We start from the raw sequence: 108,680 nt of genomic DNA on the forward strand, positions 1-108,680 counted from the left end.
ATCTTACTGAATGGATCGCCTCACAAATACTTCTCACCATCCAGAGGTATTAGACATGTAGACCTTTTCTCGCCCTATCTTTTCGTAATTTCAATGGAAATATTGTATCGTCTCTTTGATAGGGTAGAAACCAATGGTAACATCAAAGGCATACAGATAAGCAGATGAGGGCCACAAATCTCACACCTTATGTTTGTTGATGACCTCCTCATCCTTTCAAAAGCAATTGAAGCAAACATAAGAACTATAAAAGGAATCCTCGACAAATTTTGCTCTTGGTCGGGTCAAGTAGTCAACCTTTCTAAATCAGGCTTCTTCTTCTCCAAAAATGCCAACGCATATACGAAGAGAAATGCTAAAGCCATCTTGGGAATGAGGAAACTAAAAGAAGATGTGACGCAACATACACGTAAGTAACCTGTCACAGACCCGTTGGTTCGCGCACGAATACCGGAACTACGACCTTCTACTATCCGTTAATTCTACTAATACCAGGAAAGAGGCATCAAACTCGAATCGACTCCGAGATTAGACAAAGAGCACGAAAGCTTTGAACTTTATTCACTGATAAAAAAGACAACCATTTTAGCCCTAGGGCTTACAAAGCTTAAATAGGGACTTAAAAAAACTTAAATTGCACGAAAAGAAATAAACTTTTTCAAAATTGCAAAAACACCCTAAAAACGACAAAATGCCCGTTTGAGACCCTAAACGATGGAATTTGCTTTAAACATCGAAAAATCATGGCGATTTTTCTCTAGGTACCGATTTTTCTCCGGAGGCCGTTTTCCTTGAGATAGAGTCATCAGAACCTATTTTTCTCCAGGTACCGATTTGCCGCCACTTCTGCCGCATCAAGATGCCAAATACCTGGGTAACCCGATGTTCATCAAGAGAAAGAAGGAATCTTTCCAATTCCTAATAGACAAAATCAAGAGCAAACTTGCTTCATGGAAGGCAAAAGCACTCTCCTGGGCAGGCAGAGCCACTTTAATTAACTCGGTGATCAACAGTACCACAATCTCTATGTCACTGTTTGATTACCAAAATCAACGTTAAACACTATTGACAAAGTGACAAGAAGATTTTGGTGGGGAACAAGCAAGGAGGAGGGCATCTATTATACACCAACGAGTTGGGCTAACATCTATCAATCGAAATCAAAGGGAGGTCTAGGTTTTCGAAGAGCAGAAGACTTAAACAAAGCTATGCTTTCCAAAACAGCTTGGACACTAACAAAATCAAATGATAGCCTGGCAGGCAGGGCTGTAAAGGTAAAGTATGGTAACTTTTTAAATTCTTCCAACCGACCCTCTCCCTCGCTAATATGGAAAGGCCTCCAATGGTGTAAGGACACATCCGGGTAAGTACTTGCTACACAAGAGGTGATGACTCAACCATTTCAGCTTGGCTACATCTGTGGATTCCAGGAAATTCCGATTGCAAACCCCTCCCTAAAACAAGTGTAGCTCCAAACTCGGAGTTAAAGGTGCGTGATTTGATGCTATTCTACCCGAAGAGATGGAACACCCCACTACTCATAAATCTCTTTGAGCAACAGACAGTGGAGAACATCTTAAAGATGCACCTGGCCCAAGAGGATCTCGAAGACTCAACAGTATGGACACCAGCCACTTCAGGGAAGCATTCTGTCAAATCCTTCTACATCTTAGACTAGCAACATAGATTCCAAAATCAGAGCGGAATAGTATGAAAAATCATTTGGAATCTAAAAATACATGAATGCATTAAACTCCACCTTTCGAGAATTGCTAATGAATGCCTCCTCTGGTTTAGCGAAGAGAATACCCCCTATCCTCTTTGCCAAACCAGCTCTGATAAACTAGATCATATCTATAAAGATTGTATCTTTTATCAAGTTGCTTGGAAGGAATCACCATGGGATATCCAGTCAGATTTAATCCTACGTACTAGTTCAAAGGATCTGATAAATTTTGTTACTTGGCCCCCAAATAATTTATTTACAAACACTTATGATAAGACCATGTTTTCTTTGTATGCAACAATCACTTTTTACCAACTATAGAACTCACATAATGATGTCTTGCATGCTGGTAAAATAACAGATCTTCATGAAACCATCAAAAGAATCAAGAGATCTTTCAAGGAGCACAGCCGGGGTGGACATAGCAAGATGCAGCAAGAAGAAAACTCACGCACTTCACCCTTACAACTCGAAGCTTCTTAGGAGCCCACTGGACTCGACTGGACCATCATCAATATAGATGCATCTTGGAATATGATCAGATCATGCCTATCGAGAGTTTTATATCACCCGAATCGACCACCAGCATTATCATGGTTCCAAATCTCGAATGAAGCAAAACTACTCCAGTCAAAGGCCCGAGCAACCCTCATCGCCCTAAACATTGTTGCAGAAAGGGGATTGAAGAAAATCTAGCTACGATGCCACACATTGCTGTTGATAGAAGCCATTTTCCACCCACAAAACTCATCATTGGAGATTAGAAGCATAGTTTTGAATATAATTATGTCTCTTAAGTACTTTTCGGATTGATTATGTTCCTGGATCCCTAGAACATAAAATTTTCTAGCTCGTGACTTGGCCATTATGGCTCATTGTCAAATTTTCACTCGCTATGTATCTTTGAAGGGTATCCAGACCTAGTGTAATCGTAACTTTTCTTTAATGAATCACTTTACCTAGCAAAAAAAGAAAAAAGAAAATATCTTCTCATACTTTTCTTTGGGTGCCTCTCTCTTGCATTCTCTTCCACAAAAATTTAATAAATAATAATAGTAAAGAGATAAAAGAATTTTGTCTTTTAGTTATCGTGGCAAAAATTATAATTAATAAAAAATACCTGAAATTTGGTTGCTACCTTTTTTTCCGCTAAAAAATCAATAAATGCCCATAAATCACAAAAACGGATACAAGGAGAAAAAGTTCAAGATGGTACATTACAGAGATAGTAATACAATATGTCCACCTAGATCACTGCAAAGGAAAATAACATGCAAATAAAGCAAATCAATTGAACCTAAGTACAATTGCATAAATCCATCAAGATGTTGTAGACATTCTCAACCTCATGAGATAAACTCTATATAGACCACAGTGAAAATCGGGAAACAATTGATAGCGCAATTCATATAAAGACTGCTACATAGAGAAGCAGAGTCAAGAGGAATCTTGAACCGGTATCCAGCGCAGGAACCCTTCGCAGGTCAAATCTCTAGATCAATTTTATCAACCAATTTCTAAATGGCCGAATCCCTAAACATTCAAACCAATTCAGTGAGGTTCCTTTGGTCGATTCAAACCAATAGCAGCCTAACTAATCAATATAAGCTAGACTATCAAATCAATCTACCAAGCTTCCTTGATCGGTTCATACCAGAAACTGTTATCAGGGAGCCGAAACCTGTAAAGGCCGACAAAAAAAAGACCATAGCCACAAAAGGTTGGTTACAGGCGGTTGGTACGATAGATTGATCTAGGAGTCTTATCCTTTAAGGTGGAGGGCGGGGATTCCATCGCATGTGTGATGACGGTTGTCCACAAAAGAGAAGCCGCCATCTAGGGGGGATTTAGACAGATAGGGAGGTCATCCAGTCGAGTCGGTGTTGATGGCACTCAGGTCGGTCGAAAAATTGCAATCGGGTCGGACATGTCGTGCCATGTCGGGTCGTAGCAAATGACGGTCGGGTTGAACGTTGGATGATAGTTCCGATTAGGTCGGGCATGCTTGACCTGGGCTGACTAATTCAACAAGACAACGCTCTCCGGCAACAAAGGAGAGGAGTACTGCCCTCCCTCGCTACAGCAGATCTAGGGCAATGATGGAGGAGGCATGACCACGACAGGGAGCGAGAGGCTGCTCCATCAGGGGACACCCCTACACATCGTCTTTAAGGAGCCGAAAGTGAAGAAGAGGAGGAGTAAGGCCGTTACGACCTCTGTTATACATACCAGCACATCCACTGACTCAAACTGAAGCGGAGAAGTCAGGAAAGTGACCCACCGAAAGGAAGGATCCTGTTGGGAATGTGATCCACCACCGAGACCCATGAGTGGAGACCGTGACCCATGCCATTTAGGGGCGTCGTTACTCACGTCGTGCAAGATAGGAGACCGAGAATTGCAACCGTGACTCACGCCGTGACCGTCGAGCGATGGAGGACCGTGACCAAGACCTAATCGGAGAGACCACCCCCCCCCCTCCTCACATGTCCGAATAGAGGAAAGATTAGAGAGGAGAAGGGAAAGGGAGAAGAGCCACTAGGATCGAAGATATCTTGCAAATAGAGGGAGGCGCCAGCTTCCCAATCCCGGCAGTGGTGTAGTCGGATACGCCGGTGAGGGCAGCTGCAGCTATGGTTTCTCTGCTAGAGGAGAGGTAGGAAAGAGAGTAAAGGAAGCTAACGTAACTTTCTCGCATTTACAGCTCGGAATTTGGTTGATGTCTTGTATACCATGAACAAGGGACGACATCATCTTCTATCAAAACGGACTTTGTTTGGTTTTCAAATATAAATTTATTTTTCCCCAAATTCAATACTACAATTATTACTGTTTTGTCTTTTTTCTTAATTTAATAATAATTTCTCACTCATACTTTTTCATAACCATTTTTATAATTAATTTTTTAATATAAATACTCTATTTACTTTCATATCTATATATACATATATATATATATATATATTTTTCATTCATTCATATATTTATCAACACTTGCAATCATTATACAAAATCAAATTGAGTTGGATCATGATCTATCTCGAAAACCAAACGCAATCTTAATAAACTAATACTTTTAGTTTAAAATTTTAATATTTTAATTCAACTGTTTAGTATTAAGCACTTGAATTGAAATATTAAGTGTTCGGATTAAAATATCAAATGACTTAATGTCATGCTATAATTTCAAAAAGGAAAATGTAATACAGTCATACATACATATATACAAATTTTGGGCAAGGGTCTGTTTGGAAACAGAATTATACTCTGTTTAACACTACTCCAAACTTTTTAAAATTTCAAAACGATCTAAAATTTTTAAAAGTTTTCAATTTTATCCCGCCCCTTCCTCGAAACACTGTTCATCTTCTTCCTCATTTTCACGCAATTCTCTCCTCTCCTCTAACTGCTCACTTCACTTCCATGGCCATCCCACCCAAGACAAGCCAATTACAACTCATGGTAATACATCTCGAGCCAAGGTGAGTCTCAGATTTTGATTTGACAAACCTCGAGCAAGAAATCAAATCAAATTTCACCTCAAATTTCGATTTGACGAAACCCTAAAACCCTAAAAGCCAATATCTCCTTTCGCCTCCTCTATTGAACCCTCAATGATGGTTCAATCGAAGTTAGATCGAGATCGGAGACGAACATGGACGCCATCTTTCCTCTCCCTTTATCTCCCTCCGGCTCCTCGTCTTGGTGGAAAGTCCTCTGTCTGGAGATAATCCTCAGATGGGTCATGGGCTTTCACCAAAAAAAGGAAAAGGATAAAAAGAAAAGATGGGTCATGGGCACGGTTTGTCTGTCTCTTCCCCTCCGACAATTAATTCAAAGTTGTGATCTTTTCCTCAATGGGTGTGTCGGGGTTCGTCGCTCTTGTGGTTCTTTCATAGAGCTTGTCTGTTATCCCGAGGACCCAACAGCTGCAAGCTTCCGAGACCCAAGTTCTTCTTCAGCTCCGAAAGCATCTCGAGTACCCACCCGCATTGGATGCTTGGGGGAGTTACACCGGAGACATCTGAAGCATTCAAGCCAAGGAAGCTCTAGGGAACGGAGGAAGATGAACAGTGCGTGGCAATTTATTTATTTTGTTTTAATTTATTCCCCTCCCATATTAACACGTATTTTTAGACCAAATCCCCTCCTATCCAGTGTCCTGCATGAATGACCCACTTCTATAATGCCTACCAATATATATTTGGGTTACAAGAATAGCGCTCACAATCTAATAAAAAAATAGAAAAAGAAAATAAAGGGATACGGCGAATCCTGTTAGTGAAGTGAGGATCGAAGTTGAGACCTCTTGTTTCCAAATAAATGACTTGTATTACTACACTATTCCCCTTTCCTCCAAACAATAGCTAATTAAACATCACTACTCATGTCACGTACAATGTCATTGTCAATTTCTAAATAAGTAACTAAAATATTTTATGAATGAAGAAAATTCATGTCGGAAGAGTTTTATTATCTTAGAGGGCCGATCTGATTCGAGCTGGATTAGGTGAAGTCCGCTAGACTTTCAAGTAACAAAATACATGTCAAACAAAATTATAAATGTGATTCATCGGTAAATCGAGCTTCTAGCTAGTGAGCATGCTTTGCCTATAGCACATAATATCAAAATTCATTAAAATTACCTTATATTATTGTCAAGTTGACATTCAAATAAAAATTAATCTTAATCAATAGGCTGATCATATATCATTTCTGTCAAAATAATTGTAGTGCAACTCATTTTTTTGCTAAAGTATCTTTTCCATTTATGGGCCCACATGCTATTAACTAACTAATTGATAAGTACTCATTCATTTCAAGGGTGTTTAAATATTACCAACGATTTTATATATGTTATCCTCTCATGTTTCTCCCAGGGAAATTAAATCTTATCCAAAAAGTTGGATCAATTAGTTAATACAAATCATCAAGGACCTATGCATAGAGGAGAACTTTTTAACGATAAAATAAAAGAAAATGATTTGAAATAAAGCCTTCACCTTTCCAGTTAAGATAAGTAATTAACAACATGCGTAAATACTATCTCTTGCCATCTGTTCAGTCTGGGTTTCATCTTGTGATTTCCCTACTCATATTGATAACTTCCTCATCTGTTAAAAGGTAGCATTAGGAAGCATGCATACGTTTTTTTATGAAAACAACTTCATCAGACAGCTTACTCTAAATTGCACATATAGAATACTCGCATTACCGGGATAAATTTTGGTCGTATATATAATGACTTGGGGTGACTCCAACTATAGGGACAGTGAGAGACAGTGGTTCGAGACAGGGTATTAGCAAGACACTGGCACTATTATCAGAAATGAATTACGACTTCCAGTAATATCATCCAATGTTAACCTACGATTGATGTAAACAGGCTTACTGTAGACTATGTTCACAACTGCTTTCTATACAATGAAAATGATGGATTACCTTCGACTAATATAACAGTAGGCGGTAAACCACTACACCGACAAAGAGTAAACAAAGCCTTTGCTTCATCATTATTTTTCCTTTTTGTCTAGGTTTAATTTGGGAGCGTTGTTACTAATATATAGAACTGTTAAAAGAATTGACTAAAAATAAGTATTAATTTTAGAATATGTTAAAAAATTGTAAGACATACTGATTTAGAATTACTGAAATTAAATTGACGCTTGAAGTAAAGAATAAGTATAATTATTTTTTAAAATCACCTATTAATTAACATGCTAAAAAACGAGAGTGTTGCTAGGTAATGTTCACCCTTACCTGGTATCCAAAATGTTACAAGTTTGATACTCGTGGTAAAACTACCAACGCCGCTTAATTATTAGTTATTATGATTTTTATTTTATTATTCTAAGCCCATGGCTTCTCATGTAATGGACAAAAATTAACATGCTAGAGAAAATTATTTTTGCAATGACTAGATATTAACCAAAATCATGATTTTGAAAAGTTTTACCAAATATGTATTGTTTCTATCTAAAAGATATCGAGAAAACACTCATGAAGAGAACACTCCCAAATGAAATCTTATTGAGATCAACTTTATCTCAACATCGAAAATAAAAACCAAGGTACACCATAAAAGCGTAATACAATATATATATATATATATATGAATAAACAAGAAGAAAATCGCAACTTGAGTAAAATGAGATCCACCCTATATTCTGCAAGTTAAGAAGTCGTCGCTCGAAAGGTAAAAGGAGAAGAAGAACATTAAATTAGATGTATAATATGGATGTTGGTTTATGAACTATAGGGGTATAATTAGTTTATAAGATCATGAAAAAAGTAAGGAAAACCAAACTTCAATACCAAATAAGTTGACTAAGAAAGTCTTAATCATATAATTATGAGATTTTAGAATTTTCTTGTAGAGTTTCATCATACAGTGCCAAATATTCTTTTTATTGTTCGTTAGCTTATGTGGCCTGTGAATACATTAATATTTTTTTATCTTGTCTTTTTCGTTAATTATATCAATAAAATTATCTTCTACAATTGAAACATCTTTACATACATAACCATTTCAATGCGAGTTTAGCATCTATATATATATATATATATATAAGCAAGATACGAGGAGGATCCAGTCAGATAACCTCAGAACGCTCTGTTTCTGAATGGAATTTTCTCGATTTTTTGAGTTTTTAAAATTTGAAAATATCTTTTATTATGAAAATAGCAACAAAATCATCTGAAATTATTTTCGATTATAATATTCCATTTTAAAAGACCAAAAATATCATAAAATATTTTGGATATTATAGTGATCGCCAATTTAAGGCAATATGAATTTTCTAGATTATATTTTTTATTTTCGAAATTATTTTTAATAAAATATATTTTTTAAAGATATCTCATCATAAGTTTTGATTTCTTGATTTCTTTAATTTTTATAATTTCTATGACATAATGTATTTGAAATAAATGAGAACATTAATTTATTATATGTGTAGATATTATTTAATAATCTTAAATATTTTAAAATTAAAATTAAAATTTCATCATATCAATATTAACATCAAAATAAGTATATATTAGCATATATTTTCTCAAAGGAATTTTCTAGGTTTTTATTTATTTATATTTTCGGAATTATTTTTAATAAAAAATAATTTTTAAAGAGATCTCATTATAAAATATGATTTCTTGATTTCTTTAAATTTGATAATTTATATAAAATGATGTATTTGAATTGAATGAGAAGATTTAATTACATGTATAGATATCATTTAATAATCTTGAATTTTTTAAAATAAAAATTAATATTTCATCGCGACAATATTAACATGAAAATAAGTATATATTAGTATATATGTTTTCACATAATATACTCAATATACGGTTACGTGGACATCCTTAAGATAAAGTATGTATATAAGTTATATGTTTTTATAGATATCTATTTTTAGAAAATAGATTAGATAATATTTTATAGATATATATGAATTATATTTTCTTTTCAAAAAACAAATATGATTTTATATTTTATCTAGATTCTATATGATAGTTATAAATATGAATCATCATACACATACATATGGGTCTATTCAAATCTCAAGCAATACGTGTATAACTAGACATGAGCTCTCGAAAGTACGTCTATCCCTAGATACAAGTGAGTAGATTAAATTTATGTTTTGATTTTTCTCTCATTTTTATAGTAATTTTTCATTTTTTCTCTATTTTTTTGTTTTTTTTCCTCGTATTCTTTTCGGTGACGTAACTTTCATCTCTCAAAAGGCTACCCATAAACACAATCCTTCAGAAAGTAACTTCGTATACCACTAAACGTGAAAAGGGTTGGTTTATTTTATTATTTCTGTTTTAGTTTTAACTCTCAAAGGGTGTTTCTTTTATTTTATTTTTCAGATTGGTGTATTATCCCGTACAACGCATGGGCTCTACGACTATTATATATATATATATATATATATATATATATACTCCATTGTTCGTAAATTATGTCCGTCAATGTTGTTGGTCATTATTTAGATGACTCCAGAATATAGTATTCAAATCTCTACTACTAAGCTTAAATCTAATTGAAAATTGGCATGGCATGCTGCGTTACGTTTACTAAGAAAGTCGATCGGTCTTCTTAATTAATTTGAATTCCTCCTATCTCGAGATTTTTTTTAATCGCAAAGAGAGTTATGAAATAAAGAAAAAAATAAAATGGTATAAATTAAAGGCGTATAGAAGTTTGACTGACAAAATCAAATTTAGAATCTCTTAATTGGAAGCGAAATATGTATTATTACATTGCATTCCCTTTCTCCGTGTCAACATTTTTAACAAGATGACGCTACTGAAACAAATATGTTTTATATATACTCATAAAAATATTTGTAAATTACTGTAATGTATATATATGATTTTATGCTAGTTCATATGCACCTAACACTTGGATTCTTAGTGACGTCCGTGCCCCTATATATATTCCCTGTAGAAGTCAATGTGGAAATGTCTACGTATGTATGCTTGATATTGATCTAATTATTATTATTATTATTATTTTATTTTGATAGGTATGAGCTAATTAATTATATTTATAAATTATATGAACAGTGTTTTTTTGTTATCGCCCTTTTTAATACTTGATGGAAAACCGATGTTCCACATGGTTTGCTGAACGTTGGAGTCTTGAATAATTGAATCCACAATAAACGGAATCGATCAAAAGAAATTATGAATGAAAATTTGACAAATCATCGGTCGCTTAAACCGAACCATGGTGCATGGAAGAGATAAACCCTAACAGTATCTGATCAACGACTGTATACCCTATATACACCTATATTAGTTACAATGGTGGCGATAGCTATGGCCTCATGACTCGTTGCTGATTAGATGATAAGGAGTTTGGTGTTCTATTAATTTCTAAAAGTTTGGAACCCTCCAAGCCTGCTCATCTATTCGTATTTGGAAGAGACATTCTGGATGGCCTGATGAAGACTTTCAATTCCGCCCTACTCTTATGTAAGGAGATCATTCAAATTAACTTTCGGGTTTGGATGGAATCAGATAACGAAATTGATGTTGCTTTGATCACGCACACAGTCCCGTCACATGCATGCTTAAGTTAGTAAAAAATCACGACACTAGATAGTACCGAAGATTGACTTATATCTAATCTAACCCCTTTGATTAATTAATAATAGGGTTAATCATCTAGAAAAGCACATTTGCATTTTTTTAAAATATAGCGCGATTTTTGAAAAATAGCATAAAAAGACACAACATTTACATTTTTTTTAAATATAGCACGACATTTAGATAATAACACAGAAAGGCACGACTTTTACAGTTTTTTCTAAATGTAGCACAACCTTTAAAAAATATCACAGAAAGGCATGGCCTTCAGGTTTAGTTGCGCATCTTGCACGACGTCAATTGTTCCATCGGATTGTATAATGGCTAATGTGAAGCTAACGATACTACGTGATACAATATGATTGGACGAGTAGACTTCACCGATTTTTATTTAATTTAAAAACAATTATAAAAATTCAAAAAATTAAAAGAAATGAAAGGGGATTCAACTTAATAAAAGGAAAAGGGGAGGAGGCTGACGGTGGTGACCATGCCAGTGGCTACCATCTCTCAATTGGGGTTTTCGGCCACAGTAGGACCCCAATTATGTGGATGGTAGCCATAATCGAGGCACCCACCGCCGGAATCGAAAGAGTCCTGAAATAGAGATCTTTTTCATTTCGGCGGTGGGCCCCCCTGATTGCGCCCCCCACAATCTATAGTCCACTTCTTTCTTTTTTTTTAGAAATAAAATCTTCTTTCTTAGTTTTTTTAATTTTTAGAATTATTTTTTAGTTAAATAAAAATAGAGAGACCCACTCGTCCAATCATGTTATGCCACAAAGCGTCGTTAGCTATTATCGTTACATTTGACGAATAATTGACGCCGTGCTAGAATCACAGCTAAACCTAATGTTCATGCCTTTATGTGCTATTTTTTAAAGATCGTGTTATATTTAGGAAAAAGGGCAAAGATCATGCCTTTTTATGCTATTTTCAAAAGGTCATTTTATATTTAAGAAAAAATGTAAAAGACGTGCTATATCTATGAAAAAATGAAAATGTCGTGTTTTTCTGGATAATTAACCCTTAATAATATGCATGGTTGTTGTGCAGGCATGATTTTCTTTTTTCCTGGTACAAAGGAGGCCCATGAACTTAGAGGGAGTCATAATGGCAAGAATCAAATTTAAAACTTTTTGGTCTCATATTTAAAGTGATACCACCGTACCAAAACCTATATTTCGACATGAAATTGTTCTAATGTTCCTTATAGTTTGCTTGATAATTATTGGACAATCTTTCTGGTTGTTTCAGCTCTAAATCGGAACCAAGCAATTTGAGTTGCAATATTTCTTCTGAGAAATGCATTGCTCATCAGAAATGTATTTTGCATCGTTAATTATAAAATATTAGGAAAATAGTAAATTTAGACTCAAAATTGATTATTAACCGACCACCGAGGTTCATGGGGAGACCTTAATTTTTGGGAAGCGAAAGGGGTCAAAATGCAAAAACAACAACGTGTCAACAATGAAGGAACAAGATTGTTTGGTTTGTGGACAACATGAAGAACATCATCATCAGTCATCACCACCATTTCTATTTTCAATTGAATCCAAAAATAAAAAAAGGAACAATGCCAAGCCTTAATTTTCTCCCACGAAAATCTCTACTCCTTGCCCTTCTTCTACCTTTATCTTCCCCACCTCAATCCTCCATAGACAGACCCAAAAAAAACAAAAAAAAAAAAGAAGACAAATCTTGTCTTTTCGATTGTCAAAATCAGAGATCTCTCTCGTTCTTGTTACTGAGTTAGGTCTCTGATTTTTCACGTTTCTCCAGTCAGTGGTTATTTCTTAGTTCTTGGAGATATTAATTTTGTGATCTCTAAGGCTTCATTTGTTGGAAGACAACATGGTACGATTGCCCATGTCATTTCCCTTTTTTGTTTTGCTGGGGTTAATGTTACAATATTGTCTAGGATGAGACCAATTAATATTGAGCACAGGCACTTGGTGCAATTTGGTCGCTGGAACTTATTGACGAATATGAGTCGCTTATTTGACTATGCAGGCCAATTCAGCATCTGGAATGGCCGTGCACGACGACTGCAAGCTCAAGTTCTTGGAGCTAAAAGCAAAGAGAAACTTCAGGTTTATCGTGTTCAAGATCGATGAGAAGATCCAGCAGGTGGCCATAGAGAAGCTCGGGGATCCCAATGAGACCTACGACGACTTCACAGCCAGTCTACCTGCCGACGAATGCCGGTATGCGGTGTATGACTTTGACTTCACCACGGAAGAGAACTGTCAGAAGAGCAAGATCTTCTTCGTCGCCTGGTATGTATACTTATGGAATATCCGCTTATATATATAATGATGATATATATTTGATACCACTTGATTTTAAAATTTTAAGATATTAGAATCATGACGAACATAACATTGACGGTATTTTAGTACTAAATTCGCATTAATAACATCATTTTGTGATCCTATATGTTATGCGGGCAAATATTGAGTAAGTATTATTTACTCACTTGGATGTGTAGTAATAGTCCTTGAATATTTTCTCCTGTTATGTTGGGTTAGTTGAAAAAAATTATATAACCAGGGATTAAGTGAGAAGCCCACATCATGGGTCCTATTATGATGTGATCTTATCCCGTACCAGAATAAAACGTTGTGTCTATGTAGGTCACCAGACACGGCAAGGGTGAGGAGCAAGATGCTCTACGCGAGCTCCAAGGACCGGTTCAAGAGAGAGTTGGACGGTATCCAGATCGAGCTACAGGCGACGGATCCGAGCGAGATGAGCATGGACATCATTAAAGCTCGAGCAATCTGAGACTACATATGAATTTGGATTGAGTTAATGTTGTTTTATCACTTTTCAATTTCTAGAATTTGTTTTTGTTGTGTCCCCCCTCCCTCCTTTTTGTGTTTTTGGGCGGTTTGTTTGCTTCCCTTGTAAGTTGTAACTTTCGATTGGATTTTGATCGATCGAATGTGACATAATCATCATTCTCGACTTCTCTTGCAATCACAAGAGAATTTTCGACACATGCCCTTCTATTGAATTCTTAGCAATTCTCGGTCGACCTTTCACAGCATGTGATATATACAATAGAGGTATATCAGATACGTCTTTTTAACAAGCAAAGACAAGAGGAAATATGTTTTCTTTAATCACGTAGTGTCACGCCGGTTAAAAACGATCACCATGTTAGTAGACAAAAAAACTGGGGACATACATGATAGATCTCGTATCAAAAGGAAAGTTTGTGATTTTTTTTTCGGTGAATGAGGAAAGCTTATGATTTAATGTTTTCGAAAAAAGAAAAAAACAGTTTGTCTCTCTAATGATTGAAAAAAAAAGTTTGTCTTGATTGAAAAAAAAAATCTACATCCACCGAAAAGAAAAAGGTTTGTCACACATCTAAGGAAAAGGCGAAACTACACAAGTATGTTGGTTCAAGTAATCCGGTGTTTATTTTCCTTAGATAAGTTATCGGATTCGAGTCTTATGAATGAGAAAAATTCACTAGTGAGTTGACTCTGCTCGAATTAAATTACTCGGACCCTATTAGGCTTCCATATATTATGTTGCACACCCAAAAAAAAAATGAAATGAAAGAGAAAAACTTCATCATTTCGGTTGAAATTTACCCAAATTCTTTTTTGCTTAGAATATAATTTGAAATTTACCGAAATTCAAACAAATAGCTTAAAGTATGTGTAGAGCTGTTAGTTAAAGGTGAACTCCCGAAGGTAATTGACGTAGAAATGGATGATGGAACATTGAAGGAGATTGCTGTTGAATATCCATGGAGGGGGGTGGTTTCAAAGGAGAAGCAGAAAGTTACCACACAGAAGTGGGTGAGAAAGGAGATGAGGGCAAAATGATGATGAGGTGAGGGCTGAGGATGAGAAGGGTGAGGGGGCGGCCTCGGTGCAGGTTAATCCTACCCTGGAAATTGCAAGTCGTGAAAAAGTAATGTCTCCAAAGCCTAGGGCAGAAGCAATTCAAGCGAGTAGTAAGGGGAAAGCTGTGGAGAAGGCAGGAAATTCCACTAAGGCTATAAAGACAGAACACATTTGCTATCCTTGATGAAGTTAATGAGAATATGCAGCAGAAAAAGCTTCTTCCTCCCTCACCAAGGAAAGATAGAGCTGCTGTTCGAGGTTTTAATGAGATAATGCAAAACATAACCAAGCCACAAAGAAGGAAGACGAAGTATGGGCAGAGGCTTTGAGCTGGGGTATCACCTGATGCTGGAGTTCCAAATGCTCAAGATTCTAACATAGAACATGAGGGGTTTTTACAGAACCCCTCAAGCACCAGCAGCTGAAACGCCTGGTTGCTAATAAAAAGGATTAATATGGTTTGCATTCTAGAGACTAGAGTGCGGGAAGCTAATGCATCCAGAATCAAGGACAATGAAACTGTAACTTTATTCACAATTATAGCCATTCTCATTTGGGTAGGGTGTGGATTTTTGCATGATGAATCTGTGAAAGATGTTGTCGTGGGAAGGTTAAACCAGGGGGATCCACTGTGCTGTCCATATGTTGGGTTCTCCTACAAAGTTCTGGTTCTCAGCCATTTACACTGCTAACGCTGTGCTGGAGAGGAAGGATCTCTGGAGCTCAATTAAGAACACGAAGAATTTGGTTGGGAAGGCTCCCTGGATGCTTGCAGGAGATTTCAATGTTATTAAAGAAACCAGAGAACCAAGTAGTGAAATCATATACTAGTGACCTCCCTAGCATGGCTGAGTTTAAGGAATTGCTTGATGAAGCTGGGCTTCAAGACCATAGCTGGACATGAAATTTATTTCACCTGGACAAACAAGAGGGCTGAAGGTTTCATAGCTCGTAAGCTTGATAGGGTGCTTGTGAATGACTACTGGTTTGAAGGTTTGCCAAATTCCACTGTGGAATTCCTTTCCCCTGTTGTTTCTGATCACTCGCCAAGCTGCATCACAGTGGGTCAGAACACTCCCTCTTTTAGGAGCCACTTTAAAATTTTCATTTAGCGGACCACTCATGGAAAATATGAAGATCTGGTACGTAAGGTTTGGTCCACTAACATTAAAGGCACTCCAATGTAAGTCTTGTGCAAGAAACAGAAGTTATTGAAATGTGTGCCGAAGATATTCAATAGAGAGAATTATAGGGATATTTTAGGTAGAACAAAGGAGATCGAGCATCAGCTGAAAGAGGTGCAAGATGGTATCCTTAGTGGTAATTCAAGTGCTTCTCTCTTAGCTCTGGAAAAGGAGTTGCACACATGCGCTATATTGAGCTCGGGACTGCAGAGGAGGCATTCTATAAGCAGAAAGCTCGAGTAAGATGGCTCTCCTTAGGGGATCAAAATACAAGTTATTTTCACAAGATTGTCCAGGTGAAGAGAGCAAGGAGCACTATTTAGGCACTTATTACAGAGGATGATTTAAAGTCTTCATAATCCCAAAGACATTGCCTAGGAAGCTGTCAATTTTTACAATAGATTGCTAGGTACTTTAGAATCTTGTTTTTATGGCAGTAGTGTCTCTGAGCTGCAGAAACTTCTACACTATAGGCTGACTCCTGATCATGCGTCTTACTCCTAGAGTCACTGAAAAAGAAATTAAAGAGGTTTTGTGGAGCATGGATAGTGACAGGGAACCTGGCCCAGACGGGTACAGCGTGCACTTTTATAAAGCTTTTTTGGAACCAAGTTAGGAAGGATTCTATGGCTGCCATTTTGAATTTTTTCTCCACTGGGAAGCTGCTTGGGGAAGTCAGCAGCACTTGTATCACTTTAATGCCTAAAATTCCCAATCCTTCAAGAATGAGAGTTTCGGCCAATCTGCTGCTGCAATGTAATTTACAAGTGCATCATGAAGATTTTGGCCAATCATCTGAAGTGTTTCTTATCTGAATTCATATCCCACGTTTTTAGATAGGAGAAGAATTGAAGACAACAATCTTCTTGCTCATGAACTTGTTAAAGGCTACAAAAAGGAAGGTGTTTCTCCTAGATGTGCAGTGTAGGCTGACATAATGAAGGCCTTTGACTCGGTTGGTTGGAGTTTCTTGCTGAATATTTTTCATGCCTTATTGGTGTACCTGAACAATACACAAGCTGAATATTTGAGTGTATTACTGGCCCTAGATATTCTATTGTTATTAATGGGGGTATGGAATGTTATTTTAGAGGAATGAAGGGGCTAAGGCAAGGAGACCCTCTTTCCCCTTATCTCTTTGTTATGGCCATTGAGGTTTTCGAGAGGCTGCAGCTTTAGATGGTAGAATTTCCTATCATCCTTTCTGCGAAAAACTGAATATCACCCACTTAGGGTTTGCTGATGATTTGCTTATATTCTTGAAAGGGGATGCCGGTTCTCTTATAGCAGTTATGGATATTTTTGAGGTGTTATATGGGATGTCTAGCCTTAGACTTAACCCAAAGAAGACTGAAATTTATTCTGCAGGTTTGGATGGTTCTACAGTGCAGGAGCTTTTGTTGATCAGTGGTTTAAAGAGGGGTTCCGTCCCTGTGAAGTACTTGGGTGTCCCTTTGGTTACTGATAAACTCAGTGATAAGGAATGTAGGCCTCTTATTGAGAAGATTACAAATAGAATAGATGGTTGGGCCACAGTAAAGCTTTCCTATGCTGGGAGGCTTTAACTTGTCATATCTGTCATACATTCCTCAGTCAATTTTTGGTGCAATGCTTTTGTGTTGCCCAAAAAAGTTCTTAAAGCTGTAGAACAAAAATGCAGAAGTTTCCTTGATGCTAGGGGTGCTAAAGTGGCATGGGAGGTGGTTTGTCTTCCCAAGTGTGAGGGAGGGCTTGGAGTTAAAAAGCTTTGAGGACTGGATTGCTACATGTATCATGAGGTTCATTTGGCTGTTGTTTCAGCAAGCTGATTCTTTGTGGATAGCTTGGATTAGGGCTTACTTTATTATAGTCGGGAGTTTTGGAGTCTCAATGTTTCTTTCTCTAGCACTTAAACTCCTGAAATTAAGGAATGTAGCTTATCCTTTCCTAAAGCATACGGTGAAGGACGGGATGAGCACTTGCTTTTGGTTTGACCACTGGAATCCTCTTAGTCCTTTGTTGCAGCTTACTGAGGGTGCTAGGTTTGGGATTCCTCTGTTTGCTACTGTTACTGCTGCCCTCTCTGATATAAGATGGTTTGAGAGGACAAGCGTGGACCTGAGGAAGAGAAGGTTGGAGGAGGCAATAGGGACTACTAGGCTTGGTCCAGGGCATGAAGTGGTAAGATGGAGGAAGGGGGATTTTACTGTCTCTAGCACTTGGGAAGCCTTGAGAACAAAGAATCCTGCTGTTGGATGATACAGACTTGAGAACACAGAAGCATTTCTAATCTTTGATTTTCAAGTTGTTAAGCCCAAAGAAGGGCCCATTTAGTCCAATACATAATTAAAATGAGAAAAAAAAAAAGAAACGAATATAAATATATCTTAGTAAATCTAGCCAAGATCTCATTGCTAGTTCCTTCTATTCTGATTTTGCCAATACTCGTTCTCCCACATCTCCACCTGTCGAGTAGAATTGGCCTTGAGATCAAGGAAAGCTTGGAGCTCGGCGGGCTCGTAAGGAAGGGGAAGAGTGCAAGGGGCCGACTCACTCGGGGACTCGACCATGGACTCGATCATGAACTCCTTATGCCTCCCGGTCGCATTGCACAACATTACCTCGGGGCACAGCTCCACTGCGCCTGCCGGTACAGTGGGCTTGAACCTCAGCAGCTTCGCATACTCGTTCAAAATGTGGAACATGAAGTCGTAGACATACTCCATCTTCACGTCCTCATGGATGTACTGGCTCCCGGCTTCTGCAATGCCCTTTGCCTGTCCATGAATCGATATATAATTTAACGACACAAAGTTCGACCTTTTCAAATGGATTTATGCTAATCTAGAGGGAGGGGGGGAGAGAGAGAGAGAGACTTTATCCGTATAGTTGTTGCCCCATTCAACAGCAAACTTTAAGGAGGTGCATTTGCTGTTGTCCCTAATAGGCCAGAAATGCTTCAATGGCACCATCCCCCTTGCGAAGAAGTCATAGAAATTAGGCCTTACGCGCAACGTCATCGAGTCACATGCAAAAATGTACTTCTCGCTCACCGACCATGCCCACCCCTCCACGTAAATCTTGTACCTATTACGATCGATAAAACAAGAAAAACACAATAGTTAGTTATTTTCCGAACCTGGCCCGTTGGCCTTCAGTATGCATATATATGCATGACTTACCGATGAGTGCACTGATTGGCTAGGTTGGACTGCTTAAACCCGGCTTTCGCTTGTTCATTCCAATTCTGTTTTGAACCGTCGTAGTATGAGATAAAAAGAAGAGGTGAAAAGAAAACTCATTAAATTTGGCTCGATCATATGCATAAGATAAGAACAACCTGGATGTAGAGGCGGGCGTTCCAATCGTACTTGTCAGAGACATTACATTTGAGAAGGTCTTGTCGGGAGGGACATACATATGGGTTCCCTCTCCAGTAAGCGTAGGGCACCCTCTCCTCCCACACCGTCCTCTCATTGCCTTCCTTAATGTCCTTCAACGATTGCTTCCATGGCTTAATGTTTACGTCCGGCCTACACGACATATATACATGCCAAGAAGACAGAAAAATATGCCTTAATTTTTTTATGTATATATTACATGTTACATTTTATATATAAAGGTGGCTCCTACGATGAAAAAGATCGTATATATTACCATCCCCAAAAGGTCCAATCAGGGAATACAATATCCAACGTCCAATCGTCCCGGCAGTACCGGAACAGTGGGGGTGGTGGCGGCTTCCGCGGTCCCTGGAAGTCCTTACGTCTTATAACGGGCCGGTCATCGCAGTCGAACATGAGCTCCAAGTCTGGCAGCCTGCCAGGGTACCACCTCAGGAGCTGGAGGATACCCCACAGGGTGAACTGATCTCTGGCCGGCAGAGAGGGCTTGTACTTCTCCATGTAGGCCCGACCGTTTACGATGACTAGCTTGAAGTGTGCGGTCTTGCGGGCACCCCTGATCATGTCCTGGGTGATCCCCATCTCCCTCCATGGCCGTAGATCTTCGTGGATCCACTGGAAGTATGATGGGCATGATGATGATGACTGGCGGACCTGATGATCGGTGGGGTAGTTGTTTCTTGGGCATGTGTACTTTAGGCTCCCTGAAGAATTGGTGCATTTGAGTCGACCCTTTGGTGTGCCGAACAGTGCCATTCGCGCTGCACTGGAAAATGTAGGCTGCAACATAGTGGCCCCAAAAAAATCAATAGATTTAGCTTCAACTATGTATCAAAGTCCTGAAAAGCCTGCGACAGGCATGAACAGCAGAGGAACTAGATCAAGGGGAACGAGAATATCGATAATTTCATAAAAAAAAAAAACTGAAAAAAATAACATATAAGTATTCCTATAGTATCAAGTAATGTTTATCCGGGCAACTATCGTGCCAATCCGAGATCTCGGTCCATACCTGCTTTAGGTGTATAGTTACACAGACATCTGTATATATAGGTAGCGGTTTTTCATGGGAAAACCAGGAAAAAAATAACAATATGTACTTACGCCATTGATCCAAGCGACATTGACGATCGCGCCGACTAGAGCAAAGATGGAGAAGAAGAGCACGGCAGTAATGGCGGCACCTCTCTTCTTAAGCTGCTGCCACCGAACCACCAATGCTAGGTGGCGACGTAGCTTGACAATATCGTCATGGCAGAACATGGTGAGATATTACAAGGCGTTATTCCTAGCATTCACTTTCTTTTATCGATAACACTAACACACAAAAGGGAAGAAAAATCCCACAACCCAGTGCACGCTTAGGCCTTTATCAATCACCGACTTGGGTGAACAAGGTACTTCAATCCATACTAATCTGAACCTATTGCAGAAGTCATTTTCCGTCTGGGACGGCTCTCTCACACTCTCGGCCGGGACAGTCTCCTCCGTGCTTAAGGCATCCCTAGGGTTATTCCTCCTCCTCTTCCACTCCTTAATCATATATTCGAGCTGATAATGGATAGATCTCTAGTTTATGTTATGTATATGTTCAAATGGATATATCGAATTAGAGAGTTGTTTTCACGCAAGACGAGCATTTCATGCTTAGTGCAGGAAATGTGAAGCAAGCTGAGGCCTCGTGTTCCTCCTTGCTGCGCCTTCCTCATCTCGTGAACACATGACGTGATGCTATTTCACGTCCACGATAGCCCACTGACAAAGGTTCGGGCCCATATTAAGGCAGCCCACCACCAATCCATCCTATCGGGCATGGGCCAGGGCCCCATTGGGCTTAATTCTGACCCGCTTAACCAGGACCGTGTATATAACAAAATTTGATAAAGTAAAGGCCCAGACTTTTTTTTTTAATATTGTATATATATCATAGTTCTTTTTTTCGGTTATAAGGGGAAAGGAAATATCACCATGCTCCCTTTCTCATATATATATATATATATATATATATCATAGTTTAGGAAAAATATAGCATGACCTTGTATCACGTGACACACAGACATCCATCTACGGGACCCACTCGAGCTCCACGCGTAATGGACAGCTGTGATCCCAGTGTCAGGTGACACCAGGTCATGCTAGACCGATTGCATAGTTTATTATAACATATGGCACATTTTTCTATTTTTATTTTTATGGTTTATATAAGATAAAACATATTTTTTATTCTCTCTTGATTATAGAAAAATGAAATTTATTAAAAAAAAAGGGTAAATTGCACTGGTGGTCCAAAAAGTTTTATAAATATTTATAGTACAAAAATTTTTTTTTGCTACTTGATGATACAAAATATTTCAAAGTTGTTTCAGTATAGTACAATCCGTCATCTCGCTATTAATGCCGTCAAGTCGTCATTTACAAGACTGTAAATTTTGCACTATCATATAACTTACGTAAAACATTTTATACTATTAAGTTATAACTTCAAAACATTTTGCACCATCATGTAACATTCCACAAAAACCGGTTTTGCATAATCAGCGTTGACTTGACGACGTCAATGGCGAGATGACGATTTGTACTATACTTAAACAACTTTGAAACATTTTGTACCATCAAGTAGCCAAAAAAAACTTTTTGTGCCATATTGAAACATTTGTAAAACTTTTTGAACCACCAGTGCAATTTACCCTAAAAAATTAAAACCATGTATTTTCATATTGTGTATAGTAAATTTTAATTTTTCCGTCAAATTTTCCATTTTTCAATCTTTATCCTTTACTGTTCTTTAAAAGATTTTAGAAAATAATTCCTCAACGTGCCCAATGCTAATGGTGGTTGGCCTTGAGCCTTCCAATGCCAAAAATTTCTTCCTTCTTTCTTCGCGAAAAGGGAGAAGAAAAGGGAAAATCCAATTGGAGGAGATCTTATATCGATCCCTCGCTTGCGTTTGGTTATCAAGTTGGATCGTAATTTAACTTAACTTGATTTTGTGCAATTATGGCAAATGTTAACACTTGATATATGGATATGTGAGAATATATATATGTATATACATAGATGTGAAAGTAGATGGGGAATTTATTATTAAAAATTGATTATAAAAATGATTATGAAAAAAATATGAGGTTAATTGCACCGGTGGTCCAAAAGGTTTCATGAATATTTCAGGTTGGTCCAAAAAGATTTTTGGTAACTTGTTGGTACATTAAGTTTTAAAACCGTTTCGATGTAGTGCATTCTGTCAATTCATGATTGACGTCGTTAGCAAACATGTTGATGTAAAAAGAATATTATAATAAAAAATATTTTTTAATTTTGATTAAAACTCTAAACTTTTTAAAATTTTAAAACGATCTAAATTTTTTGAACTTTTTCAAGTTTACCCCAACCATCTCTCTCCTCCACTATTCATCGTCTTCCTCCTCCCCCTCCATAGTTTATCGTCCCCAGACCCACCCTCTCCTTCAACCCGGCGAGTTCTCATCCAACTACCCCTACTTGGCGGACCGACTTGGTTCTTCTCGTGCTTGCAGAACCCCCTCGCGAAGTAATGGCACAGCCAATGAACCCACCCACACCCCCCCCCCCCCCCCCCCCCCGCAAAAGGGCCCGTCTTCAGACCCAAAGCAGGCGTCGCTCTCCGAGAAGCTCCTCTTGTGAAGGTGAGACTTAGAAGAGGAGTTGTTCCCCGTGTCGTTGACGAAAGGGAAGAAATCGGTCATCTACTGCTCATCCACGAAGTCCCTGGAACCGCCGGCGTAGCCACTGCTGTTTCCCGGGTAGAATGAGGAGCTGTTACCGAAGCAGAAGAGAGAGTGAAGGTGTAGTACATTTTGAAATTTTTTAAAACTTTGGATTGTTTTGCAATTTTAAAATGTTTGAAGTAGAAACGGTGTCAAACACAGATGACAGAATGTACTATATCGAAACGGTTTTGAAACTTAATGTACCAACAAGTTATCAAAAAAACTTTTTGGAGCAACCTGAAACATTCATGAAACCTTTTGAATTACCGGTGCAATTAACATAAAAATATGACTAAAAAATTATTACTTAATGATATAATAAGACAAAATAGTAATGATTATATTGTTGAGTTTAGAGAGTGATAAAGTTGAGTTGGGTAGCCTGCTCTCAACGGCTAGCCCGGGCGATCCGATTGCTCCCATCTTCGTTTACGTTTTCTTTTTTAAAATCTTTAATTTTGTGTGTTTTTGAAATTTTTTTTCATTTTCTTGAAATAAAAATTTATATTTTTTAATGGAATATATAATGGAAGTTAAAATTAACCAAGAAATGATTTCAGGTCCCTTTGGGACATCTGGGGGCGAGTGGGGTGGCGTTCCCCACTCGCACTACCCACTTTTTTTAATTCCATTTTTTTTTCAAAGTATAAAAAAATTAACCAAGAAATTATTTGGGACATCCGGTGGTAAGTGGGGTGACTTTCCCCACCGCACAACACTACCCAATTTCTTTTTTTTTTTTAATTAAAATTTATTTTAATTATTAAAATTCAATTTTAGCCAATCATCAATTTAATTAATCCCTTTCTACTTATGATGTTAGAAAGATAATAATTATATTTTCGTGAAAACACGTGGTTACATCGCCCTATTTGTTGAGATGATGACCCTTGCATGGCATTTGGTTCGCGAGATGGAAATAATGGTGGATTAGAATTGATAAGGAATTTGAAATAGAAGGGATTTGGGATGAGGATTTTGATTGAAATCTTTTGTTTGATTGTATCTCGGAATAGATTGGGAATTGAATAAGAAGAATTTTAAACGGACGAAAATGTCTCTGCATATTAAATATTAAAAAATTAAAATTAAATCATTTTTTCTTGAAATAAAATCTCATAATGACGGTGAGATTTAGGCACGACAATGCCAAATTTGGCTTCACCGTGCCAAGAGCGACCGGAGAGGTTGGTCGTCGACTCAAGGCCGCTAGTCGAACAGAGACGACAGCAGCGGCAGACGGTCGGAGTTAAGGTTGTAGCGATGACTAAGTTGAGGGCAGTTTTAATTTTTCATTATTATGGGTTATTCCCTTCAAGTTCGATTTGCAAATCTGACTTGGGAGGAAGGATTGGTAAATCATGATAAAAGGGGATTAGAGGGAAAATCGGAATTGCAAATCGGACCCTTAACTTGGGCGTTGGATTTGGGGCGGAATGGGAATTCCACATTCCCCCAACTAAATACGCTGCTGGACTTGGGCTTAGCCATTACCACTTAATGAATTTCGAATTAATACGTTGCATGTAAAGTTTGTCCACTTAAAATTAGCATAAATCTTTATTTATTTAATAATTTCTTTATTCGGTGGTGAGTGGGGTGATTCTTCTCACGCAACCCACTTTTTTATTTTAACATTTTTTTAGTTGTTAAAAAGCCAATTTCAATTAATCACCAATTTAAATGGTCTCCTTTTACTTGTGATGTTAGAAATATTCTAATTTTATTTCGACGAAACGCAAGGTTACCCACCTTATTGGCTTAGACTATGGCGTGCCCATGATCACTTAATGAATTTCGAATTCCTACGCTGTAAGCAAATTTCGTCCACTTAAAATTAGTATAACCATTTATTTATTAGTTTTAAATTTAATATTTTTAATAATTTCTTTATTTATGAATAAAAAATCTATTTCAATTGCTCATCAATTCAAATAACTTCCTTTTTATTTTTGACACTACAAATGTCCTAACATTTTCAGTGAAATGCAAGGGTACGCTCCACTATTGACTACAACTACTTCTTGCTTGAGTTTTGACTTGGCCATGACCACGGAATACTTATAATGAATAATGAACTTCGACACCACAACTATAGTTGGTCCAATAAAAATTATCGCCTATTATTGTGACCATGACTTTCTATTTAGAAATATTTGATGTAATTATTGGACCCACAGTGAAGTGTGAGTATAAATTAGCTAGTTGACAACAAAAAGAATAATTTCTCACAATACATTCCCATAATTGTTTTTCGATTTTTTTTTGTTATAAGGAATATTCATAAGTTTAATATAATTAAATAAAAATTCTAATAGTTAATAAAATGAACACGGATAATTCTATTAAGTATTAAATTTGGAAAATTTTCCCTACCGGGCGAGAACGCGCCACTGTGATTTACCTGCTTTTGGTCTTTTTGCCTATCTTCTAAAATTAGTAAAGTAAATATTTTTTGGGAAAAATTAACTATTATTTTTATGGAAAGACACGTGGACTTGAAATTTTGAGTTGGAGCATTGGTATGATTAAGAGAATCTCATGAGCATGAGAATTGAGAACGCACTTTTATTTGAGAGCCAGCTTTGCACATCAATGTCTTTTCTTAAGCATGAAGAACGCACTTTAGTTAAGCAATTATTTATTTTTTATTTCTTTTGCTTATGGAAAATGATACATCAACAGAGAATGTGGTTCATGTTCAGGAAAAAAAACACACACACACACAACATGTGGCTCCTTTGTTTTTGTTTTTGTTTTTGTTTTTCCCCGATAAGTACGTGGTCCCTTTGTTACTATTAGTCAAAAAAGACAAGTGAACCTTGACTTTTTCACTATTTGGGGTTTGTGTTATGGCCTTCATGTCATTGTTATTGTCTCACCACAACAAAGCCACGCCTTGAATAATATCATCCATAATATACAAAAATATCTCCCTCATATTATGTTGAGAATTATATTTTGTAGATTTAAATCTTTATTTTTTGTGAGAGAATATTTTGAGGATCTTGTATTTAGAGATTTTTTTATAGAGATCAAATATCGATTTTTTGTTGAGAGTGAATTGGGATACCATATCTATGTATCAAGAGCCTTGATGTAAATGTGTGGAGAGAGCGTTTAGATAGTGGGAGTAGTCCTGAAATAGGATATCTCTACTAGTGGTTAGGGATCCTCGGTTTTGTTCGATCGTTGTGCCTGTGAGGGACGTACTTATCCTGTACTCCACTCCATATTGTTGTTTGGCGGTTGTGCCTGTGAGGGACGCACTCGTATTGTATTCGACTTCATATTTGTTGTTCAATAAGAAGTCATTGTCGAGCCTCCTTTGTTTGTGAATATTTCCCTTGAATTTTTCCATCAGGTTTGAGGGTTTATCACGTATATCTTGTGTGCAAATTCTTCTCTCTTCCGCATTATCTTTGTTGATCGTTGAATCGGTTCTCAACATATTACATATACTACGTGTACAAACTCTGAAACTAGATTGACCTATCGGTTTAATTCGTATACGTGATGAATAAAATAAGAGATTCATATTAATATCGATATAATCCGTAATAGTCTATGATTTCAAGCGTTCGTAATTTTGTGATTAAATATTATATTTGGAGATTAGTCCAGACGACGACATGAGAGATAATTTAAGAGAACATTTATATAAAATTAATGTTAGACCATGCATGTAATGTCGTGCCTAATTATATTAGCTGTGAGAAAGATGCACGGTTAGGCCAGCAAGGGCAATAATGAAAAGTTAATAAAGAGGGAAAAAAAATGCTAGAGTGTAGTGTGTTTACTTCTGTTCGATAATTAAGAAATTTTAATTCTCATTATACGTGATTATCTGTGTCTTTTTTATTAATTATTAAAATTTTTATTTTATTATACTGAATCATTTTGAGCCTCTCATCCCCATAAAAATATGCCAATCCCAGCGCACACACAAAACAAGCAGCAACTCGAATCGTATTCTATAATGGCAACAACTCATGATATCTGGGTTGTACGCGCTACCCCCACACCTTCACATGATGGCCAGCCCATATCCATGCATTTGTATCGACATGTCCACGTAAAGAACACATATTTTACTTATACCACACAGGGATGGTTTTAGGGGTGGCGCTAGGGTAGTCGCCCCTTAAATTCGGGAAAAATTATGAAATTTCTATTGAAAATTATCGAGTTTATGAAATTTTTAATGAAATTATCCTCTTTCGTCCCCCGTAACTTTATAATAAAAAATTTCTTTGGACTTCATCCTCCTTAAACAAAATTTCTAGATCTGTCTCTGCGTCTACAATACTTATTTATTTATTTGTTTGTAATTGAACATAATAATAATAATATGTACAGAGATGGCAATGCTTATACTAATGAGCCAGATTAGAGTTCTTAGGAGTTCTCGCTTAATTTGCACCTTTTCATCATCATCTCACAAAGGGCGTCCTTGTTTTCCTTCTTGATTTGGTTGGAACTTACTTATCTCCATCTTTGTGTAATTTAATTCTTTTGAACTTTGACCCCATTTTCTAAAGAACAATAACATCTATTATTATTGTTGTTGTTATTATTATTATTGTTGTCATTATGAATTGCTTATTTAAATTTTCACAATGTCACTATTTGGCACTACTGTAAAAATAGTCTTACATTTAATTTCCAAGTTTTTTTTTCTTTTGATAAGTATATAATTTCCAAGCTATTGTTAGTAAAAAATGCTCAAAATTAAGAAAAAGAGTCAATCAAAAGACGGATGTAGCACAGTGACGCACGTTGTCACTTGATAACTAATAGGTTTGTGGTTCAATATTCGTTGAAAACCGCTCATATCCCTTTATTACATATTAATATTTCTATTTCATTATAATAGGTTCATGAGTCTCCTCATGTAACCAAAAAAATTAAATTAAATAGAAAATAATGGGATAAATTAGTCAATCCATATCTCTCTAACTATTTGTCTAAATAATGGAAAAACAAGTAAATTACCAATCCTCTTTTTTACGTGCTTTGCTTTGATTGGGGGAGGGGAGTCAAGTAAACCGTGTCGGCAATGGTCATGGCATTACCAATGGATACGGCGTCGTCTAGGAAGACCGTGAAATGCACACGGTATCGTTATCCGTTGTGGGCCACCGGCCCATTTAGGATCCTTCACTGACGAAAAGGACGCCTTCGATGATAAGAGTTGATGGCGGGGCCCCTTCTTTTCCTATAGCGAGTTGGGTATAATAGATATTTATTGGGAGAATGACACTATTGATCCTATTTGTTTGGCGTTTTTTGACTTTGAGTCCTAAAAGTTTTAAAATGGCTAACCAAGTCCTATAAGTTTTTAAAAAGTGTCAGTATTGGTCCTAAATTTAATTGACTTTGACCGTCGATGACGTGGCACGTTTCTATTGGTCCGATTTGAAATTCTTGCTCCGGTAAAACCATAACAACCCGACTTGACTTTCATCCTTTCAACCCGAGTATCAAACCGACTGGGCAACCCGAGCCTCTCTCTTTCTTTCTTTCTTCTGCTGCTTCCTCTTCTGCTGCTGCTTTCTTCTTCTTCTTCCTCCTCTTTCTTTCTTTCTTCTGCTGCTTCTCAGATATGCTCCTTAGATCTTCGCCCATCGTGGTGTTATAAAATTTTTAATTAAAATTAAATAAATAGAATAAAAATAAATGAAATTAAGATAAATCTCTCTCTCCCCTCTACTTCAGTCCTCTGCCCCGCTCTCTGTCCTATGATTTAAATAAAATAGAGTAGTTGAAATTGAAAAAGGATAATCGAAAAAAGAATGGGGAAAGAGAGGGCAATCACTCAATCAACTTTGGTTACTAAAAAGTAATTTTTAACAATTTAAAATATTTCTTCAAAACCTCAGGAAACGCAAGGAGGACAACAGAGCATGAGGGAGGGAGATCATTACAGTTGGGAAAGAAAGAAAGAGGAGGAAGAAGAAGAAGAAGAAGAAGAAGAAGAAGAAAGAGAGAGAGAGACACTGAGGCAAATGTGTGTATCAATTTTAGAAGAAGCTTAACAATTTACTTATATTTTTCTTTCAATCAGCTTCTTTCTCACTCTGAACTCAGAAAGATTCTTTTCTGGATTTTCTGAACATGATAATGGGACCTTTCAAGCAAAGAATTCAATTTTGATTTGTTGGAGAAGATGAAAAGGATGTCAGATTTCAGATTTCATGGAGCATGAAAGTGACGTTTCACGAACAATATGCAGTAAATATTTGAATTCGTGATGGTCCATTAAAGCAAGCAATCTTTAGGAATAACAGAGAGTTTCGTGTGCTGTAAAAAAACAGAAACAATGGTCCATTAAAGAAAGAAGAAAGAAAGAAACAGGAAGAAGAAGAAGAAGAAAGCAGCAGCAGAAGAGGAAGCTGCAGAAGAGGAAGAAGAAGAAGAAAGAAAGAGAGAGGCACGGGTTGCCCAGTTGGTTTGATACTCGGGTTGAAAGGATGGAAGTCAAGTCGGGTCGTTAAAATGGTTTTACCGGAGCAAGGATTTCAAATCGGACCAATAGAAACGTGCCACGTCATCAACGGTCAAAGTCAATTAAATTTAGGTGACACTTTTTAAGAACTTATAGGACTTGGTTAGCCCTTTTAAAACTTTTAGGACTCAAAGTCAAAAAATGACAAACAAATAGGACCAATAGTGTCATTCTTCCTATATTTATTTATAAAGTTATCCCTTTAAAACTACTTTACTAAGCTCACCCCTTTTTTTTTCTCCTTTTTAGAAGGAAAGATAAGATTTTTTTTTAACTCCAAAATCTACATATATATATATGCATTGGCTTATTAAATATATGGATATATAAATTGAAATGTATTGATTTAGGTAGTTCAGCGTTTTCTCTCTTCATTGAGTAAGGTTTCGAATTCTAATTTTATAAATGGAGAAAATTCATAACTGAGAGAATTTTATCTTAAATTAATCGAAGTCCATTAAAATTTTATAATATTAGATTGTCAAAAGAAAAAGCAATTTCTGGAAAAGGAAAAAGTTATTATACTGATAAAATTTTCTAGTGCTGTTTGAGCGCTTTCACAAGCACTTTTTTACTAAATTTTTAAGTAGAAATGTTTTAATTGAGAAATTCGAGAAAATACAATCTCACAAGATAAATTTGATACTTTAATTACGTGTTCTTCTCTACCGTTTTCGCATACAAAAGAAGCCAGCATTTCTGTCTTCTAAGATGAGTGAATCCTTGGTTAATGCCGATAAATTAATCAAAATCTTACTATTAGTAAAATCCGCAATTAATCTGCTCTTGATTTTCTTTCTTGGGTTATATATACATATAATTGGGAAGAAGGTAGAATGTTCTTCCCCCCACCGCCCTCTCTACCCTTTTTCTCCGGCCAAGGGTAGAATGTTCCTGAAATGCCTTTTTTTTTTTATAAAGAAAATTTCACTAATTACGCATTTTTCGGTAGGTTAACTAATTAGACCCTTAAATTAATATGGCTTGGCTAAAGTGGGCCCTCATTGGTCAGAACTCGGATTGACTGACTTCCGCCCTCCCAAGCCTCGGCTCAGTCGATTCACCCGTTTTACCTGTCGGCACGGCCGAGCAATTCTACCCCACACTCCCTCTCTCAACATCCCTACACGCAAACCCTACGATCATGAAACCCGCCACGCATCAACGGTCCAAAATGGTCGCTTCATTGTATACATGCACCGCACTAATTAATCACTCCTCGTTGTATAGATTACAAGTTATTATTAATATATTTATATATACGTATGGGCCCACTGACAGCAGAAACTGTCTGTTGGGGTTGGGGTTGGGGAGATTATTGAGGGAAACCAACTGTTGATAGATAAGAAGAGTGAAGAAGGGAGCAAAAGCAGAAGCCAGGGAGGGAAAGAAGGAATGGCAGGTGAGGAGGTGAAGAACGTGGAAGCGGCAGAGCCAGAGAAGGTGGAAGCGGCAGAGCCAGAGAAGGCGGCTGTGGAAGTAGAACCCAAGAAGGAAGTTCAAGTTCCTGAGGAGAAGAAGGAGAAGGAGGAGGAGAAAGCCGTAGCTGTAGCAGCTGCAGCTCCAGTTCCTGATGAGAAGGCTATGGTAGTTTCTGAAAGTAAACATCCATTCATTCCTTCCCCTCTTCCTATCCCCTCTTCTATGTGTGTGTGTGTGCGTGCGTGCGCGTGTTTTTTTTTTGGAATTGTGGGTGGTTTGCGTTTTGATCAATCTTCATCAGTATAGTGGCTCTCACGGCAATCCACCTCTTTTTCTTCTTGTTCGTGGAGGCATCGATTCTCTCCCTCTCTTTTTCTTCTTCTGCTTCAAGCTTCATAGCTCTAAAAGCAACAAAGTGAGACAGAGCATAGTGTTATCTGCTTCTTCTTCTTTTTTCCCTTTTTTTTTTGTGTTGTGTTTGTCCTTTTGGTTGAATGTGGAAGTATCAACTTTGTTGCATGAAGAGAGCTTTGTTCTGGGGGTGCTGTCTGTCTCTGCCTGCCTCTGATTATGATATATTTGTAGATGAAAGAATGGAGGGGGGCTGCCCTCATAATATTAAACGTCTGTATTCTACAACAAATTCCCAAAATGGGTCCTCCCCATTTGCTCTTGATATCCTTTTCTGGGCTTCAAAAAGCACTTTTTTATGCATGAAAAGTGAAGTTCTTGAATTTGTTCTTGGCATCAGGCTCCCTTATAAAGGGCATGCGGTTTGTGTTTCTATCTGCACCGTCTGTATTTCGTTTAGGGAGCACAGTTATTGTGCTATTAGTACCCAGTGGAGAATGAGTTACAGTCTCCTAGGCAAAGGTACTATTGTCAGCTGAGAAATCCGATTTACTGGCCGAGTATTTCGCATCATGCCGCCGCTTGAAGAAATGTCATTGGCATGCCTGTTCTGTTACCTTATGCCCGTATTTGATAGTATTTTGCTTCTTGTTTTCTGTTTTGTGCAGAAACTTCAGGTGCCCTAGTGAAGAAGACATCAACTGATAGAGGTACGTTCTTTCAGGTTTGGGTGACAGAATTCAAACAAATTACTGAAGCTACTTTAGTGATTATGACATTGGGTAATTTTCAATCCTAATGTTCCTGCGCCGTTTCTTTCAGATCTCGCTCTTGCAGAAGTTGAACGGGAGAAGAAGGCATCGTTCATCAAGGCATGGGAAGACAGCGAGAAAGCAAAAGCTGAGAACAAGTAAGGGCCATCTCGACTGAAGTGATCCCTCATTATTTTCTAGTGACACAAATAAACGTTTGTGCTTTCCTTTGTAAATGAAATGCAACAGAAATGCTATTTCTCTTGGCCACCATTCTGGCAGTATTGTTCATTACTTCTACGAGTGATTAGACCAAAACCATCACCAGCAAAAATATCATCAGAGACACATAATTCCCCGCAAAATTCTGTTATCAAAGTCAAAGTCAGGTTGATTTTGCATTTAGTCTGTGCTTCATTGATGACTGTCGGTGTCAATCAACCCATGAAAATCAAAATCATGTATTGCACTTCCATGCCGTGTATTTTTTTTTTTAACCTGTATTCACCTGCTTAGTTTGCAACAGAGGATAGGAATCCAATGTTAAATAGGTACAGTGGGTTTTAAGCCTGTTTTCAAGATGATATGCCCTTTTCGAAGATATTGATAGGAATACGGGAAATTTACTTGTCCCATTCTTGATAGGGCCCAGAAGAAGCTTGCTGTTATTTCTTCCTGGGAGAACAGCAAGAAGGCTGCCGAGGAGGCTGAATTAAGAAAAATTGAGGTAAACAATCAACCTATTTTTAGCTTACCTGCGTGAAGTTTTTTTGCCCTTTGGTGCCTTATCTTATTTAGGACACAGTATGCTCTAGGACTTCATTGTGAAAATTATGTTCGGCGTCGTGCGGTATGATGTTGCAGGAGAAACTGGAGAAGAAGAAGGCAGAGTATGGGGAGACGATGAAGAACAAGGTGGCTATACTCCACAAGCAAGCAGAGGAAAAGAGGGCAATGATCGAGGCTCGGCGTGGAGAAGAAGTCCTCAAAGCGGAAGAAATGGCCGCAAAATACCGTGCCATAGGATACATGCCGAAGAAATGCCTCGGGTGCTTCTGAATGTCCTTTTACATGTTTCCACGTGTACATTTTTCCATGATACCTCAAAGCATTCCGTGTGTACATCTTGCGAAGAAACTGTCATATGAAATGGGTTCAGTTTTAGTTCTGCCTTTGTATGTTTGCATGGCAAGAAACAATTGTGACAAATAACAAGTTCTTCAGATGTCGTTATGAGTTATTTGTTCGCCGTAGAAATTCCATTCTCTATTAGATGTCTAAATTTTCAGATGTCTAATTTTTCCAGCTGAACGAGGACACCTCTCAGGCGACATTTTGGTAACAACTAACGAGTATAAAACCTGCGGAAACAGAGCCACCGAGGACATAGCAACATCTCAAACAACAAATCGTTTCCATCTGTCCCAAAGTCGAATAATTCTGCAATCAATTATAGGCCGAACAGATGGGAAGAAATAGCTTGGGAACAATGAATAAGCTACGGAAAGAACTTACGTGCATGTGAATATGGGATGATCAAAAGGCCTTTTTTATTTTTTTTATTTTTTATAGGTGGAATGATCAAAGGCTACTAAATATTCATGAAGTGAAAAGGACGCCTAAGCATAATCTGATGACTAGTCTCTTTGCACCTCCTTTGCTTGAATGCCTACTAACAAGCCAAATTCAAAAATTTCCAAGGCTGCAAAGGCTTCAAAAGATATATGTATCTATATATCGAGTACAACACTGCACTTAATTCGACCTACAACATCGAAGTGCACATTCCATAGGGATCGGTGCTCTCTTCTAAGAAGCTCATATCATTGTTGATTGGAAAATCTAGCAATAGCTGCAAAGCTGTGTCCGATGCATCCTCTAACTCACTGGAACAGGACGAGTCGGACCCAGCCATCAGCTCAAGGTATGATTTGCAGCTCCCAAATTCCATGTCTTCAAGTCGGTCATTTTCTGTCCGGGAAGAGCTTGCTAGTGCCGGCTTGCCTTTTGCAGAAGATGAAGCCTGAGATATTGGGCTCTGACTTGGGGGGGTCTTCTCTTCCACATTGATCCTTCGGAACGAATCTCCTACCTCAGAGTTCCATAGCAGCAGGAAGAAATCAGAATCGGATTTCACCATAGGAGGGGGATTGACAAGCAGGGATTCCCTAGAGAGCCTGGCCTCAGCCTCAAGCCTCGCGCTCTCCCACTGTGCCATGTGCCGCGTTGCTGGGGTCGCCGGTGATTTCTTGGGCCCCACTCCTCCGAGAGGGAAGGGCTCATGTGTCTGAGGGTCGAGCCCCATTAAAAGGAGCCGCTTCTTGAGGTGGGTGTTCCAAAGGTTCTTAATCTCGTTGTCTGTTCTCCCGGGCAACTGGCCAGCAATGGAAGCCCACCTGAAAAATCATCATTCCAGACACTTGAGAAGCTCGAGAAACATAAGAACATGCCATTTGAAGACATTCTACTTCGCCGCTGTGAACAAAGGTTGCTTCAGATGATCAAAGCAAGGTACCTGTTTCCAAGGATGCCGTGCAGCTGAATCACGAGCTTCTCCTCTTCGGGTGTGAAGGGTCCCCGCTTAATGTCTGGTCTAAGATAATTCGTCCACCTTAGCCTGCAGCTCTTCCCGCAACGAAGAAGGCCTACCAACATTTACGAAACGAGGCTTCATGAGCATATTAATGAGAGACTTCCCATTAACTAGGCATCGCTAAAAACTGGAGAAAACCGTAAATCACGAACTCATCAATTTCATTGAATCTTCATCAGCTCGGTTGAGCTATGAGGTAGAAGAGTGAACAGGGCAGGCAACTAACAACCCAAGAATGAGTTGGAAAACTCTAATCTTTTTACTCAATTTCAGCTCATTTATGGATTCCCGAGATGATCCGGCAGTGAAAAGAACAGCAACATTTGAATCGCAATCAGGAAAATGACTATGGCAGCAGTTTAAGCAGAAGAACAAAGAACTATATAGATGGACATAGTAGTAGTAGTACCAGCGAGTTGGGGGAGAGAGCTCCAGTTGCCATGGCCGTTCTTGGTGATGTACTGGACCAAGATCTCGTCTTCCTCAGGAGTCCATGGCCCTCTCTTCAACTCCTTGTTCACACAGCACGGTTTCCTTCCCATTCCCTTCTCTTTTCTTTCTTCTATCTTCTATCTTCTCTCCTCTCTCATCGTACTCTGTCTGATCTCAACGCACACACTAAAGGGAACAGAAAGTGAAACAGAGGACGAGATAGAAGTCGAACTTTGAAGCAACAGAGACACCCACAGAAGGAACCAGAACAGAGAGAGGGAAGAGTGGACCAGAAGGACGAGAAAAGGTCGGGTTTTGAAGCTCAGGCGCTGCGTCTAGGCAGAGAGAGAGAGAGAGAGGAAAGAAGAGAAAGGAGGGGAAGCAGAGGACATCTGCGTATCATATGGAACAAGGAGATGAGGATTTTAATGAAGCCCCTTCGGCATTTATTGCAGAAGACAGAGGCAAAGCTCGTAAAAGGAAAGAAGGGACATAATACATAATAACAAGACAAGTGCCGCCCTCAATAATTTTATGGGTTATTTTAAAGCTTAAAATGATAATGGTACCCTCAGGTTTCACTTTTAGCATCGAAACGGATAAAACATAATCAAGAGTGGCGAGTTTTGTAATTGACATGTTTTCGTTTCGAATGCACTGCGTAAAGATTGAAACTCGCAACTAAATATGAGGGCTCGCTCGTACTCATTGAGAAACAACCGTGCTCCGCTTAACCCCGCTAGTAAGAGCAGTTCAAACACGGATCAGACTGTGTGCGAGGCTCGTGATGAAGCATAGGATAACCTTCGCGGGGAAGACTGTTCATTGGATTCAATTTTCACATGGCGGGGCGGGTGTTGCTGTGTAAAGCAGAACAGAGCAGAGGGAGGCGAGATTGAAGCTGGTCTGGTCGTGCAATAAATGGGAGGCGTATTGGGGTAGTACTAGTCAAGAGAGTAAATGCGCTTTGGATGATGAGATGTGAAACATTCATTGATTGTTTTTCTTTTGTTTTATGTTTACTTTACGTAAAATGGCAAGAATGCAATAAAATTAATAATGATACGACATAAATGCGGCAGGAGACATCAGACATGGACAGGAGGAGAACTACGTACGGGGAAATGAGGTTGGGGAGGACATGGAAGGCAAATAATAAATGACGGGAGAGAAGTCCGCTTTCGAGGTTTTCAACATCGAAGAAAGAAAGAGAGAAAGAAAAGGATGCTATGGATGGACGGAGGAGGGCTGGAGTGGCGATCATCCCTCCTGAAATTTTCAGTTTTAAGAAAATTATTCGAATTTTAATAAAATTTCTTATATTCGTCTCAAAAAATTATCTTAAATTTCGCTCCTTCAGGGATCTCGACTTTCCAAGTCCTGCGTCTGTCCCTGTTTTCAGTGAAGCTGGAAAGCTTGAAAGGAAAATACAATATACTAATAAAGTATTAATTGCGTGCTAATCAAATTTTTAATAAGAAGAATGATCTTTCATAAGGTAAAAAAAGAAAAAAAGAAAAGAAAAAAGAAGCATTAAGAGTCTACTTGTTTTGAGAGCTAAAATCACTTTAATTTTAAATTTAACTTTAACTCAATACACTATACAATAAAAATATACATTTTCCAAGTGAAAAATTTTAACTTTAACTTTAACTCAACAAATTATACAACAAAAATAAACGTTTTCTGAGTCAACTTTATAATTCAACTCTTTTTCTTTTTTTTTTTTTTTCACGATCAAAATCAAAATCGCTTTAATTCTGAATCTAAATGCAGCATATAAATGGCGCGACCAAGGGAAGAGAAAGAGAGGGGCACCCAACAGTGTAACAGATAGAGATTGGGATTTCAAGTTTCAAAAAGGACCTCCGACAGCTACAGACAGCTACAGGTCCCCCTTTTTGACATTGAATTTTGACCTGCAGCTTGCTGGGGACCCCCCGCCCTGCTGATATATGCATACACCACCAGAGTTGGAGTTGGACTTGGAGTTGGAGTTGCCATGGAAATGGAAATAAGGGGTGCTTCGAGCTTTGCTATGAAGGGTTGGTGAGACCTTGCAGTTTTCTCGGCGCAGCGATTAATGGGAGAGGAAGAGGTCCGAGAGGCAAAGTTAGTGGTGTAATAACCAAACTAATGGTATAGTGTACTTGAGTGTTTTACCTTAAAAAAAAAAAAAAGTAAAATTTCTAGAGATTCACTTAACTTACTAACTATGTAAGCAAATCTTTTTCAAAATTCATGTAATTTACTGAGAATTTAACCCCATTAATTTCTCAAAATACACGTAATTTACTCAAAATACGTGTAAGTTAATTTATTATTGATCTGGTTTACTATTAAGCAAGTAATTTACTTGCATACGTGATGCACTCGTTTAAAGTAATTGCACCTTATTTCTTTTCCTATTCAAATGTAAAAAGAATGCAAATCGACAAAAAATTCCTTATAATTCAAAATTTTCATGATATCGTTATTATTTAATATAAATGAGTGTTATAAGGATTAGGAAAAATCGTAAATTTTGCCCCTTTTGACCACCAAATTTGTCACTCATCGGTCGTCTAATTTTATACTTTGACAGGCAAACGATGATTACGTGACAGGGAATCGAATTAATATACTATAATGAAAATTTAAACAAAAAAAACTCGGAGAATGGGGTGGAAGCGTCCCTGCCCGTCATCCGCTACCAGACGAGGTCACCGACAAGATTAAACATCACCAGCGATCTCCTTCTTGGAGGTGTCTTGCTAGCACCCCCGCTCACCGCACCCGCCCAAGCCACAGTTTGAGACCAATTTCTCACAAATCGGGCCCGTCGAGCATCTACCCCCTTCTCTGAGAAATTTTTTGTAATTTTTTTTTTAAAAATATCTCCATTGTTTTATCTTATTTTGATCCTTCGTTTACCATGTCACCGCTCGGACGACGTCAACAAATTGAATGGAGTTCTTCATGGACGACAAATTTGGGGACAAAATGATAATCGTGATGAGACTGAAAAAGATAGGGGCAAAAATCATGCTTTGTAGTTGTTTTTCCAAGAATTCTTAAGCATATTTGCCAGGAGAATTTAATATTTATTATTATTAAAAAATTTTAGGTAAGGATTTTTTAAAAAAAAAATTTTAAAAACATTTTGCGAAGAAAGAGAGAGAGGACGACTCATCAGTACTTCGAAACTGACGAGAAATACTTTTCATATGTATGTGTTTTGGTTGTCTTTGCTTTGTTGCGTTTCTTGGGAGGAAGGGAAACGAGAGGAGAAAAAGGAGAAATGGGTCAAAAAAAATGAGAAAAAGCATAAAAATCCCTTTATAATATGTGATCGCGACAAATTGTACCTTTGTCAAGAACAATTATAATATGTGATAGCGACAAATTGCACCTTTGTCAAGAACAATTAACCCCTATAGTATACTTCGTTACCTATAAAGAATTATGACATTAGTTTTTTGTTTTTAATTTTCAATCTTTAATCTTTTAATCATTTTAATTTTAAATCTTTTTATCATTTCTATCCTCAACTTTACTTTTTTTTTCATTTTAACCCTAAAAATAAATTGAAAAAAAAAGAAGGGTCAAGATAAAAGAAAAAAATAATATTAGAAAAAAATTTAAAATTAAAATGTTAAAAATTGAGGGCTAAAAAAAAATCATCATAATTCATTATAGCTAACGGAATATATCACATGAGGAGTTAATTATCCCTAACAAATGCATAAGGTGCAATTAATCACGATCTCTAAAAATGACAAAGGGGACCTGAACATGACAAGTCAAAGCACCCGGTCAAAAAATGTGGGACCCCATTGACCAATCAAGTCCCCATCAAGATATCAGAGGAGAAGTAATTGACGTGACGTCATTTTGACCATTCATCCCGTCGTGCTCCACTAACGGCTTTACCGGCCGTATGCCACCTTTCGAGGCACTAATTGAATCAGGACGAGCTCGGCCAGACGAAATCAGGTGCATCAGCCGCATCCTGAGGATCACACCGGGCCACCGCATCCTCTTTGCATATATTGTTCATCATTTGCATAGGAATTGCATCGCGCAAGCCCATGTCACTCAGAATACTCATGCTGTCCAGCTGAGCAGTACTCTCGTTTCCGGCTGTACAAGTTCCGGAAAAAGGTCCAGTTGAGCAGGACAGCTCAAGAATGCACCATTCATTTGTCCCAGTAGTCATGCCCCGAGCATCCCACTGGAGCCATTGTCTATCGCATCATCTGTTCATGACATCTTTTGTCGGGACAGACAGCACGAGTCAGTCCCTTCAATGCCAAGTCATTGAGAATCTACATTCCATATGCTTCTATAGGCTCGCAAAACCATCCAACGCTACCAATTATGCAGCCACAGAAAAGAGGATACAACTAAATAGTCACGAACTTGTAAGCAAGAGTAGATTAAGAGACAGTTGAACCACACAACATCGGAGCTATAATGTCATGGACAAGAGACAGGACTAACAATCTGACATGAGAAAAACTAGGAGGACAGCCCAGAACCTGCTCGGGTTCTAGTTATTGATCGAAACACCGACAGCATGCAGTAAAGGGTACGAGTCAGCAAAACAAAAGACCGAAAACAAAACAGAACGAAAAAAAAAAAAGAACCACAGGCAAACTGGATTGGACCCAGCTTCTTCCCAGGGTTCATAGACAGACACCATACTCATGAATTCAGGCTCCTGTTTTAATGTATCAGAGCATCAAAATCTCCCCACCAAGAATAAAACCATTTCCGACCAAACACCATCAGAGAGGATATCCACCACACCTGCATCCAAGGTATCATCTCAGGCCAGAAACCGAGAAAAGCAGACCAAGATTATACTCCACCGGCTCCATCAACCCTAGAAAGATGGACACAATATGTTACCAGTAACTCAAAAATTATTGGCAACGTTGAGAACTCCATATCAAGAATCGATAATGCACTTGGGGACTCACCACTAATGCTCATCATCGTTAAGCACTTTATATCGACATTAACTCACATGCTACCGGCAGTAAATTGCCTGATCAATGTGTGGAGGAATCTGCTTTATTTCAGTCCCAAGTTCTTGCTCGATCCTATACCTGTCGAGATAAGATGAATACAAGACTCAGCAATTGCATATCAGTTCACAAGTTTTAAGCACCACGAAGAATTGATATACATACAAGTTAAAGCGGTCCTCATATGTGATCAGATTTACAGCTAAACCAAGGTGGCCAAACCTTCCAGAACGACCCACCTGCAGAGACCCAAAAGATGAGGCACTTCAAAAAAGGAAGTTATCACAGAGGGAGAGAGAAGAGAGAGAGAGATTAATATAGAGAGTCTGCACATTACCCTATGCAAATATGTTTCGGAGTTCTTCGGGAAGTCAAAGTTGATCACCACGTTGACTGCTTGAATGTCAATACCCCTAGTGAACAGATCTGGATAGATTACCCATTGGATTGGAAAGTTAAGAAAGATTAGAGAAGACTGAATAATATGTGAAAATTTTCTACCAACCTGGCATATACTATCACAACTGTTACCAGAATGAAATGTAGCAGAGAGTACTAACATATGTATAATATGAAATAACGAAGATAAATGTTACATGTTAAATGCTAGATGAGATTAAAAATAACTATAAGTGAAACTTGGAAATGATTTCCACAAATTACCAGCCAAAAAATGGAATTAATCAATGGTATTATATATGTATGTGTGTGTGGGGTGTATGTAAATATATATAACTTTCAACTACATGCACAACTGACTCTGGACATAGCTGTGTGAAAAGCAGATTGTCCCCCGAATAAATTAGCAATTAATCAAAACCTGAATACATACCAGTGCAAACAAGATTCCTGCAGGCGCCATTTCGGAAATCATGAAAAACTCTATTCCGATGGTCTTGCAGCATCTTTGCATGTATGTAGAAACAAGAATACCCGAGTTCCGTAATCTTCTTTGCTAACAGCTCTACTCGATTAACTGAGTTGCAAAAGATAATTGATTGGTTGATTTGAAGCTGCCAAACAAATGACATGAGTTAACTGAACATCGCAGCAAAAGAAAGAGTATCCTTCAGCAAAATATTATTCAAACCCACCTTAGAGAATAGCGTGTTTAGGCAATGGACTTTCTGCCTTTCTTCAACAAAAGCATAGAATTGAGTGATACCCTTCAACGTAAGTTCATCCATAAGGTTGATGATATAGGGTTTCTGCAGGTATCTCTCTTTAAAATCCTTCACAGTGACGGGAAATGTAGCAGAAAACATCAAAATCTGACGATTGGCTGGCATGAATCGAATGAGCTGCTCCACAGATGGTTGAAACTCCGGGGATAAGAGCTTGTCAGCCTAAAATTCATTAATGCCCAATCTATAAGATCCAGAAATCATAGGCGAACTATAGCACATGTCATTTTACTCGAAACACATCAAATTACCCAGTCCTAGATGTGATTCAACAAAAACCTTCTGGGGGTTTCTTTGGAAAATGGAGTAAACATATAGCGGCAAATGAAATGAGGGAGTAAGATTTCCACTTTATTACCTAAAGCAAAGCTCAGAACGCTTTCAAAGTAAACTCTTCATATATATATATATATATATATATATGAACATATTTGTTTTGGTCTTGGTGGGGGAGGGAATCCAATGGCAACAACACTGATTGGCAGAGAGAGCCAAAAATTGCCAATCACGATTTATGTCCACACTCAATACAATCTTCTAGAGTAGGAATCACATGAAAAGTCGTCTAACACTCAATTCATTCACTAGAAAAAGAGAAGAAAAACGAAAATGAAAAAACCACATCAAACACTCACCTCATCCATCACTAGCATTGAACAATCTTTCAAAATGCAAATGCCTTTCTTTGCAAGGTCTAATATTCTTCCTGGTGTTCCAACAAGTAAATGGACAGGTTGATACAACCGCATGATGTCATCCTTTAAACTGGTTCCCCCAGTGGTAACCATCACTTGTATTTTCAAGTGTTTACCCAGCTCCTTACAGACTTGCGATGTTTGTAAGGCCAATTCTCGTGTTGGAACAAGTATAACAACTGCATCAGATGGCATGGGTCAGACATGTCTGTCACAGCAATATTAAAGAATTGCATGTATATATAAATATATATAGCTAAAAAGCACAATACAGCTTATGGACAGTACTAAAACAGATACACGGTTATTAGCATTTGCAGACGGTTAAAAAAAAAATTAACATCCTCTTCATTGGCAAACAGAATTAACATTGATTTTGCCCAAAATGGTTATTTCGACTGCTATTTTCTAGTACAAGGCCCTGCAAAAGAGGGAGATCAGAAAAACACAATTCTGATAAACAAGATCCTAAATTCTACAGGAATATGAACAGAAAAGTACCTTGAATAACATTGTTATCTTGATCAATTTTTTCCAAGGCAGGAATGCAGAAAGCAGCAGTTTTCCCAGTTCCATTTTTAGCTCTAGCAAGAATGTCACTGCCAGTTAAGGCAATTGGAATACTTTCTTCCTGGATAGGAGATGGTCTCTCAAAACCCTTCTCATATATTCCCATAAGGAGCTCTCGTTTTAGGAAATAGTCCTCAAATTCATTTCCTTTTGTTGCTGTTACATCCTGGAACATAAAATCAGGGAGATCAACGGATCGAACTTTTGGAAGATCAGTAAGAATGAACTCCATAGTTATAATAGCATAAGTAATGACCCAATCATAATTCACGAGCACAAAATGGAAGAAGTAAGGAGAAAACAAACAGCTCCTACCTCTGTCCTATATCGTGTGTCAGGTGGAGGAATCTTCAACCTTTCTTTCCAATCTTGTGAACTACAACGAGTCACAATATGAAGTCAGTGACAAAACCTACTATGATGAATTTCATCAAATAAGAAAAATGTTGAATGGTTACATAAATATGAACAAGGGGAAAATGAGTGCCTGTCATGCAAGGGAAAATAAGTACATAACGGGGCAAAAAATTCGTTTCAATTAACGTTAAGAAGTTGCTTTACTGCTTTACTGTTTCATAACAAGGTAGCATAATAAACTATGCTTCATCCGTGGGATTCGTGATTCTAATAATTCCACATGTTAGATCGATCTGACAATAACTCGTGCAATATCATATACAATTTTCCTCGGTCATAGAAGAGCAGCATCATCTTCATAGATTAAATTATAGCAGCCCCCAACCTCACAATCCTTTCGATATTCGCAATTATACACAATTATTCGATAGGAAAGATGCAACAGAAAAAATCCACCGATAATTAAATCATAGAACTTGCTCGGAGAATGGAAAAGGGAAATCAGAAAACACACCTCGTATCAACAGCCTCTGACTGGACGGTCTTCTCTACTTCATCTACACTGGCTTCTGCACCGCCTATCTGAGGCCTGCGGGGCCAGTGATGGTGCTGGTGTTGCGGGTGCTGCGGCTGTGGCTGCTGCGGATAATTCTGCTGATACTGCTGCTGCCCTAACTGGTTTCTCTGCACATACTGCATCTGCGGTGTCCTAGACTGAAATGCGGGGCCAGCGTTCATGCCAGCGCCGCCTCTACCGGCGCCGATTCCCGGCGGGTACCTAGCTCTATTGTTCATTGAGAGAAAAACTCAAAACCAAGAACCTACCAGGCAGAATCTACCAGTAACCTAAACTTCGCTTTCAACAAAAATCTCCTCAGAACCCAAACTAAAACCGAAAAAATGAAAAAAGGACAAAGAACTGATCAGTCTCGAAGCTAGGGCTTCAATGGCGGCAAGGGTCGTCAAATGGAGCGGAACCGTAGATACAAAAACCGATTCCCGCTACCAGTGAGAGATTCGAACACTAAACCCTAAGATTTACAGCTATGGAAGAGAAACCACGCTACCGGTCAATCAACGGAGAGCAGGATTGAGAATCAGAGGGCGACACAGGGGGATTTTTGTACAGATCTGTGGCAAATGCGATCGAAATGACAGACGATAAACAATTCGGCGGCCGAGGGATTGCTAATCGGAGAGCAGTTCCGTCGGTTTCTTCATAATCTTCGCGGAGGTCTTCCTGCAGTATGCGGAGAAAGAAGAGAAGGGATGACGATGATGATGAAAGAGAATCGTACTAGGGTTTCTTTAGGGCGTCAAATAATTGCTGTAAAGTTGCAATTCGCCCCCCAAATATTTATATATTTCGACAACAGCACCGACTCTACTGATATTTTTTCCTTTTTCGGTTCTCGTAGGCTCGTAGTCATATTTTTGAGTTGAAAATCATTGTCACCCTCAAATATTGGAAAAGTCACCAATTCTACCCCCGAATAATTTCTCCGTTTCATTTCACAATTGAATTTTAAAAGTGTGTTTGGTTTTCGAATTGAGTTAAGTTAAAATTAAAATAAAAATTTTAAAATTCGATTGCGAAACTAAACAGAATGAAGATTTTAACTCAAACTTTAATTTCTCTCACTACACAATAAAAATCAACTCTTCAAAGTCAAAAAGGTAAGCCCCATACATAAACTCACATGCAACTTCATTATACTCGATTCAATTTTTAATACTTGATTCTCTCAATTATTAATTACTTTTTCACATTTTTTCTCATAATTTAACGATACAATCATTATAACCCAACTAAAATCAAAACTCAACTCAACTTTAAAACCAAACACATCTGGGTCTATCAATTATGCTCCCCGTTAACTCTTGAAACGGAAGTCTGACCTTTCATCGGATGTGGCAATAACGGTGTTAGTTTTTTATTGACGGCACCAGACATCATCAATTGACATCGTTTATAACACCCCCACTCCTCAAAAAAAAAAAAAAAAGACCAATTCCTTCAACCTTAAGTTAACTCCTCACCCAAGTTTCATTGCATTACCTTATCAGGGAAGTACATCGCTATAACGTCATTGTGTATCTGGTTGACCGCGACCGATCCTAAGTTACTAACATCTTCCATTCTCAAACTCAGTATTTCCTGGAGAGTTCGCAGAGTGTCCCAACTCTATCATCAGATTCTCTCGAACTTCTCTTTTAGTCCTGCAGCATCCAAGGCTGAGAAGATCCTTTCCTTAATCTCTGCTTCCATTTTCTGGACATTTTCCGGGCTTCTGCTTTCAGCTCCTCAATCTTGCTTTTAAGGCCGGCCTCATTTACAGCTCTTTCGAACTCTTTTCCGATCTCTATATTTACCTTCATATCACTCCAACCCCTTCTCTTTACTTCGATAATCTCCAAATCTGCCACGTTCAGCACCTCTTTTAGCTCCTCCCTCCCTCTCTCCATTTCCTCCGCTAAATCTTCGTCATCTCGCTGTGCTTGGGAATACTTTCTCTGACACTCTTGGGATGTTCCATCTTCGCCTTCACTTCATCAGGAAGTCCCTGATTAATTTCCATTTTCAGCCTCTTACCCCTCTCTTTCATCTCGATATCCTGACTAACCATATCCAGCTTCTCAAGCTTCTGCTTCAACCTGAGATAAGCCCCAGGTTGAGATAGCTTCTGCTTGAAATCTGTCATTTATCTCATCAACCTTCTCCTTGAGGCCTCTGTTAAATGGCTGATCTTGTAAATCTGGCACTCTCGATAATTCCAATTTGACTGGCTCGAGCTTCTCTTGAGACCCCATCAAGATGAATGCATTCGTTATGTCCTTGTCTACCTCTTCCTTGAGCTTCTCAATGGCTTGGCTCGTGATGGGATCTCTCGGTGGGCCTTTTCATTCCAAGATTTTCTTTCTGAGTTTGTCGATGTCTACCTCTAGAATGGACGTTGGTGAGGCATTAACCTCGGATTGTTTCATGTTCCGTTTCTCCTCAGGTCCCACGGGGACGCCCCCTTGGAAGCCTCCAATTGACCGGTACTTGAGCATTCGGTGGTGGAGCAACTCTTCTTTGCTCATGCTTGTCAATTCCTAAAAGATCAAGGAAAAAAAAAAAGCTACGAATATTGACGTCTGAACTATGAAGCTCAAAAAAGTGAAATCAGATATGTAGTTATCAAATTCTTGGACCGACTTCAAAAGCTTCCGCCAGTAGTTAAAGGATCCGTGATAATGTCCGAGACCAGTCATTTCTGAAAGATCCGTGAAACTCGTAAGATTATTCCAGTTCCAAAACATTCAGATAGCCTCCCCGATAACGGCTTTTGTTTGCTGAGTAGTCCAGGTGGGGTCTGCTTGTGCGCCGCCAAGAGGTTCCTGTAATACTTTAGCAGATTCAATCACGAATGCAGTGTTTATCGAAGTGAAAACGCAACATAGACAATGCATTAATGGAGTTTAGGTCTCTCACTGGAATGATTCCGTCGGCTATTCCGAGTCTGTAGTGTTCTTGAGCTGTGATCCTCAGTTTCTCAGCTGCCTGTTCCTCAGAAGGAAAGAGTGGACCTGAATTAGAACATTTGCACAAATCTTGCGTTGTTGGACCTTCAGCTCAATGCTGATCGTATCTTGGGAGCCTCTTGCAAAGATTTCCACAGAATCGCAGCACAAGCTTCGGGACTGTTCGCAGGTAGGGAGATTCACTTTATTGCAGAAAATTTGCAATGAAAAGAACAATCAAAACAGGGAAGGAAGAACAAAATTGGTCCTCTGAGGGCATTGTTTGGATATAGTATTGAGGCAGCCCATCATTACTGCAATCTTCTGAAATTGTTGAAACAAGAACCAATGAATGATGAAACATTCACGATGAGTTGTTACCGGTATGCTTGAAGTTGATTTCGAGTGCATCTTATGAACTTATACTGTTTGGAAAAATCGGTTCCTTCACAATATCAGGATATGGGTTCGGATTTGGTGGTAACTCCATACTCCCGTCTGTTTATTCCATGTGTTTCGTCGTTTGTGATATTCTTGATTTTGGAACAACAGCTTGAGATTTTACTAAAAACCACTTACTCCATGGCTGCAATAACGTTGCCATGTAGAATGCGGAGTTCTCCAGCATGAAGAGCTTATTGGCACAAGCGGCAAGAGCTCCACCAGAACCGCCTTCACCGGTCACAACTCTCACAATCGGCACTTTAGGACCAAACAAAGTCCTCAAGTTATGGGCCACTGATTCTCCCTGCAGAGTCAAATCACAAAATTACGTCCCTACAGACAAAACAAACTATCTGCACCAAAAAATTGCAAACAAAAGGAAGAATTTTCTTAAGAAACTTGACCAAGTTCCTTGGACTTCAGATCAGCATATGCCCCGGGAGTGTCAATGAAGGTGATAATCGGAAATCCATGGTGATCAGCATATGTCATCAAGCGCAGAGCCTTTCTATACCTGTTTATGACGAAGTTCGAATTCTAAAGTGGAGGTAGGAATTTTCTACTACTCTAGATCAGAATGAAGCTAAACACTATACCCGTGAGGAGTAGGCATAGCAAAGTTCCGAGATATGTTTTCCTTTGTACTCCTTCCTTTCTGATGCCCAACGAACATGTACCTTCTACTATCTATGGTCCCAATGCCTATCACAATAGCAGGATCATCATAGCCTGCACGATCTCCATGGAGTTCCACCCACTTCAAGATTCAAAAGTGAAAGATTGAGTGAATGCGGAAAACAACAATTGTACAACATAACTGATAAGAGGATTGGAAAGTAGGTGTTTACCTTATCAGTTATGTTTAAGATGTGGTCGAGGACTGTTGGTCGGTTCGTATGCTGAGCAACAGTCAGCCGTTGGATTGGCGTCAACTGCGTGTATAAATCTTTCAGGGCCTGAAGTTGAAAGTTGAGTTTGATTTTCCACTATATGAATATCAATTGAAGACAGATAGATTCTATAATCACCGACCAGTGTTGGACTTGAAAAGCTAAGCCATTCAACGTATTGGCCAATTTGGACCGAGCAATCTTACCTGTTCATACTTCCCTTCTAGAGCTTCAATTTGGTCACTGAAATCTAAACCTGTATCATCAGTCATTTGACAAACCTGTGTCAAAACACGGTACAAATGTTTGTGGTTAGCACTTAACAGTTTCATAGGATTAAACCCGAAAAGGCATTAAAACTGAGTTGATATGATGCAAGGCAATTCTCATGGACATTAGAAAGTGAGTGTAGCATTATTGCTCAAGAAAGCTCTTAACAATTCGTGTCTTCTAATCGACCACTCTGATAGTTTCGGCTGATTCCCGACAGGAAACATACCTCGATGATCTTCTTCTCAAGATCGATAAGCGGCTTTACGAAGGGAAGAGTCACAGGTTTCAGTTTTTCACTGAGAGGATTGAAGTGAGATAAGTACGTCAAGTGCTCGCTTGTAATATTCGTATTGAGATTATCGGGCCATGGATACTCATGCTTTCTCCCCTTTTTAACCTTGGCAACAACCCGAGACCTCTTCTGTCTCCGAGTTTCAGCCCCTTCAGAGACTTTCAACCAGCGTGGATTTAAACATCCGCATGAACCTCTAAGCAAGTCACAGAGGAACGTGTCCTCGACAGCATTTGAATAGGAACCGAACTCAAAGTCCCATTGTGCTCGTACTCCGCAGTTTCTTGCTACTGAAGTTACCGTAGTCATTCCAACAAATCAGGAGACTCCTTTACGAGTTTTCGGTTAATAACCGGCTTGTGACTCACTGTTACAGCATTCCTGCACATGGAAGGGAATAGAAAATCCTTATGAAAAGGCTTCAAGTGAATTGAAGTTCAAGCTTTGAGAAAAGAACGCTCCAACCATATAGAGAGCATGGTGCTCATGGCATTGCCTGATTAGGCAAAGTAAACAACTTGCAGCTGAAACCTCGAGCTGTTCTCGAATACGGGTTCCCAAGATTGACGAAAAGGAGAAAGAAGGGAAATAACATCTTGTTAGGCTGCTCAGAAGATTCTGAAACAGGCGGTGGCACAGACATGACATCAAGAAACATGGTTCCCTGCTCCTCAGTAAGCTACCCAGCAAACCAAAGCTGTCATGCTCTGTTTCTGAACCCACAGAAAGATCACACCAATACCGTTTTTCATCAACCCCTCAATAAGCGACCCAACGCGAACGGGACGGAGCAAGTAAAGTGGGCAGCTTGCTGGTACGCTATAAGGTTTCAACTTCCAAGAATGTCCGAGAAACAGAGCAAATGAAAATCCACCATGAAAGCTTCATAGCCCTTCTGCAGAAGATGCATCGTGGTCCATTTTTCGCAAAGATTCCTTAAGCTTCAGCATTTCAGCTCGTCTTTGTGCTGTGCTGTTCGGCCTCTTCGTCTGTCTATGAGTCCCCGTTCAAGTGGAAGTGTTTCAAGGTAGTGCAGAGCGGAGGGAAGCAGCTGCTTCTGGCTCGGCTCATGTTGTACGGCTGCGATTGGAGTGCAGTGGTACGCGCTGCTAGCGCGTGCTGATAGAACGTGGACACGCCATTGCAAATTGAAATATTAACAGATAATTATTCCTTAACAACACGAATTAAAGAGTGTAGTATAGTGCTGCACGTGAATTTCGAGATTGAGATTATTCGTCACTATTTATTAGCTGTTAGTATTTTTATTCTACTGTATTAGGCTTATAAACATCTCTTATGACTTAAATAGATCCCAACAAGACCTTGGGATGAGACCGCGAGAAAAGGATGAGCCTGCGGGCCCATGATTCGTGGTCTTGGGCCCAAAGGAAATTTATGGGCTCATAGGCCTGTCGTGCTTAGTTGACGTGCAAGCAACTTCAAATATGATCCATTTATATGTGTGTATATGTAGAGGTGGCAAATCATGCCGAGGGCGCTTCTCGAGCGAGGCCAAGTCAAGAAGGGTGACAAAAGCCCGGCTAGCCGCTATGAAGTAGATAAACCATGAACAAGTGGCCAAGCATGAGGCATTGTCTTGATATGTGGCTCGACGCGGCTTATTAGCATGCATTTTCAAGATTCTAAATGGTTACATCGCACGAAATGCGCCTTTAAGACGTAATGGGTATTGGATCAATTATAGGATGAAATTCAAATGCCCAAAATCATAAGTTCATAACTTTGAAAAATGAAGATAATTCCGTGTTATTGAGCCTTATTAGGAATACCATAAACGGGTTAGTGTCTTGATTGGCTGGTCGAATCAACAGCGCAATATAATAAGTCCCAACCAAACATGGTAACTTGGACAAAAGCATTGTTGGGGTTGTTCTCCATGGATCACATCACATGAGGGGCACGTAGCAACATCCCATCCAAAACTTATCTTTGAGAGGATCACACCACATGATGGGGCACGTAGCAACATCCCATCCAAAACTTATGTTTGAGAGTATTTTGGACCGCCTCTACATAATTTTACTCGTGAACTCTAATATCTAAAAGTCCAAGAGATCTTGACTAATCCAATCGAACCGGATCGATGCACTAAGGAATAAAAGTTTTCCTAATAAAGAATTTTTCTCTATTCACATTACTCGAATCCAATACCTTACTTAAAGGAAAACAACCGTCGAACCAATTGAACTAATCTTTACTAGTAATTTTACTTTATTCAAATTAATAAAATAATCATAAAATAGAATTAAAAAAAAGATAATAATAATAATAATAATCTATACAGACTGGGTTTTGTTTTTTTGTTTTTTCGGACCTCATTTACAGACTGGGTTGACTCACAAAATCACAAGGATAGGGAGAGTCTATTTTTGCCCAAATTCTTTTTTTTTTTATTTTTTATTTTTATCTTTTTTATCTGTCAACTCTTGAATGAAAGAAGAAGAAGAACGCACACAAAAAAAATAAAAAGGGGGGGGGAGGACAACTATTTAAAGTGAATTACCATAGAAGAAAAAGTCAAGAGCGAAGATAGACCTCCTTTTCATCCACCATAGTCGCATGTCCACCCTCCACATTTAGAGAACACTCCAACCCATTTTTAGCTCTTCAAACCTATTTCAATAATTCAGACACACCACCCTCCGAGGACTAGGTGTATCATCCCACCCTTTACTTCCTTTTATTCTTCTCAGACAAATCGATCGAACTGAAGACGCTGCGATCTTGTCCGAGATTTGTCTGAGGGAGGGAACACTCACCGTAGTCCCAGGGAGGAAAGCCGAAGCCAGAAAACAAAAACAAAAAAAAAAAAAACAAAAAAAATGGCATTCACAGGGACTTTGGATAAATGTAAGGTGTGCGACAAGACCGTTCATGTGGTCGACATGCTGTCCCTTGAAGGCATCCCGTATCACAGGTCCTGCTTCAGGTGCAGCCACTGCAACGGCATGCTCGTGGTACGTTCCCGGTTCCAATTTTTAAACATCTTCAGCTTTCCAGGAATCGCTTTTCTTTTCCATTAGGATTGCGAAGAGCAACCTTTCAATCCACCAGACTTTAGTTCATCATATTTCCTTGATAATCTGAAACCTCATAACATAACGATTGGAAAGAAGAGAGAGAGCAGTGTTTGTATGAATCCATTGAATGTGTTGATATTAAAGTCGGTCTTTTCGGGTCAACGAATCCGTGTTTGGCTTTGGCAGATGAGCAGCTACTCCTCCATGGACGGTGTCCTGTACTGCAAGGCTCACTTCGAGCAGCTCTTCAAGGAGTCGGGCAATTTCAGCAAGAACTTCAGTAAGATCTCTATTCCTCCCATTATGAATTCGTCGATTTGTTCTCCTACGACTAACCACAAATCAAAATGGTAACTGACAATTTCGCGTTTGTTTTCTTTTCCTGTGAAACCAATGCCTTGGCAGCCAAGTCTTCTGACAAGCCACATGAGCTGGTAGGTTATCTTCACAATCTGATCAAGTCTGTTTCGAAAAGGATCTTTTTCTGTTTCCCTTTCTGTCATTTTCACGACTTATTGGCGATAATGAAATTTCCCGATTTCCTAACGAGCTCAAACGTTGGCTGCATTTAACAGAACAGGACCCCAAGCAAGCTCTCTGCCTTGTTCAGTGGGACACTCGACAAGTGTGCTGCCTGTGAGAAAACAGTCTACCCCTTGGAGAAGGTAACCGATTTTCTTTCTCAAAACATATGTACCTCACGAATGCAATAGAGTATTTCTCGATCCGATCAATTGAAATTCCGGATGAACTCATGCTCACACAGGTGACTATGGAGGGAGAGTGCTTCCACAAGACATGCTTCAGGTGTGCTCACGGAGGTTGCCCTCTGACTCACTCGTCCTATGCTGCACTCGATGGGGTTCTGTACTGCAAGCATCACTTCGCCCGCTTGTTCATGGAGAAAGGGGACTACAAGCACGTCCTGAACTCAGCAACCCACAAGAGGAACAACTCCTCCTCCTCAAACACACCTCCCCCTGAACCTGCTGAGCCCAAAACCGAGTCTGAGGAACAGGCGCAGGAGTGACCCCCCGCACCGATAGAGGATTCATATTCATTGCCCCGAGAGAAGAATGCTTCACCTGATTTTTTCCCCATTTGTTTTTTAACTTTGTTCGGATGCTCCCTGATTCATAGTTCTTGAACTTTTACTTCCTGAGGGAGAAAACAATTCATTGACTTGAGTGTCCCGCGTTCACTCTTTCTGTACTATTTTGCTTGCCTGTACTATATTTTGCGTACACGAACTTAATGGTCCCGACAAAACAGAATTTTTCTCTCTTGGTGCCACAATATGTTGTCTTGTTTGGGTTAGATTTCAAGCTAGTCAAGTAGACTCATCGAGAAGAGATGATAACAGGACGACGCATAACAGAATTATGACGATCAGTATCTTTTAACCATAAATGGGACAGTCACCTGTTAAAGATTTAGCTGTTCTGGAGCAATAAGAGTAATAAGAAACCATCATTTGTCTGCAGACAGATTTATCCGAGCTTCAAAATGGTCTATCCCGGTTGCCTTCTGCTGTTTCGTATTTCTAAGAATTGAAACCTGAAAAGAAGAAGCAATTTGGGAAATTTTAGACAAGGAAAGAACCAATAATTGGCCAAGCATGGGCTAATTTCGTCCTAAACAGCGAGGGCACAATTTCGAGATTATTATGATACCTTGGGCCGTTCCATGAAGCTCCCAAAGTATCCTATACCAAACGATAAAGAAGAATAAGCAGCAGCAATCTCTACAGCCTTCAGGCTCGGTTTAGTTCCCCCGACCTAAGAGAGCAGTAAAAACCAAGACGTCAGCTAAAAGAAAACGAGATGACATGAATCTGAAACATGTTTTATATCTACCGAGTCATGGAGCAGTAAAATGTAGGGATGCAGAGAGTAGACTCAACTGGTATTGGAGCATCAGCTTGCACTACTAAAATTCCAGCACTTCCATCGGTACCTTGTTGACTGCTTTCTTGAATTACTGAACGTAACACTTTCATGCAGGCAGAAGCAGGGCCCGCCTGGGAACTATGCCACGAACACAATCATGTCAGATCGAGGTCCTGGGGACAGAAAGTTCTTGCATAGATCAAGTGTCAAAAGATTCATTATCAATGGTGATTGATACGAGTTCCATGTTGAGTGATCATGGGATCTGTACCAAATAGAATGTGATTTTTCGGTAGTAAAGATGCTTCTTATATTCAGCCAAGCCAAAATTCTCCCCGTCCTGAGATGGAGTATGCATTGGACACACTAACAAGGCATCATGCAATTCAATAATAACAATCATAAATTCGGTATTCCTTCTCCCTCCTTTTCTATTCTTCTTTACTTCTGAGCAAAGTCACTACTTTTTCCCGTTCTATGGTAGAGCAAGTGTGTCGATATGGGATTGATGTCAAGTATGTGTGAGAAGCATGACGTGGTTCTACAAGTTTAAGTAAAAAGAAATGACAATTACTTAATCCAAAATAAATAAGAACATACATTGATAATGAGACACAACATTCCCGGGCAGCGAATCCTTTCATGAGGTATTCTCCCGCACCAGAAACACAGCTCCCAACTATAAATGGAGCTCCAAAAGGGCCTTTTGATGATGCCCAACAACCTGATCCATACATTGCAGCTAATCCCACACGACCACTTATCTGTCAAAATTTTATAAGATTGAAGTATCGCAAAAAAAGAAAAAAAATTGTGCTTACAAAAATCGGCTGAAAATTGTATGCAATACCTTCAATGCTATACCGCCGCTTGATGACCCAGATGCTATATGCCCTTCCGAGTCAATACAAATGACTCCAACTGTATCCATGATGTTATCTTCCTCTGCATGATTCAGGAGAGACAATGCGGAAATTTACAGTGAAAAGGGGAACAAAAATAAAAAACAGAAAAAATCTGTTTAATATCTTGAGATGGTTCACCTGAGGCTGGTACCACAGAATCCTCTGGCAACATAAATTTCTTGGGATCACCTTCTACCTCGGCTTTAGCATTGGTAACCATTTTTTTGTACATTTCCCATTGCCTTTTTGCCCTTTCTGTCACCAACCACTGCAGTTGATGTATCCACAGGTTAATCCTTCCATAGCAAGATGCAGATGCAGATGCTAATCAAAGTGGCAAGGCAAATGTGATATTAAACCAGCAAAAACGACAGATTGAGAAATTCTAGCTAATCAGGACCTCATCAGCTTCAGCTACAGTTGCAGGCATAGTAATACCCTTTGAGTGTGCCCATTTTCGTGCCCCTTCACCAGCCAAGAAACTGTGCAACAACCAAATGATGTTAAGGTGAATGAAGAGAAAATTCATGGTAATTACTGAGGATTATATAATAGAATCAGAAGCTTGTTTTACCGCCATCACGCTAGATCACAAAGCACACAAGCTAACTTTCAATTATTTATTAAATTGCTATGTATTCTACTGCTCATTGGTTGTCAAGTAAGGGATTTACATATTTCTAAATGCACAGCAGCAGTTGGATCTGGGACTAAGGGAGAAATACCCATGACAAATATAAAATAAGATTAATGAAAAGGGCTTCAGGAGATGACAATTGAGCTTCTACGAGATTAAAAGTTATTAGAGAGGAAGAAACCGATTCTTACATGGGAGATATTAAACCCAACAAAGAAGATCCCGTCGTCTGCTCCTTCGCCAATAAAGAAGCGATCTGGATAGCATTTCGAACACCTGATCTAGAGCTAAGAAGATATATAAATTCATAAAGACTTGCACCATATGGTAGACATAAAACCCAAATTCATAACAAGATCTTCATCAACCTCAGACCAAACAATGGGGAAAAAGGAAAAGGAATATAGTACCCGGGACAGCTCCGACGGCTCCAAATGCTCCGGAATCACCATCCATTATGCTGGCATCACATTCAACATGACCATCTTCCGTCAAATTGGAGCCCCGCCCGGCATTCGTGGTGGGATCATCCTTTTTTGTCATAAAAAAGCTAATTAATTTTTACTTTACCGAAGTTGCAAACGCAAAATCTGAAATTATTCCGGAAACCATAATATGATAGGCATCACCGCCAACTATTAGTCGAGAACTGAAACTTGAATGAGCAGCAGAAAGTTTGAAGCTTCCATCAACGGCTTACGACAGCAACACTTAAGGACACGAATTAGGTACACAAGACGTACCTCCAGTACAGTAATGGCCGCTGCAACAGCGTCCAGACATCCACCGGAATCCTGAAAATCAGAAGGCGGCAAGTACGAAACTTGAATCAACGTCCTGGACAACTACATCTAGCTAAAGAAGCACCTAAGTCAGCTCATACGGCCCTATCATTCATCTAATCACTCCGCGTCTCTCTACGTATGAGGAAGGGAGGGGACCTTGAGGACTGAAGCGGCGGCGAGACAGGCGCGTTTCATGGCGGAGCGGAGGGCTTTTTCGTTGGAGGGAGCGTGGTATCCGGCTCCGACGTGGACGGCCACGAAGAACCTTCTGGAGCTCTCACCGCCGTCTCCGGCCGCCATCGGACTGCTGAAACTGAGAGACTGCTGACCGCCGCAATTGATCACAGAGCGAGGGCTTGTCCGCCAACTGAGCTCGCCGGAGGAGTCACTAATAAGCGGGCAAGTGGGAGGCAAAGTCAACTTATTCCCAAAACCCGGACAGGAATATGCTCCTGCACCGGAATAGGCAGAGATATCATTGGACATGAATAATTAATGGCTTGTTTGGTTTGCAAATGTGATTTTAAAATCATAACTTTAACCTAATTTTACCTATAGCAAAATAAAATAACTCATACAAAGTCAAAGAGTGAGCCTCATTTATACCACTTTTTTTTTCCACAACAAAACAAAATAACTCATACAAAGTCAAAGAGTGGGTCTCATTTATACCACTCTTTTTCAAAATTAAAATCTGATTTTAAAATTTTATTTTGAAACCAAACGCAATATAAAAATGATGATGATAATTTTTCTATATATATATAAATATAAAGTTGTACCCACATAGAAAAATAATTATATATATATATATTATAATGTCATAACAATAAATGTCTAAATAAACAATTATAGATGTACATATAATTAGGACTAACTCATCAAATGCATATAATCATTAAATACTTAATAATTTTATCATACAAGCACATTCTTGATTTAAAATATATATTCTCTATATTTCTTATAAAAAATACAATTTATTAAAATAAGTATATATAAAAAACTTTTCGACATAATTAATAACTGAAAAAAATCTACTATATGTAGTATTTATATTTAAATATTGAACACTCCTAAAATAATAATAGATAAGTATATTTTAAAATGATGAAAAATAGATGATATGCCCTTATTTTTTTAAAAAAATGTACATGGATGTCATCTATTAAATTTTTTAGAATTGGATATTTAAGAAAATGTAATATGTTTTCTAAAGAATATCATTTTCTTTATCCATATTTGATATTATAATTCATTTTTAATTATTCTAAATTTGTTATAGAATGCACTAATATTTGAATGCTTTCAATTTAATAATATATATAAATTAATGAAATTTTCAATTGTGATTCTAAACAACAACCCATGCATCGCAAAGGTAAAATAGCTAGTAATAATAATAACAATCATCGATAACTGTTGAAAATTTTGAACTTTCGACTTATGATCGTCACGAATTGAATTATAATCAAATTGCTTTGGGTCGTTTACCAATGTCAGTAATTTATGATTATACAATTTGACACAATTTTGAATTCGCCTCAAATAAAATAAAAAACGTAAAAACTCTTTGATTAAAGATAAAGAGCAATTTCCAATTATCAAGGATCTAATCTAAAGGAATGAGTTCTTTATTTTTTTTTCTTGGTCAATAACTATAAATTCTAACCAACTGTTAATTAGTTAGTGGGAAGGGTGACTTAATTTGAATTGAACTATATGAGGTGAAATTTCTGTTTCTGAATCTCTATTAATTGAATCTCCTACTCCAGATAATATTTCGAGACATTTCGTATAAGAACCTCTTCAAACAGGACTCAACAATCCTTCCTAGAAATCGAATGATCGGTCTTATACATGCGCGAGGAAGGTATGCAAGAGCGGAGCTCTACCAACTGAGCTATATCCCCTGAGCCAAGGGGAGCATGCATGAAGGAGTCAATGCTTCTTCTATTCTTTTCTTCTACTATTACTATTATTATTATTATTGTTGTTGTTGTTGCTGCTACTGCTGCTGTAGCTGTTGTTGTTTTTTCTTTTTTTGAGATTTGATGAAACTTATCCAAAACCCTCATGACCTGTACAACAGTACTCAAATTGGGAGAAAATTTTCCCGCCCCTTAAGTACATAAGTCAAAGGGCAAGTATCTACTATACTTTCTAAACTTGGAAATTGTAGAGATTATATGCTGCGTTTAGTTTATAAGTAACATTTTAAAATTAAATTTTGATTTTGAAAAAAAATGGTATAAATAGTTACGTATGGGACTTACTCTTTGACTTTGTATGAGTTATGTAATTTTGATTTTGAAAAAGAGTGGTATAAATGAGTCCATGCTTTGATTTTGTATGAGTTCTTTTGTTTTGTTGTGGGTAGAATTAAGTTAAAATAAGATTTTAAAATCTCACTTTGAATCCAAACAGAGCAGATTCGCTTGCTGCACAATAATACGCTTGAATTGAGCAGTATTCTTTCCTTGGGAAAATTCTCCGGTTCCTTTCTAGCCAGACTTGATAAACAAGACTTGTCCTACATAATCTGCCCAAAGTCGCTGTGAGGCCTCTTCTTTTCCAGGTAGCTGCTGCATATCTCAGCTCTTCAGACCGATCACCGACGAGTCTATTTTCCATCAGTTTACATTGTATCGTTTGCCATATCCCCTTAGTCACAGGACCAGAGAAGAATAAGTGATCTCTTGTTTCATCAGCTGATTCACAGAACTCACAGTGTAATGAAGTAAGTAGCGCGTCCCCGATTAGATTATCTAGCTTTAGTGGCTAACCTATCTAAAATAGCCACACACAACGAAAGACACCTTTCGGGATGTGCCCTGCAAACCACACCAGTCTATGCCAAAACACTTTTGGTCTTCTCGTTCTCAAGTCTCCCCAGGCAGCAGCAATGTAGAAATTTTGCTTTCCCCTTCCAACAAACAGTATCGCCATTCGGGAAGGTCGCAGAATCAATCAGAGTACCAGGCTCCATTCTTGTAGACACTAGATAGGGTGGCATCTGCTGTTAAAGTGGAGTAACAGTCATACCCCTTTGACATGAGGTAATCAAAGTCCCTTTAATTGACCAATTGTCATGCCATACAGAAATGGAAGAGCCATCTCCCACCTTGTGGGTTATGCAAGGATATGCCAAACTTCTCAGGCTAAGGAGTCTACTCCAGCACCATCAGCTATTTTTATTATCGCTATTATTATTGTTGTTATTATTGTTATTGTCATTATGCCATGCTGGATAGTGGAACCTGCATACAAAATGTGACCGTCTTATTTTTAGTTATCATAATAGAGGGCCATGGCCCTAGTGATGAGGACTGGAAGTGTAGACATGGTAAGAGGATATAACGTATGCCTTAGGTTTAAGTCGATAGTAATGAATACTAAAATCAATTTTCTTTTTTTTTTTGGTTGAAAAATCATAATTTTACTGGAAAAATATTTAATGAGTATTACTCATCCACTGTTGATGAGTAGTAACTATTGTGAGCCCCGTCTTTACCACTTACATGCATTTTAATTTAATGTTACTCAGTCAAGTGATTGAGGTGACTGAATAATACTCACCGAATATTTACTCAGATTCACTTGACTTTTGTGCGGTTGATTTTCTTTTGAACGGCAATGCGAGTGAGCAGGAGCCTATGATTTTGGGTTATATTGTAGCTTATTTTGGGTTAACCTCTCTCTCCCCACCCAGTAAATAATTTCACATGAGTCTTGTATCCGTCGTGCTGGAGAAAGAAGCTCAGCATCATTATTGACTTAACAAATCTGCCTGACTGTATCGGTTGTGCCAGGGAAAGTAGCTCGGCATCATTATCAACTTAAAGCTACAACGCAATCTCAACCATCGGATAACGGGTTCTTAACATGACAATCTGTCGTTAAAGTTATACAATTTAGAATTTAAGATTCTGTTTCGAATTTTAAAGCTATTTGGCTCATCAACCGTTGTGAACTACAAATCACATGAAAATGGAAGAATTTACATAAATACGTGAATGTGTGTGTGTGTGTGTTGAAAAAGATGCATAATTTTCACTTGTTTTCCAGGAATAGGGCCTTGCACTGCACCATTGTATCTTCAGGGCTGGTAACTGCAAAGCCAGCAACATACATCAGCAAATGGTATAAGTCATTGTGTCGAAGCAATCATGGAACAGAACATTCATATGCTGTGACAATTTAGACAAAAATAAGCTGAATTCTTTCTTCCCACCAGCCGCTGGAAGAAACTACATAGAAATAGATATGCAGCATTTCGTGAATTTCAGGATTTCATATCCCAACTGACCTGTGTGACCCACTGTGCGTTCGGATTCGTAGATTTCATGGTCGTTTCCTCCCTGCACAAACAGGTTCATAATTATTTGAACAGGAAATCGAAGTCTCTCTACCTTGCCTTCAGTAAGTAACGGAAATATACACACTCTGATGGACAAGAGAACAGGATCCTAACAGTGGAGCTATAGTATGGCCAAGCACAAAAGGCAGACCTCGTAAGTTTTGTCACCGAAAAAGTGGATTTCATGGAAATCCTCGAGGTATCTCAAGCAGTACGTCTTATCCCATCCATTCGGGAAAACCTGTTGCAATCAGCAGTAAGTTAAGCCATCCCAAGACATCACCATTTGAAGGAGCTGCGTGTAGGGCTCACATCAAAACTTATTTGCCCTCCTATGGAGAACGTTAGATCTAGGTGAGCAAACTTATCCCGCAGGATAGATACCATCCTCGAGCGAATGTTGTGAACCTGAAAGCAATTCAAATATTTAGGACAAGTCAAAGTCCAAATTAACGCACACTGCTAAGTCCAATACAGATTCTAAACACTTACCTTGTCATACTTTTCAAATTCATCCCTTTCTTCCTGACTGCAGTTTTGTCCAATCGGGGATACATTTAGCATTCCACTTCGGAACTCTATGAATGTTCCCCTGAGTCAAGAAGGTAGCAGATAAAAGATCTTTTTCCGCTTGACACACATGAAAGAGGATGCCAACGCTTCAGTTTTCTCACCTTTTTATTGGGATATCCAAATCCGCAATATAATGCAGGGTAAAATTAATAAATTCCTGCAAAATACTTTCAACTCAATCAACTTATTTCAATTAACAAACTGTAGAAAAAAAACAAGGCGTTAATAGCAAATTGGTCACTTGATCAGCGTGTAAGAGTTCTAAACGGGATATGTCAGAAATGATACTGCAACTCTATCATATCAATTAGAACGAAGAGCTTTTCCTGGCAAAAGAAGGGAAATGTATATCAAAGATGTCGATCGCCTTAACAGTAAACTAGTGGCTTTTACAAACAAAAGGAACAGAAAGGAGCATACCTTTAGTTTTGCTTCTCCGAGAAGAGACTTCAAGCTCTACGAAAAATTGTATCAATTAATGACAAATTTAACGAAGACCGAATGCAAGAAACTGCACGTAGCATGAAAAGGTCGGCATTTATTGTCCACTTCCCAACCGAATATTCTAACAAGGTGAACAAACGTGACTATATAGCTACTGTTAGTACTATAAAAAAAGATGAAAACATTACCTCAGTGCCAATCAGTTTCCCATCTTTATGTGCTACAAGGCCATTCTCGGAGAATACATAGTCATAGTCATTGATAACTGCAGAAAGTTTTATGAATTAACGTCATAATTATAATAAAATTTAAACCAAGTCAAAGCGTTTCCTCTTTAATATGCAGATCAATGAAGCCGTCATGGACCTGTCTTCCCAAGCTGCTCTGTGATCATGCTAAGGTCAGATCCCCCAACAACTCCTACTGTAGCCACCTGAGCTCAGGATAGATAAGCCGACTTGTAAGCAAAGAAAGTCTGGTATTGATAATACGGCCTTTCTGAAGTGGACAAGAAACCAAGAGGACACAGTCCTAACAGATTTTACCCATTGATCAGATAGCCAAGTACCTTTCGAAGCTCCTGCATGAACTCTAACATCTCCGGAGTAGCTACCTTGCATTTCAGTCAAAAAACAAGGGTATTAAACCAACGGAAGGCTTTCATATCGGTTTAATCATTATAGTGATAAGGATGAGATATTCATCCAAGATCTGAGAACGGGTAAAGTAAGAATTTTGATTTAAGAAAATATAATAGAAGAACATCTTTACCCTTCTCGGAGCTGTAAGAGTGCCATCGACATCAAACAGAGCAATTACACCAGGCTTCCTACCGGCCATACGATCCGATATTTCAGTCTCCAGTTCTGCCATCATACAGCAATTTAATCCCAAATTTTAAGCATGAACACGACAATGGGAAAGACATAAGTACCAAAAGTCAGGGAACAAAAACTCGAGAAAATCTCAACAGACTTGTAATGAACGACTTAAAACTTCCAATGACCGACTTAACGACTAGTCGTAATTCGACGAACCCAAGGCAGTGCAGGGAATATACATTGAACTCGATCACCACGACAGGGAAAGGAAAACAACAGTTCTAAGGGATTTATCATTGATTATTCCAGGTGCAAGCACAAACAGAAACGGCGTGTCGGCGGACCCATCAATGAGATGATCGCAGGGGAGTGCAGAAAGCAAACAAGGAAGACAGAGCGAAGTTTGAAGAGCGTGAACGTAAACAATGCGGGTTCGATCTAGATGTAATCAGAAGATTCAGAATACGGAAATACAGTCAGGACAAGCTGCAGATTTACCTCGAGAAGTTGAAGAAGAAAAGAACACGACGACGGGGAAGAAGAAGAAGAAGAAGAAGAAAGCCAAGACGAGGCGGAAAGGGCCGGGGGGGAGAGTTAGGGGATTTATTGATTTGTTGAGGGGCTGGTTGGAGATTCCGGCAGAATTACCGGACCCGTAAATTTATGGAAAGTGACGAATGAAGAAACAAACGGTGGAGGCGATTCGATCTCGTGCGCTGTCAGGTTCGAGATCGAGCAGCCCTTCATGCCGCAAAGCTTAGCGTAGCACGTAATTTTATTTTATTTTTGGATACAAGACAAATCCTTGAATCTAATATAATGAGATATAAATTTTAATAGTTAATTAAGGGTCACGGGTAATTTCACAACGAGTATCGAATTTGGAATCTCTTGATTATCAAGGCGAATGCATGCGCTATTGTGCTACATTGCAAGTGAATTTTCTTTCCACCGACACTAAGTATAGACCACCGCGTTGCGCCGATGCATTGCTGATCCGTTAATTATTTAATTTATCGAGAAAATTCTTTATTTTTCAAAGAACTACCTAATACTATTATCGAATCGAGAAGGTTTTTTAAATATTTTTTTTAAAAATATTTAATAGTTATTCGCAATTTTTAACATGATAATTTTCATAATTGCATTAAAAAATTAATTTCTTTTAGAGAATCGAGAGAGCTGAGAATTAGAAAATGAAGCTATCGTGTTTGCATTTTTCGTTTTCAATCAATCTTTTATAAATTGAATTGTAAAAATTGATGAAATTGAAATGAGGGAAGACAATCAAGAAGTCTTGAAGATAAGGCCTTGCTGGATCCGAGAGTTCAGTAAAAAGATGATAGAAAGGTGTGCTCATAATGAGAACATCTTGATTTAAACAGTACTTAAAAAGATCAACTTTGACATGTCATATAGATTTGCTCGTTTGAGATAATGGTCTAGATTTTTATTGTTATTTTCAAATTAGATCAAATTAATTATATGGTTTAACATTTCTTGAATGGAAAGAAAGGAGATGTTGCAAAGATATACCCGAAGATAGTTATGCGTATTATAGAGAGATAGTTTCTCCGCGTTGGATGCGCGTGGGACCCGTTACGTACTAAGCATCCAACAGTGGGAATATTCTGGGTTATAGGAATACGGAGTTATATTAGAATTTTCCGAAAGACAAATAATGAGTGAGACTCTAAAAGTCAATTTATAAGGACTTAAATGTTTTACTTAAAAAATTATCGTGGCACATCCTCATTGCACTTGTCAGTTCTTTTATTTATTCATATTGTTTTTTTGAGAAATTGCTCAATTCTTGACTATAATTAGTATTTTTCAAAAAAAAATTTCAATGATTATCCGTGAATTAAGAAGTTTTTTTTTCCTTAAAAATTTCTAATATTCATTTACATTTCTCAAAAAATATTAATTAATAAATATAACTTTTAGGAATGCATGAATACTGGGTACACTTAGAACATGTTGGAACCTATTCAATAGAGTAGAGTCTGGGTAGATCCAATTAAAATTTGGATAGTGTTTGGATAATGATTCAAGGAACCGGTGATAACCGGTTCTGCCTCTAGTTCCAGTATATACCTTCTTTGTAATAATAATAAAAAAGAGTAGTAACCAATTATTTTCTGCCATATCTGTTGAATAAATGGCTCATATTTTACAATTTGAGCTTAATTGATTCAAATTATAAGAGCGGTTTGAATTATATCGATGCGTGCAGCGTTGCCGCCATGCCGTCCTCCCTCCATCAAAAAATCGTGAACATATAATGTCACTTCCATTTCGTTCAAACATTCATTAAGAACTAATGGACAACCTCATCAGCAGACACAAGATGATAAAACAACACCAGTCTTTCGGCACACCAAATGAATTCTTTAAGGTATTCTATTCATTCAAAGGATGACTCCGTCATCAATGAGAAGAACCGACCTGAAGGACCTCCCTTGGGCAGCAGGGCCAGAAGGACTGGGCTGCGGGCGCCTTCCTCAGGTGTCATGATGCCCGTGTTGCAATTTATGTTGGTCTTGACGTACCCTGGGCAAACGCAGTTCACGCAGAAGCTCGGGTACTTTGGAGCGAGAATCCTTGTGTATGCATTCATGGCTATTTTCGAGATCGTGTACGCAGACACATGAACCGGCCAGCCATTCATTTCCAGAGAACCTTCTTTAAAGTCTTTTAAATACTTCTTCAGTACTTCAACCACTTTATCTTCCGCGAGGGTATGAACATTGCTCAGTACTTCCTTGGCCCATCCACTAGGTATATACTGGACGAAAAGCATACAGATTTAGGATATATATATATATATGTGTGTGTATATATATATATGAAATTGAGGAAAAATTCCAATAGATACCCTTGAAGTGAGCCATGTATAGTGCATACAAGCATTACCTAAACTTGGCTCAAAAAATAATTAGCGCCTATATATTTTTTTTTTTGTTATAAAAGAGGTGTATAGTACAATAAAGAAATCAAAAGCTAAATAAAGGGATGCTAACTCACGATGAGAATCGAACATGAAATCTCTTGATTATCAGGTGAAAACGTGTAGTGCTATTACACTACACACTTTTCTTGTAATTGGTGCATATGTAGTAAGCATCAGCCCGAAGAGAAGATGGAATCGACTACACGTTCCTTTTGATAAAGTCTAATGTAATTTAAACGAATAGGGTGTGGACCTGGTAGTCAAATAATGCGATTGATCCCTTAGTAAAGACGCAAGTTTGGGTTATCGTGAAATCACACGGGCGAATACTTCATACTGAACTTCTTACATGGTTTTGTGTTGCTGAACTTATTGATCCTGAGAGTTTCCAGCATCAAAACTCGGATACCTTCATTAATTAAATAAAAAAAAGGCTAATATGAAAAGCTAAAAAGAAATTTAAAATATCATTGTACCTTGAGCTGAACCATGGTAGAAGAAACATTGACAATCCTAGGAGAATCGGATAATTAGAGGAGATGGATGAACGCATCGACCATTCTTTTGGCACCATAGTAGTTAATCTCCAAGCATTCTTCGGCTAATTCATACGTCTCGATCGCAATTTTACTCCAATCGACTTTTACCTGATTGTATAATACAGTAAAAAGGGAACCCGATTTTTGTAATTTAATTGTCACTGAATCTTTTTTTGGTTTTACTGAAACTTTTTACATTTCCTTTTCCAATGCCTGAAGCTCTTAATGCCTCAGCATCGATGATGGATCCTCCAACCCCTGCATTGTTCACCTGCACTGGAAAATTGTTACTCTGTTTATCATAATTTTGCTTTTAGATTGAGTAAATTTTCGATGTAATACAATCTGGAAAACCCGATATAAATTGAATAAAGTCTGCTGGAGCAAAATGAACTTTTCAATGTCAGCTTGTGTTCATGGCGGCGAGGCAATTGTTCTTACGGACAAAGATCGAGATATGAAATGCATCGGGATCATTTGTATTCAGGAATTTAATCCGGAAGAAACTTCATGTAATGTGGGTACAGTGTACAGGTGTGAATTATGGTTTAGAAAATGCACGGTTACCAGGATATCGAGCTTCCCGAACTGTGCTTTTACAAATTCTTGGAGAGAAGCGATGCTAGCAGGATCGGTAACATCAAGCTGGTGGAAGATCACGTTGTAAGGGAGACCCGAGCCGGAATCCTTGAGCTTTTCAATGGCTTCGAGGCCCCTTTTCTGGTCTCTTGCTGTTAAGACCACAACAACTCCCTTAGAGGCCAACTCCTTGCATATTGCAAACCCAATACCCTTGTTTGCTCCAGTGACCACTGCATATCTGTGAAAGCAAACCCCTATCACACGAGGAGTCGTAATTCCGCGAGAGAAAGCAAATCAGTTGTGATTAGCTCTTTTGTGTTCATATCTAAACTAGGTTTCTGCTTAGATCATGATCATCAGAGCTAGACTTTCTGTTTCTGCTTTCTGAGGCGTCGGTCCGAGAATCCTAAAATTCTGGCCCATTTTCCGGACTTGCGGCTGGGCTCTGAGTTCCTTAGCTTATAACCAAAATTTAAACAAGGAAAGACTAATAAACATTCCAATACCTTTTTGTGGAGTCTGCCATAGAGGAGGAGATGTACAACGAGTACCAATAGAACTCAACGAAGCTCTGGGATTCTTATCTGTCTAGCTTTCATCTTCAGAAGGCCCATATATATATAACTTTTCCTCGGTGCAAAAGCCGTGGTATCTGGACTCTCAATGGGACCCGATTAATCTAAGTTTGTATCAGATCATCTCTATAAGAGGCACATATTTCCTAATTGTAGATTTTCTCATTTACAAGACTTAATTTCGAGACCTTATGTATAAAATGAACGACTGTCGAATCACCTGAATCAACTCAACTTGGACCATTATCGATGAAGATGGAATATAAGTTTCAGAGCGGCCAGCAACTTTTAACAGGGGATCCATCTTGCTCAGGGCAAATAATAAATTTTCAATTGCTTCCAACTGATGAGGTCATTCATGATGATGGACCCATGTACACGAGTTCGAACTCATTAAGAATCGTTCATATAAACAGTGCTCGTAGTTTCCTTCGTCAAATGGGTTATTTCGTCTGAGGGCAATGTCTCTGGAATCTCATGTTTCTTCCTAGAGATCTCAGATCTTCAGATGATTAAATTAGTAAACTGTTAAAATCTTAGGTATCAACATATATGAGCATAGGAATCAACGAGATGAATGTCGTCATTGTAACATGATATGGAGTACTTGTTCGTCATCATATGGATACAGAAGACTGCAGACTCCTTAATATTGACAGTGTGATAAAAAAATAGCTCGTACGCTCTTGCATTTTGGTGTTTCCGAAAAATTTAGGCATGTGCGTACCCCACGAGAGGATGAGCACAGGAATATATATATATATATTTCATCGTGATAAGACAAACAAATTCATCACTGCTTACTTAAGCATAAATATATAGACGAGGTTGATGAAGATATAACAGAATCTTAAAACAAGCTTCTGTAGAAACCTGGAGTCGCACATAACATATACTTACAGTTAATCCAGGAATGGATGATACGTTGATTTTTTCTGGATTAAAACTCGGACTCTTCTTTCCTAACAAAGAAGCGACCGGTTGGGCCTCCGTCGGGCAACAGAGCTAACCTCACAGGGCTTTCACCGCCTTCTTCAACGGGCAAAATCCCCCTGTTGAAGTTAAGATCAGTCCTCACAAACCCGGGGCAGACAGAGTTGATGTAGAACGTCGGGTATTTCTTAGCCAGAACCCTTGTGTAAGCATTCAAGGCCGCTTTTGAGACTATGTATGCAGGCATAAATGTAGGCCAACCCTTGGAGGCCCAAGAACCTTCCTTGAAATCCTGGAGAAAGACGTTCAAGACCTCATCGATCTTCTCTTGTGTGAGGTTCTCAGCATCACTCAGTACTTGCCTAGCCCATTCATGAGGGACGTTCTGCAAAAATGACCATGAAATTAACAACAGATTATCTTGCGAACTTGTCGATATGGATCATCATTATTGCCTGCCCAATGTGTTACATTGATCATACTGGGGTTCACTGCATCAATTTGTCAACTTTTGACATGGACAAGATGAAGCCACAGCCAATTGAGACGATTTAACCATGCTTCTATCTCGGTCATATAGATGAATTACTCTTTGAAAGATTTTCGGAAAACTTGTACTTGCCTTGAGCTTCCCCATGGAGGAGGAAACGTTCACAATCCTTGGAGAATCGGAGAGCTGAAGGAGCTCGATAAATGCTTCCACCATTCTCTTCGGCCCATAGTAGTTTGTCTCGATGCATTCTAGAGCCCCTTCGTAAGGTTGGGTTATGAAGTCGGCCCAATTTACCTCTGCACCTTCCTATCATCAAGAAGCACCAACAAGCATTTCATCTCTTAGCAACTAACACACACTCCATCCTTCAGAACACTTCGCATAAAATTAACGCAAACTGGACGATCTCAAGAAAAGAAGTAATGTACTACAGATAAACAGCTAGGAAATGTACTCCCAGAAAATTTCAACAACATACCCGAAACCGAACAATCATAGCATATATGGTGGTGGTTAATTTAGAACAGTCACCGGAACTTTGCTATTTTCACAGTAGGCTTTTTGCTGGTTGAACTGGAGCAGTGGAAAACATTGCTGCCATTGAACTACCGCAGCAACGAAATTGAGGGATCGATTCTGTACGACTTTCTTGACTTAACCATGATTTTTTTTTCCAGGTCTCTCAAACACATCTATTTTATGAAAGAAGAATCTTTAGGTTGGTACCTATATATGATCCCACTTACCTTTCCAACATTGGAAGCCTGGAGGGCCTCGGCATCCACTGCGACTCCTCCGATACCGGCATTGTTCACCTGCCAATATCAATTGGATACATCTCGTCATTGTTAGACCTATACAAATATTTTGTATCTATAATTATCGTGAGACCGGATAATGGAGCTCATTTGAGTGCTTTAGTTGTGTACCAAGATATCAAGCTTCCCGAACCGGGTCTTGACGAACTCGGCAAGGGAAGCTATGCTGGCGGAGTCCGTGACATCGAGCTGGTGAAAGACGACGGAGTCCGAGGAGGAGTGTTGGAGTAGCTTCTTAAGGGCTTCAAGACCCCTTTGCTCATCCCTTGCTGTTAAGACAACCACAACACCATTCGCGGCCAACTGCCTGCAAATCTCGAACCCGATCCCCTTGTTTCCACCTGTGACTACAGCATATCTGTTTTTTTTTTAAAAGAAAAAAAAAATGAAGATTAGAAAAAGGAATCCTTAATTGAAGCAAACTGCGTGGGAGGGAGGGAGAAGGTGGGGCATGTACCTCTTGGTGGGTTCTGTCGCTGCCATGGCTTGAGAGTTGAGTTTCTGGTGCTAGTAAGAGCTATGAACTTCTGTTCTGTTCTGCTCTGCTCTCCTTTGCTCTGCCTTCTAATGGTTGCGCTGTGTGGAGCCTCTGCTGCCAACGAGAAATTCTATCGGCCATACATGACAAAGTCTAGAAAGCTCTTATGCCTTCAGCTTTTAGCCATTTTAGTTTTATATCCAATATTTAGTCTAAGCTTCAGGATTTTTGCAATCCGGTGGGCTTTCTTTTTCTTCGGTGGGCTCGGAAGTATATATTTCGACTTTGGGCAAATTAAAAAGAAAAAATATTGGGCTTTCGCTTTAGTATCCAAGGAAAAAAAATGTATATATACTTGTTTTGCCCTTTTTTTAATTAATCACATAATATTAAATTTGTTGAAAATTTAGATTTCTATTTTACTAATTTGTTTATGAAACTTTTTGTTTTCCGCCCCCATTTTCCATTGACTAGTTGTCCTTATCTATATCAAGATAAACTAGCTTAAGTACTCTCTAAATTTTCACTTGTTTTAATCACTACAACAAAGTAATTTACTAGCAACTAATTAATCAATTATAGTTGCTAAAAAGTCACTTTTAACAATTAAAATATTTTCCAAACATACATATATCTAGTTGCCATGCCCTTTAGCTATTGAGTTGTGGCAATTGATGTTTAACTAAGTTTTTTAGTTGTTATAGGCTAAAACAATTACATTTTCCCTCTTAGTAAAGAGAAAAATGTAGTTGCTAAAATGAATTCATTTAACAACTAATAAACTCTTTAGCAACTGCAATTTCAGTTGTTAAAGAACAAAATATAGTTGCTAAAGTTTATACCAACTAAAATATTTGGTTGCATTTCAGTTGTGACAGCTTAGTAGCTGAAGAAATTGCCAACTAAATATATGTATAGTTGAAATATATTTTAATTGTTAATGGCAACTTTTTAGCAACTAAAATTGATCATTTAGTTGCTAATAAACTACTTTATTGTAGTGAATTCGTACATCTAGAGTATACACTACAAGAAATTTTATATGTTACAAATTCTCTTGTCATGGAAGAAATTTTGTCACATGAAAAGTATATTATGATAAAAAGTTAAATAAAACTAAACGAAATCTTATAATACAATTAAGTATATACATATATCTCTATATGTATATACATATCTTCAATGTAGAATGAGCGCTGCAAACTAGGTCTTCCACTACATTGTTATCAGAACTGGACTAGATTGGCCGGACCAAGAACATGCACCATGTCCGGTTCGGTTCGTCTGAAAATTCAAATTGCAGATTTGAACCATTGAACCCATTAAACCGGCAGGTTTTGAGCAAAATTCCATTGACCGGCCGGTTTTATGAGTTTCATGGGTTTTTTATTTAGTGTAAAAATTGCTTGGTTGTATAAGGATTTGAACTCATGACCTCTAGCTTCCCATACTAACATAGTACCAATCAACCAAGCCACCACTACTTTCTTGTTCTTTAAACTATACTTTTAAGTACTTCTTAAAATCCAATATTTATTTTGGAGTAAGAAATATTAAAAATATAGATATTTTCTTCCACTATTCTTATATTTCTTTGAAATCATCATACTTCTATCTTAATTATCATAATTTTTTTAATAATATGAATATTTATTTTATTTTAATTAAACGTGCGGTCTGACCTATGGAACCTTTGGTTGGACTCATAAACCCATGAACCCATACTCCTTCCGGTTCATCACTCGGTCCGGTTCTGATAACACTGGTTCCACTACCTCCACCTCCACTTCCATCTCTGCCGATTGTACATCCCTCTCCACCCCACGGCTATCTTTTCCACTTGCTTTTGGCAGGGGGTGATTGGGTATGTACTTGCTTTTCTGATGATCACACTGATCGTGTGGATCTTGGAGACCTTTGAATGCGAGATCGTTAGGGCCAGGAGCGGCGAGCGCCTGAGGCAGAGAGGTGAGACTACTGCTTCAGAGGCACCAGGGCACATCGAGCTGAGGCTGGTTTGCTCGAGCTCGTTCCTACTCCCCATCCTGTGCCCCGCCCACGACCTCGGGCTTGGGTTCTACGAGGCTTGCTCTGGGGCCTCGGGCTATGTGTGAGTAGGGATCAGAAGAAGTATATGCATGGCGGGCAGCAGCTAGCTAGTTGAGTGTTTTATCAACTGTTACTCTTATCTACATGTCCATGTAATTAAGTACTTATTATGCATTGGAATTTTATTAGAAATTTGTTTTGGGAATTCTGTAAGCTTGCTTGGTTTAAATTCTTTGCGAATTATATTAGAAATTTACTGCTTTGCGAATTCTATATACATCGATTTAGCTAGCCTGGTTTAAAGTCTTGCCTGCTTACCCGGTTTTCTAGCTCTAGTAGTGAGTGGCGTTCAATCATATTTTAATCAAAGTCTCTTCGTATTGCAATTTAACCTTAGGCTGGAGAATTAATTCGTTCAAATGCTATATATTATCGTGCTCTTTACATGTACGTATCCTCTATTGCTATGGCTTATCATAAGTGAAAATATTATTCTTCTATCACTTGTTCATTCGTTCAAAAATGTATGTCTTTTAAACGATCCTTTGTTTTATTTTTATTTTTATTTTTCTTTTCCTTCAAGAGATCAGACTCAAGATCAATCCTTCTGAAGCAATGGGCATACATAGCTTCGTAATTATTTAATAGACATCATCGGCAATCTGATGAGGGGCTTTTAGACCATATATCTCACTAAATAAACTTAGCAGAGATGTCCCTTTCTTAAGTACTGTTGGTCCAAACAATTATATTCCTGCAGGGCAATTGATGCATGCTTGTATACATACGGTGTCTACATATGTGTGTAATGTATATATGTTCAATAACACAAATGGATTTGTATTTTGTAATGGGTTTTAAACTAAGTGATGTTTTACAACCTCTAGAAACATAAGATTTCAAGCAATAATTTGAGTTTGTTCGGGTGGTACGGCACCCCTTCTCTTTATGTAAGGTCTCGAGTTCACTATACGACCGGAGTAAATAAGCTCTTCGAGTGTGGATCATTTCCATGTACAAGACTCGAACCGAAGTTTTTATATGAATAGAAAAATAACGATCGATTATGAGAGTTTTACTCTTAGGTGAACCGACTTAACATTCTAATAACCTAATTTAGTCGGGGCCATTTGATTCCCATATATTAAGTGATATAGATAAATAAAAATTCCCCCTAAACTATGGGGGAGTTTTCTTTCCTGACACAAATGATATGATCTCCATATCCTTCTTGCGTGGAGAAAATTATTATTATTATTATTATTATTATTAATTTTTGCGTGGAGAAAATTAACCTAAAGGGGGAGGGGGACCATGCAGATAATAGAGCAATTATTATTTACTGTAGGCAAACTAATGGAAGTGAAAAGAATATGCATGGTGATCATTTGTGTTATTTACTAACACAAAATTAAAGATATATAACATCATTTTTATTATATTTGCTAGTAAGTGAAAAGATTAATTATGCGCTAAACTGTGATAATTATATACATGTATATATATTTTAGAGCATAATATATATATATGTACATATATATATATAATTATTGTATTATGCGTTGCACGGACTTCTATATGTTTATATTTTACTTATATTTTGTGAAATATATTTTAGAAATATATTGAAACGACGACTTATAATACTTTTATATGATACTTTTTGAATTACATTGACAAAATTATAACTAACTAATTTTGAATTTTCATGATTTTAAAAATTATTTTGTAAATTGGATTTATAAATTTTGTTGTGATTATAGATAATATGAAATATATAAATGATAAAGTTGGAATATAATTAAAATGAAATATTTTGCAATCAATTAAATATTTTGCAAGGAAAGAGTGAATATTTTGCAATCCCGATCTTGGAACACGACTCAAGAGAATTAGGATTTATGAAGTGAATTATTGCATTGCACTCAACCGTTGTAATTAACAAAGTATGGTCATCATTATTCCGCAAATTTGACGCTTTCAACCTTTAAGGAAGTCAAATGCAAAGATTTTCACTGCTTCATAGATTATGAATCATAAGCCGCACTAACGCCAATTCCGGATTGTAGCCTAACATACAAACATTAAATCTAATTAGGACATAGAGCAACTAGCATGTTTGTACGACATACCTCGATGGCACCTAGGGTTTTTCGTCCATGTATACCATGTTTTAGAGAACACTTACAGAGATAAAAATAATAAAATCAGCATAAATTTAATTGGTAAAATCCATGTCGATTTTTTTTAATCTCTGGAAGATTTTCATTAAAAGAAAAGATGAATAAATTATCGGAAATCAACCGAAAGACGTGACGGGAGTTCAATATAAATTCACTTATTCCCCATGACCTATCATCAAGAAAATACATAACTTCTTATTGGCCGCATCAACACATCCCTCGCTCTTGATAGCCACCATAAACTTTGGCTGATGAAACATTCATAAATGAAAAAAAAGATAATAATGTATCAGAGATGATGACTCATACTTGGCTTTAACTTAATTATACGTAAGTAAGAAACGTGAAAGCTGATCGGACCCAATAATTTAGTAAATTTAAGCAAAGAAAAGCTGAGTCCAGTACACTACCTGCTACATCGATGTGGGAGCTTCCAGTTTTGGAGCTGACAAAGCAAAATTATAGTGAATGAAAATTGTGGAAAAGAATTAGAAGCGGTAACGAAAAAGAATGTCGATAATATTTTTAGTGACACAGTACACACATAATTAAAGTAGCATACATATGAAAAAAAGAAAACGAGAACGCTATAGTTAGGGCAAGGGAGGGAGTAGAGAAATCACGAACCTCCAAAAAAAAGAATCATGAGGAGGACGCATGTAAGAAGATGGAAGCAGACCTACAGACGGAGGTCAATTGCAAATGTGAAAGAAAGAGAAGAGAGGTAAATAAAAAGAAATTCAATGGATTATCTAGAAGCACAAAACTCTGTACGGACCATGAGAATTATTATAAGATTAATTATGATGCAAGCACTCTATCAACATATATATTGATTACGGTTAATTCAAAGGCTAAGCACCATGAGTAGGGGGTTCTCAATATTTCATCAGGAGTTGAGGGTTTTCGAATATAGTTCTATGGACTCCCCTCTTCTGCTTTAATATATTATATATTGATTGATTATAAAAGCTAAGACAATGAGTATGGATGTGTCACGTAGGACGAATCAAGATTTTCATTGCATGATCTTTCGTTTCACCACCAATAGGGACGTGGCATGTGGCATGATATCATGTCGTCACGTCGCTTACAGAAGCTAAAAGGACCATCACTTATTGAATGGTTAAATATTCAAATTTATGATAATTATGTTTTATTTAAAATAAAAAAGAGACTATGGGGGTGATCTCTTTTTTTTTATATAAGCAAAAGAGTAACATTAATAAGAAGAAGTGTTTACAATAGTAGCAAGGTTCGGATATCCTTCAAAAGTACAAAGAGATTGAAAATTTGATCTTATGCCGAATTGGCTTAGATCATGAGCGAGAGAGTTATCCGACCTAGGTATCCAAGAGCACAGCCATTCAGAGAAAATATTAAAGGATGAAATAATATCCGACACTATATTCCTAATCTCCCAAGGCGAAGTATGGGGATGCAAAATTGCTTCAACTAGAAGCAGGGCGTTGCAACGTATCCAGATCTTCGTGAAACCTCTATTAGTAGCTATGGTCAAGGCAAGAAGCACTGCTCTGGCTTCTGCCTGAAGTGGTGTCCCTTCGTTGGAGATCTGGAACCATGACAAAGAGGGCGCGCAGTGTGGCTGGTGAAGCACTCCCGAGAGACATGATCTGTTACAATTCCAGGCCGCGTCTGAACTAATGATGTGCCAATCTGGTCCAATGGGCATTTTCGATACTTCAAGTTGTAGGGATGCTTCAGGATGGTAGGTCTCTCGATCTTGCGTGACTCGGCTCTTCTTGCTATGCTCCATGAAGTTGCTCTTGATGATCTTAATGATCTCGTGGAGATCCACTTGTTTATCTGCATGTAAGACATTATTCCGTGAGTTCCACAATTGATAAAAGATGATTGCTGCATATAAGGACAAGTTAGCCCTATCAGCGACGTTAGATCAAGGAGTGTGGGGGGCAAGCATCAAAGTTAGCTAAGTCCTTAGCATTGGTGGATGGGAAGAAATCTGATTGAAGGTCCCAAGGTGATTCCCTCTAGGCAACACGATAGAAGAGACAATCGCCGTGGAGATGCTCTAAATTATCGGAGCTGGTTTGGCAAAGTGGGCACGGAGTGCCTGCTTCACTAAACTAGGGGAGGCATTCACTGGCTATTCTCCAGAGATGGAGTTTAAACCGTTCATATATTTTCAACTTCCAGATGGCTTTCCAAATAATTCCATTGTGTTCTTGGAATCTCCGATGCTGATCAATGAGATAAAAGGATTTGACCGAGTGCTTCCCTGAAGTGCTTGGGGTCCATTCTGCTGAGTCTTCAAGATCTTCTTGAGCCAGGTGGATTTTGAGAATGTTTTGGACTGTGCTTTGCTCAAAGAAATTTGTTAAAAGAGGAATGTTCCATCTTTTGGGATGGAAAAACATTAGGTCGCATACCTTTAACCTGGGACTTGGTTCTATATTAGATCTAGGAGAAAGTTTATGATCTTGCGTACCTGGGATCCAAGGGTCGTGCCATGCCGAGATGGATGAACCATTACCTACTGAGAAGCATGTACTTACCCGAATGGTGTCTTTGCACCACTGAAGACCTTTCCAGACTGAAGAGGGAGAGGAGCGGTTGGATGAATTGAGAAAGTTTCCATATTTTGCTTTTACCGCTATTCTTGCGAGGCTGTTATTGGCTTTGGTAAGCGCCCAAGCTATTTTGGAGAGCATCGCTTTATTGGAATCTTCTGCTCTACGGAAGCCTAGACCTCCTTTTGCTCTCGGTTGACAGATGCTATCCCAGCTTTTTGGAGCAAAGTAACTGCCTTCCTCCTTGTTTACACCCCACCAAAATCTCCTTGTCACTTTGTCTATTGCGCTGAGAGTGGATTTTGGCAGTCAGAATAGTGACATTGTGTAAATTGGGGTGCTGTTGATCACTGAATTTATCAAGGTGGCTCTGCCTGCCCAAGAGAGAGTTTTAGCCTTCCATGAAGCCAGCTTGCTTTTGATCTTGTCGATGAGAAATTGGAAGGATTCTTTTCTTCTGCGCTTGATGAAAAGAGGATTTCCTAGGTATTTGGAATTGTCTTTAAGCTTTCTGATGCCGAGGATACTATGGGGGTGAACTCACATAAGGTATTGATATTGACATGGTGCTTTTTTTTCGGTAGGATGAAATGGTGCTTTAGGATAAAGCTTATAGTTGACTGAACCGATTATGAGGTAGAATTCTCACAACATTTAGATAATTTCAAAATGAGATTGACGAGGAGACGACTTTTGAGCTTCCATGTTGATGGGCTTTGATCAAGGTAGATGTTAAGGAAGTGGTTCCAGTGCTTAGTTTGCACAGGTAGCAAAATCACAGTTTGAATTCTACTTTGAGATAGTGGAAGGTGTTCTTCATGATTATGGAAAGAAGTTCATAACTTAGGTTGGGATTATGTTGGTACTTCATATTATAAAAAAGTATTAGAAATGTTTCATTGTCGATTAACTGCTATTTTTTTTGGATGAATATTGATTAACGATTTTGTAAGATAGTATTTCTACAACTCAGTTATAAAAGTTGAAAACTTCTATTTTTTGGGTACATTTAAAAATTCTATTTTTAGTCTTAAAAAGAAATTCAATCATTCTTCACGCTTCAAGCCTCTAGAGTAAAATATATACACTCTAACAAAGGTACATGTCCTCAAACCTCTTGAGATGAACAAAAAAAAAAAACTCTCTAGCTAATAGGAAAATTTGGAATCCTATTTCGTGACATGGAGTTAAAAAATATTATCATACAAATTGGTGATTCCCTAGCCTGTGCATATGCGTAGGTTTTTTATCTAGTAAATAATAAAAACCGAAGCAACACATGTGCTACGTAAAACGGAGCATGCTTTTGGTTGCAAGATGTTTTAGTCACTACCAATAGGGACGTGACACTTGGTGCGATGTTGCATTGTCACCTCAATGCTAGAAGCCAAAAAACCTTAAGCTCATGAATAATATTACTAAACAAAAAAAATGTTTTAAATAATATATTTATGATTACCTTTATAATATATTGAATTTTATTATTTAGATAATATAGAGTCGTGCAGTAGTACATAAAATTCGATTCATTATCCGTTGTTACCTTTTTGTTGTATGAAAAAATAAAATATATTCATTAAGAGATTTTTCAAATAAGAGAGAAATGATATATTTTGATAGTGGGTTAAGTACTTTGATTGTGCAATGTATTAAGATAACGGCTTGCATGCATAAACTACTGTCTAAGAATAAAGAAAACTCATTTTTGTAGAGATTCCAACAAAATAATTTATGATAGTAATTTTGCAAATTAACGAACAATTCTCGCTCACACGTGCGTGGGATTGTTTGACTAGTTCTTACCAATTGCAGGAATAATAATTATATAATGACATAAAATAAAAATTGAAGAGCATATAGATGGGGCAAAGGGATGTGGGAGCTCACTGCCAGTCACCGCTGTCCTTGACCATGCCATCGAGGTGGTGATGGTCGCCTTTTGGCCCCATCGTCAGTGCCCTAGTCAAGATGGTATCTGAAGGCTCCGATGATTTAGTAGGAATGGTAATAGCCTAAATGAACTCCCACTGTATCACCCTCTATCCCATTCTCTTTCTCACACAAAGAGAAATGGGAAGACAAATGATAGCGATAGGGCAACTTCTAACTAGGGTTGCCACCGATAAAGTAGTTAGAGACATCAAAGGCCACCGATGACCTCACCAGAGGCAGCCGTGGTTAGATTTGGTGCCATTACCCCTCTTCTTAATTAATTTGTTTTTATAAAAAAATAATTTTCTATTTTATGTTATTAAGTATTTTTAAAACTCATAAATGCATTTTTATAAATTAAAAAATATAGGGAAAGTAAACCCACTACCTTTAGATACTTTCCTATTTTAGTCCATGTCCTTTTTTCTTCTTTGTTTTTATCCAATAACTTTGCTCACTTTTCTATTTCAGTCTTCTTCCTTATTCTACAATTTGTTATCGTCTTGCATCTTTGGTTACTTTTCTGCGTTCCTTTTAATCTATTTTCTATTAGATGATAGTCAAATTTTGGTCCCCAACTTTAATTGTTTTTTTGATTTTGACCTAATTCTCATTTTTCTTTCAATTATATCCTTAACTATAACATTAGTTTTCTTCTTTATTTTTTTAATTATTGCCTGGCATTAAAAAGTGGATAACAGTAACAGACTTGGGATGGATTTGCCGTTTAAATCTTCAATTGATGCTGACAATGATGGGCATCAAAACTGTCATATTTTATTGTTCATAGCTACATGCATGAAATGTCAATAATGTAAAGATGGATCATTTGCTCTACTTCATATTATTTCTGGCATAAATTAGTGTAAAAGATGTAACCGCTAACTTTTAATTTGATAAAATTACCAACTTCTTAAAATCTGTACTTTATATCGGATAGCGGACCATCAAACTCTAACAATGCTTCACATAGGGCGAATATAGTTGCTATACTATATATATTTTACCGAATTGAATATTATTGGGGTTTCGGTTGATTTGATGCATCTTTGCAACTTCAAAGACAGGCATGAGATCAAAAGAAAGGCAACATATCCAGTGCGTCATTGGTCTGACCAGAAAGTGATGGTTACTGCCCACTTTAGTGGGGGCACCACCGATAAATGTCTACTTTCTTATATTGTGATTAATAGTACAAACTCGATATTTATTGACCGGTGGATAGGAAAGATATCTACACATACATACATACACACATATATATATATATATAGTGGTTTTTTCCTTAGAGAAGAAAAAAATGTGTTTGATTGATAATCTCCATCTATTTAATGAGATTAGCATTACTCGAAAATAGTTGCCGGTCATGTGAATATAAAAGGTTACTAAAGTGGTGTTTGTTTTAACTTAATCATATAAGTATTTTAAAGTTAATTATAAGTTAGTTATATAGGAAATGAATTGGAGGAAGATGGAAAAATGAGATGAGAGTTTATACTAATGATTGAGTAAAAAACTGCTTAATGAATAAGTAAAAGAACTTGACTTAATAAAATAAGTCATTTTCCACCTTTTTTTCGATGTGAACCTAGTATCCGAAAACCTAATTGGACCATGACTAGTCCAGTTGAGCTGAGTCGGCATACTAAAGGATAAATTTCTCTTAACGTGGATTTTCTGCATTTACGAGGACTCAAACTGAAGACCTCGTTTAAGCGGAATAAATGCTGAAACGCTTGAATCAACCCACAGTGGTTGTCATTTTTCACCTATTAATGCCCTTGATCCATCCTAAAATATCTTCTTATCCTTATCTTTCTCTTATCTTGCTATACATATTCTATCTTAACTAATTAAAGGCTTAACTTTGAAACACTTAATTTAGCAAATACCACCTAAGTCTAGCTTGACGATAATTTTGCAATAAAATCTCAGATTAATTTCAAGAAAAAAAGCTTGTACCATAGTCCCTTTCCTAAATATAGAAAAGAGATTTTTACCCTATATATCCTATGGTTTAATCGTTTTTTCAAATATACCATATGGTTTAAAAATTGTCCAATATATCCCATGGTTTATATGTTTCTCCAAATCTATCCCGGGGTTATATTTTCCGTTAATAAAATGTTAGTAGGCTCCAAATATATCCCATAGTTTTAATTTTTTTTCCCAAATCTATCATATGATTTTAATTTTTTTTTCAAATATATCCCATGGTTTTCATTTTTTCTCAAATCTATTCCGAATAAAAAGGGTCACAGTGGTAAGACCGTTAAGCGTTGACGGAGATATAATAGCGGGATAGATTTGGAGAAAAATGTAAACCATGTGATATATTGAACAATTTTTAAAGCATATAATAGATTTGAAAAAATTGTTATACCATGGGATATATGGCGTAATTTCCCATATAGCAAAAAATAAAAGTTTTCATAAATTAAAATATATAATTTCAAAATTATTTTGTTTATAACCACTTGTAACTTGTGACAATTTTTTTGTTAGAGAAACAATTTTAAAAGATGAAATACTTCTAAAAAATACAAAATTGAGAAAATTGAAAAGAAAAAGGAAATAAATGGGAAGATGGTAAAAGAGCTAGGGGCATTAACAAGGATGGATCGACGGGTGTGCTGATGGGGGTCAGTCATCCTCTCTAAAATTACAATGTCCTAAGAAAAATTTTATATGGTTCATCAACATCTACTCCTAACTAGGAAAGAATATCTTCCTATTCGACCCATTAATGAACTAATGGAAAAATGCATGGAAAACATAAAACATAATGGAAAAACAGAAAATATACAGTTAGAAAAGCAAGTTTGAAACTGTGTTTTTTCGGTGAATATATGTGCTTTAACTTCTAACAACTATTGTTTTTCGTTATATTTAGGAAAAAGATAAGCATGAGCTTTTATCTAAATAACGATGGAATCTCAAGGTAAGTATGAGCTTTTATCTAAATAACCATGAAAAAGATAATTATGAGCTTTTATCTAAATAATCCAAGCTTGCATGTATATTTTTATCAATAGTCAATATCAATATCAATGTCAATGGATTGTTGTTATAATAATCTACTAAATGAAAATCCGCGAGTTGCGCGGACGATTCCTGAGGAATTTAACGATAGAAATATTGAAATATCAAAATTTATTCGTATTGTTAATTAATGTAAATTTTGATCTTAATATATATATATATATGTGTGTGTGTGTGTGTGATTGAAGGTTTTTTAATTACTAAAGCAATAACCATAACAAATTTGGAATAAAGATTTTATGAAAACAATCAATATCGAAAAAATTTGTTTGAAAAGGAAATTAGTTTACGAAATTGATTCTACAAATCAAAATTCAACCAAAGAATAAGAATAAATAAATAAAACTACTGAAATTGAAACTCATGGAGAATAGATTTACATAAATTATAAAATAATGAAAAAGAAATGTCCAAGGTATATAAATTAGAACAATCTTATCGTTACTGAAGCAACGTCCATAATGGAACTGGAATAGAGATTCCGTCAAAACAATCGGTCAATATGAAATAAAGTTCATTCGACAAATCAAAGTTCAATTAATAAAAAGAAAAATTCAGAGAAGATTATCAAAACAATCCAAATATCAAGGCAATTAGTTTGAAATTTGCATTAAAAAATTTATTGTACGAATCACAACTCAACAGAGAAAAAGAAAAATTTGGAGAAGAAAGAAAAAAGAGGTTTGGAATTATCTATAGAATATTGTTCTCCTTTAACCGATACTTGGCTAGGCAAATGACTATATATATAAACAAAGATTAACAATCAAAATATCTAGACAATTAGTTTGAAATTTGCATTAAAAAATTCATTCTACGAATCAAAACTCAACCAAGAAAAATAAAAAATTGGAGGAAAAAAGAGAGGTTTGGATATATATTTAGAATACTGTTATCCTTTAATCGATACTCACTAGGCAGATGACTATATATATACATACACAGATGTTGAATTGTAAGAAAACGACAATTATATATTTAATATATTTAATCTATATATACTTAATAAATACATGGTAATAATTATAATCTATATACATTTAATTGAAGTGAAAATTATATGTATATATGCGGCCTATATATATTTTGGTGCTGCAACTATATCTTTTATATTAGAGAAAAGATATTTTTACTCCTATAAGTTTGGCATTCAGTCAATTTTGGTCTTACAATATTTAAAACTACCGATCAGTTCAATACATTTACTCCGTAAGACAATTTTGGTCTTCTAAATTTTGAAAAAGACATTTTTGGTCCTATAAGTCATGAAATGGACCAAAATTGCCTTATGAAGCAAACATATAGTACTAATTCAGCACTTTTAAAACTTAAAAGATCAAAATTGATCAAAGACTAAACTTGTAGGACCAAAAATGTGTTTTTTCCATATATATTATATATATATATATATGGCAATGCAAATAGTGTAATGCCCCTTTATTAAGCTATATTTAGTTATATATAATCTAAATTTAAATATTGGGAGATGTCTATATAATCTATATATTCTAGGGAAAAAGACAAAAACCCCCCTTGTGCTTTGCGGTTGGGACAAATAACACCCTGTTCTTCTCCCAGAGACATATAACACCCTGTTCTTTACTCTGTCAGACACAGGGGATACTTCCGTTAATTTTTCCATCAAAAACTTATTTTTTTAATATAAAATATTTCTAAATTCCAAAATTACCCTCGTAGGGTGCGACTCGTCCTAACACAAAACGATAATGGTGCGATATGTCCTAACCTCAAATCACAATGGTGCGATTCGTCCTAACTCCAAACCACAAAGGTGTGGTCCGTCCAAAAAATAAACAATAAATAAATACATACATAAATAATTGCTCAATTTTTTTTGTTAAATAATAATCACTCAAATTTAGCATCAAATAAACTGTAAAAAAGAAACTCATGCTTCCTACCGAAAGAAAAGGAGACCAAGCAAGTAGACAAGATTAAAGATAAAATAATATATGACCACCTGTCAATACTATCCAAGTTAACAACATTACATGGGCATTGTTATGGGACCAATTAAAGTAAGGTCTTAGTGACAGACATGTTTCTACAAAAGTATGCAAACTAATCTTTACAAAAGTGTGCGAACCAATCTTTACAAAAGTTTCCCACTACCCATTAAAGTAAGGTCTTAGTGGCAGACATCTCTTTACAAAAATATGCAAACCAATCTCCTCTGAAGTCAGATGTAATCAACACCAATCTCCTCTAAGATGCTCCTCCTTGTGTCGAAGAGGGATGGGTTGTCTTCTGTCTCTTTTTTGCAGTGCTATCTTCTTCGGCTAGAGTTGACTTCCTTGAAGATCTCGATTCTTGGATAGATACAGCTCTTTTTCTTCGCACTGGAATCTACAACCACAAGAACACGAGCAGGTATGAAATTTGAAGCGTATGGTTTTTGTGAAATTGAATAAAACATACTTTCTTTTTACCTTTTCCATGGGTTCATTTCGGGTGCTTCGAGTCGTTTGAGTTGAGTTGTTTGCAAGTGGATCTGCACCATTTACTTGTGTCTGAGCTCTTGAACCCCTACCAGCAGCCCGATTTGCTTCTTTTTCCCTTTTCAGCCTCGCTCTTCTTTGCGAGGACGTCTCTCCTGTGATAGCTGCTCTGCAACCCGTCACATTATGCCAAGTTCTTCCACAATTGCCACACTTGATAGGTCTGTTGGCTTTAGATATCTTGTAAGGGTTTTTTGCTTCACCAACTGCCTTTTTTCTTACCTTTTTAGGCCTACCAAGTGGTTTTTGCACAATTGGAGGGTCTACTCTTGAGTTTTTCCCCTCCCAAGTATTTTTATCTGGTAGTGGGACAATAATCTGACTATATGCCTTTAAATATGTCTCTTTAGAGTAGTAAGAATGCACATAGCGTTATGGAGTCTCCCTATTTTTGTAAATGCAAGCAATAGCATGACCACATGGAATACTAGTAATGTCCCACACCCTACATGTACAAGTCTTGACATGCAAATCCACAGAAAACATGTTTGTGTAACAATCAACCTGAAATTTTTTCTCCCCAGCAAGTACTACTATGCTGTTCCGACTCTCTACCTTATTTTTCTCAAGTTTCTGTTGGATATTAGGAGTTATTGGGCCTTTGTATTGCTCAATCCCGGTTTTTTTCACATAAAATCTCCTCATCAGCCTTCTTCTTATCCATTCAAACATAGACAAAATAGGTTTGTCTCTAGCTTTAATGATGTAGGCATTGAATGATTCAGCTAGATTATTCACCAAGAAATCACACTTACAGTAAGATTTTGAAATGAGACTTGGACCAAAGAGAGGGCTTCAGTTTGCATAGCCACGAATGGGGTCCTTTACCCTCTAATAAGTTTGTAAGAAACCAAACCCAACTCTCTCTATTTTCTTGCTCAACTACAGCCATAGCTACTGGAAAAATGTTCCCATTGCCATCCCTAGCTATAGCAGAGAGTAGATGTCCTCCATTATATGATTTTAGATGGCAGCCATCTAAACCAATAAAGGGTCTACACCCATGTATGAAGCCGTACTTCATGGCGTTAAAGGAAACAAAAAATCTGCCAGGGAAAATGAAACATTAAAATTACTTGGCCATTTATTAGAAATTCATCATAAATGACAAATAAACAAAGTCCTATTAACTTTGGAACCATGGGGGCAGTTCTTTTGGAACTCCATCTACGATGGTTGGAGGTTGAGGATCTACACAAACATTAATAACACTTCCTTTGTCTTTCTCCAAAATTATAGCTGCATAATCTCTTATTATACAATACTGCTGTAAATGGTCTCCCTCGACATTCTTTATTGCTTCAGCTTTGGCCCTGTAGATCTTCTTTAAACTAACTTCACAACCCAACTCCCATTGTATTCTGGCTGGAAATGCGTGAACATCTAGCTTTGAATTCTCATTGAAGTCATCTTGGTATCTTTTAGCTAGGTATGAGGCAGACACCAAGTGATTAATGTTCTCACGTCTGCATGTGTGTTCAGGTATGAAAGTCCTTATCTGGAAAGTACTCTCATCGGCTAACTTCATAGCATAAACTCTAAACTTGCAAATTGACCTATGTTTGCAAATGGCAGTACACCTTGTACCTTCATTGTGCTGCCATTTAAAATCATAATTTCTCCTCACACACCATTCCCTTAGTGCAGCCTTAAACTCCTTAGCATTTGCAAACTTCATTCCTAATTAACAATTGTGGATCTTTCATACCTACACACGTAACAAACTCTGGGTGCCCATCCATCTCCCTTTCATCATCTAATCCCCTTAAGTTATGGAAATCATCACCAATCCCTTCTTCGAGAAATTCATCCATATTCTCATCAAGATCACCTGTGTTGTCTTCACTTTGAATATCTTCATCTCTCTCAACATGAAATTAGTCCAATTGTTCGAGCAACTGACCTAACCCGAATACATCATCACCTCCTGCTTTAATTCCTTCATTAACCCATATGGGGTCTTCATTATCCCTCTCATCCTCACGTGATTCATCAGTGGAATCCCAATATCCACCATCACTATCATCCTTATCATCTGCAGGAACTTGCCTGGAAACTCTTGTATGGCTACAGTTAGGTTCTTGTGTAATTACACTTGAGTGTAATTCCTCTTGCGTAATCACAAAAGGCTCCTCCTCAATAGAATTCTCTTTCAATGAAGTTGACATTTCGGTCTCTGTAACATGAACAAGATGCAGAATAGATCGGATACAAAATAAAAAAGCAAGAAAAACTGAACAGATGCAAAAAAAAAAAGAGCTAAGCAAAGGCCCTGTTAAGGCCGTGGACACTACAAATGTATAGATACAATTAACGGCGGGCCCCTGTTAACAAAGGCCCATTTGCATGGTCAAACTGAGAATTAAAGGGAAGACAAGAAAATTGAACTTCTAAAGAGTGTCCTGTAACCCCTATACTGATGGGATTGTCTCGTTTACATGACTATATATGCACAAAAAGGCATGAACTAGTAGGCTAGCTTCCGCTCACCTTATCCCGAACAAGTGGGTCAACAGATTCTCTTAATAAATAGTTGGTAATTGCCTGGTTTTTACCAATGATGTGAAGTGCAGTCGAGCAATCCTGCAGGAAGGAGAAAAACATGTGTGAACAAATAACTTCAAATGAATGGAAAACCAGAAATTGAGAACTGAGAATGATAACTGCATTAACTACCTTATCTACTCAATTGATGTCTACATCAGGCTTTAGCAAAGCATCTACAAGGTAAAATTCTCCTGATGCAGCAAGAGTGTGTAGAGGTAGCCATTTGCCCTGCAAAAAATTCACCAGAATATCATCCCCAACTTCCAAGCATGCTGTTAGTTAGACCAGACCGAACAGTTCAGAAATCAGATATATTATCTTGTTAACAGATCACACATACACAACAACAGTAACAACAGAAGTGCATAATAAACGAGTAACACCAGACTTAAGCATAACGAACAAATAAGGATAGGCAATCCTTGTCTTAATCTACAAAGACTTAAGCATAACAAACAACATTCTCACATATTATTACACAGTCGAGCACAGAAGAAACATCTACATAGAAAAAACAGAAATCAGGAGAACAGCGAAAGCATCATACAACAAGAAGTTTGGAGGTAGCCTCGTTGAGTCCTTGCCCTAAACCTTCACGGTAACCTTGTTGAGTCCTTCCAGAGGTAGATTTCCAGTTCCCTTCCGATTTTAGCAGTCAAATTTCGCAAGAGAAGCTTTGCCCTATTTCAGTAGTCGAAGTTTTCCCCCAAACCCTAAAGTTGGTTCTCTGATTGGAAAACGAAAGACATAAGTTAATTAAAAAATGGCTTAAAAATGTATTGAGGGTAAAATGGTCTATTGAAAAGAAATTTAACGGTGTTACCCCCTGTGTCTGACGGAGTAAAGAACATGGTGTTATATGTCTCTGGGAGAAGAACATGGTGTTATTTATCTCAACCGCAAAGTACAAGGGGGTTTTTTTTGTCTTTTTCCCTATATTCTATTGCATATTATGTTCCCTTGTATATATTCCGGTGTGCTATGTCATATTTTATTCCCTTATATATATATATATATTTCATTTTGCCTTAAATATATAATTTATTTTATACATTTACTACATAATTAATTAATAAAATTTCCTTAATAAGAATATAAAAATTTCCTTAATATAGTCTATTGCATGTTTTGTCCTCTTGTATATATTCGATTGGGCAACATGCATATAATTTATATATTCTACTGCATAATTAATGATAAAATAATATAAAAGATTTCCTTAATCTATAAGTGATGACGTGGCAACATGAAAGAGTTCCGTTTTATAATTTTGATGATGTGGTGGTATGAGAATTAAGCTCAGGACTTTATTTTCATTTATATATATATATATATATATATATATATATAGATAGATAGATAGATAGAGGTTGTACTCTTTTGGCAAATAATATTTGGTATCTTATTGCCAGATATTCAATAGATAACCTTTGTTTCTCAGAAGGAACAGACTTTTTTCCCGGGAGAAGAAGAGACTGGAGGGTCCAGTTTCCCGGAGAAGAGCCAACTGTAAAGGGCTCTCTGCTCCTTCAGGAGCGGTAAGAACTCCATTGTTGCCAGTTATATCCGTCTCGACAAAGCTGGGCAAATGCTGTTCACTCGGAAGGATATGGGAACTCTTTTGCTAGGAGCCTAGTGTATGCATTCAAGGCTGCTGTCGACAGCTTGTATGCGGAGAGGTTCTCAGGCCAGCCTTTGGCTTCTAATTGACCCTGCTGGAAATCTTCCAGGAAATCCTTGAGGAGCTCGTCTGTTCAATCTCTTGTGAGGTTCTTGACGCCTTCAAGGGCATCTGTAATTGATTTTCCTGGAATATTCTGAGAATGATAAAGACATTGACGTAAATTTTACTAAGAATTCGGGAGAAAATAGTGATCCACACCTCAGGTACAGGAAAGTTCCTTGAGTTCTCTCGACTCCCGACTATGATGAGAAGCAGTTCAAGGTCCAAAATAAGAAAGATGAATTGAATCATTAGTACGCAAAATTGAATTGGAAAGCCAAAGTTCAAGCATATTTTACTTCCGAATATAACTGGAAAGTCTAAGAATATTACTAGTCTACCTGCAAGAGTCCCAACTTTGAAGAGACATTGATAATCCTTGCAGAATTCGACAGTTGAAGCAAGGGAAGGAGACCTTTCGTCACTCTTTTTGCACCATAGAAGTTTGTTTCTAGGCATTCTACTGCCAAGTTGTAATTCTGGGTTGCCAATGTTTTCCATGCAAGTGAAAACATTATTCTGTCTATTTTGTTATGCAAGTGAAAAGCCATCTGGGATAGCATGAAGACTTACCCAACCACCAACGCGCTCAACAGCTTCTTGAAGGGCATGAAAATAAGAAACAATTCCGCTAATCCCAGCATCGCTCACCTGCAATGATTTTCCATCTTCACTAAAGAGAGGCATGAAAGATTGAGTATAGATAATAAATCATGCCACAATTAGGGGAAAGAATGGAAAGATCATGGAATTTAATCACCAAGCTTCATGCTTGGTATTTGGGGTCAGCTGATGACACGTAAAAGTTACAATTTCCCGTTAATGAGACAAATATAAAAGAAAGCACAGGAAAAAATATGAAGCACATGGCTAAGGGGAAAACTGCACCACCATATTTACCAGAATGTCCAGCTGAAAAACTACTTCACCCAGGAGAGCAGCAGATCCTTCTCGTTTTACTTTGCAAACTGCCTCGAGACCCCTCTTCTCATCTCTTGAAGTTAAGACCACAGTCACCCCTTTTGAGGCCAACTGCCTGCAAATCTCCAATCTGATCCCTTTGTTACAACATGCCTTCAAGATGAGGAAGAAGCCTTTGTTATTTAAATGCCAAACAAGTGAAACAATCTACATACCAGCAATTTCTAGCAAGTCATCGAAGATGGTCAGATCCTTGGATGATGTGGAAGGTGAAGATACCTCCTCGTATTGAGTAGTGTGGATGCTTCTACCATGGAAAAGGGGTTCCGGATGATAAGAGCAAACCTATCAACTTCACTTAACCTTTGTAAAGTCATTAAAACCCGCTTTGCTTTTCTTTTTGGTTTTAAATTCGCTGGTGGGAACATACTCGTGCTTGAGACAATAAGTAAAGTTACCCTATGTTATAAGATTTAAAGCACTAGATAGGTTAATCATGATTATTTTCTGTAAAAAAACAGTAACTGTCCCGAACCCCTTTTTGTGTGGGTGAAACCGAATATTTTTATTTATGTTGTGGTCACGATATTGTTGAGCAAGAGTGTGCGCGGTTAATCCATTTTCTTATCAATCAACATCTTCTTTTGACCAAGATGCCACTTTTGCTTCTTACCGGTTCAAGGAAGGATTTGCGAATGGCAAGTTTCTTTGGTGTTTCCCATTTCAATATATTAGGCTCATGTACATCCATTTTAACTAAAAAAAAGTTTCTTTGGCTGTTTTCTAATAAATTTTCTTTCTCCTTTCTTTGTAAAATTTCATATATATGACAAATGATTGTAATACCATTCATCATTAAAAAATGTTAGCTACTATTAAGGTCATTGGCCGATGTGGCATTCATGATGACAAACTCCCCTTTTAGCCTTAACGTTCTTGCTGGGCTACGGGACTGGGATCCAAACAATTCCCATCCATTTGGGCTTGTTGACAATCTTCAAACACAACCTACTGGCAATCCCGCAAGGCTAACCTTGATATACGGGCCCATCACTGAAAAAAAGGCTAGCCACTATTGAGGTTATTAGACTTCAAATATAAATCTCAGATTTTCCCCTTACACAACCAATGGGAAATTTGGGGTGTGACATGGTTAAGAGAGTTTCCTTTTTTTTAATAAGTGAGAAATTTAGATCTTTATTTGTGAGATATTAAAATTAAGCTGGTGAGTTTGTTGATCTTGAGTTCTCATTGATCGGAGATAGCTCTGCATTCATTAACTATGGATCATGTTGAGGTGAACGAGAGCCACGGTTGTGTGTTTTATGTACGACACTAGTCTATATTTATCTGTTATGGCTGAACTGTGGGTGATGAGGACGGGGCTAAAGCTTGGCTGGAACTCGGGATTTTAAAGACTGATACAAGAGCTTGACCCCCAAAGGGGTCAGTCGTTCAATAATTGAGGATTATGACCAACTGGGATATAGTGAGGCGATTCTCGTTAGAGATGGGAGATATACTTATCAACAAAAGAAATGAATGCTGATTGGCTTGCAAACCATGCTTTATCAATAGATTTCGAGTCAGAACAAATACCGGAATGTCCAGCTACCTGATTTGGGTTTTGTTGAAGTCAGCAAGTAATGTATCCCCAAGTTCAATTCCTTCTGTCGTGTATTCCCAACTAATGCAGCCTCAGATGCTTCAGTTGTCTATTGAGCAAAAGGTTACCGACCCTTTTAGTCCAATCCATGTAATGTCTTTTTTCTGGAGCCAGAGGAAATGCATCTCAAGTTCACCAATTAGTAGGTATGAGAGTATTAATTGGCATAATTTTTGTCTATAAAAAGGAGTATAGGTATTAAGTCATGAGAACAATTTGCTTTCTTTTTCTCCTAGTTAAGTGTCGGCATCCTATTTTGGTCCAATGGCTCAAGGAGAACAATAACAGTAACCCCGACTACATCCCGAGCTCCAAGAGAAGTGTTAGCACCCCATTTCGGTCCATCGGCTCCAAGGGGCAAAATCGTCATTTTTCCAATTTATTACATTTTCTTAAAAAAAATAAAAATATTTTTTTTAATTTAAATTAAATTAAATTATATATATATGTATATAAAAAAAAGAAAAGAAAGATTCGGGCAGGGCCGGGCAGTGTTAACCGGCTGCTCGTGACCGCCGGTCTTTTTGAAAAAAAAAAAAAATTTCGGGCAGGGCCGGGCAGGCCGGGCAGCGCTTGTCGGCTGCCCGCGACCCCGCCGGCCCGAGATACCCAAATCGCGAATTTCCGCGATTTCCTCCAAGATCGGCCGAAATCTCAACGGAAAAGCGGACGAAATTGAAATTAATTGAAGAGAAATACAATTCGGAAGGACACGAACACGACCCAGTAAGAAAAAATAGAAAATTTGGCGAATTTGGAAGTCGGAGAACTCGGAACTTTCGCCAGAAAACCGCGGCTTTTCCCCCCGATTCCGACTGATTAAGCGCCGGTGAGGTCCAGATCGACCACGACGGAGTGCCGGCGGTGTCCAGAGCTATCTCCCGAGCCCACTCCGGCCTTCATCGCGGCGTCCAGGGGCGAGAACCGCCGTCGCCGCCGCTGCCCCCCGATCCCGACCGCCCTTCGGCTAACGGGCCTCGGCCCAGTTCGTTTTTTCGCAGGCCCAACCCAAGCCCAGCCATGCCCAACTTCCCCAGTCCGGCCCAGCGCTCTTCCGGGCGGTTTCTCCTTCGAGCGGTCCGGTCCGATCCGATCCGATCCGGCCTGATTCATCCGGCGATTTTTTTTATTTTTACAGAGAAGACCCTCAACTTTCCGAACTAGGTAAATTCTCGACTTAATGGCATGATTAGGGTTCCTTTCCTGAATATTATTGCTTGCTTGATGGATATAATGTGAAATGAGTGTTCTTCAGTCGCGTGGTTGATCGGATTTGTCCCGAACTCGATTTTATGAACTTTATGTTTTGTCACATTTCAGTCCAGAGGACGTATTTTATTCTTTTAAGATCTGCCCCGAATTTCAAAATTATTTTCAATCAAGCCCCGGTCATTTTTATTATTTTTCAATCAGTCCTTGGATTTTTTTGAATTTTTCCAAGAATCCCAAAGAACTTTTCAAATTGTTTCAGTTTAGTCCCGGGACCATTTTTCACCCTTTTCAGATCTGCTCCGAATTTCAAAAATTCTTTTCAATAAAGTCCCAGTCATTTTACTATTTTCCAATCAGCCCTGGAATTCCCAGAAGTTTTCAAGAATCCCTAGGAACTTTTCAAGTTGTTTCAGTTTAGTCCTGGGGCCATTTTTTGTTTTCAGATCAATCCCGATTTTCAAATTCATGTCAAATAAGTCCTAGGACATTTTCAGTAAATTTTTACACATTCCCCATTATTTTAGAATTTTCAGATCAGTCCCCAACTTTTTAGAATTTTCAAATCAGTCCCCATTTTTTTTCAAAATTTTCAAATCAGTCCCTGCTCTTTTAAAATCGTTCAATTCAGTCCCCTGGACAATTTCTAAAAATATCCGGCCCTTTTCGACAATGTATGTGCCCCATTTAAATATTTCATTTTTGTAATTATGTGACCATGTCGGAAATTAGAGTTTATCGGGCGGTCAACTAATGGCTATCTCGACGGCTCGAAATCCGTAGACTAAAGCATTCGGCAAGTTTTTAATTAACAATAAAATTCTACATACGGGATAATCGAGACGTTAAATTTGGCTAAATTAAATCACTAGATTTCTTTAATTGGATTGCACGAATTGATTAATAATTTGTAATCGCGTCGACAGTTCAAGAACTGTTAGTCATGCCCTTTTCAAAATTCACAATTTCAAAAGTACCGAGATACGTATAACGTAATCTTGATTTTCATGCACACACATATTTACCGATTCAAGGGCATGATTACCGGTTCCTGTCTTGCCGTAATCCTAGCGTAGGTTTGTGTTTAGAGCGGGTTGAAACATGGGAAAACAAATTAATCACAAACTCGGCTTAATCAAATATGGGCAAATAGTCAAGTAGAGGGTTAGGTTTTGGGCTCTAGGCGAAAATATTTTTAATCTGTAAAAGGCATATTGTTACGATACAGAATAATCTAAAAACAACCCACACATTCGAGACTTGACTATGGACATCACGTCTATCGGGTCCGTTTAAATAACGCCGAATGCTACATACCCTATCCATTATCCCTTTTGTTTGCTTTAAGGTAGGATTTGTATGCCAATATACCCCGGTTAATAATCAGTTAATTCACGTAAATTCGACAATAACAAAACCCCATTGTTTGATTATTTGTGCTTACTTGTTACATTTTTTTTGCACTCGTTTGTTATGCGGGTCGAGCCCGATTCTTTAGGACACGATTCACATGGGGTCCAACGCCCCAATCATAGATTACGGGATCTACTCCCCTAAACATTGAGTGCGCATCTTAATTTCAGTTTCAGTCTTTTCAAACCACACGGTGAGCACGAGTGTAATAATGACCGAGCGCGAACCGATCGAGGTTCAGATGTTGTAATTTTTATTTTATTTATTTGAGAGGACAATGTAAGGATTTATATTGTACATTTATTTATGTAAGAATCCCGGTCGGAGAGTGGACGGTCGGAGTGTTTCTTCGAATTTACAGTGTCAAAACGCATAAGATGAGCGGAACTTAATTAAGCGGTAATTAAATTAAAATGGCAAGCCTAGACAAGCTAGAGTACCGAAAGGGCGTGTGGGGTATAGGCCCACACGTAATAGAACCCCCGAATTCGGAATTTTCGGTTCCGTACAGACCATAGGCCTTAGCAATTAGGTGTACCCCGTACCCCTAGACCCGGGCAACTCACCGGCCCTCGACCTTCGGGTTGTGAACAGGTAGTGTCGACTCCTTCTCACGTGCGTCCGTCGCGCATCCCCGGGAAGGTGGACACTCCCAAGCCGCGTTGCATTTAGGCGCGCGCATGCGTGCCCCGACGAGACGAAATTCGGGTGCGCACAAGAAGATAGCCCGGCAAAGTCCAAGGTCGCTATTCACAACCGGATTAGCAAGGTCAACCAGATGACCTCGGGCCATGATGACAGAGTAGACCCCAGGGTTTTCATGCAGATTACAAAGAGAGGTTGAAGAGGCCAGACAACGCTTGATCTCGGGTTAGCAGAAATCGGCTCTTACAATACTATTCATTACTGACTCATTAGGCCATCAGAAGGTACCATATATAGGACTCTAGAAATCCCTCATGGAGTTGATCCCGAAGAGCAAGACGCGAATTATCAATATTCGAACCAAAAGTATTGGGGGAATAGGGACCCACATCTTTGTACCGTATCAAGCAGAAGGCTGATGGCATCATTGATAGGTATAAAGCTCGTCTAGTAGCAAAGGGTTTCAATCAGCAAGAAGGGATTGATTATTCAGAGACTTTCAGTCCAGTCATCAAGCCGATCACTATTCGAATAGTTCTTTATATTACTGTTTCTTCTTAGTGGCCAATTCGACAACTGGATGTGAAGAATGCATTCCTTCATGGATATCTCACCGAAGGGCACAACCACCGAGTTTTATTGATCCCTCTTGTCCTGATCACGTCTGCAGACTTCGTCGTTCTCTATACGGGCTTAAGCAAGCTCCTAGGGCTTGGTTTCAGCGACTCAGTTCCTATTTTCAGCATATTGGCTTCTCCAGTTCCAAGGCCGACTCCTCTTTATTTATACTTCGGGGAAAACAATATATTGTTTATCTTCTGGTTTATGTTGATGATATCATTATGACAGGGACTTAAGGAGCACCTTTCAAGTCCATAATTACTGTCCTACAGAAGGAGTTTGCTATGAAAGATCTTGGTCCACTTCATTTTTTTCTTGGCATGGAAGCTCGCAGGAATTCAACCGGACTTTATCTCACTCAGTCCAAGTATATCCATGATATTCTTGCTCGCACTTCTATGCTAGAGTGCAAGCCCATTAGCTCACCTGTCACTACAGGTTCTCGGCTATCTCTTCAAGATGGATCCTCTTTCGAAGATCCCTCACTCTATAGAAGTGTAGTGGGCAGTTTGCAGTATCTTTCTCTGACTAGACCTAACATTGCCTATGCAGTTAATCAGGTTTGTCAATTCATGCATTGTCCCTCCATCACCCATTGGCAGGCCGTGAAAAGGATCTTGCGGTATCTAAAGGGAACCATCACTTGTGGACTTCATATTCATCCCAGTTCCACGACATCTGTTCATGGATTTTTTGATGCAGATTGGGCTGGGAATCCTAATGATCATCGCTCAGTTAGTGGTTTTGTGATATTTCTTAGATCCAAACCTGTATCTTGGAGCTCCAAGAAACAACGGACTATTTCTCGGTCTAGTACTGAGTCTGAGTATAAAAGTCTTGCGAATGCCACTGCTGAGATCTTATGGTTACAGTCTCTTCTTAAAGAATTGGGAATCTCTCAACATCACCCTCCCACTCTTTGGTGTGATAACATTTCGACGATCTAACTTACAGCGAATCCTATTTTTCATGCAAGAACTAAGCACATTGAGATTGATTATCACTTTGTGCAAGAGAGATTCCTACGCCAGCAACTTCTAATTCGGTTTATCAACTCCTCTGATCAGCTAGCAGATGGATTCACAAAGGGTTTATCTTCATCCCGCTTTGCTGATATTCGATCCAAGCTTCACGTGGAGATATCCCCGTTCGGCTTGCAGGGGAGTAATAAAGGATAATATGCAATCATAGTTTTCCATTTATACTTGTTGAATATTAGGCATGTAATCAATACGCATTTATGCACTTTCCTAGATGAGTCATGTACAATGCTTATTTAATCGAATACACACACCTCACATCATAAGTGAGGATTCAGCTATTCTGTGCCTATTCTTTAGTTTCCTTCATGAGCCTCAGAGCCAAGTTTTGTTTTTTTTGATCAAGACTTGATGAATCAGGAATATTTCAACACAAAAATCATATCAAGAGACCATTTGAGCAAAGAGATAAAATTCGTGGGAGCTGGGTTGTCCAAGCAGTGAATAGAGCAGCTCGGCATGGGATTCGATGGATCATATCACGATCAATTCTGAGCCTAAAAGGGTGTTTCCTATATGTTTGACCTAGGAAATTGAGTTAGGTTCGATTTGAGAGGTCACTCATCCCGAGATTCAACACAAAGAACAAGATGAATTTTTTAGCGCACCATGCACGAAACTATTAAATCGGGACAGATTCAACTAGTCGAGGGAGAAAATTCATAAAAAATTCAATTCTTCGTATTTTCAAGCATGGCCAACGTCAATGGATTCCCAATTCATTGAAGATTCAGAAAATCACAAAAAATGGGATGTGTTTTAGGCTAGATTAGTACAGAATTAAAGATTTCCTCACAGATAAGAATTGAATCTCCCGGTTTTGGCCAGCTGTTGAAAAAAAATTGTTTGGAGGTACTTCCTGAGGTCGAATGATCTTCAAATTTTACGATGATGTGCCTAACTCGTCTAGGGATCGAGGAAAAATATCACATAGACCGAAAGGGTCATGAGCAGTTCAGAAAAATTTCGGATGTTCAGGTCAGCTCATGGATTGCTGGTCACAGCTTCTCACCTTCTGCTTCTTCTGCTTTGGCTGAGCATTGTGAAGTGCAAGGAGCCCCTTCCCTTCTTCTTCTTCTTCTTCTTCTTCTTCTTCTTCTTCTTCTTCTTCTTCACCATTTGCAGCTTAGTTTAGTTCCCATCCCTTTCTTGCTTTTCCTTTTTCCACTTTTGGTTAGGCATGCAAGAGTGCAAGCTATCTTCTGTTCAACAGCAACCAGAAGATCATCCAATCACCATCGCATTGCTTCTTCTTCTTCTTCTTCTTCTTCTTCTTCTTCTTCTTCTTCTTCTTCTTCTTCTTCTTCTTCTTCTTCTTATTTAGGCTGCAGCAGATAAAAAACAAATGCCCCCAATGAAATCACCAGCTCTCTCTCTAAGCTTTCTCTCTCTGAAAAACTCTCTCAATTCTCCCTCAACTCCTCTCCTCTGCCCAGACCGTTCAGCCACTGCCGAGCCCAAATCCAAGGTCATTTTTGCCGGAAAGTCACCCTTTTTTCTGCAACGGCCACCCGATCTTACCCGAGCACCAAACAAACCACATACCCCAGTATTTTTGCCCTTCCGAGTCCATTTCTGGCATTAGTTTCATCGTTTGAAGCCTGCAACCTCCCGCTCCAGGACTGACGAGCACTGGGTTCAAGGGAGTTTTCCTTAATTCTTGGCTCCTTTTCCCTCCCACAACTTAGGTGAGTTGTGCTATCATCCTTTGAAGATCTCCTACGACCTACACTCTCCCCGTGACAAGGTGGTCACGCCTTGAGAGCTGTCCCACATTTGCACAGCCGCCTTCCATCTCTCCTCTCTCTCTCGGTTTTTCCTTGTATTTCATCTTTGTTTTCGGGTTGAACTAGGCCCCTGCTTGCTAGGCGCCACCTCTAGCCATCTCCAGGGAGTGTTGAGCCACAGAGAGCCCTCGTGCCCATTGGAGAAGTCGCGCTCTCTTCTCCCTTGCAGCCGTGTCTTCCCCGAGCTCCAAGGAATCCTTCTCAGGTAACTCTCATATCCGACTGTCAGAGTTGCCTCAGTCCTCTCCAAGACATTTCCTGACTCATTTTCCTTCCACGAGGCTAGGTATAACTCTCTCAACCTTTAGAGAAGATAGGACTTTAAGTCTCTTTAATGTTGTGGGGCGATAAGGCAGTTCCCGACCGATTGTATACAAGTTTCATTTAATACATTTATACGTCGTAATTGTGCTTGTATAATGACGTGTTGCAAGTAAGCATGATGGAAAATGGTTCAAATCGAAGTCGGGGAGACTGACATGGCTCAGAAGAGCCATGAGGGCTCACCGCCATACTTCAAGGCAGAGGGGCTGTGATGCGGCAAACGACCTGGCAAGTCGGTACCTGGAGAAAAATAGGATTTGACGACCCTATTTCAAAGGAAACGGCCTCAGGAGCAAAAACTCACGGCCTTTGGCCGTGAAAAGACGATATTTAGGTCCAATTCCATCGTTTAGGGTCTCAAACGGGCAATTTATGTTAATTAGGGCGTTTTTTGCTATTTTAGGAAATAATTTATCTTTAAGAATATTTCGATATTTTAGGAGATAGTTTATCTTTAAGGATATTTTGTTAGTTTGTCTTTAAGAATATTTCGATATTTTAGGAAATAATTTATCTTTAAGAATATTTTGTTTCTTTTGATTTATTCTCGTTTTCTCTATTTAAATGTTGTAAGCCCTCGGGCAAAAAGGGTGAGTCATCTTTTGATCAGTGAATAAAGTTCAAACTTTCGTGCTCTTTGTCCAATCTCGGATTCGATTCGAGTTTGATGCCTATTTCCTGGTATTCGTAGAATCAACAGGTAGTAGAAGGTCGTAGTTTCGGTATTCGTGCACGAATCAACGGGTCTGTGACGGGTTACTCACGTGTACGCTGCGTCAGGCTGTGAGTGATCTTGACTCTCTTGAGTCCATGATGGCCTTCTCTTCTTCGACTTAGTTGATTCCCGTGTTTTTATGTTTTCTCCGTTATATGAGTCGGTGCCGTTTTATCGATTCTGTTAAATATCATGTTTTGTGCATGCTTGAATGTTTATTTGTGTTCCTATGATCATGCGGCATTAGCTTTGCAAAATACGTGTTATTGTTGTATTTCATATTTGATGCATACCAGAAACGGCTAGAATCGGGTGAGGAGACCGCTCAAGACCCGAGCCGGGTCAAGGTAGTTCACGGCCTTTCTCTAAGGGAAGTGGCAGAGAGCCCTTGACCCCTCTTGGGCCAAGGGTGGCCTCCTTTTCCGGTTTGAAGTCGATTCTCGGATTGTGTGTCGTTATGTTTTCTATCATGTCGTTAATCAAGTGATAAATCGCACGTTAAATGCGTTAGGTTTAAGTAATTTGCATGGATTTGGGTATCGGTCACTATCTCGGGCCCACGAGGGTCTAAGAGCATGTTGGCCATCATTGACCGAGTATTCTTGGCCTTTGAGGACCCATCTTGGTCCCCGAGATACAAATCGTTCCAACGAACCCACGCATTTAAAGCATACGGTAATAATCACATTTAATAATTCCATATACCAGGTTATCGGGGCGTTCCACTCGGATAATTAACCCACTTGACCTTTAAATAAATTTTACAAATCAGCCACTAACTTGTAATCGCATCGACGGTTCATGAACAATTGGACATGCCCTTTTTAAAATCACAATTTTAAGAGCACCGCGACACGTGATATGCGTAGCATGGACATCTAGGGAGCACTCGTCATCTTGACTCGAGTTTGGGCTCGATTTGAGGCGGCTCAATTCGAGGTGTATGAGTTCTTCTTAGACCACTTTCGGGCGAAGTGACCGTTTTCTTGGTTCTTTTAGGGCCATCGTGACCCCGATAGATCCAAGGGATTGGTCGATACTGGCTACCAAATTTCAATAGTCCGTATCACATGATCTCGATTTTCAACATGCACATTACACATTTTCCAATTCAAGAGCATGACTGTCGGTTTGTGATCCGCCGACACCTTTGGCTTTAGGATGATCGAAACACTTCGAGTCACAGGTGAAGACGGACAGTCTGTTTAGATGCAGGTTTCATCTGTGTAGCCCTCTTCACTCGATCAAAGTATTTCTGTCATCCTAAAGTAAATTCAGGTAATTAGATCCGGCATCTCTGTCATAAAACATGAAATTCGACTAATCATGTACTTTGCATAATCAAACATGGACAATTAGGCAAATATAGATATATTTAGGATTTTTAGGCGAAAATATATTCTTGTCATAATCTGTAAAGTCCGTATTGTCACCATGACATAACAATTTAAAATAAACCCACACATCCTTAGCTAGCACTGCATGCAAGCACGCCTTATTGTCTATTTAGGTCAGGAAATTGTTTGCCAAACAACTCCGGTCCATAATCAGCTAATCACATGCACAAGACGTCTAATACACCATTTGTCCGTATTTATCTGTTTTTGTTTGTTTTCTATTGTTTAATTGCGGTTTAAGCCCGAGCCCATAGGATACATCTTGCGCGGGATCCAACGTCCCGAAGCATAGATCATGGGGTCTAATGCCCCATATACATCAGGCGTGTGCGACCTGAGTGCGGCATGTGGTCCAGCCCTGAGTCACTGTTTTACTTCGAGTAGTGTCCAAGAGGAGGACGACTCAGATTGAGTGCGTGAATCGTGGTTAGACAATCGCTCGGGAGCTCGATCGGTCCCACTATCATCTCAAGGGTCTTAATCCTCTTGCTATCCGTTGGTCCGGTCGGATTCGATCCCCAGCTCTCTGAGCTCGCATTACCTTAATTTACTTCTTGGTTATTCAAATCTCACAATGAGTCAGAGCGGAATATTTGGCCGAACGCGAGCCGACTGGGGTCCATATACTGTAATTTTGTATTCATTTGAGAGCACATTTTAAGGATGTTATTTGTACATTGATTCATTCATTGTAAGGACCCTGGTTAGTGAGTGGACGATCTGAGTAACGACCCGATCGAACTGGTCTACTTCTCCAGAGACGAGTAAGCCAATGCTTCGTAGTTTCGGTCCGTGCGAGGAATCGATCATCATGGTCAGGTGAACCATAGCGAGGATAGCGGACCAAATCCTTGATGCGCGGGCCTACTCCCCTCTTGGATCTTAGCCCGAATCAATCGGTTCTTCGAATTTATGGTGTCAAAATGGGTGAGGAGAGCGCAACATAATCATGCAGTGAATGAATAAATTGGCAAGCCCTAGACAAACAGAATACTGATAGGGCGTGCGGGATATAAGCCCGCACATAACAGAACCCCCGAATTCGGAATCTCCGATTTTGTGTGGCTGTTGCCTTAGCAAACTAGGTGTATTACATATCTCTAGACCCGGACAACTTACCGGCCCTCGACCATTGGGTCGTAAACGGGTAGTGGCGACTCCTCACGCGTGTCTATCATGCGTTCCCCGGAAAAGTGGACACTCTCAAACCGTGTGATCGGTCGCATGCATGTGGGCCCCGACGAGACGAAATTCGTATCCGTAGATTAAGAATATGCTCTTATCTTCAACTGTGGTTCTCTGACTCATAAATAGATAATATAGAATGTTTTGATTCGAACTTGACACGTTATGAGATTGTAACCACACTAAAAAACTGGAGATATAATACGTTTCTTTCCTCAGGAAATACGCCCATCCGGGGCTCCCTATGAATACGAGGGCATGTACTACTTGACATCTAACCCATATAGTGTACCTACGTCACACGCACGTAAACACAAGCTCTCCTATCTTCAGAATATTCTTCACATTTCGAGATTGGCTATCGGGTGTCAAAGGCAATATTTAAACATGAGCACCTGTTCATTTTTACATCACAAAAGTTTCATTCATAGGCATTGCTGAATAATAAGATGAAATAAATGTGTTATGAACAATTATTCAATCCACTTAATATGATCACCGACATAAACTGTTGGTCTAGAGAAGCCATAACTTTTGGAACATGATATTTCTGGTCTTACTGCCAGATACTCAACGAAACAAGCTTTGTTTCTTACAAATTAGAGACTTCTTTCTTGGAGAAGAAGAGGCCAGAAGGCCCGGTTTCCGGGAGAAGAGCCAGGTGTACAGGGCTCTCTGCTCCTTCAGCAGCGCTTAGAAATCCATTGTTTCCAGTCATATCCGTCTTGACAAAGCCCGGGCAGACGCTGTTCACCAGGATGGATGGGAAATCTTTCGCTAGGAGCCTCGTGTAAGCATTCAAGGCTGCTTTCGACAGCTTGTATGCGGACATATTCTCAGGCCAGCCTTTGGCTTCTAACTGGCCCTGCTGGAGATCTCCGAGGAAATCCTTAAAGATCTTGTCTATTCGATCTTTTGTTAGGTTTTCAATGTCTCCCAGGGCATCTCTAATTGACTTCCCTGGAATATTCTGAGAATTGACAAAGATATTGACGTAAGTTTTACTAAAGTCTCAGGAAAAATAGTGATCCACACCTCGGTTCGATGAACAGTTCATTGAGTTCTCTTGAATTCCGACTAACGATGAGAAGCAATTTAATTTCCAAAATATGAAAGATAAAATGAATCATGAGTATGCAAAATTGGAAGGCCGAAGTTCAAGCATATTTTACGGCCGAATATAACTGGAAAGTCTAAGACTATCACTAGTCTACCTGCAAGAGTCCTGAAACTGAAGAGACGTTGACAATCCTTGCAGAATTCGATTGTTGAAGTAGGGGAAGGAGAGCTTCTGTCACTCTTTTTGGACCATAGTAGTTCGTTTCCAGGCATTCCACGGCCAATTGGTAATTCTGGTTTGCCATCATTTTCCACTCGCAGTCATCAGTTGGCTATATCAAAAGGGCAAACAGATATACCAGTTCTGTTAGGAAAACTTGATTGCCATCCCTTTTAGTTTCATTTCTATTTTGTTTTACAATTGAAAAGCCGTGCAGCATCGCATGAAGACTTACCAAACCACCAACACGCTCAACAGCACCTGTAAGGGCAACATAATCTATGACAGTTCCAACAATCGCAGCATTGTTCACCTGCAATAGTTTTCCATCTTCTTTTGGTCAATAAAGAGAGGCATCAGAAAATGAGTTTCGATAAGGAATCACGGCAAATTTGGGGGAAAGAATGGGATGATCCAGGAATTTCATCACCAATCTCTATCTTGTTATTTTGGGTCAGTTGATGGCATGTAAAAGCTACAATTTACCATTAACGAAACGAATCTAAAAAATACACAAGAAAGAATATGAAGCACACGGTTAAGGGAAAAATTGGACCAGCGATGTACCAGAATGTCCAGCTTTCCGAACTGGGTTCTGATAAACTCAGCCAGAGAGTCGATGCTTGCGGAATTGGTAACATCAAGCTTATGAAAAACCACTTCACCGGAGAGAGTGACGGAGCTTTCTTCTTTCAGCTTGCAAACAGCCTCGAGACCCCTCTTCTGGTCTCTTGAAGTTAAGACCACCGTCACCCCTTTCGAGGCCAGCTGCCTGCAAATCTCCAACCCGATCCCTTTGTTCCCTCCCGTTACCACAGCATGCCTTTGAGAAGAGAAAGAAGCCTCTCTTATCTAAATGTCCAACAATAATGAAAGGATCTACATACCGGCAGTTTCTGGCATGTCATCGAAGATGCTCATATCCCTGTAATGCATCATCTACGTTATGAAACTAGGATCACCGTGTACAAGGTTTCAAGACATGCCAGCACCAATTGTTGCGAAGGGAAGAATTGGAAGGTTAAGGTACCTTTGCGTAGCCAGAAATGTGGATGCTTCTGCCATGGAATGGGATTCTGGATAACAAGAGTACTAATTGCGTCTCTGACTTCAGTGTTTCAATATAAATATCTACTTTTTCTTTTTTATCGAAAAGTCACGAGGATCCTTCGTATATCCACTGCAAAAATGGATATAAGAGAAAATGCCCAACCAAATATTACAAGAGCTGGATATAATAGTTTATCCGCTGGGCAAACTACAAAGGAAAATACTGTGAAAAATCACATCAAAATAAATACAAGTACAATTGAAGATTGTCATCTTGAAATCATCAGTCCCGATCACGACCTGTTTGTAGCATTCACCATGGACCCCAGTGTCCACCAGGAGTGGATCACCAGCCTTATCCATAATCCATGGCAAATTCCACTCATCCCGACACCTTCTGACCCGACTCGACACCTTAACCCGACATGCATTCTGCCTCTCCCTGTTAAACGACCCGATCAACGGATCTGATTTGGCGCTCCTCGATTCTGGCCAGGGTCGTACTCAATCCGACCTGATATGGTTGGGTCTAGCTTAGATCCAATCAGGTCGAGCAGGATCCGGTTAGTTCAAACATTGGTATTTCGGTTCAAACATATAGTATTTTGTAAGTATATAATAATCTTAATAACTAAAAGTACTAAATTGAATCTAATTTTAGTATTCCAATTGTACTTGAAGTACTCCAATTTTCAAATATTTAGTATTTTAGTTTAAATGTTAGTATTTTGAGAGTACATTCAAATACTAACTTCAACTATTATGCATGTGATCTATGACATTCACCGCTTTCAAATGATGGGTCCATCATTGATTATTGATATTAATATAAATAAACTAGATGCCATCTTCCTCCACTCTTCTTCCATAAGATGACAAACATCGGTATTGGGGGTAGAAACTATAGCTTTCAATTTGGAAATTTCCAATTATATATTATATCATATATTATATTATTATATCCTTAAATAAACTAAATCTCTTGCACATTATGCCATCTGGCACTCCCATACTTTTTCTTTCTTATTTCATTTTTTATTTTTTGGCAAAAAATGAAAGGAATATGTGGCAAAGGTTTTTCTTTTTCCTTTTTAAATCAAATTAATGTAAATGGAGAGGAATGGGTTTTAATGTAGCGGCACAAGGCACCGGCTCGAAAGTTAAATAGTTCTAATTCTAGGTTCAAGTAAGGTCGATCCATTCGAGGGATAAAACTCTGTCGTAATGGATTTTCTCTAATCACAAGACTACTACCAGTGACCTCGCTTTAGGGGAACAAACAATGAATCACCTAAAATCAACCCATTAGTAAAAACTCTATTTCAATTTATCACTAATTTGAGAAGTCTCTTGTCATTTAACGTTGAATTTTGGATATGTCCTTATCTTTTTTTTTTCATAATAAGACCGTAGCCTGAGAAATATACCTATTTTTTCCCATGAAATGTAAAGTTACATTGATTACATAATTCTTTTAATGAATATCGAACCCCGACAACAAGTAAAGTGTGTATATTTAAAATTAGCAGAGCTCAAGGCATATTATATTGTGAACATAGTCTAATTGGAAGCATTAAGAATTCAATTTAAGATTAACACGGAAAAAATATTAGCTGTCATACTATATGAAATATTAATTACTACATTCTTTTGAAAAATTTGAATTATTTAGTATCAATCGAGAATTTATAAGTATTATACATAAATAGTTTTATCATTAATTTCAATCGTACTATATATATTGGTTATTACGCAAACTATCACGATAAAGCAAAAAAATTAATAAAAAGATTTTCACATCCACGGCATTGCCCGAAATAATAGTCTAGTAGCGATATGATGACGGTCCATTGGCAGAAGGTGGCGAGTGTATGGGGTTTCTCCACCTGCAACCACTTCCTTTTTCATTTTTTTTTATATATTTTTTCCATTTCTTTTATAATTTCTAATTTCTTAAATTTGCTCTAATTTTTTAGTGTTTTTAAATATTATCCAAATAAGATTTCATGTAATTCGATCGACACGTGATTAGTACCACGTAATTCAATTGACATGTTATGTTAAATGATCTGATCATTAGATCGACACATTATGCCCTTTAAGTGTTTCTAATGTTAGTGATATGCCCTAGAGTTGGTTTATGTATTTGAATAATTCCTTTTATGGCAATGAAGTTTATTTTACTATTCATATATTGTTTATATTTATTAGAGTAAAGTCCTCAAGATATTTTGGATGCTTCATTCTTAAAGAGTTAAGAATATGAGTAACGGAGTAATTCGGTAAGAAAATCTTTAAACTGTCACGATCATAGGAGATTTAACCGGGCATTATCTCTCCAGATAGATCGTCACCTCTCTCTGTATCCTTGATTAGTATATAAATACTAATGAAAATGGAAAAGTGAGTATCATGCTATCTGATAACTGATGTCGGGACATACATGTGGATACTTATATGATAAGTAGTCGAACGTGATGTTCATATAATATTCATATGGTAATTTACTAATTTCAATGAATATTAGCTAGCCTGTATTAGTACATATAGTCCTTAGACCTGAGATGGAACGCTATCTCATGTATATGTAATTAGAATTCGCTACTGCCAATGTATTTGTGCTTGGCATGAATATTTGGCAGATAGTGGTTCTAGTTAGTTATACTTGGAGGTAAGGGTCTAATCAAGACTGGATTCACTAACCTGAGTAAACATGGAAAATGTCCTATGGATGTGAGTTTTATTTTGGATCGAAAAATCCTCAGTCGGGGTACATAGACTTGAATAGAAAAGAGTTTGTGTTTAAGTTCTATAGATCTAATACTAAAATCAAAGAATCCATATGGTCCACTGAAGGGTTTGACATTTACCGTAGCTCCTGTTAGATTGAGATCTTGTAGTGAAGGGACTCAGTACATGGTGTATTCGGTCATAGGTTCATTAAAATGTTTTAATTATACATTTGTCACCAATACGAACGACCAATAACAACATGCACTTGAGGTCCGAAGTACTAGGCGTCGAATTGAGCCGTACATAGAGATGTATTGAACAAGGAGTTGTTCGCTGGTAGAATGCTTGTTTCCAGTAATGGTAGGTACTTGAGGGAATTAGTATTTTATGAGAATTTAATCACCCGCTAGGAATATTTCCTGATTAAGATTCTCGTTTCCCATTTTGGAAGTGTAAGATTAAGAAAGATAGTGGGAGACCATTTTGATTGAAAGTCCATGATCATTATGGTTAGTATACATAAATTCACTGGTTTAATTATGTTATTTTCTGCAGTCATGATAAGTATGAAATCAATGAATCCTCTCTCGAGTATACTGAATGATAACAGGCTCACTAGGCCTAATTTTTCGGACTGGCTCCTTAACCTGAACATCGTCCTAAACATGGAAGCTTTAGGGTACATCCTAGAGACTTAGGCAGTTGATCCTCCCGGTGATGATGCTTCAAATGACCAGCTGAACACATATAAGTTGTAGTCGGCCGATGATATGAAGGTTCGCTGCTACATGCTTACTTCTATGAGCAATGAGTTGCAGAAGCAGTATGAGAACATGAAGAGCGCTCATGAAATATTGAAGAATCTCAAGGAGCTTTATGGAGAGAATAGCAGGATCGTACAATATGAGATATAGTAGGAATTGTTCCGTGCGAGAATGCAAGAAGAGACTAGTGCTGGATCTCATGTGCAAATAATGATCAGGCTGAGTCAGTAGCTTGAGAACTCGAGTTTCAAATAAATAAAGGATTTCATGTGGATTGAGTCCTTCAGTCTCTTCCCCGATTCTTTCTCAGGGTTCATTGTAAACTTTCACATGAATAAGTTTTCATGTTCACTGCCTGGCTGCTGAATATGTTGGTCACTGCCCAGAATGCTATGACTAACAAAAGGAAGGATAAGGAAGTCATTCTTGTGGCTAATGCTCTTTCCAGTAAGACTGGTAAGAAGAAGAAGAAGTCCAAGAAAGGTTCTGTCCCTTCGTCGTTAGCAAGGGTCTCCAACAATAAGGGCAAGGCGAAGAATATTTCGGATAAGGGAACTTGTTTCCACTGTGGCAAGGATGGACATTGGAAGAGAAATTGTCCTCAGCACCTCGCCTAGCTGAAAACGAACAAGGGAAAGAAACCTTCGGAAGGTATGTCTCTCTCTTGTTATGTTAGTTCCAATAGTTCATATAGCTCATCGACCGAGGTACGAGCTCACATGTTTGTACCTCTATGTAGGAACTAGCAAGCAGTAGGGTCCTTAGAAAGAATGAGGTTTGTCTGAAGATCCGCAATGGAGCAAGTGTTGCGGCCAAAGCTGTGGGGTCAACTTCATTACGTCTAGATGGACACGTTTTATTTCTAGATCGTGTTTTAGTTTTACCAAACACCTGTTGGAACATAATTTTTGTTTCTAGTTTGAGTCGGAGTAGATATTTGTTTGATTTCAGACATGATGTTTACGATATTTATTATGGTAATAAAGTTGTTGGCCTCGGTTATTTGCACGACGGTCTTTATTATCTTAAAGCTAGAAATGAGACACTTCTGAACACGATTGAGATTAATACCGTATCCGAATCTATTCCAAGTCTAAAGAAACTTTGGCACCTTAGACTAAGACATGTTACAGATGATAGGATATTTATGTAGGTTGGAGAAGATTGGACTCATAGTTCCCCTGGGTTTTGAACCTAATCCGACTTGCAAGTCTTGTCTTCAAGGCAAGATGACTAGGGCTCCATTTGTAAGACAAATGGAAAGGGCCAAAGAAGTTCTAGAACTCATACATAGTGATGTGTGTGGTCCATTTAGTGAAGTGGCTAGGGGTGGTTATTCTTACTTCGTCACCTTTACCGATGATTACTCATGGTTTTAGTATGTTTATCTTTTGAAGTATAAACATGAATCCTTTAAAAAGATCAAGGAATTCAAGGCTAAAGTAGAAAAGCAGAAAGGGAAGAGCATCTAGACTCTTCGATCTGATCGAGGAGGAGAGTACATGAGTATTGAGTTTGGTGATTTCCTAAAGGAGCACGGCATTGTTTCTCGATTTACTCCACCAAGAACACCACAGTTGAATGGAGTCTCTGAGAGGAGGAACCGTACCCTGTTGGACATGGTTTGATTGATGATAAGCAATATTGAGCTTCCCATTTTGATGTGGGGATATGTGCTGCAGATTGTATGTTAATTGCCTAACAAGATTCCAAGCCAGTCGGTGTCTACCACTCCATATGAAATGTGGAATGATATGACACCTAGTCCTAAGCACGTTAAGATTTGGGTTGTCCTGCATTCATTAAAAAGCAAAAGACTGACAAGTTGACAACCCGGTCCGAGAAAATCATGTTTGTTAGATATCCGAGAGACAACCTTGGATAATATTTCTACCTTCATATTGAGCAAAGGGTTGTTATTAGTAGAGGTACGATCTTTTTGGAGAAACAGTTTGTTTAGGAAGGCGGCATGAGAAGGTAGATTGTACTTGATGAAGAGTCATCAGATTGACAGACCGATCAGTCGCCCATTCCGATGGACACTGATAAACCAGTTGAGACACCTACTCATATTGAGAAAGTCATAGAACCTCGAAGGTCTAGTAGGGTAACTCTTACTCCCGCGAGGTACTTTAATCTTCATGAAAATGTGCAAGAGTTGTTCGTTCATGGAGATAATAATCAGAGGGATGATCCTACCACTTATGAGGAAGCTATATCAGATATAGATTCTTCTAAATGGCTGGAGGCTATGAAGTTCGAGATGGAC

The 108,680-nt window shown here is 38.3% G+C and overlaps 10 protein-coding genes, 1 long non-coding RNA gene and 2 pseudogenes across 20 annotated transcripts; 3 read left to right on the forward strand and 10 right to left on the reverse strand.

The window, feature by feature from the left end:
* The first annotated feature begins 12,472 nt into the window (after positions 1 to 12,472).
* LOC116196045 (actin-depolymerizing factor) lies at positions 12,473 to 13,830 on the forward strand. 2 transcript variants are annotated; one of them, XM_031525572.1, is made up of 3 exons: positions 12,473 to 12,685; positions 12,842 to 13,107; positions 13,465 to 13,830. In XM_031525572.1, exons 1-3 carry the CDS (start codon positions 12,683 to 12,685, stop codon positions 13,613 to 13,615), a joined length of 420 nt encoding a protein of 139 aa, XP_031381432.1. In that variant the 5' UTR covers positions 12,473 to 12,682; the 3' UTR covers positions 13,616 to 13,830. The 2 variants fall into 2 exon arrangements, with proteins under 2 accessions (XP_031381432.1, XP_031381424.1); XM_031525564.1 differs by lacking the exon at positions 12,473 to 12,685 and having other exon boundaries at positions 12,836 to 13,107.
* Positions 13,831 to 18,131: 4,301 nt separating this feature from the next.
* LOC116196032 (protein O-glucosyltransferase 1-like) lies at positions 18,132 to 20,891 on the reverse strand. Of its 2 annotated transcripts, none has more exons than XM_031525544.1 (6): positions 20,366 to 20,891; positions 19,515 to 20,041; positions 19,198 to 19,432; positions 19,040 to 19,104; positions 18,734 to 18,944; positions 18,132 to 18,634 (listed from the first exon to the last, which is right to left on the reverse strand). In XM_031525544.1, exons 1-6 carry the CDS (start codon positions 20,522 to 20,524, stop codon positions 18,272 to 18,274), a joined length of 1,560 nt encoding a protein of 519 aa, XP_031381404.1. In that variant the 5' UTR covers positions 20,525 to 20,891; the 3' UTR covers positions 18,132 to 18,271. The 2 variants fall into 2 exon arrangements, with proteins under 2 accessions (XP_031381404.1, XP_031381413.1); XM_031525553.1 differs by having other exon boundaries at positions 19,198 to 19,390; positions 20,366 to 20,887.
* A 9,834-nt stretch (positions 20,892 to 30,725) lies between these two features.
* Positions 30,726 to 33,280, forward strand: LOC116188029 (remorin-like). Its single transcript, XM_031517137.1, has 5 exons — positions 30,726 to 31,115; positions 31,957 to 31,998; positions 32,111 to 32,198; positions 32,686 to 32,767; positions 32,905 to 33,280. Exons 1-5 carry the CDS (start codon positions 30,911 to 30,913, stop codon positions 33,097 to 33,099), a joined length of 612 nt encoding a protein of 203 aa, XP_031372997.1. The 5' UTR covers positions 30,726 to 30,910; the 3' UTR covers positions 33,100 to 33,280.
* A 293-nt stretch (positions 33,281 to 33,573) lies between these two features.
* On the reverse strand, positions 33,574 to 35,534 carry LOC116188020 (transcription factor MYB17). Its single transcript, XM_031517125.1, has 3 exons — positions 35,043 to 35,534; positions 34,556 to 34,685; positions 33,574 to 34,436 (listed from the first exon to the last, which is right to left on the reverse strand). The coding sequence occupies exons 1-3, from the start codon at positions 35,173 to 35,175 to the stop codon at positions 33,806 to 33,808; spliced, it is 894 nt and encodes a 297-aa protein (XP_031372985.1). The 5' UTR covers positions 35,176 to 35,534; the 3' UTR covers positions 33,574 to 33,805.
* Positions 35,535 to 39,455: 3,921 nt separating this feature from the next.
* LOC116215507 (DEAD-box ATP-dependent RNA helicase 8-like) lies at positions 39,456 to 44,183 on the reverse strand. The gene is made up of 10 exons (XM_031551244.1): positions 43,398 to 44,183; positions 42,842 to 42,902; positions 42,458 to 42,692; positions 41,897 to 42,135; positions 41,172 to 41,423; positions 40,910 to 41,090; positions 40,415 to 40,503; positions 40,243 to 40,316; positions 40,030 to 40,158; positions 39,456 to 39,932 (listed from the first exon to the last, which is right to left on the reverse strand). The coding sequence occupies exons 1-9, from the start codon at positions 43,676 to 43,678 to the stop codon at positions 40,080 to 40,082; spliced, it is 1,491 nt and encodes a 496-aa protein (XP_031407104.1). The 5' UTR covers positions 43,679 to 44,183; the 3' UTR covers positions 39,456 to 39,932; positions 40,030 to 40,079.
* A 468-nt stretch (positions 44,184 to 44,651) lies between these two features.
* Positions 44,652 to 48,601, reverse strand: LOC116197753 (annotated as a pseudogene).
* A 2,284-nt stretch (positions 48,602 to 50,885) lies between these two features.
* On the forward strand, positions 50,886 to 52,622 carry LOC116192875 (LIM domain-containing protein PLIM2b-like). Its single transcript, XM_031521564.1, has 5 exons — positions 50,886 to 51,267; positions 51,517 to 51,610; positions 51,736 to 51,764; positions 51,906 to 51,995; positions 52,097 to 52,622. The coding sequence occupies exons 1-5, from the start codon at positions 51,133 to 51,135 to the stop codon at positions 52,358 to 52,360; spliced, it is 612 nt and encodes a 203-aa protein (XP_031377424.1). The 5' UTR covers positions 50,886 to 51,132; the 3' UTR covers positions 52,361 to 52,622.
* Positions 52,623 to 52,681: 59 nt separating this feature from the next.
* On the reverse strand, positions 52,682 to 55,941 carry LOC116192874 (putative threonine aspartase). The gene is made up of 11 exons (XM_031521563.1): positions 55,703 to 55,941; positions 55,505 to 55,555; positions 55,172 to 55,292; positions 54,953 to 55,037; positions 54,525 to 54,606; positions 54,263 to 54,392; positions 54,070 to 54,164; positions 53,820 to 53,983; positions 53,234 to 53,357; positions 53,004 to 53,108; positions 52,682 to 52,887 (listed from the first exon to the last, which is right to left on the reverse strand). The coding sequence occupies exons 1-11, from the start codon at positions 55,844 to 55,846 to the stop codon at positions 52,801 to 52,803; spliced, it is 1,188 nt and encodes a 395-aa protein (XP_031377423.1). The 5' UTR covers positions 55,847 to 55,941; the 3' UTR covers positions 52,682 to 52,800.
* Positions 55,942 to 59,392: 3,451 nt separating this feature from the next.
* LOC116208957 (phosphomannomutase) lies at positions 59,393 to 62,446 on the reverse strand. Of its 4 annotated transcripts, none has more exons than XR_004157159.1 (12): positions 62,243 to 62,446; positions 61,695 to 61,789; positions 61,492 to 61,536; positions 61,290 to 61,356; positions 61,112 to 61,188; positions 60,900 to 60,935; positions 60,581 to 60,636; positions 60,399 to 60,498; positions 60,219 to 60,314; positions 60,021 to 60,147; positions 59,856 to 59,907; positions 59,393 to 59,658 (listed from the first exon to the last, which is right to left on the reverse strand). XR_004157159.1 is itself a non-coding variant. In XM_031542663.1 (12 exons), the coding sequence occupies exons 3-12, from the start codon at positions 61,519 to 61,521 to the stop codon at positions 59,600 to 59,602; spliced, it is 663 nt and encodes a 220-aa protein (XP_031398523.1). In that variant the 5' UTR covers positions 61,522 to 61,532; positions 61,695 to 61,789; positions 62,243 to 62,434; the 3' UTR covers positions 59,393 to 59,599. The 4 variants fall into 4 exon arrangements, 3 of the variants coding, with proteins under 3 accessions (XP_031398523.1, XP_031398424.1, XP_031398467.1); XM_031542663.1 differs by having other exon boundaries at positions 60,058 to 60,147; positions 61,492 to 61,532; positions 62,243 to 62,434; XM_031542564.1 differs by having other exon boundaries at positions 60,058 to 60,147; positions 62,243 to 62,433.
* Positions 62,447 to 63,992: 1,546 nt separating this feature from the next.
* On the reverse strand, positions 63,993 to 66,999 carry LOC116192542 (annotated as a pseudogene).
* A 133-nt stretch (positions 67,000 to 67,132) lies between these two features.
* On the reverse strand, positions 67,133 to 69,283 carry LOC116192541 ((+)-neomenthol dehydrogenase-like). Its single transcript, XM_031521115.1, has 5 exons — positions 69,095 to 69,283; positions 68,749 to 68,995; positions 68,566 to 68,634; positions 67,949 to 68,125; positions 67,133 to 67,711 (listed from the first exon to the last, which is right to left on the reverse strand). The coding sequence occupies exons 1-5, from the start codon at positions 69,118 to 69,120 to the stop codon at positions 67,334 to 67,336; spliced, it is 897 nt and encodes a 298-aa protein (XP_031376975.1). The 5' UTR covers positions 69,121 to 69,283; the 3' UTR covers positions 67,133 to 67,333.
* A 15,049-nt stretch (positions 69,284 to 84,332) lies between these two features.
* LOC116214533 lies at positions 84,333 to 88,972 on the reverse strand. Of its 4 annotated transcripts, XR_004158280.1 has the most exons (10): positions 88,799 to 88,947; positions 88,563 to 88,713; positions 88,236 to 88,313; positions 88,004 to 88,141; positions 87,822 to 87,862; positions 87,368 to 87,746; positions 86,487 to 86,666; positions 86,069 to 86,167; positions 85,883 to 85,975; positions 84,333 to 85,568 (listed from the first exon to the last, which is right to left on the reverse strand). It is a non-coding gene; the product is annotated as an uncharacterized LOC116214533 (long non-coding RNA). The 4 variants fall into 4 exon arrangements; XR_004158281.1 differs by lacking the exon at positions 84,333 to 85,568 and having other exon boundaries at positions 85,653 to 85,975; positions 88,563 to 88,736; positions 88,863 to 88,972; XR_004158282.1 differs by lacking the exon at positions 84,333 to 85,568 and having other exon boundaries at positions 85,653 to 85,975; positions 87,368 to 87,731.
* A 12,011-nt stretch (positions 88,973 to 100,983) lies between these two features.
* On the reverse strand, positions 100,984 to 103,050 carry LOC116214496 ((+)-neomenthol dehydrogenase-like). 2 transcript variants are annotated; one of them, XM_031549899.1, is made up of 6 exons: positions 102,895 to 103,013; positions 102,752 to 102,789; positions 102,432 to 102,658; positions 102,100 to 102,177; positions 101,800 to 101,976; positions 100,984 to 101,555 (listed from the first exon to the last, which is right to left on the reverse strand). In XM_031549899.1, the coding sequence occupies exons 1-6, from the start codon at positions 102,927 to 102,929 to the stop codon at positions 101,178 to 101,180; spliced, it is 933 nt and encodes a 310-aa protein (XP_031405759.1). In that variant the 5' UTR covers positions 102,930 to 103,013; the 3' UTR covers positions 100,984 to 101,177. The 2 variants fall into 2 exon arrangements, with proteins under 2 accessions (XP_031405759.1, XP_031405763.1); XM_031549903.1 differs by lacking the exon at positions 102,752 to 102,789 and having other exon boundaries at positions 102,432 to 102,687; positions 102,895 to 103,050.
* Between the last annotated feature and the right edge of the window lie 5,630 nt (positions 103,051 to 108,680).

Source organism: Punica granatum, chromosome 1 (genome assembly GCF_007655135.1).
Source record: "Punica granatum isolate Tunisia-2019 chromosome 1, ASM765513v2, whole genome shotgun sequence".
Classification (NCBI taxonomy): domain Eukaryota; kingdom Viridiplantae; phylum Streptophyta; class Magnoliopsida; order Myrtales; family Lythraceae; genus Punica; species Punica granatum.

Excerpts from the sequence above, each read along its gene's own strand:
- LOC116196045 (XM_031525564.1), top strand. The coding sequence starts at position 12,836 with ATGCAGGCCAATTCAGCATCTGGAATGGCCGTGCACGACGACTGCAAG. Across the intron at positions 13,108-13,464 it reads AAGATCTTCTTCGTCGCCTG|GTCACCAGACACGGCAAGGG; the intron begins GTATGTATACTT and ends GTGTCTATGTAG.
- LOC116196032 (XM_031525544.1), bottom strand. The coding sequence starts at position 20,524 with ATGTTCTGCCATGACGATATTGTCAAGCTACGTCGCCACCTAGCATTG. Across the intron at positions 20,042-20,365 it reads ATGTCGCTTGGATCAATGGC|CCTACATTTTCCAGTGCAGC; the intron begins GTAAGTACATAT and ends ACTATGTTGCAG. Across the intron at positions 19,433-19,514 it reads GATTGGACCTTTTGGGGATG|GCATATTTTTCTGTCTTCTT; the intron begins GTAATATATACG and ends AAAAAAATTAAG.
- LOC116188029 (XM_031517137.1), top strand. The coding sequence starts at position 30,911 with ATGGCAGGTGAGGAGGTGAAGAACGTGGAAGCGGCAGAGCCAGAGAAG. Across the intron at positions 31,999-32,110 it reads GAAGACATCAACTGATAGAG|ATCTCGCTCTTGCAGAAGTT; the intron begins GTACGTTCTTTC and ends CGTTTCTTTCAG. Across the intron at positions 32,199-32,685 it reads AAAGCAAAAGCTGAGAACAA|GGCCCAGAAGAAGCTTGCTG; the intron begins GTAAGGGCCATC and ends CATTCTTGATAG.
- LOC116188020 (XM_031517125.1), bottom strand. The coding sequence starts at position 35,175 with ATGGGAAGGAAACCGTGCTGTGTGAACAAGGAGTTGAAGAGAGGGCCA. Across the intron at positions 34,686-35,042 it reads CTCTCTCCCCCAACTCGCTG|GCCTTCTTCGTTGCGGGAAG; the intron begins GTACTACTACTA and ends AAATGTTGGTAG. Across the intron at positions 34,437-34,555 it reads CACGGCATCCTTGGAAACAG|GTGGGCTTCCATTGCTGGCC; the intron begins GTACCTTGCTTT and ends ATGATTTTTCAG.
- LOC116215507 (XM_031551244.1), bottom strand. The coding sequence starts at position 43,678 with ATGAACAATAGAGCTAGGTACCCGCCGGGAATCGGCGCCGGTAGAGGC. Across the intron at positions 42,903-43,397 it reads TCAGAGGCTGTTGATACGAG|TTCACAAGATTGGAAAGAAA; the intron begins GTGTGTTTTCTG and ends GACTCGTTGTAG. Across the intron at positions 40,317-40,414 it reads CCGAAACATATTTGCATAGG|GTGGGTCGTTCTGGAAGGTT; the intron begins GTAATGTGCAGA and ends GGGTCTCTGCAG.
- LOC116192875 (XM_031521564.1), top strand. The coding sequence starts at position 51,133 with ATGGCATTCACAGGGACTTTGGATAAATGTAAGGTGTGCGACAAGACC. Across the intron at positions 51,611-51,735 it reads CAATTTCAGCAAGAACTTCA|CCAAGTCTTCTGACAAGCCA; the intron begins GTAAGATCTCTA and ends ATGCCTTGGCAG. Across the intron at positions 51,996-52,096 it reads CAGTCTACCCCTTGGAGAAG|GTGACTATGGAGGGAGAGTG; the intron begins GTAACCGATTTT and ends ATGCTCACACAG.
- LOC116192874 (XM_031521563.1), bottom strand. The coding sequence starts at position 55,846 with ATGGCGGCCGGAGACGGCGGTGAGAGCTCCAGAAGGTTCTTCGTGGCC. Across the intron at positions 55,038-55,171 it reads AGCCGTCGGAGCTGTCCCGG|GTGTTCGAAATGCTATCCAG; the intron begins GTACTATATTCC and ends GCTCTAGATCAG. Across the intron at positions 54,393-54,524 it reads CTGTAGCTGAAGCTGATGAG|TGGTTGGTGACAGAAAGGGC; the intron begins GTCCTGATTAGC and ends CATCAACTGCAG.
- LOC116208957 (XM_031542564.1), bottom strand. The coding sequence starts at position 61,763 with ATGGCCGGTAGGAAGCCTGGTGTAATTGCTCTGTTTGATGTCGATGGC. Across the intron at positions 60,148-60,218 it reads GAGGGCAAATAAGTTTTGAT|GTTTTCCCGAATGGATGGGA; the intron begins GTGAGCCCTACA and ends TGATTGCAACAG. Across the intron at positions 59,908-60,057 it reads TCGGTGACAAAACTTACGAG|GGAGGAAACGACCATGAAAT; the intron begins GTCTGCCTTTTG and ends CTGTTTGTGCAG.
- LOC116192541 (XM_031521115.1), bottom strand. The coding sequence starts at position 69,120 with ATGGCAGCGACAGAACCCACCAAGAG. Across the intron at positions 68,996-69,094 it reads GCGACAGAACCCACCAAGAG|ATATGCTGTAGTCACAGGTG; the intron begins GTACATGCCCCA and ends AAAAAAAAACAG. Across the intron at positions 68,635-68,748 it reads TCGGGAAGCTTGATATCTTG|GTGAACAATGCCGGTATCGG; the intron begins GTACACAACTAA and ends TGATATTGGCAG.
- LOC116214496 (XM_031549899.1), bottom strand. The coding sequence starts at position 102,929 with ATGGCAGAAGCATCCACATTTCTGGCTACGCAAAG. Across the intron at positions 102,790-102,894 it reads ACATTTCTGGCTACGCAAAG|GGATATGAGCATCTTCGATG; the intron begins GTACCTTAACCT and ends GATGCATTACAG. Across the intron at positions 102,178-102,431 it reads TCGGAAAGCTGGACATTCTG|GTGAACAATGCTGCGATTGT; the intron begins GTACATCGCTGG and ends AAACTATTGCAG.